This window comes from Canis lupus, chromosome 25, assembly GCF_048164855.1.
Source record: "Canis lupus baileyi chromosome 25, mCanLup2.hap1, whole genome shotgun sequence".
Lineage (NCBI taxonomy): Eukaryota > Metazoa > Chordata > Mammalia > Carnivora > Canidae > Canis > Canis lupus.
This window is the reverse complement of record NC_132862.1, coordinates 35,978,330-36,121,018: the sequence shown is the minus strand read 5'-3', so window position 1 is coordinate 36,121,018 and position 142,689 is coordinate 35,978,330. Positions and strand designations below refer to the sequence as shown.

General features: G+C 35.9%; 3 protein-coding genes and 1 pseudogene across 7 annotated transcripts; 2 read left to right on the top strand and 2 right to left on the bottom strand.

Moving 5' to 3' along the window:
* Positions 1-24,490: 24,490 nt before the first annotated feature.
* Positions 24,491-30,834, bottom strand: LOC140617507 (uncharacterized). Its single transcript, XM_072799060.1, has 5 exons — positions 30,709-30,834; positions 29,729-29,824; positions 28,847-28,930; positions 25,677-25,763; positions 24,491-25,427 (listed from the first exon to the last, which is right to left on the bottom strand). The coding sequence occupies exons 1-4, from the start codon at positions 30,788-30,790 to the stop codon at positions 25,687-25,689; spliced, it is 339 nt and encodes a 112-aa protein (XP_072655161.1). The 5' UTR covers positions 30,791-30,834; the 3' UTR covers positions 24,491-25,427; positions 25,677-25,686.
* Positions 30,835-45,756: 14,922 nt separating this feature from the next.
* On the top strand, positions 45,757-46,193 carry LOC140616710 (large ribosomal subunit protein eL34-like; annotated as a pseudogene).
* Positions 46,194-78,555: 32,362 nt separating this feature from the next.
* Positions 78,556-85,175, top strand: LOC140617506 (natural killer cells antigen CD94). Of its 3 annotated transcripts, none has more exons than XM_072799058.1 (7): positions 78,556-78,863; positions 79,291-79,386; positions 80,742-80,834; positions 80,980-81,042; positions 82,783-82,934; positions 83,769-83,872; positions 84,722-85,175. In XM_072799058.1, the coding sequence occupies exons 2-7, from the start codon at positions 79,380-79,382 to the stop codon at positions 84,840-84,842; spliced, it is 540 nt and encodes a 179-aa protein (XP_072655159.1). In that variant the 5' UTR covers positions 78,556-78,863; positions 79,291-79,379; the 3' UTR covers positions 84,843-85,175. The 3 variants fall into 3 exon arrangements, with proteins under 3 accessions (XP_072655159.1, XP_072655160.1, XP_072655158.1); XM_072799059.1 differs by lacking the exon at positions 78,556-78,863 and adding an exon at positions 78,889-79,030; XM_072799057.1 differs by lacking the exon at positions 78,556-78,863 and having other exon boundaries at positions 79,077-79,386.
* A 30,172-nt stretch (positions 85,176-115,347) lies between these two features.
* Positions 115,348-139,285, bottom strand: LOC140617505 (NKG2-D type II integral membrane protein-like). 3 transcript variants are annotated; one of them, XM_072799054.1, is made up of 9 exons: positions 139,103-139,285; positions 134,825-134,948; positions 133,752-133,813; positions 132,379-132,486; positions 127,228-127,323; positions 126,729-126,809; positions 126,182-126,333; positions 124,855-124,958; positions 115,348-115,713 (listed from the first exon to the last, which is right to left on the bottom strand). In XM_072799054.1, the coding sequence occupies exons 3-9, from the start codon at positions 133,789-133,791 to the stop codon at positions 115,596-115,598; spliced, it is 699 nt and encodes a 232-aa protein (XP_072655155.1). In that variant the 5' UTR covers positions 133,792-133,813; positions 134,825-134,948; positions 139,103-139,285; the 3' UTR covers positions 115,348-115,595. The 3 variants fall into 3 exon arrangements, with proteins under 3 accessions (XP_072655155.1, XP_072655157.1, XP_072655156.1); XM_072799056.1 differs by having other exon boundaries at positions 126,729-126,764; positions 139,103-139,271; XM_072799055.1 differs by lacking the exons at positions 134,825-134,948; positions 139,103-139,285 and adding an exon at positions 134,985-135,059.
* Positions 139,286-142,689: the final 3,404 nt, after the last annotated feature.

The window sequence follows — 142,689 nt, the reverse complement described above, 5'->3', positions numbered from 1 at the left end:
AGAGCTTGATCTCACGATCCTGAGTTCGTGATTTGAGCCCAGACCAGGAGGCTGAGGCTTAACTGACTGAACCACCCAGGTGCCCCAGCACAGATGACCTTCTAACCATGCTTTTTTTTTTTTTTTTTTTTTAAATCTCACTGGGTAGTAACTTCCACAGAGGCAGAAATTTTGTTTGCTGATTTACATAAAGTGGTCCAAACTGTGCCTGACCTATATAGTTCATGATCAAAAATAAAGAATAATAGCTTCTGATAGGACAGGAGGTTTTGGTTCCAGGACTAGGTAATTTTGTTAAGAATCAAATTATAAAAAAAAACAAACAAACCACCTAATTATCCATAAAAGCACAACTTAGAAAAAGGCCACTCAAGGGGCCCTTGGAGTTTACCAGAGGCAGGAAGTAGGGCTCGAATCTCAGTGCTGCCACTCCACTAGCTCTGTGACAGGCCAGTTTGTCTTCTCTGAAAATGAAATTCTGATTTCTCTCAGATACCGTCATAATTACATCTTAGGTTGTGAATATTAAATAGATCCTTTGCAAACCACTAAATAGTAGCGTTGCCTATTCAGAGTACATTTTATTTACAACGACGACAGGCTAGCTGCGGAACAATCTAGGTTGTCATTGTTTTATTGGCATTCACTGACAATTGCAGGATGTGGCATGAGTCAGGGAAAAATGAAGCGGCCTGTATCCGGCTGGATGCCTGCTGAAAAGACAGCTCTGAGACCTGGGAAATGCAGCAGAGAGGGTTTTCTGCCTGCTTCCGTTAAAGCCTCCCGGAGGTCTGACTTTCTCCTCCATTTATCCTCAGAACCGTTGGTAAAACGCAGATAGAGTAGCTAGATCAATTTTTCAAGCTTGGAATCTATACCATGAATCTTTACGCTTTTTTAAAAATTATTATTATTATTATTATTACTACTATTATTATTTTTTTTTTGCAAAATAATCATGAACTATCCAGACAAACATTCAAGATGGCATACACGAATTAACACTAACTCCCATTCATCAGTTTTCCTGCCACCCAACGTGGACCGTAAAACGCGGCCTTCCAAGGAGGATGCCCCTGGCACTGGTGTTCTGCAGCTGGAAGTGCTGTGTCGGGCACCAGAAGCGCTTCCTCCTTCCCGAGTGCAGCCCGAAGCTCTAAAACACAGTTCCAGGATGGCAAGTTAGATGTCTTTTCTCTTTGTCTTCTTTTGTCTCTTTAGTCTTTGGAATCCCCAAATGGCAAATCCCTCTAGAACCCACACTTCTTAAAATGAGTGGGCAAGAAGGAGCGTTAAAGGTCAGAAGGAGGGGAAGATCAAACGTGGCCACCCAAAATAAAGACTAGCTTTTCCAGCCCTACTTGCAATTCTGCATGAATATGCCAGTGACTTTTAACGTCTCTGAATTTCAATTTCCTTATCAGCAAATTAAAAATTATGATGCCTGCCTCTCAGAATGAGTTTTGTACATGGCTCTATACTGTTCCTAAAGTGCTGTCTCTCTTACCTTTAGTTGTTTCTCTCCTGAAGACCTGGGTTATGTTTAGTACGTCTTTGTTATCTCAGTGTTTGGCTCTAACATTTTTGTTGAATTTGGAATAACTGCAGTATAAGACAGCTATAAAGACTAAAGCAGATTGGGCATTTTTCATATATTTTTAAAATATTTTATGTATTCATGAGAAACTGAGAGACACAGAGGGGCAGAGACACAGGCAGAGGGAGAAGCAGGCTCCATGCAGGGAGCCCGATGTGGGACTCCAGGATCAGGCCCTGAGCTGAAGGCAGATATTCAACCAGTGAGCCATCCAGGGGTCCCATTTTTCATGTCTTAAATATTAAATACAAACCTTAGAATTCTCTAGCTAGCAGGTGAGGCATCCTTGGAAGAAAATTAAACCTTCAAAGCCAAATAGAACAAAGTATAACTTGGTAAGTTCGTTTCCTACTGGCTTCTCTCTCCAGCCTCAGCTAGAGTTACTCTGCCCCTTCTGATCTATGCTGTAGCTTCTTCAGTGGCTCACTTAGTTCCTCAAAATCACCATCATCCTCATAACCTCAAGACCTTCTAAGGATTTATCTGGAATATTTATCTCTTTATATTAGATTTCTCTGGAGAAACAGAATAGGACTATATAGAGAAATATAATTATTTCTTTATAAGATCTTTAAGTACTTGATCCTACTTGTCTTCATAATTCATCCCTCAAACAAACATGAATGGTCAAAATATTAGCCATGGTTTTAGCATCTGGTTTTACTTCTATTTGAAGCATAAAATTAGAAATTCACTTATTTGGCAAGAGAAATATATTGGGAAAACCCAATATGAGGCGGGGGGGAGAGTAGCATTTGCAATAGTACAGACAGAAGTTTGTCTTGATCTGCATTTCCTCTAAGAACTCTGGAGAAGGTGCTTGGCTTTTTCTGGTGAGACGCATCTACAAGCATTTTTCCCAGGGATCCAATCCCCTCAACTACAGCCCTGAAGGACACTTGTGTGTCCTGCAGGCAGTGCTGACCTAACACTAATCTGCTTTGGACCACAGCATGACATTCAGCAGAGAGAGCAGCAGGAAGAGATTTTCTTTTTTTTCTTTTTCTTTTTTTTAAGCTCCTGAAAATAGCTGCAAGATTCTCGTCAGCAAGGCTCATCTAGGCCCTTAGCGGCAAAAGACAGAAATGGTGCCCAGGCCTCTGGGCAGGGCCTCTGCCCTCACCTTTTGACCAGCAGAGCTGCACCTGTTCCACTCCAGGTTGCCTGGGATGCCTGCATCACAGGAGAATAATGGGTAATCAAATTAGCAAATCACCTGGATGGAGCCTTTGGCTTCACCTTTTCTCTTATTGGCTGTTGATTTTTCTCAGCTGAAGATTTGAGCATGCTGAGTCCACCCAACCCACTACACCACTAAGATAATAAATACAAACATAATCTTTACCTTTTACAAATCTTTTAAAATTCCAATTCCTTATTAATCCTTAAGACAAACTCATGGAGTCATCATCCACATTTTACAGATAAAGGAACACTGTCAAAGGATTTATGACCAATGAGTCTGGGTTAGGAAAGCATGTTCACCTTCCTGAGTCTTCTATGTCTCTGTTTACTCATCTATTAATTACAAGTAATGCCACTTGCAGCTGTGGGTGGTGATCAAGAGAGGTAAAACTTCAAAGTTCTTGACTCTACTGGATAGATATTCTCTTCCTTTCTAATGTTTAATGAGGAAATTGTTCAGAGAGTAAAATGTTTATGCATGGTTTTATTCCTAGTAATTGACTAGAGTTGGAATTCCCATCCAGGTCTTGTAATTTCAAATACCATGCATTTTCCCACATATTGATATACAGGGATGGGGCATACTTCCTTCCTACAGATGTGTTAGGATGAGAGAAAAATTCTAAGAACAAGAAGAAGATACACCAAAAAGCCATCAAGGACAGTGGGTTGTTTTGACTAGTATTTCTAGATTTTAAGAGTATATCATAATCACATAGAAGGCTGGTTAAAATCCCTTTTTGGGGCCTCACCATGAGTTTCTGATTACATAAATCTAGAGTGGGGCTAGAATTTGCATTTCTATAAGAACTTTCAGGTGATGCTGATGCTACTGGTCCAAGGACCACACTTTGGAAACCATTGTAGTAGAAATCAAATATAAAAACGTCCCTTACCTAAAGCACACTTCCAAGCCCTCGGTGAATTAGCAAATTGCAATATGGCTAAGCAATGCTTCTCTGAGATGCATAAAACTACCTGCATTGGATTTGTCTGGATTGCTTGTTAAATACGGAAGATTTCTACTCATTACTCCAATTTCTGAGGAGTAAATACAGAAAACTGCATTTTTTTAAAAAAGATCTTATTTATTTATTAATGAGAGATACAGAGAGAGAGAGAGGCAGAAACACAGGCAGAGAGAGGCAGAGAGAGAGAAGCAGTCTCCATGCAGGAAACCTGACGTGGGACTGGATCCTGGGTCTCCAGGATCACACCTTGGGCTGAAGGCAGGCACCAAACTGCTGAGCCACCCAGGCATCCCAGAAAACTGCATTTTAAACAATGTTTTATGTATACAGATGGAATCTCAGGAACCATTAGGTAAAGTGTCACACTTGCCAGAGAAAGAGAAATTCACAATTAGTGTAGTAATGTCCAAATACAATGTATCTAGGCCCCAAAAGAAATGAAGACCAAGAGACTCATTTGGGATACTTTATTTATAGAACAGATTTATTGGAGTCTATCCAAGGGAGTTTTAAAAAATTATATTTTGGGTTCCTTTTCATCTTTCAATAATTTTTAAAAACTTAGGTGATATTATGTGTTACAATCTGCAGGAATGTAGGAGGTTTTGTTTGTATATGGTTGAACAAAATTACCTGGGGCTTTATAACCACGTTGAATTGAAATCACCATCCATCCTACTGAATGGGGTTAAGAGACACGGTGGTGTTTCCATTTCTGGCTACAAATTAGCATAAGTGGCAAGCTTTTAAAAACCACTGATAACAGGGCCCCACTTCAGCATCACTGCTGGGAAGGACAGGGTGAGGGTCAAAGCATCTTTTTACAGACCCCTAGGGTTGTGAATTCATTTGGCTGCTCTTGTTGAACAACACATCAGTATCAGTTCTGGAACTAGGAACTTCTCTCCTGAATTTGCTTAGTTTTTCTTCTATGCAACAGATAGAATAATTTTTGTCAGATCCATTTTTCCTTTTTTAACTCTCGCAGTGCTGCAAACCCTAAGACAATTTTAGTTATTGAATTTGTTTTATGCTACAGACGAATTGAGATAACATGAGGATTCATGCACATCTTTAAGAAAATAAGCCACCTGTCTTCAGTCAGCAGTTGTTTTGATGCTATTTTGATCTGACTGAAAGATTTTGAGGAACTAACTTGCAAGGTATCCTGATCCCCCAATTCTTACCACAGCTAGGCAGTCTCGTTTCTGAAACAATCATGTTCATCACACTTATGGCCACAAGGTGGCAGGCCAGACCCACTTAGTAACTCAATTGCCAAAGATTGAGACTATCATTTTCCCATTTGTCACTAATAAAAATAGTGTGACACATTTCTGTAATCAAAAGCCACATTAAAAAAAAAAGCCACATAATCTTAGGACTAGATGAAAATATGAGAAATCATATTGTTCATTTATTTTCAGTTTTTTTTTTCTTAATCTTGTCCCAGAGGAAGGAGTTGCTTTACACATTTTTTGTTATTCTAACTTTGGTGTCTTTTTCAGAATCTAGATAGATACTAACACCTTATCAAACACATAGAAATGTTTTTGCTGAAAAAATTAACAGTAGTATATATCTAAGAACTCAATTGCTGAAGGAACTAGAGGCCTAGTTAAAAGGAAATTATGTAACATAAATCTATTCTCTCATTTATTTGAGCTACATAAGGGGCAGAAATAAGGGGAAGATCAAATACTTATAAGCAGGAAAAAGCAATATAGTGCTTTGCTACTTCTCTGATTTTTACACCTCTGAAAGTATTTGCCTCTGTAAAACATGAAGTTTTATTTGTAGACTATTGTGGTAATTCAAAAAGCAAGTGCTAATGATAAGTTCTTTTAAATGTCTCAAATTGATTTTGCTCTCATTTCCTCCACTTATAGAGGCTTAGAAGTTAATGAGGAACTTCCTCATGCTAAGGTGGCTAGTAGAGGGTGAAGAAGGATAAGTAGGAAAAGGAAAAAGAAATAAAACACCATTAGTCTCTTTTTTCCGAATGTGCTCTACTCGTTTGTTTGGAGATTAAGCTTTCATATAAGGATAAAAAGACCAGAGCCACATTTCGGTATTGCTTTAAAATAGAAAAAAAGGTGAATGACATAAAAATTAAAAAGCAAAAAGACTTCTGTAGCTACAAAATATAAATCTAAGTAATGTTGTTTATAAATCTAAAGAGATTGCAAGTATACAGCCCTCTGCTTATCTGTCCAACAGCAACAGCATGCGTCATATGTCAATTGCCCTCACTAGTTAATCTTAAACCACACTGGTCTCACACCTGTTTCTGGAACTATACTAAGCAATTTCCTGACTCAGGGCTCTGCATATGCTAAGTATGTTTTGCTAAGTTGCTTCTCCCTTAGCTCTCTGTAAGGCCACTCACCTTACACTTTGTCTTAACTTAAATATTATAGTCTCTGATCACCCAATTAATGATTCTTCCCTCCACTATTGCTCTGAATCTCAAACCCCTTTTTGTTAATTTATAACATTTATTGGAACTTGTATTTTTTTCTTTGTCTTTTGCTTAGATTTTGTAATTACTTTAGAAAAAGAGAGTGAGGAGGGGGAGGATCGGTGTGTGTGGGGGGACACAAGCAGTCTCCTGTCTGAGCAGGGAGTCCGACTCAGGGCTTGATCCCAGGACCCTGAGATCATGACCTGAGCTGAAGAATTGGATGCTTAACTGATTGAACCACCCAGGCACTCCTGTAATTTCTTTCATAAGGAATAATATAATCTTACTGAAGACAGAGACCATGTCTGTTTTTCATTTTTACATTTTGTCACTTGAATATTTCATTTGTGCTTACTATGTGTCAGGTACTTTGCCATTAAACAAGCAGTAAATATTAAATAAGTAACTGTCTCTTTAGAAGGAATGCCCCCTTTTAAAATTTTCTGTATTGGGATGGAGAAGCAAATAGTAAGAGTTTACACTCTTGAATTTAACCTAAGCAGATAATTTCACTTGAATCTCAATGAGAAATTTGATAGATATGTCTCTTAAATAAAATGCATATATAAAAAAAGGGAACAATTAATTGACCTAATGACTTATTTATGTGAAACACATACCACAGAGCCAGATACATCTCAACCTAAAACCAAAATAATCTAGCATACAACACTAGTTTAACCAATATAATGATGAGTTGAAATTTGGTGAAAAGAGACAGAGTCAGTCCATTTGGGATCAAAATCAGGGTGATTTTCCAAACTTGATGTATGATTATAGTGATCTGTCCTTTCATTACAGTTGTAAGAATCTCATCTGACAAAGGATAACAATTAGTGGTTTGAAAATCACATTTGTGGTCTCCAGGCCTGAGATCTTTCCAGTTCATCCACCTGCTCAGGCCTTCGAAACTTTGAAAGTGAGTCTCGGGCACTCAAATATTGCTAAGTTGTTCAAGAAGCCCAAGAATTTCAGAATGCCTGAGTAGACAGACTAGCCTTTGCCAGAGTTTTTCCTTTTATCGTATTCCTGTTGTTTTTGCTGTAGTTTGTCATGTTTAGCATAATTTAGCAAAATCCAAAAGTATGTATTTATTAGCATGCACTTAAAGTCAGCTGCTTGTGGGCCAATGGCCAAGGAATACAGAACAGCTAAAATATCAAAGAATGTCTCTTATATAGCAGGCAAGCTTGGTACTAAAAAGAGGCACCTATGTAACTGATCTCTAGGCATATGAATTCAAGAACCCCAGATACTATGAAGATAACTGCAGAATAGTTTTCTCTGTCTAGGCAAAAGAGTCTAAAAGTATGACCTGCTCTCTGGGGGTGATAACAGTTCAGCTCCACCACTTCTTGTCTATTTGGTAGTGGATCATGGGTTCTGTTGTTGATACTCTCTATCCTTCTAGTATTTTACTGTAATACAATATGTGTAATAAAGATTTTATTTTAATTTTGTCAATTCTAAGTGAATTAATTTGCTTCCACTAAAATTGTGAGATCACATAGTCAGGTAAGCAATATACTGTGGGTGTTCTTGTTCATCATTTATCCATCTTGGAAAGTGACCATGGAGGCTCTGTGAGTTAACATCAAGTATGGGCGTGCAATTAGACACCCTGATCCAAGGCTCTAGAGTAGTAATTATACAATCAGAGAGAAGTATTTAGGTGCTGAGGGGTCTGCCAGCTGAGCCCAGCCTCTTCTGCGGTGACCACGACTGGTATACTTGAGCTTTACTTACACAAGTTCCAAAGCCAGACAGCTTGTGTTCAAATCCCAGCTCCTCCAATTACTACTTGTAAAACTTTGGGGAAAATATACACGATCTTTGAATTTAGGTGTTCCAACTGACCAATGAGGATAATTAGAGCTTCTACTTCATAGAGTGATTATGCAGGTTAAATATTTTACTAAATGAAAAGTGTTTGTCACTTGGAAAAAAGCCACAGTAAATATCACTTTTTATATATTCCACTTTTAACTGAGTCTTTTTGCTGTATCTTCTCTTTCTTAAAACATTCTGCCTGCTGCTGAATTTTTTGCTTTGCTTCAACATTGTAATTTGCTTTGGAAGCAAATTACCAAGGATGAAGCTTCAAGGTATTCTGGGATGCTCATTTCTACTTTCTGAGTGTCTTTTTCTCCTTATGATTATTTCTCAGATTCATGTCATAATCCTGTTGTGTACTATGACTTGCTTAGTAAAGCAGTCTTTCAAATGTGTTCTCTGTACCCAGTGACCAATGGAGAAAATTGTATTTTTGTTTCTTTAACTTTCTCTTGTGGAAAAAACATATATATATATATTTTTTTTTTTTTAGAGAGAGAGCATGGGGGCGCTCTAAGGAGTGGGGAGAGGCAGAGGCCTATAGTCTGAAAGGGTGACCATCTTGCAACCTTTAGTCAAATGGAAGCAATGAGAAAATGGAAGAAAAGTGATGATTTTAATTCCTTGTTCAACTCTCCATTTTGATATGTCCTCTAAAGTATTGATGATCATATTTGCAGTTGCATTTGAAGTGTCAATGCTGTGCGATCTTCTTATTCTACTAGTGTAGAATAAGTTTATAATTTTATGTTTTATGGTGATGTTAACAAAATTATCCATAAATATTAATTAAAACACATGACACAAAGTCATTTTCACTACCCCCAAGTGAAAATGGACATAAAGAAGAAAATACTTTCAATCTCTCCTCTCACAAACCAACCATAACTATCCACTCCACTATCTAGTGGATAATGAATCATTTACTCACAATCACATGAAGGATATGGAACATTGTGTGAGATCTGGGTGCTATTATCTTCTTTATCAGTGCTTGACACTATCTAGTAACAATGTTAGGGAATGAGACATCTCCCTAGGAGAAGAGATGTGCCCATATAGATGCTATGATGTGGAACACTGGTCTGATTAGGAATTCCCATTGGAAGAGATTTTATAAACCAGACTTGAGAACATGATTTCAAAATACAATGTTTCTGTGTTTATTTTGATAAACATTTGAGTCACTAATAAATGTCTGTAAGCATGTGGGGCTAAAATAAGTTGTTAATACCTCATGCAAGAGCTTCAAAGAGCTCTCCTACTGCTGTGGCTCCCTGCAGCATGCAGTAGAAAACCACTGCTCTGGGTGAGATGTTGGTGGGCTTCAGTTTTCTCACACTGAAAGAGCCAAAGAATAGTGGCAAATAAGTCACTTCTTGGTGGCCAAAAGCTCAGGCAGTTTACTAAGGATCAGGGAAATGGTTCTGATAAGGGAAAATTTCTGAGTCATAAAATTTTGTAGTCTATGATTTTGCTGTTAAAACTTGAGCATAAAAGAAAAAAAAAAGACATGCAAATGCCTGAAAAAAAGATCAGGGAACAACTTCAGGACTGAAAACTAGAAATTAATTATTCAATTAGTAATTACCCATCAGGCTCAAGAACTAAGAAATCAGCATTTGTAACAAATCCACCCATGTACTATCACTGAGTTTATGAAGTTTCGAGCCCCAGAAACCAGAGACAAAGCCAGAAATAAAGATGATGCAAAAGGACTGATTACCAAGAAACTCAATTGAAGGAACCCATGCTCTTTCAATGAAGTTTTAATCTCATCGATTTAATTGAAATATAACCTCTAGTGATAGTTAATATTGATTTATGTTCACTGTATGCCTGGCTTTGTACTAAGCATTTACAAGCATTAGTTCCTATAATCTTTGTTATGATGCAGTGAGGTAGATCACATTGTTCTCTACATTTTACATATGAAGTTATCCTCAAAAATTAGCATGCTCAGGCTCAGAAGCTAGTAAATTGCAAAAGTTCATTGTCTAACAAAGGTTTGCTGCACTCCAAGTTGAGTAGCATACAAAAAGGCCCTATGCATCATTATATTAAAATCCAATTTCTTTTCACCTCAGTTATCCCTGAAATTTTGTAGCTCTCTGGTTGAATTTAGCTATATAAACAAGCATGTGCATATTACATGTATAGTGATTATTTAATCATTAGTTGCTGTATGTATACTTGTCTATATACTATCTACCTGTTCTTAATGAGCCAGAATACAAATTTTGGCATATAATGAAATTTGGCTATAACCGAAGTAGTTTTAGGAGTGTTGACATGCTTTCATTATGTGCCTTAGTTCCTAGTTTCTTCCCATGTGTTCTGTCCTTTAAGGAGTGTATACTTACTTTAAAAATAATCAACTCTCCCTTTCTCTATATTAGACTTTTGTGATACTTTTTTACATAATACCTTTCACCTTATTATTATATTGCCATCGAGTGGGCCAGATGTGAATTCCTTATTTTTCCTTCGAATTCCCTAGAAGTTCCTTGAACTTTTTTTTTCCTGAATTGTATGTTGCTTTCTTTTTCAGCTCTCTCTCTCTCTCTCTGCGTGTGTGTGTGTGTGTGTGTGTGTGTGTGTGTATGAGCATGTGAGGAAGAAACTCTGACTGGAAAGATGCAAGTGCAAACTTGTCACTATAGTCTGAATGAAGAAATGGTAAGGGATTTTCCATTCAATAGATAGGTGCTTTATATTTATGATGTTCCAGTAAACATAAAAATTACCAAGAAGGTAAAGTTATGGAAACATATGGTATCCGTTTTTTTGGAGTGCAATCTGGTGGTAAAACCAATAAACACACATCATAATGCATTGTAGTAAAATGATGTAGATGAGGTATGCACGATATAAGAGTCATTAGAGTGTTCAAATCATCCCTCTTGCCTCCCCTTGCCTGATTCATCCAGCCTGTATTAAAATTCTTTAGTGTAGTTTTGCAGTTCAGTTATTGTATTCTTTAGCTTGGTGACTTCTGTTTGGTACTTTTTTTTTTAAATTATTTATTTATGATAGTCACACAGAGAGAGAGAGAGAGGCAGAGACATAGGCAGAGGGAGAAGCAGGCTCCATGCACCAGGAGCCCGATGTGGGATTCGATCCTGGGTCTCCAGGATCGCGCCCTGGGCCAAAGGCAGGGGCTAAACCGCTGCGCCACCCAGGGATCCCTGTTTGGTACTTTCTTATATTTATATCTCTTTGTAGAAGTTCTCCTGTGTTCATCCATTCTTTTCCAAGTTTGTTGAGCATCTTTATGACCATAACCTTGAAGTCTATATCACTTTGATTACTTATCTCTGTTCCATGAAGGTAGTTTCTGAAGTTTGCTCTCATTCTTTTAGTTGGGACATATTCCTATTTCCTCATTTGGTGTGATTCTGTGTTTGTTCCCAAATATTAGGTGAAACAACTACCTCTCCCAGTCTTGAAAGAGTAGTCTTGTGTAGGAGATGAATCTTATTGTTCAACCCTGCCCTAGCTCTTGATTGTCTCTCAAACCTTGTGATTGTCTAAGCAACTTGATTTATTCTTGATGGGTCCCTGGTGTTGAGGATGTGCCAAGAGCTGTCAGTGTTCCAAGGGGAGGGATCTTATTTAGCACCTAATTTCAGGTAGATTGGAAGACAGACCATTACCTAATTTTCAGTTCTTTTTCAGAAAAAATTATTCCTTATGTACCTGTAGATTTGGTATGTCCATGGGAGGAGGTGAGTTCGGGATCTTCCTATGCCACCATCTTTTTTTTTTATTCATAAATTTATTTTTTATTGGTGTTCAATTTGCCAACATATAGAATAACACCCAGTGCTCATCCTGTCAAGTGCCCCCCTCAGTGCCTGTCACCCAGTCACCCCCACCCTCTGCCCACCTCCCCTTCCACCACCCCTAGTTCGTTTCCCAGAGTTAGGAATCTCTCATGTTCTGTCTCCCTTTCTGATATTTCCCACTCATTTTTTCTCCTTTCCCCTTTATTCCCTTTCACTATTATTTATATTCCCCAAATGAATGAGACCATATAATGTTTGTCCTCCTCCGATTGACTTACTTCGCTCAGCATAATACCCTCCAGTTCCATCCACTTTGAAGCAAATGGTGGGTATTTGTCGTTTCTAATGGCTGAGGAATATTCCATTATATACATAATCCACATCTTCTCTATCCATTCATCTTTCGATGGACACCGAGGCTCCTTCCACAGCTTGGCTATTGTGGACATTGCTGCTAGAAACATCAGGGTGCAGGTGTCCCGGCATTTCATTGCATCTGTATCTTTGGGTAAATCCCCAGCAGGGCAATTGCTGGGTCGTAGGGCAGATCTATTTTTAACTCTCTGAGGAACCTCCACACAGTTTTCCAGAGTGGCTGTACCAGTTCACATTCCCACCAACAGTGCAAGAGGGTTCCCCTTTCTCCGCATCCTCTCCAACATTTCTGGTTTCCTGCTTTGTTAATTTTCCCCATTCTCACTGGTGTGAGGTGGTATCTCATTGTGGTTTTGATTTGTATTTCCCTGATGGCAAGTGTTGTGGAGCATTTTCTCATGTGCTTGTTGCCTATGCCACCATCTTAAGCTCTTCCTTGACTGCTTCAAAAATAGTGTAGGAAGCAATCTGTGGCCTGGTGAGAAAAACCTTTCATACTATCTCTGAAGTTGAATTTGTCCTATAGGCTTTGGATGTCCAAAAAGTATATTTGGTGGTGTTTAATAAAGATTACAGTTTGTGAGTTTAAAATGAATATATTCTCATTATAGTACAAGTAAAAGTACAGAAAAACAGAAAAGAAAAATTAGAAATGATCTATAATCTGTATACTCTATCCTTGGCCCTTTAAATATAGTTAATTCACTCACTGAAGCAAACTTTGGGTATTATGTAAACAGTCATCCAGGTTGATTACTAGATCAGTTACCCCTGCTATTATTTCTTTAATGTTCAGATTTCATTCAGTGTTCACAATACTAAGTTCTCTCTGTATTTTGAGAATTCATTGGGCCTTCCTTGTGTACTCTTCCTGCAAGTATGGAAGGAGTCCTATTAAAATACTTATCAACTGATCTAGAAATGTGTATTGGCATGCCATACATTCAGTAGACAAATTAAAAATTTATATTTCCTTTTATTCTGCTATTGTATATTATAAATAGAATGCAGAAAGAACATTTCATTTATCAAATCATTCATAGATTTTTCACATTTTATCACCTCCAAAATCAGGATAACTCTTAAAATATATGGAGTCTTATAATCACTGTGGGTCAGAAGACATATACACTCTGTCTTTGTAATTGTGTGCATATACCTGACCTTCATCATTGCTGGTGATAATGTCCCTACTTCAAATAAGTTATGTGCCTTGTTTGTCCTACATATTTTGGTCAACAGACTGCTTAAGAACCACTTAAGAATGGAATATATGACCTCTTTATTTTTTCTATAAAATGTTTACAGATAGCTTTGACAAAATATTCACATATCAAGTAATTATTAACATAAAGCCTGAATAGTGAGCATCAGAAGTCAGGAAGAAAAACTTTTAGACACTTTTAGACAGTAGAGGGCATTCTTTTAAGAAGTACTGCAAGACTCTTGCTCTTAGTAGTGCAGAGGACGATATTGTGTTGAGAACAATTCTGATGACAATAAATACATTTCACTTACTTTACTGACTCAAATCAACTATTTTAAGATTTTATTTTACATATGTTTTATAGTATGAAACAAATTATGATATTTAAATATATTTTCTTATTAGAGACATACATTTCTTTTATTTGAAACATAAGATTTAATAGAACATCATTATTTTTCTATTACAACAGGAGACTTTTTAACACTTTCATACTTGAAAATACTAATTCTGAGATCCATTTGCATACTAATTTTCAGGTATAAATTCATAAATAGTAAGGCATATGTGACTAAAAATGTATACTGTATTATCCTAGCCATAAAGCATATCTTCAAGTTTGGGGCCATCAGCATCAGCAAACCAGTGGGGAAAGTTCTAAATAGGGCTTAAAGGAAGAGAAATGGGAGTTGCTAACATCTCTGACATTGGACAATCGAGGCAGTTCTTTTTCTTTTTTAAAGACTTTATTTATTTATTCACGAGAGACACACAGAGAGAGGCAGAGACATAGGAAGAGGGAGAAGCAGGCTCCTTCCAGGAAGCCTGATGCAAGACCCCATCCCAGGATCCTGGGATCATGACCTGAGCCAAAGGCAGATGCTCAACCACTGAGACACCCACGTGCCCCTTGAGGCAGTTCTTGATGCTGTCAAATCCTGAGGTCTTTACAATATAAAATATTTCCAGAAAGAAAAAAAAAAGGGGGAGTTAAACTATGAGAGAAAAAGGCATTAAATTGTACAAAGGACAATAACAATAGTTCATGCTTTCTCATTTAATGTTTAGAAGAACCCTTTGATAAAGATACTCTTTTTCTCCTCTTTTTACAAATATGGAAATATTGAATTAGTGAGGTCAACTGGACCAAGATTATACAGGTATCAAATGCACAAATGGAATTAATATTTTGCCTTATCTGATACCAAAGCTGTGCTCTTAATCACAATATCAAGACACTACCAAGAAAGTGAAAGAGAGAGCTTGGAACCAGTGTAGAAAATCTCAGAAAAATTAAATTTCTTTCATTTATTGAGAAACAGCCTTGAAAAAACTTGAGAAGAAAATGTATGAAATAGTTTCACACTTGATTTTCCATGGAGAATAAACAGTGAGTCTGCTCCCACATGTATCACACTTATGAGGTGGAAGATGTCTTGAGGGCTGTGGCGGTGCCTCTGACCCAGGAAAGACCATTCACTCTGAACTGTACTGGGCGGAGGGGTGAGGCTATGTCATGGTGACTATAATAAGTTCCTTGATTCAATGACTTTCTTTGTGGTTTCATCTAAGCTCAGAGGAGCTGTCACTACCCTGGTTTCGTGGCTCTCATCTCTTTGGACATGAAGAGAGCGTCAGTTTTTAAGTTTTGTACAAGCCAACTCTTGGGATTTCTTGTTGTATAGACCTTGTCCATTTCACTCAGATTCCCCAGGGCTTAAACTTCTATCCTGAGTTTCAGTCTATTTCTGTGATGGTGAATTAGGCCAACCTAGAAGGAAACAAGTCCATCTCTTCAAGCTGTCTCCAGTCTGTGTCAAATCCTAAGGTTGTGAAAACCTTCTGCTTTCTTTTTTAGATGGTCTTATTCTGGTCCCTCTGAATGGTACTGGAAGCTAAGAAAGGGTGAGAAAAGGCAAAAGCACTGCTGGTTTGTTTTGGCCACAACACTTTAACATATTAAAAATCATCCAAAGCCCTTGTAGTAATCTATGTTTCCTATTGAAGATCCTATCCTCAGTGTGAGTTCTGTTCATAAATGAAAAGAAAATCAGAGGCATTTGCTCCCATTTTGCATTGTCCCAAACCTTCCTACTGAACCTAGATAAAACTTGGCTATTAATTTATCAGTTAACTTTTAAAACGGCACCTTTAGTTCCCATTTGCAACAACCCCTGATTATTCTTCCCTTATATGTTGAAACAGTATGAAGTGGCTTCGAAATCAGATAATACCCTGAGAATGAGTAGTGTTTTAAGGGTAATAATGTAAGGTACCTGGGGTCTGTAAAGGTAGACAAGATCCACACCTGAAGAAAGTCTTAGGCATTTAATAACACGTTAATGATTCTGCACCTAACAATTCCAATGTGTGTGGGGTTTTTTTCTTCCCACACAACCAAACAATTTTCAGACACCAGCTGGTGTTTTCTGTGTTTGGCTCTTTATTCTTCCATCCTCTCTTAGCTGCCATTCTGAATTTAGTGTTGTTTCTTGTGGTCACTCTTAACCAGAGTGATAATACAAACAATGACATTAAAGTGATCATGATCACTCACATCCAGGTTTGTACACCTCAGCTTGTGGTCTCTTCAAGTTTTATCTTCTGTTCCTTGGCCAGGTGCACTACTTTGACTTCTAGTATATTTTTCAGTTGCTTCTTGTTCTTTGAAACAGAAATGTTGTTCCCTTCACCTCATCCTCATAAGACCAATGTATATGTTAAATGTTTCAAGCAGCAATGACTCTGTAGTTGGAAGTATTCTCTACTGTACAGTGTGATTTGTCAGCCACACTTGTTGGACACACCATATTGAACTGAGTATAACGAACTAATGCATAATGCCTGAAGAATGACAAGTTGATTGATCCCAAATGACCATTTAGTAGCATTTCTAAAAATTTCAGCAATGTTTTATATCATAACCCAGACAATTCAGTTAAAGTTTAATCTAAACTAATTATAACTAATCTCCACCCCTGTCTATGACCCCCAACATATATATCTAATATCTAATATATATGATATGTTATATATAACATATATATATTTGTATATGATATTTTTTATCATTTATTAGTTGCTAGGTACTATATTAATACTTTTTATGTTAATAAATTGAATCATCCTTATGACATATTTATAATAACTTATTCAGTTTAATTTTATGTTTCCCAGATGATGGAAATGAATCTTGAGATTAAATATTCCATTCAGGTTTATAGGTCTAATGAATAACAGAATCAGGCATTTGAAACAATTGACTTTTGATACATCACATTCAGCAGGTTGAAAAAGGAAGGGAAAAGAATTATCCACTCAATTAGGACAATGACAAATTAGATTGAGGGGTGCCTGGGTGGCTCAGTTGGTTAAGCATTTGCCCTTAGCTCAGGTCATGATCCCAGGGTCCTTGGATGGAGTCCTAGATTGAGCTTTTTGCTCAGTAGGAACCTGCTTCTCCAGCGCCCCCTGCTTGTGCTCTTTCTGTGTCAAACAAATAAAATCTTTTAAAAAATTAGATTTGTGGGACACCTGAGTGGCTCAGCAGTTGAGCGTCTGCCTTTGGTTCTGGGAGTGATCTTGGGATCCTGGATCGAGTCCCACATCAGGCTCCTTGCAGGGAGCCTGCTGCTCCTTCTGCCTGTGTCTCTGCCTCTCTCTCTTGTTTCTCATGAATAAATAAATAAAATCTTTAAAAAATTATATTTGATTGCTAAATAGTCTGCCTTTGTATTGTCATTCTACTTACTTTTGTGCTGCCAGTTTTCTAGAGACTAATGTGCATTGTTCTCATTAGATTACCCTACTCAATCGATCATCTGGAATGATTAGGAACATCATTGAACAAAGCCACTTAATTCAGTTTTCCTTTCCCATGTAATACTGAGACATTGGTCTTGAACTGACCTTAGCTGATTTTTAAATGTCATTCAAATTCATAATACTACCCCTCCCATGGTTCCATCTATATATTTCACATGCATTCATTTATTGAACATAGAATTCTTATTATTTTTTAAAGTTTGTAATAGTTTAGATGTAGTTCTAGGAGCTTCAGATAGCAAAAGTCAAAAAAGTTAAAATATGTGCTCTGATGTTACTTTTTCTAAAGAGTTGACAGAAATAATGACAAAGTGGACAGTATTTTAGAGTCAGAACTCTAATACTATGCCTGTGAATTTTCCTCTCTTCTCTATGCATTCTCTGCAATACAACTATAGGAACAGAAATTCAGTTCATCACAATATAGGATGTAGTAACTTCTCTTTTTTTGAACTGCTCTGGAAAATTTTATTTTACTTTATATTTTTTATTATGGTAAGAACATATAACATGATATCTATCTTCTTAACAGTTTATTTATGTATTTTGTAAAAAATTTTATTTATTCATGAGAGACATAGAGAGAGAGGAGGGGGGGCAGACATATAGGCAGAGGGAGAAGCAGGCTCCATAAAGGGAAGCCCCACATGAGACTCTATCCTGGGTCTCCAGGATCACACCCTGGGCCGAAGGCAGCGCTAAACCACTGAGCCACTTGGGCTGCCCATCTTCTTAACAGTTTAAACTACAGGCACAATGTTGTAGAGCAGCTCTCTAGAACTTACCCATATTGCATAACTAAAGCTTTCTGCTTGGTGAGTGGTAACTCCCAGTTTCCTTCCGTGAAGTCCCTAGTAACTATCATTCTTATGAATTTGCTCTTTTATGTACTTTGTGTAAGTGGAATCATGCAGTATTTGTCCTTCTGTGTCTGGCTTGTTTCACTTAGCACAGTGTCATCCGAGGTCATCCATATTGTTGCATACAACAATTTCCAAGGCAGAATTTCCTCCTTTTAGAAGGCTGAACAATATTTCAATGTATGAACACACCACAGATATCTCTCTGAGATAGTGATTTCATTTCCTTCGGATATATACTCAGAAGTGGAATTGATGGATCACATGATAATTTTATTTTTGAATTTTTTAATAGACTCCATACTGTTTTCCACAGTGGCTCTGCACCAATTTACATTCTCACCATAAGCACAGGGTTCCTTTGTCTCTGTATCCTTGCCAGTGCTTGATATCACTTGTCTTTTCGATAATAGTCATTCTAACAGATGTGAGGTGATACATTGTTGTACTTTTGATTTGCATTTCTCTGATGAGTAGTGATAGGGCTGAGTATCTTTTAATATATTTGTTGTTCATATGAATATCTTCTTTGGAAAAATGTCTATTTAAGTCCTTTGCCCATTCTTTAATACAATTATTTGGACTTTTGCTTTATGTAATGGAAAAAAAAATTTGCAAACCACATATCTGGCTAATATCCAAAATAAATAAAGAAACACCTGCAACTCAGTAGCAGAAAAATATTACAAATTAAAAATAGGCAAAGGATCTTGAGATTTCATATGAGTTTTAGGATAACTTTTTCTATTTAAAAAACAAAACAAAACAAAAAAACCCCAAGAACAACTCACTCAGAATTTATAGGGATTGCACTGAATCTGTAGCTCATTCTGGATAGTATTGATATTTTTTCAGTGTTTTCTCATCCATAACACGGAATGCCTTTCCAATTATGTCCTTGTTTCAGCAATGTTTTATTATTCTCCATGTATATATCTTTCACCGCCTTCCTATGTTTATTCCTAAGTAACTTATTCTTTTTTATTCTATTTGTAAATATGATTTTTTCTTAATTTCTGTTCAGATTATTCATTGTTAGTATATAGAAACACATCTCAATTTTGTGTCGAGTTTGTATCATGCAATTTACTAAGTTTCTTTATTAGTTCTTACAGCTTGTGCATGTGTTGTGTAGGGAAGGTGGAAGATATTTGTTTTTTTATATATAAGATCCTGTTATCTGTTGCATCTTTTTTTCCAATGCCTTGTTTGGATGCCTTTTCTTTTTTCTCTCTCTTTCTCTCTTCTCTCTCTCTCTCTCTCAATATATATATAGAGAGAGATAGATAGATAGATATAGATATGTGGATATATATGGATATATATATATATATATAAAATTGCTTGGGCTAGAACTTCCCCATACTATGGTAAATAAAAATGGCAGACGTGGGTATCTTTCTCTTGTTTTTAGTCTTAAAGGAAAAACTTTGAGTCTTTCCTCATTGAATATATTAGCTTTTCATATATGAATTTTCAAGTATCTCCTTCTATTTCTAGTTTGTCAACCTCTTCATCATGTAGGGGTATAGAATTTTGTCAGATGATTCTTTGTTTTGCATTAAATGAGATGATCATGTGATTTTTTTTGCCCCTTCAGTCTGTTAATTTGATGTATATATTAATTGATTTTCATATGTTGAACCATTCTTGGTTTCCACGAATAAATCTTACTTGGACAATGGTCTATAATCTTTTTAATATACTGCTGAATTTGGTTTGCTAGTATTTTAATGAGGATTTGTGATGTTTAATTTTATGTGCCAACTCGATTAGGCCATGGTATGCCCAGATTAAATATTATTTCTGGGTATGTCTGGGAAGGTGAATTTCTGGATGAGTTTAGAATTAAATCTGTGAGCTCTATAAAGTAGATTTCCCTCCACAGTGTGGGTCATTATCATCCAGTCTCTTGAGGGTCTAATCAGAACAAAAAGTGGAGGAAGGATTCATTCCTCTCTTGCCTGCCTGTTTGAGGTGGAACATCAGTCTTCTTTTGCCCTCAGTGTGAGATTTACATTACTGGCTCCCCTGGTCTGTATATTTTCATTTTTGGACTTGAACCACATCCACTGGCTTTCCTGGGTTTCCAGCTTGCAGATAGCAGATCATGACAAGATCTTAAATGGATCCCACTTCTCCAGCTTGCAGGTCTCAGGTTCTATAATTGCATGAGCCAATTCCCATCCTAGTAGTTCTATCCTATTGGTTATGTTTTTCTGGAGAACCCTGACTAATACAAATTTTGGTACCAAGAGTGGTTCTAGAGGAACAGGATTTTAAGGATGAGTTTTCTGAATTGGTTTTGGGGTTAGTGGAATTACTTCTGCAACCTGATTAGGTTTAAAGATGCCTAGACTCTATTTTTAGTAATAAGGAGAGCAGTGATAGTCCATGGCATAATCAGGTGATAAAGATATGTAAAATACCTGCATTGGATACTTCTAAGCAACCACTTAGAAGAATCAAGGAGCTGAGTAACTCTGTATATTTTGGGAAACTAATGATTATAATCATGTTGACCAGTCGCTCCTAGTGTCACTGGATAAAGTGATAAAAGAAAAAGATAAGCTCAGGGGGTTCAAATTTTGAGCTCAAGATCTGGGTTGCCACTCCACCAGACCAAGGCTATGCCCTATCAGGAAGACTATGGGACAATGGCAAGCAAAAATGCTACAAAGTATCCTATTGTTTTGAACGTGTTTTTTTCTTGATTGGACATTCTGTAGGTCTTTGAGTGTTTCTCAGAGCACTTATAAAGTAATTTTATTTTATTTTATTTTTTTAAATTTTGTTTTTATTTATTCATGAGAGACAGAGAGAGAGAGAGAGAGAGGCAGAGACACAGGCAGAGGGAGAAGCAGGCTCCATGCAGGGAGCCTGACGTGGGACTTGATCCAGGGTCTCCAGGATCATGCCCTGGGCTGAAGGTGGTGCTAAACCACTGAGCCACCCGGGCTCAGAAAGGGAGACAGAACATGAAGACTCCTAACTCTGGGAAATGAACTAGGGATGGTGGAAGGTGAGGAGGGTGGGGGGTGGGGTGAATGGGTTACAGGCACTGAGGGGGGCACTTGACAGGATGAGCACTGGGTGTTATTCTGTGTGTTGGTAAATTGAACACCAATAAAAAATAAATTTATTATTAAAAAAATAAAGTAATTTTAGCTAGTCGTTAATCATCGTTTTCAATATTTTTATGAGGGAAACAAGGGCCTGGAACTTCCTAGTCTGCCATTTTGTTGACATCACTCCAACTCTCTCCAATTTTTTGTGATGTATATATATATATTTTTATCTGTGACCAAAATACTTTTTAAATCTTCGTTTCCTCTACCTTATGTTATAAGTATTTTTATGGTTGTAGAAGGACAACCTTGTTAACTTGCTAGATGACTTGGCAATCTAGCTCAGGTCAAATGATCCCAGCCATTCCTATTCTCTCTATAAACATATTAATCTCAAGGAAATCAAGAGTCCTTTCCTGTTGTGCAATCTATAGTTGTTCAGTTATGCTTAGCCCAATCTCATCTTTCTTTGTTTTGACCAGTCTGTGGCACCATGTGTTATCCTTAGTTTTCTTTTGCCTTGTTTCATGAGTCATTTGTGGTGTTTGTCTTATTGAATTACTAGCCAATTTTTTCCCATTATGGGACATAAACTAATCTTTCCCAATTGATGGCCTTTTGGAAGTGAAGCAAATTCTGTCCAGCAACTTTGGGGTGAGAGGCATCTTCTTTTGAGGGAACAATGATGGCACATTCAGCCTAAATAGGATAGTCAGTGATAAAATGATAATGGGAATTATGTCTGAGGGCTACAAAATCCTGGTGCAGAAGATCTATTGAAAATAGAAATTAAGATAATAAGTATGCTTCAAAATCTAAGCTCTTGAGGCAGTTGGAAGAATCAAATTACTACCAGTTCCACATAGAGACAAATCAGTCTTTACAGAAACAATTATGTCTCAAGGGGAGGAAATACGGCAAAAGCGACCTTTGAAATTTATTTTAAGCCCTCACTTGAGAATGAAAAAAAAAATGGGGAGCAAGAATAATGTGAAGATGAGGCTTCTTCTGATGCGGCTGCCTCAGTTATAAATGGCTCTTTTTCTGGAAAAAGAGGTTGAGAAAAATATATTGTGGGCTACCAAACTATATCTATCTATATCTATATCATCTATATCTATATCTATATCTATATCTATATCTATATATCTATCTATATCTATCTATATCATCTATATAAAGCCCTGAGATAAATGATTCTGTAAGAATTATGGAAAACTGTGACTCAGAGGTACTTGGAGATGCTTTCACTTTTGCATTTAGAATTACTCATTCTCATTCTCCAATATCCACCCTCAGTATTTTATGGGCCACTGAACATCCTAAAAGGACTGAAAAGATAAGGCTGAAGTTCTTGTTTGAACACCTGCATCTTTGTCTAAAAATGATTCTGATATGAAATCTTTTCCTTCATTGACTTCATTGAATATAATTCTACTAATTAAGAGTTATTCTATAAATTATTGTTCCATTAATTGAGATCTATTTTTCACTACATTCATAGTTACATAAAATTTTATTTTATTTTGTTATCCTGAAAATTCCAGCATGCATCCTTTACTTATTAATAATGTCCAATATAAATAGTTGCTTTACCTCTTCCTAGACATTGTGATAAACGTAGGGCTTCCCAACTCCATTTATCCCCTTTTTGGTTTAATTGCTACACTTACAGTGTTCTTTTTTTAAGCTTTTATTTATTTATTTTAGAGAGAGAGTGAGTAGGGGGAGGGACAGAGGGAGAGAGAGAGACAGAATTTCAAACAAGCTCCATGCTCTGCTCAGCACAGAATCCAACTTGGGGCTCAAACTCATGACCCTGAGATCATGACCTGAACTAAAATTATGAGTTGGATGCTCAACCAACCGAGACACCCAAGTGCCCCCACTTATAGTGTTAAGCCATAGACATTAATATTATGGTTTTGTATAATCACTGTTTCTACTTATACCCACTTTTACCTATTTCATTGACCTTTATCCTGAATATTCAAGAATCCATTTGGAATAATTTTCTTATACCTAAAGAACACAGTATAGTTTATATCCTTAGTGCACACCTAAGGTAATAAATTCTTTTTTCTCAATCTTTAATTACCTTTATTTCATCTATGAAATATGATTTATATACCTATATGATTTTTATATATTTAGGATGTCTCCTCTGGGAATAGGATTTTAGCATGGCAGTTGTCTTTCAGTAAGTATATGGCTTTCATGTCTTCTTTGTCTTTTTATAGTTAGCTGCCAATTGCTCATTTGAATGCAAATTCTATTTTTCTCTGCCTTTCAACTTTTTACCTGTCTTTGGTTTTCAGCAATTTACATGATACACATAACTGTGTTTTCACTTTGCCCACCTTCCTGGGGTTCATAAGGTTTTGTCGATGTGTAATTTGATGTCTTCTTTCAGCTCTGGAACATTTATAGACCTTATCTCTTTCACTCTAAATTATAGGTAAACTGATTTTAAAAAGCAAATTTTGAAGTCATCGACTACTAAGAGACATTACCTTAGCAAATTCATTACTCTCTATACACATTTTTTTTACATGCTTTTCCTGAAAGAGTTCACTGATGGTTTGTATATACAAGTTTAGTTTAAAGCATAGTGTGTGTGAATGAGATGAGAGCAATGCAACTACAGAAACCTTTTAGGTGTGCCTTTTTAAAAAAATATTTTATTTATTTATTCATGAGAGATACAAAGAGAGAGGCAGAGACACAGGCAGAGGAACAAGCAGGCTCCCTGTGGGAAGCCTGCTGTGGGACTCAATCCTAGGACCCCCAGATCACAACTTCCGCCAAAGCCAGATGCTTAACCAGTGAGCCACCAGGGTGTGCTTTGTTAAAAATTACTCAAAGTGGAGTTCAGCCTCTGTAGGGAAAAGTGTTGTAATTTTGAAAGTGCCTTCCCAAGAGCACCATGTAGAAATCATCAGCATATATGCCACAAATTTACCATCATGGATGTAGATTGAAGTTTTTACTAAAGACAGTGACATCACTTGAATACAGTGCAAAAGGAGCAACAATATAAAGGCAATAGCCACATATTGGAGGAAACTAAAAATAAAGGAGACCAATATTCTTTAGGATTGCTAGAATCTACTAGAGGAAAAATCCCTTCTATTAATCTTTTTTTTTCACATTCCAAAGAATAATTAGTATAAAAATATCACTTCTCATGAACAGCTATTATGATATTTGATTCTTGAAAGTTCTTTTTTCTTATATGTTGCTTTCTGAAAGATACAACAAGGGGAGAAAAATGTAAATCTGCATGTATAAGCAGCTCTATTTCCAACAAAAGCAGTATTCTTACAACTTGGTTTAATCTGATTTATTGTTCTGGGTTAGTATAGCACAATGATTATGCTAATAATCTCTAGACTAAGACTATTAAGGCTTAAATCTTGTTTCTAATTCTTACTAGTTACATAATCTTGGAAAGACTTCTCATTCTATCTGGGCCTCAGTTTCTTTTTTTTTAAGATTTTTTATTTATTTGATCATGAGAGACACACACAGAGAGAGAGAGAGAGAGAGAGAGAAAGGCAGAGACACAGGCAGAGGGAGAAGCAGGCGCCACACAGGGAGCCTGACGTGGGACTCCATCCCGGGTCTCCAGTATCACGCCGGCTGAAGGCAGCGCTAAACCGCTGAGCCACCGGGGCTGTCCATGGGCCTTAGTTTCTTTATTAATAAGACAACAGCAATGATAGTACTATCTCATAGATTTATTGGGGGCAGTACATGCTTTAATATATGTGATCACTCAAATATTACTAGGAACATTAGAAGCAACCAATAAACAATAAGTATTTTTTAGATGTCGATAATGACCAGACTCCTTTTAGTTTATGTGTCTTATATGATTTCTGCCCCTCCCCCCATATATTTGCTAAGGTCTGAAAATGTTATATATTAGTGCACATTTCTATATGTAAGTATATTTAAATTAAAAAAATCATAAACATTTCAAGTCCATTTTTTAATATTTTCAGTTTGATTGAAATCTCTACTTATATTGAGAATGCTTGAAAGTACACAAGATATTAAAAAATCTATTTGTAATTATCTTCACTATAGGAAAATATGGTAATGAATATCATGCTATACACTTTCCATTCTTCCTTGCCATTTGTCTTGATAAGACTGGAGCTCAGTGCTTCAGAACAATTTCCTTGCTGCTAAGGTTTTAATTTTCAGCAGAAATAAAAAATCAGTTTTCTTCAGAGAAAGACCAGTTACCTTGAGAAACAAAAAGTACATGCATGAAGATAGCTTCATCACCATGTTTGCTCACTATTTTATAATTTTTGCATTATTTTCAATTATGCTCCCTAATTTCAAGAGTTACATGAGACTTTCTTCTAATAAGTATGCTTTGATCTTTGATCAAATCTAACTTTGATCTTATATTTATTCATTGCATATACACATCTAGATTTAAAGAGTTTATATGTGATGCCCAGATTCCCATTGCAATCCAATACATACCTCTGCTTTGCTAGATCACTTTGCAATATGTAGTGCCATTAAGCTTAATGGTTTCCTTTGTCATCAGAACCCCTTCTAGACAACGAACTGAAATTCATAAAATTTGCAAAGGAAAATATATTTTAAGATTATTATCATTTTCAAACAGTGTTGCAAATAAAATAGAAATCTAACATTTCTTCAATACAACTTATCCATTCATTTTTTATTATTAACTAAGGAATGAATTGTAAATTGTTGCTGGCAAGTAACTGATATTAAAGTATGAACTTTTACTTGTGGCACATATTTATGAGTGAATGACTTTTGCTTTGATAATTGTAAGTTTCTACATCTGATTGATGCATTCTAAGCAGTTAGTAAACCTGACAGGTCATAATAACCTAAGCTGTATTTGAAGCAAACACCTTTGACATAGCACACATCCAGTCAGTCACAAAGTACTATTTATTCTATCACTACACTGCTTCATATATCTGTTCCCTTCTTCACAGTACCAGAATCTTTTCCTATTGAAATTTTCATTATTTTGTATTGAGCTATTCTACACTGTCTCTGTCTCTACCTCTGGTTCTTACTTGTCACTATTTTCTTCAAAATGCCTCTGGAGTTAACACTGCTAGTGCTCAATTTGAGTTATGCCACCTTTTCAACCATCTGGAGAGACTATCAATTGTTTATATGCTAAAATTCAAACTCATTCAAATGAAAAAATCTACAAAATGAATAATTTTCTTCACAGAAGCATTTCAAATTATCTTCAAGTATGAAACCTTTGACCCACATCATCACATTGATGTACTTTGTTTTATTTTGAAGGTTCTGGCACTCCAGATGGCACGACTTGAATTAGAAAAATAATAATGAAAATAAAGGTGAATGGAATGTTCCTAGTGCAAATTTACTTTAGTTTGGATGGTTGTTTTCAAATTGTTTATGTGTCTACATACTCTTTAATATTTCCATTTTCCATATTAACAGGCTATTGCTTGCTTTCATATCAATAATTGTTTACATACTTGCAGATTACTGCATGTCTTTCTGATTTCTTTGTGTGAATTTATATATGTGTATGTGTTTATATGTATGCATATATACTCCATCTTTATTTTTTTAAATAAGCTTGATAATTTCATACATCAAATGTGTCTGAGAGTGTTCACTATGTATTAACCCAAACCCATTGTAAATATCTGTCATTTTGAAAAGCCTACTGTATATATATTGAATATGTATATATATATATACCATAGGTACAAACATGCATATGCTTTTATTATTAGGTTGTTTTTTCTTACATTGATATATTTATTTTATACTAGTACTATAATGTTACTTATAGTTTAATAGCTTTATAGACTCTTTTGATACCTGACAAGGCTAGATCCCTATCTCTCTTGTCAATATATTTTAATCTGCAATGTGTTAATCTTATATATTTTTACTTCTATGTGTAATTTTTATTAGCTTATTTATGATGAAAATATGCTTGCATTGGAATCACACAAATATTAGATGAATTTAGAAGACTGTAATCATCATCACAGTATATTAATCTTACTACCAAGGTACATTTAATATATACTCAATTCATTAATGTCCTTCTTTATGCTTTTTAATGAAATATTATAATCTTTTTCATATAAGCCATATACATTATTAGGTATATGAATTTACTTCATCAAAAATATTCATTAAGTACCTATAAGGTGTTAACATAGTATTCAAAAGCAAGGGATAAAATGTAGACCAAAAATAGACATGAGCTATGTTCTAATGCAGCTAACAATCTAGTGGGAAAGACAGACATTGAATAAATAACCAGGCAGATATACAGGTAAGACTATGAAAGCTACTGTAAATGGTGGTACATAGATACTATAATAGAGAAAGCTGGCTTAATTATAAAATTATAAAAGAAAATTTATTATTCTGGGAAAATTGATTATTCTTGGTTTTAGTTATCCCCCCCTCAAAAAACAAAACAAAACAAAACAGTTTAAGTAAAGATGCATAGGGTAAAAGGAATAGTTTATGTGTATACTCTAGCCAGAGGGATCATGGATAAAGTTACAACTCATACAAATCTGCCCAGAGAAGTCCTGATTCATGTTTGTTGTCCTAGAGTAATTATTAACCCCATTCTTAAAATAATTGTTGTCTTTTGTTTTTAAATTATTCTATCATTATGATGGTAACTTTAATCATAAGTCATTTAATGAACTAAAAGACAGTAACTGTAGCTAGAGCCTAGAGAGTGAGAAAGTATGTGTTACTAGCTGGGGTAGAGATTATAATTGCTTTAGATGTAATTATGCTTTTTAAATAAATTTCTTTGCTATGTGTTTTGAGTTGTTTTTCTCTGATTTATAAGTCTAATTATCTTACTTTCTATATTTGATGAAATGTTTCACATTTCTGGTCTGCTAATAGTATGGTGACATAGATTTATTCCTTTCAAAGCTATATATTTTTTAATGTAATGACACACTGAGTTTGAGCAATTTGTAGGCTCAGTCCACTATCCTGATCATTTTGCTTTATTTTTTGATGAATACCTACCCATCATCTTTTCTTTCCTCTGTGAAATTCTCTTTTTTAAAAAATATTTTATTTATTTATGAGAGACAGACACACAGAAAGAGAGAGGCTAAGACACAGGCAGAGGGAGAAGCATGCTGTATTCAGGGAGCCCAATGCGGGACTAAATCCTGGGTCTCCAGGATCACACCTTGGGCCAAAGGCAGCGCTAAACTGCTGAGCCACCCGGGCTGCCCAAAATTCTCTTTTTCAAATTACTTGACTTGATGCCCTTATAGTTCATTTTTAACTGCCATGACAAATAAATTATATAACTCTTTTCACTTTTTATTACATTTCGTAATTGGTGAATCTAATGTCATTACAATATGAGGAAATATAGAATGCTACTATTATTTTCCATATTTATTAAAATACCCAACTATTCACTGACATCTTTGATAAGATCATTTGGGCCTTTGCTATTGATAATTCTACACATCACTGAATTGATAAAGTACTCATATAATTGAAATATATAATATAAGAAAATACCTTCAGGAAATTCTTGCAACAAATTTAAAGAACTTTAAAAATTACAATCTAGTAATGTAAAACAAATTAATGAAATAGCTCTAAAAAATACTTACCCTTAGCTGTCATAATTGCAGCTATTACCAGAAAAATAAAATAAAAGAAGGCAAATATCACTGCCACAGGGCACCATGGAGACTCTGTGCAAAGAGAGAGAAGTGAGCTACTATGATGATCGATGGAAACAAGATTCTGTATTTGGGATTAGAAATAATTTTGGACAAGAATATTCAACTCACTTGAATTGGGCTGAAATCTAAGCTTATGAGAGCACCTAATTTTGGAAAAATATGCCCCAGCCTGAGAGGGGAACTCCCAAACTTATTTTGCAGATTTAGATAGAGCCAGAGAATATATGAATATTTTTATATAGGAACAGGTTATGGACTAGCAAGTTGCCCTATTAAAGAAATATTTTGAAAACTACAAATGAGTGCTTCAGAAATCTTACTAAGGATTTTATTCATCACCCAGTCCAATTTAAAAAAAAATTACTTATTTTTTCTTTGAGGTAGAGCTAGGTTAAGGATAAAACTTGTGTACTAGCTGTTGGCCCAAACTGATATTCTGTGACAGTTTTGATTAAAGTCTATTTATCATGAGATACCGCAGAAGCTACATTTTGTTTATAGAAATACTATAAAAGGAATATTTTGCAAGAGTAAAATATCAAACCAAGAAGGTATATGTGAAATATTTTTAAAAAGTTATTTATTCTATGGCTGTGGTACATCATTCTAAGCCATGTGGCTGTAAGTGGTTCGTTGTTGTTGGCTCTTAATGTGGCACTTCAGGCCACCATGACGACTTAAAAGGTGTCAATATGAGAAGTGGACTCCAATTCAGAGATTTGTCTAGGAATATTTGTTTTTATGATTAATTCATTAAAACACTCAAGCAAACAAGAGGTATCTAGAATTTTAAAGTCTTTTTTTTACCATTTGTCTTCAAAATCCTAGTTGTTTTCCTCTTCTTGATATTTGAAGAGCTATGAAATTTGACTTCTGAATAAGTTATATTTTCATCACAAAACTCTAGAAAATATATAAGAAAATGCATAACAACTATATATATAATTAACATATGTATGTATATATACATATATGATACATAAACATACAATTGAAAAGCCTGCTAAACATTATAAAAAAATTGTCCCATTTGTGCTTATGAGAAAGTTTTAAAGTTGGCTCAATCATGTAGTGGCTTTGTGAAATATGACAATTTCTTTTTCTTTTTAATTCTTAGTTTCTTTCTTTTTTTTTAAGATTTTATTCATTTATTGTCAGAGAGAGAAAGAGAGCACAAACTGGGGGCTTAGTTTCTTTATAAAATAAAGATAACAATAGTATTCATTCATAGATATATTGTGGAGATTAAATGTATATAAAGTCAATAGCATGGTGTTAGAAACAATCATATAATAGGTCTTATTATTGTAGAAGTAGTAACAGTGATTGTAAGAATATCCTGGGCAGTAGCATCAAGAGGAACACTGGTTGCAGAAACAAGACTAGAAATATAAAACTTAATTTAAATGCCTATCTTGCCCTTTCTTGTGGTTGAACTTAATCTTAATGAAAAGAGCATGAAAAAAATCATCTAATTCTCATTAGTAGATAAATTCTCTTAGTAATATATGACATGTATTCCTTCAGTACAAGTGAAGTAGAACTCAGCCACCAAGTCAGTAACATTTTTCTGAATGATATTAACTCTCACCCTATTATAAATATTTACTTATCAAATGATGATCATCTGAATTTAGATCATCTTCAGTGGGAAAATTTTAAATTGATTCATACAGAGAAAAGATTTTCAACTCCTCTGAAAGTATCTGGCTATGAACTTTGTTGTTTATAATATTATTTTCTCATTAAGTAAAGGGATTAGTAATAATGGCAATATCTGATTTTACCTGTATTTATTTCATTAACTTCCACTGGCGAAGGATGAAGATCAAGACAGGGACTGGACATTGCCGATGTGTCTGGTTCCATAGTTTAGATCAGATTGCATGGGTCAGATGAGCAGAGGGTTAGAATGAGACAGAATCCAGAAAACAGATCTCAATATTGCATCATCAGGCAGGATGTATGCTCTAGCTTTAATACACAAACTACTTTTTCCACTTAAGAAAATAAAAGGCAATGTAATCTAGTCCCTATAAGTTAAATTTGTTATTCTTCTATGCATAATGAAGCACATTTTTATTCTCAAAGATGTTTGTTATATTTACCCATAATAATTTCTTCTCTGCCATATTTTTCAAAAAGAATGAATAAACAATAAAGAATAAAACATTTATTAATATAAGTGTAAATAAGTGATATGTTGTATTTGAGTAAGATTATAGCAGATATTAAGTTTTGGAAATACCTTTTTTATAATTATAAGTATCAATGCTTATTATAAATAATTAAAACAATATTAGAATATATCTTATAGAAAATGAAAATGATATACAACCTGTTTCCTCAATGTAATCACTATTAACATGATTATTCATAACTTTCTAATTTTTCAAGTGACCAATGAATGTTTTATTTAAAAAAATTAAATGGAATAATTTAACTACAAATATATTAAATAATTAAATAAATTATAACATATTCCTACAGAAAAGCTTATCCAGTCATTAAATATAAATTAGAGAATTATTTAAATATTGATATGGATAGTATTCCATAATATATTAAATGGTAAAAAGCCACAAAGTATTTCCTAACATAACTTTATCTTATATTTTGTAGAAAAATAAATGTTGTTAAGCATGTGTTCCTAATACAATACTATGTGTCTAACTTGATAATTTAAGATTGTAATTTAACAATATTTAAGTGACTAACTGTGTAGATTTTTAGTTTACATGTGTGGTTTTTCATTTTTGGAAAGAATAAAGTGTTTTATTTTTATCTAATGTATGCTCTGATATATTCACACCACAGTGACCACAGGGGCCCCTGTCCTCATCTTTCATCAGTAGATTTAAACTTCATAGCAAAAGTATATAATTTGGGAGACCATAGACTGTTCTTGGGTCTTATATTGTTTTGGAAGAGTGTAAAGATAATAATCAATTTCAGATATTCATAATTTGAGTACACATGCATTAAATTCTAGAGTAAATGCTGACAGATGGAAAATACAACTTCAAAAATTAGGGAAGAAAACAAAGATTGAGAAAAATAAATAAATATAGAAGAAGCTAGGAAGGAGGGGGAAAAGCCCAAAAATAAGTAGGTCAAAAAGAAAGTACAAGATTATAATATTGTTAAAAAGGGAGATGCCTAGGGATTAAGCATCTCCCTTTGGCTTAAGTCATGATCCCAGGGTCCTGGTTTCAAGCCCTGCATTTGGCTGCCTGCTCAGCAGGGGAGTCTGCTTCTCCCTCTGCCCCAGCTTGTGTGCTTTCTCTCTCACTAACTGTCTCTCTCAAATAAATAAAAATCTTTAAACAAATAATCAATAAATGTGGACCCTGTAAATGCTCCAGTAAAAAAATTATCATTGCTTTTAAAAAAATGTGATATGCTATTTTCAAAAGACACATTTCATAGATAAGTATGAAATGTTTGGAAATAAGAGATGAAAATATGTATGATGCACACAAATTAAAGATATCATAGCCTCTAATATCTGACAAAATAAATTGTACAAACTGTAGTATTTAAGGTAGGTTTCTTTGTAATGAAAATTTTAATTTGATAGTGATATATCACAATTTTAATATAATCTTTTTTTTAAAGATATATTATTTATTTTAGAGGGAGCACACAAACAGGGAGAGGAAAGGGACAGAGAAAGAAAGAGAGAGAGAGAATTTCAAGCAGACACCCCACTGAGCATAGTAGTCAGACAGTGCTGAATCTCATGACCCTGAGATCACGACCTGAGCTGAGACCAAGAATTGGACACTCAACCAACTGAGCAACCCAGGTGCCCCTAATATAATCTTTTAATATAATTTCAAAATACAGCAAAGATAAATGACATGTATATGCAGAAGGAACAATAAACATCATGCAATTATCTGAGGAAATTTTTATTTTACTTCAAGCAGATTTAAAAAATCAGATTTGGACAATCTAAAGAAGGTTCAAACAATAGGATTTCCTTTATTGAATGAAGATGCCAACTTCAGGTTTTGTTTGAAAAATACATTTCCCCCCCTCATGGTTGGGAAACCTACCTGGGTATTGAGTTCTATCTTGATTCATTTTCTGTTCACAAAGCACATGCAACATTCACTTTCTTTTTATTTCCATTTTTGCTATTGAAAATTCAGCAGGTAGGATACATGTTGTTTATTTGCAATAATTGCCTTTTCTTAGTGCTGCTTTTGGGAATTTATCTGTCCATGGTGTTCTTCAGTTTCTACTATAATATATCTTTTTTTGTGAAATTATTTTCTTCTTTTATCCTGATTAACTGTTAATTAGACTTCATAAATCTGTGGGTTGGTATCTCATTATGTCTATTGAAAAAGTCTTTGCTATTAATTTCACAGAGAACAGATCTTCTTTTGCTTTTCAGTCTGAAATGCTACCTTTAGGCACCTATCAACGTTGCTTCATATTTATTATTTTCTTTTTGTCTCTATATGCTATACTCTGAACAGTAGCTTCAGAAATGTCTTCCAATTCATTAATTTTCTCTTCATCTGTGCCAAAGTAGATGGTAAGCCTATCAAATATCTTATTTTGCTGTTTTTTTTTCTTTTTTTGGAAATACTACTTAGTACCTTTTCAAACCTATTTGATCATTTTTAAAGTTCCTTGTTCGCTAAACACATTTTTAAATTTGCCCTATATTTCTTAAACATAGTAAATACAGTTAAGATAAAAAAAACATAAATTATATTTATTATAGGAGAGGGAGGCAAGATGGCAGAAGAATAGGGGTTGTCATTTCATCTGGTCCCTCAAATTTAACTAGATGATTATCAGACCATCCTGAACACCTATCAATTCAACCCGAGATGTAAGGAAAGAAGGCTAGAACTCTACGAATGGAAAAGTGACCATTTCTTGTAAGGTAGGAGTGTGGAGAAGGAAATGAAGGGAATATATTAGATGATAAATGACGGGAAGGAGGGAACCTTTGTCAGCTGCAGGAAAGTGACAAAACCCTGGGGCTCAAACCCTGTAGAAACCTGCTCCTGTGAGGGACTTCCCTGCCTGAAAGGCATTCAATGGTAAAGGGGGCAGAAATGCAGAAGGAACAGTGAGGTCTCAATATTCCTAGAGGCACAGAAAGAACAGGGGTTCCTGAGTCAGCAGAGTTCCCAAGCATTGCAGTGGGGAAATGAGTTTAGGTCAAGGAGGCCCAGAGGATGTTCAACTTCTTGTGCCATAAACTGCAAACTGAAGTCAGATCACATGACTGCTCTCCATGCTGGGTCTCTACAAAGGATTGGAATGCAGCGATCCTCTGCTTTCATCTGGGAGAGGCAGAGCGGATGTGCATTCGACCAGATGAACACCCTCTGTGCCAGGATCCTGCCACAGACAGAACCTGGGAGACACTGGATACACATGTGGGTGTAAGTCCTCCTTGCTAGCACCCTGCAAATTGCACAGATCAGTGTCCCCTACGTGCCCCAGGGGATTCTTAGTGAGTGGGCACAATAAGAATCTACAGTTTGGAACACTCTAGGATCTCTCTGCTCTAGGGCTGGAGATCTGGGCGGGGCCATCTTCTTTTTCTCCCTTGTATCCTCAGGAGAGGTGCTGAAGGGCTCCAGGGAACAAAGACCTCACACAACAAAATTTACATTGAGCCTGGCCCCCTGGCAAGGGCCAATGCAACTCCACCCAAACACAGACACCCAAGAATCAATGCAGCAGCCCCCACCCCCTTCCTGAGGAAGATCAACTGGAAGAACAGGGGAACAGCAAGTTTAGTGACCAAGCAGCACTGGAAAAGCTCCAGGACTGGGGGAAAATAGTATATAGACTCCAGGTTTCTCTATTATAATCTGCTTATCTTTCAGGTTAAAATTTTCCAATATTCTTTGTTTTTTTCCAGTCTTAACTATAATATTTTATAAATGCTTCATTTTTAAGTTTTTTCTTTTTTAACTTTCATATTTTACAATTACATGTTATAGATATATTCTTCACTTTTGGCTTCCTTTCACTGTATTCAATTTTATTTTTATTACTTTTTTCTTTTTTTCCCCTAATTTTGGATTTTAGAATCTTTTCATATACAGACCAAAATACACTCAGAATCAAGTGAATTATCATTTTGGTCCACTCTGAGAGACTACATCCTCTCTCCACCACCATTTCCAGTCCCTCTTTTTAAGTTCTTTTTCTTTTCTTTCTTTTTTTTTTCCTTTTATTTTCTGGTCCCTCATCTTTTTGGAATTGTCTGGTGTGTATTTTGCTTGGGTCATGGTTTGTATTTTTGATTGCTCACTCATACACCCATTCTGCACTGGACAAAATGACTAGAAGGAGGAATTCAGCACAAAAGAACCAGAGTTAATACTATCTGCCACATATCTAATGGATATGGATTTAAGTAAAATATCAGAGATAGAATTCAGGATTACAATGATAAAGTTACTAGTTGGACTTCAAAATAGCATAAAAGACTCTAGAGATCTCTTAGTGCAGAAATGAGACCTAATCAGACAGAAATTAAAAATACGCTGAGATGCAGCCCTCATTTACTGAAAATATGCAAGAAGGTATAACAATTATGAATATTTATGACCATGTGGGAGCAGCCAGTTATATCAACCAATTAATAACTAAAGTAAAGAAACACATAGATTGTAGGAGATTTCAATTCTCCATTCTGAGCAAAGGACAGATCTTCTAAGCAGATCAACAAAGAAATAAGGGCTTTGAATAACACATTGGACCTAATGGACTTCAAAGATATATATAGAACATTTCTTCCTAATGCAACGGAATACACATTCTTCTCAAGTACACATGGAACTTTCTCCAGAATAGACCACATACTGGGCCACAAATCAGGTCTCAACTCATACCAAAATATTGGAATTATCCCCTGCACATTTTCAGACCACAGTGCTTTGAAACTAGAACTCAATCACCAGGAGAAATAAACCTAGCCAAAGAGGTAAAGGATCTATACTCTAAAAACTACAGAACACTTATGAAAGAAATCGAGGAAGACATAAAGAGATTGGAAAAAAAAATTCCATGCTCATGGATGGGAAGAATAAATATTGTGAAGATGTCTATGCTACACAGCAATTTACACATTCAATACAATCCCTATCAAACACTTGGAGGTTAAAGAGCATCCTACTAAAGAATCAATGGGTCAACTAGGAAAATATTAGAGAAGAATTAAAAAGATTCATGGGAACTAATGAAAATGAAAACACAACTGTTCAAAATCTTTGGGATGCAGCAAAGATAGTCCTAAGAGGGAAGTACATTTCAATATAAGCCTTTCTCAAAAAACTAGAAAAATATCAAATACCTCTGTATTTGTATCAAATACCTCTAAATTTACATTTAAAAGAACTGAGAAAATAGGGATCCCTGGGTGGCACAGAGAAAATAACAGCAAATGAAACCTAAACCAAGCAGAAGGAAAGAAATAATAAAGATTAAAGGAGAACTCAATGAAATAGAGACTAGAAGAACAGTAGCACAGATCAATCAAACTAAGAACTAGTTCTCTGAAGGAATTAATAAAATAGAAAACCTCTAACCAGGCTTATGAAAAAGAAAAGAGAAAACTCAAATGAATAAAAACAGAGGAACACCTGGGTGGCTCAGTGGTTGTGTCTGCCTTTGACTCAGGGCATGATCCTGAAATCCTGCTTTGGGCTCCCTGCATGGAGCCTGCTTCTCCCTCTGTGTATGTCTCTGCCCTAATCTCTCTGTGACTCTCATGATTAAATAAATAAATAAATAAATCTTTTAAAAAATAATAAAATCATGAATGAAAGAGGAGAGATCACAACCAAAACCAAGGAAATACAAATGATTTTAGGAATGCATTATGAGCAACTTTATGCCAACAAATCAGGCAATCCAGAAGAAATGGATGCATTCTTCCTATAAATTACCTATAAATTACCAAAACTGAAACAGGAAGAAATAGAAAACCTAAACAGACCAATAACCAGCAAGGAAATTGGAGCAGTCATCAAAAAATTCCCAAGAAAAAAAAGTCCAGGACCAGATGGCTTCCCAGGGGAATTCTACCAAACATTTAAAGAAGAAATAATACCTTTTCTATGGAAACTGTTTCAAAAGATAGAAATGGAAATAAACCTTCCAAACTCATTATATGAGGCCAGCATTACCTTGATCCCAAAACCAGACAAAGACCTCATCAGAAAGGAGAATTACAGACCCATATTTCTGATGAACATGGATTTCAAAATACTCACCAAGGTACTAGCCAATAGGATCCAATGATATTTTAAAAGGAACATTCACCATGACCAAGTGCAATTTATCCCTAGTATGCAAGAGTTGTTTAACATTCATAAAGCAATCAACATGATAGATCACATTAATAAAAGACAAGAACCATATGATCCTCTTAGTAGATGCAGAAAGAATTTGACAAAATACAGCATCCATTCCTAATTAAAATTCTTCAAAATGTAGGGATAGAAGGAACATATCTCAATATCATAAAAGCCATCTATGAAAAGCCCACAGTGAATATCATTCTCAATGGGGGAAAACAGAGCCTTCCCCCTAACATAAGGAACACAACAGAGATGCCAACTCTCACCGCTGTTGTTCAACCTAGTATTAGAATTCCTACCCTTTGCAATCAGACAATAAGAAGAAATAAAAGGCATTCAAATTGGCAACCCAAACGACTCCACCCCAAAATTGCTAGAACTCATACAGAAATTCAACAATGTGGCAGGATACAAAATCAATACACAGAAATCAGTGCCATTTCTATTCACTAACAATGAGACTGACAAAAGAGAAATTAAGGAATTGATTCAATTTTCAATTGCACCCAAAACCATAAGATGCCTAGAAATAAACCTAGCGAAAGACATAAAGGATCTATACTCTAAAAACTACAGAACACTTATGAAAGAAATCAAGGAGGACATAAAGAGATGGAAAAAAAAAGCATTCCATGCTCATGGATGGGAAGAATAAATATTGTGAAGATGTCTATGCTACACAGATCAATTTACACATTCAATTGCAATCCCTATCAAAATACCATGGATTTTCTTCACAGAGTTGGAATAAATAATCTTAAGATTTGTACGGAACCAGAAAAGACCCCAAACAGACAGAAGAATGTTGAAAAAGAAAACCAAAGCTGGGAGCATCACAATGCCTGACTTCAAGTTGTACTACAAAGCTTTGATGATCAAGACAGTGTGGTACTGGCACAAAAACAGAGACATAGATCAATGGAACAGAATAGAGAACCCAGAAATGGACCCTCAACTCTATGATTAACTCATCTTCGAGAAGGCAGGAAGGAATATCCACTGGAGAAAATACAGTCTTTTCAATAAATGGTGGTGTGAAAAATGAACAGCCACATGCAGAAGAATGACACTGGACCATTCTCTTACACACATACAAAAAGATAAACTCAAAATGGATGAAAGATCTAAATTTGAGATAGGAATCCATCAAAATCCTAGAAGAGAATATAGGCAGTAACCTTTTTGTCCTCAGCCACAACTTCTTGCAAGCATGTCGATAAAGGCAAGGGAAACAAAAGCAATAATGAACTATTGAGCCTTTGTCAAGATGAAAAACTTCTCCATGGTAAAGGAAACATTCAATAAAACTAAAGGACAACTACATAATGGGAGAAGATAATTGCAAATGACATATCAGATAAAGGGCTAGTATCCAAAGCCTATAAAGAAATTATCAATCTCAACACCCAAAACACAAACAATCCAGTCAAGAAATGGGCAGAAGACATGAACAGACATCTCTTCAAAGACCTACACACAGCCAACAAGCACATGAAAAAAATGCTCCACATCGTTTGTCATCAGGGAAATAGAAATAAAAACCACAATGAGATACCACTTTACACCAGGGAGAATGGCTAAAATTAACAAGACAGGAAACAACAAATGTTGGCAAGGATGTGAAGAAAGGAGAACCCTCTTGCACTATTGGTGGTAATGCAAGCTGGTGCAGCCACTCTGGAAAACAGTGTGGAGGTTCCTTAAAAAGGATGTAGTGAAACAATGGGACACCAGTACCCCAATGTTCATAGCAGCAATGCCCACAGTAGCCAAACTTTGGAAGGAGCTACAATGTCCTTTGGCAGATGAGTGGATAAAGAAGTGGCATAAACACACACACACACACACACACACACACACACACACTGGAATATTACTCAGCCATCAAAAGGATGAATACCTACTTTTCACATTAACATGGATGGAACTGCAGGGTATTGTGCTGAGTAAAATAAATCAGAGAAGAAAAATTATATGGTGTCATTCGTGTGGAATATAAGAAATAATGAAAGGGACCATAAGGGAAGGAAGGGAAACTGAGTGGGTAAAAATTAGAGAGGAAGACAAACCATGAGAGACTCCTAACTGGGAAATGAAGAAAGGATTGTAGAAGGGCAGGTGGGCAGGGGGATGGGGTAACTGGTTATTAAGGAGGGTAGGTGATGTGATGGGCATTGGGTATTACACTATATGTTTTGCAAATTTAATTTAAATTTCAAAAAATGGGAAAATTATATATATATAAATTTATATGTGTTTGATAATTTCAGTAATGATTTAGAATCTTCTATTGTCATTTTGTTCATGCTCTTTTCCAGTGACTTGTTTACTTGTGTGCTTAATTTTTCAGTGTTCTGGTGTTTGCTTCTTATGTGCTTCAGTAATTTATTTATGGAAACTTAATAAACCTGGGATGGAATGAGTTGTTCTAGAGAATATTTACATTTTATTCTGATAGGTAACAAAGAAACATTATTAATTTTGGATATTTTTAAATTATTGAGGGGATGATGTCTTCAAGATGACAACAAAAGCCATTCCTAATTTCTATACCCTTCAACCAACTACAACTATTCATGGACAAGGCATAGTAGGAAAAATCCTAAAACACAATAATGAGAGTAAAGTTCTCTTTTGGACTATGAAGACCAAGAAGGCTTACATTAAAAGATAAGAGTAATTGTTACACTATGACTACAATGTGACACATCACATTAATAAAATGAAAGAAAAAATCATATGATCATATCAATAGATGCAGAAAAAACATTTGGTGAAATAAACATACATTCATGATAAAAATCTTTTTAAAAATTAGGTAATGAAGGAATGTACCCCAACATAATAAGGCTATATATTATAAGCTCACAGTTAACATTGTACTTAATGGTGGAAGGTTTAAAGCTTTTCCTTTAAGATCAGAAATAAGACAAGGTGCCTGCTGTCACCACTTTCATTCAATAGAGTACTGAAAGTTCTCATCAGAGCAGTTAAGGAAAAGATATAAAAGATACTAGAATTGGAAAGGAAGAAGTAAAATTATGTCTATTTGCAGATGACAGGATTTTATATATAAAAAAATCCTAAAAACTCCACCAAAAATCTGTTAGATTTTATTTTTTTAATAAATTTATTTTTATTGGTGTTCAATTTGCCAACATATAGAATAACACCCAGTGCTCATCCCATCAAGTGCCCCCCTCAGTGCCCGTCACCCATTCACCCCCACCCCCTGCCCACCTCCCTTTCTGCCACCCCTAGTTCATTTCCCAGAATTAGGAGTCTAGATTTAATCAATAAATTCAGTAAATTTGCATCATACAAATGTGACACCTAAAAATTACAGCATTTCTATACACTAACAACAAATAATCTGAAAAGGAAATAAAAAATTCCATTTAAAGTAGCATCAAAAACAATAAAATACTTAGGAATAAATTTACCCAAGGAGGTGAAAGCTCTCTACTCTGAAAACCATAAAACATTAATAAGAGAAATTGAAAAAGATACAAGTAAATAGAAGGATATCTCATGTTCGTGGATGGAAAGATTAATATTCCTAAAATGTTGATACTACATAAAGCCATAGTTCCTGATTTGTGTTTTTTTTTAATTAAAGATTTTATTTATTTATTTGAGATACAGAGAGAACACAAGGTGGGGAGAGAGGCAGAGGGAAGAGCCAGCTCCCCTCTGAGCAGGGAGCCCTATGTGGGACTCAACCCCAAGGACTCAGGAATCATGACCTGAGCCAAAGACAGATGCTTAGCTGACTGAGCCACACAAGTGCCCCCATTATTCTTGATTTGAAAGTATATTAGAAAACTGAATTGAAATAATATGGTACCGGCATAAATACAGGCACTTAGACCAATGGAACAGAACTGAGGACCCAGAAATACACCCTTGCAATATGGCCAACCAAATTTGACAAGAAAGCCAAGAATACTCAATGGGAAAAATGCCAGTCTCTTCAATAAATAGTATTTGGAAAATTGGATATTCACATGCAAACGAAAGAAATTAGACCTCTCTACTTACAAAAATTAACTTGAAAGGAATTAAAGAATTAAATGTAAGATTTGAAATTATAAAACTCTTAGAAGTAAACATAGTAAAACATCTTTACATGGGTCATGGCAAGGATTATTTGGACATGGCAACAAAGCAGATGCAACAAAAGCGAAAATACACAACTGAGATTACATCAAATCGAAAAAAGCTTCTCCATAGCAAAAGAAATGATCAATAAAATGAAAAAGCAACCTGCTGAATGGAAGAAAATATTTACAAACCACATCTCATAAGGGGTTAATATCCAAAATATATAAGGAACTCATAGAACTCAATGGCAAAAAACCCCAAATAATCCAATGAAATAATGGACAAAGGACTTGAATAAACAGTTTCCCTTCAAAATACTCAAATGGCCCAGAGGCAAATGAAAAAATGCTCAACATTACTAATTATTAGACAAATGCAAATCACTACCACTGTTGTAATAAAAAAGATGAGAGATAGCAAAAGCTGATGAGAATATGGAGAAAAAGGAACCCTTGTGCATTGTTGTAAATTAATGTAATGTAATATAAATTAGTAGAGCCATTATGGAAGACAGTATGAAGTTCTTCAAAAAATTAAATAGAACTACCATATCATCCAGCAATTCTATTTCTGGGTATATATATATAGGGAATGTAATCACTATCCTGAAGAGATAACTGCAGCCTAATGTATATTGCAGCATTATTTACAATAACTAAGATATAAATCAACCTATGTCTACATTGATGGATAAGTGGATAAATAAAATGTGGTATGTATCTACCATGAAATACTGTTTAGCTGCTAAAAAGAAGAAAATCCTGCCAGTTGAGATAACGTGAATGACTCTGAAGGTGTTCCACTAAGTGAAATACGTTAGTTGTGTAAGACAAATCCATATACTCTGACTTGTATGTGAAATCTAAAAAACCAAAACAAGAAAAAAAAAAACAGACTCATAGAAATGGAGATCAAATTTGCAATTACCAGATATGGGGTGCAATGGGTGAGATAATGGGTAAAAGTGGTCAAAAGGTCCAAACTTTTAGTTTTAAGATAAATTTTGAGAATGTAATGTACAATATAATAATTATAGTTAACAATACTGTATATTTGAAAGTTGCCAAGAATAGATCTTAAAAGTTCTCATTTTAAGAAAAAAATGGGTAATTATGTGAAGTGATCAATGTTGACTAAACTTACTACAGTAATCATTTCACAGTGTATACATACATCAAATCATTATTTTATACATCTTGAACTTATGGTATTATACACAAATTATATCTCATAAACTGGAAAAACAAAATAAATAAAAACACTAAACAAAATCTTTGCCTAGTGATCTTTTTAACAAGAGGAATGCTGTTAATGCAGCATGAAAATCCACATGAAGCCTGGCTTCAGGAAGTTATTTCAAGAAGGAGATTGTCCTCTTATTGATCTGGGGGAAGCTGATTTAGTTTTAGCTTGCTTTTAACCTAAGGCTTAGGTATACTTGCAAGATTTAGTAAACAAATGCCTGCTTGAAAAAAATGAAGATGCTTAATTCCTGCTGACTGAATTCCTAGATATGATATCTTACTAAATTCAATAATTTAATCCCCTTCCAAAGACCACAGTATATTAAAACATCACTTTTCCTGACAATTAACTACAGGTTTAGCTAATTAGTTAACCTACATAATAATAGTAGACAATAAATTGATGAGATACATAAAACACAAAGCAGAGCAAGAATTATTCTTTTAATTGAAACTAATATTTTGATATGTTATTTTAATAACTTCAATATAATGTAAATTGTGGGTTTATCAGAAATCTCAAAGATATTATTGATGAGACAATGAATTGTTTTTAAAACATGATTTCATTAAAGGTAGAATACTGATAAGTTGGGGAGAGGAATCTTTTTTTCACAAACTAGACATAATACTTTTTTAAAAAGACTTTATTTATTTATTTGATGGAGAGCACAAGCAGGGGGAGCAGCAGGTGGAAGGAGAGGGAGAAGCAGGTTCCCCACTGAGAGAGAGAGAGAGAGAGGCAGAGACACAGGCAGAGGGAGAAGCAGGCTCCATGCAGGGAGCCTGATGTGGGACTTGATCCCAGGTCTCTAGGATCACTCCCTGGGCCGAAGGCAGGTGCTAAACTGCTGAGCCACCCGGGCTGCCCAGAAGGAAGATACTTAACAGATTGAGCCATTCAGGCACCCCTGAGGTATACTTCTTAATTATAATTTTTGCGATTATTTTGTATTATAAAAATATAATGTAATATACAATAAATTTTGATAACCACTCTGAAATACGTATCATTTATAGCTTATAAATAAAGATTTTTAAAATGATAAATTAGATTTAAAAAGATTGGAAATAGAATTAAGACTCTAGTATAAATAAACAAACCTATTGGAAATATTTATTATCTGTTAATCTCTGACTCATTTTCTTTTATCAGAGCCCAACAGAACTTCTGAGGAAGATGATGGAGTAGGAGGACCCTAAACTCACACCATCCCTTGGATACAACTAGATAACACTCATGTTAATGTAAGTAACACAGAAAATAACCTGAAGATTGGCAAAACAAACTCCACAATTAAATGTAGAGAAGAGTTCACATCAAAGAGGGTAGGAAGGGTGGGGACAAGGTGGGGGGCTAAATGGGCTCACAAGCTCAGAGAAGGGAGAAAAACACTCACTGGGGATCCTGCTCAAAATCACTCATCATCAGGGAAATGCAAATCAAAACTACAATGAGATACAACCTCATACCTGTCAAAAAACAACAGGTATTGGTGAGGATATGGAGAAAGGGGACCCTCTTGTACTGTTGATGGGGATGCAACTGGTGCAGCCACTGTGGAAGACAGTATGGTTTCTTCAAACAATTAAACATAGGGTGTGCTTGGATGACTCAGTCAGTTAAGTGTCCAACACTTGGTTTTGGCTCAGGTCATGATCTCAGGGTCATGATATCTAGGCCTGCAGTGAGCTGCATGTGGAGCATGGAGACTACTTAAGATTCTTTCTCTCCCTCTCCCTCTGCCCCTTGCTCCCCACATGCATGCATGTATGCACTCTTTCTCTGTCCAAAATAATCATAATAAATAATAATAGTAATAATAATAATAATTTAATTAAAAATAGAACTACCCTAGGATCCAGCAATCACACTACTGCATATTTATCCAAAAAACATGAAAACACTAATTCAAAGGGAAATATGCACCTGTATGTTTATAGCAGCATTATTTATAATAGCCAAACTATGGCAGAAGCACCCACCATTAAATGAATGGATAAAGAAGATGTGGTATATGTGTGTGTGTGCATATATATATATATATATATATATATATATATATATATATATATATACTGGAATATTGTTTAGCCATAAGAGTGAAATCTTGCCATTTGCAACAACATGGTTGGGTCTGGGGAGTATAATGCTAAGTGAATTAACCGGTCAGAGAAAGACAAATATCATAGTTCAATCATATGTGGGATTTAAGAAACAAAACATATGAACAAAGGGGGAAAAAAAGAGAGAGACAAACTAAGAAACATATTTTTAACTATAGAGAACAAACAGAAGGTTACCAGAGGGGGAGAGAGTCAGGGGATGAGTAAAATAGGTGAAAAGGATTAATAGTGCACTTACCTTGATGAGTACTGAGAAATATATGAAATTATTGAACTGATATATTGTACACTTGAAACTATTACAACACTATATAGACCTACAGTTCTTTTAAGAACTGGAATTAAAATTTAAAAATAATAGTAAAAATAAACCGAAAAGGTAAGAGAATCACTCTTAACATAATTTCAGTAACTTAATTCACAAAGGACTGCATTACTAAGGCATAGGTGATATGTAAGGGAAATATAATGGGTAGAATAGAAATTTGAAAGTAAAAAATGCTCCTAGGTCTGAAGGAACAAGGGAAAGGAGAAATCACTAGAATTAGAAAAGAAAAAGAACCTCTTAGAGCAAATACATTGATTTATTTGGTGTTATGACAAAAAGTATCCCTTCTATCTCTACCTCCTGGCTTCTGGCTATTATAAGTCATTACCATATAATTTCTACCTCCCATTTCTATGCCTCTTCTTCTTCTTCTTCTTCTTCTTCTTCTTCTTCTTCTTCTTCTTCTTCTTCTTCTTCTTCTTCCTTTCTTTCTTTCTTTCTTTCTTTCTTTCTTTCTTTCTTTTCTTTCTTTTCTTTCTTTTCTTTCTTTTCTTTCTTTTCTTTCTTTCTTTCTTTCTTTCTTTCTTTCTTTCTTTCTTTCTTTGTCATCATCTTCTTTTTGGTAGTTAGTGCCAATTGAAAGCATTTTCTGCCAAATTTATGATACTAATTTAAGCAAATTTCTTTCTATTCAAAACCATATAAAATAGGAATTAAAGGGGATGGCATCTATAGGCATTCAGAATGGTTCAGTGTTTGACATACTATGGTAGGCTGTCCAACATATCACTAACAAAACTAATCTGTCCCAAACCCATGGTAATAGAATCATTTACTTTTATACCAAGAAGGTTGAGCAAGCACCAATATCTGGATGTGGTGTGTGCCCATGCCACACCATAGTTCATACTAGGAGACCTACAGTTCTTATAAGATTGTCTAAAACAAACAAACAAACAAACAAACAAACAAAATGTGTGAGCATGGCTTATGGTGATTCCATGTGTGCTAAATGTGTTCATGACAGGATTGAACATGCTTTTTTTCCTGAGGAGCAGAAAATCATTGTCACAGTGTTGATGGCACAAGCACAGAGTCAGAAAGCTAAATTTAAAAAAAATGAAGTATTGTTGAGTAGCAAAAAAAATCCAAAGGCAAAAAAAAAAGTATTAAATATGTAAGTAGAGGATCCTTGGGTAGTGCAGTTTGTTAAACATACAACTCTTGGTTTTGGCTCAGGTCAAGATCTCAGGGTCATGAGATCCAGCCCAGTGTGGAGTTCTGTGCTTAGTGCATGGAGACTGCCTAAGAGTCTCTTTCCTTCTCCCTTTGCCCCTCCTGCCTGTGTTTTTTTTTTCTCACTCTCTCAGAATAAATAAATAAATCTTCAAAAATATGTAAGTAAAATAATACAAAAACTCACATATCTATGCATAATCACAGCAAACATGTACTTTTTTATTTTTTAGATTTATTTTTTATTGGTGTTCAATTTACTAACATACAGAATAAACCCCCAGTGCCCTTCACCCATTCACTCCCACCCCCCGCCCTCCTCCCCTCCCGCCACCCCTAGTTCGTTTCCCAGAGTTAGCAGTCTTTACGTTCTGTCTCCCTTTCTGATATTTCCCACACATTTCTTCTCCCTTCCCTTATATTCCCTTTCACTATTATTTATATTCCCCAAATGAATGAGAACATATAATGTTTGTCCTTCTCCGACTGACTTACTTCACTCAGCATAATACCCTCCAGTTCCATCCACGTTGAAGTAAACGGTGGGTATTTGTCATTTCTAATAGCTGAGTAATATTCCATTGTACACATAAACCACATCTTCTTTATCCATTCATCTTTCGTTGGACACCGAGGCTCCTTCCACAGTTTGGCTATCGTGGCCATTGCTGCTAGAAACATCGGGGTGCAGGTGTCCCGGCGTTTCATTGCATTTGTATCTTTGGGGTAAATCCCCAACAGTGCAATTGCTGGGTCGTAGGGCAGGTCTATTTTTAACTCTTTGAGGAACCTCCACACAGTTTTCCAGAGTGGCTGCACCAGTTCACATTCCCACCAACAGTGTAAGAGGGTTCCCTTTTCTCCGCATCCTCTCCAACATTTGTTGTTTCCTGCCTTGTTAATTTTCCCCATTCTCACTGGTGTGAGGTGGTATCTCATTGTGGTTTTGATTTGTATTTCCCTGATGGCAAGTGATGCAGAGCATTTTCTCATATGCATGTTGGCCATGTCTATGTCTTCCTCTGTGAGATTTCTGTTCATGTCTTTTGCTCATTTCATGATTGGATTGTTTGTTTCTTTGGTGTTGAGTTTAAGGAGTTCTTTATAGATCTTGGAAACTAGCCCTTTATCTGATATGTCATTTGCAAATATCTTCTCCCATTCTGTAGGTTGTCTTTTAGTTTTGTTGACTGCATCCTTTTCTGTGCAAAAGCTTCTTATCTTGATGAAGTCCCAATAGTTCATTTTTGCTTTTGTTTCTTTTGCCTTCGTGGATGTATCTTGCAAGAAGTTACTGTGGCCGAGTTCAAAAAGGGTGTTGCCGGTGTTCTTCTCTAGGATTTTGATGGAATCTTGTCTCACATTTAGATCTTTCATCCATTTTGAGTTTATCTTTGTGTATGGTGAAAGAGAGTGGTCTAGTTTCATTCTTCTGCATGTGGATGTCCAATTTTCCCAGCACCATTTATTGAAGAGACTGTCTTTCTTCCAATGGATAGTCTTTTCTCCTTTATCGAATATTAGTTGACCATAAAGTTCAGGGTCCAATTCTGGGTTCTCTATTCTGTTCCATTGATCTATGTGTCTGTTTTTGTGCCAGTACCACACTGTCTTGATGACCACAGCTTTGTAGTACAACCTGAAATCTGGCATTGTGATACCCCCAGATACGGTTTTCTTTTTTAAAATTCCCCTGGCTATTCGGGGTCTTTTCTGCTTCCACACAAATCTTAAAATAATTTGTTCTAACTCTCTGAAGAAAGTCCATAGTATTTGATAGGGATTGCATTAAACGTGTAAATTGCCCTGGGTAACATTGACATTTTCACAATATTAATTCTGCCAATCCATGAGCATGGAATATTTTTCCATCTCTTTGTGTCTTCCTCAATTTCTTTCAGAAGTGTTCTATAGTTTTGAGGGTATAGATCCTTTACATCTTTGGTTAGGTTTATTCCTAGGTATCTTATGCTTTTGGGTGCAATTGTAAATGGGATTGACTCCTTAATTTCTCTTTCTTCAGGCTCATTGTTAGTGTATAGAAATGCCACTGATTTCTGGGCATTGATTTTGTATCCTGCCACGCTACCGAATTGCTGTATGAGTTCTAGCAATCTTGGGGTGGAGACTTTTGGGTTTTCTATGTAGTATCATGTCATCGGCGAAGAGGGAGAGTTTGGCTTCTTCTTTGCCAATTTGAATGCCTTTAATGTCTTTTTGTTGCTTGATTGCTGAGGCTAGGACTTCCAGTACTATGTTGAACAGCAGTGGTGAGAGTGGACATCACAACTGTCTTGTTCCTGATCTTAGGGGAAAGGCTCCCAGTGCTTCCCCATTGAGAATGATATTTGCTGTGGGCTTTTCATAGATGGCTTTTAAGATGTCGAGGAATGTTCCCTCTATCCCTACACTCTGAAGAGTTTTGATCAGGAATGGATGCTGTATTTTGTCAAATGCTTTCTCTGCATCTAATGAGAGGATCATATGGTTCTTGTTTTTTCTCTTGCTGATATGATGAATCACATTGATTGTTTTACGGGTGTTGAACCAGCCTTGTGTCCCCGGGATAAATCCTACTTGGTCATGGTGAATAATTTTCTTAATGTATTGTTGATCCTATTGGCCAGTATCTTGTTGAGAATTTTTGCATCCATGTTCATCAGGGATATTGGTCTGTAATTCTCCTTGTTGGTGGGTCTTTGTCTGGTTTTGGAATTAAGGTGATGCTGGCCTCATAGAACGAATTTGGAAGTACTCTATCTCTTTCTATCTTTCCAATCAGCTTTAGGAGAATAGGTGTGGTTTCTTCTTTAAACGTTTGATAAAATTCCCCTGGGAAGCCATCTGGCCCTGGACTCTTGTGTCTTGGGAGGTTTTTGATGACTGCTTCAATTTCCTCCCTGGTTATTGGCCTGTTCAGGTTTTCTATTTCTTCCTGTTCCAGTTTTGGTAGTTTGTGGCTTTCCAGGAATGCGTACATTTCTCCTAGATTGCCTAATTTATTGGCGTATAGCTGTTCATAATATGTTTTTAAAATCGTTTGTATTTCCTTGGTGTTGGTAGTGATCTCTCCTTTCTCATTCATGATTTTATTAATTTGAGTCTTCTCTCTCTTCTTCTTAATAAGGCTGGCTAATGGTTTATCTATCTTATTAATTCTTTCAAAGAACCAACTCCTGGTTCTGTTGATCTGTTCCACAGTTCTTCTGGTCTCGATTTCGTTGAGTTCTGCTCGAATCTTTATTAACTCCCTTCTTCTCTTGGATGTAGGCTCTATTTGCTGTTTTTTCTCTAGCTCCTTTATGTGTAAGGTTAGCTTTTGTATTTGAGTTCTTTCCAGTTTTTGAATGGATGCTTGTATTGCGATGTATTTCCCCCTCAGGACTGCTTTTGCTGCATCCCAAAGATTTTGAACGGTTGTATCTTCATTCTCATTAGTTTCCATGAATCTTTTTAATTCTTCCTTAATTTCCTGGTTGACCCTTTCATCTTTTAGCAGGATGGTCCTTAACCTCCACGTGTTTGAGGTCCTTCCAAACTTCTTGTTGTGATTTAGTTCTAATTTCAAGGCATTATGGTCTGAGAATATGCAGGGGACAATCCCAATCTTTTGGTATCGGTTCAGACCCGATTTGTGACCCAATATGTGGTCTATTCTGGAGAAAGTTCCATGTGCACTTGAGAAGAATTTGTATTCAGTTGAGTTTGGATGTAAAGTTCCGTAGATATCTGTGAAATCCATCTGGTCCAGTGTATCATTTAAAGCTCTCGTTTCCTTGGAGATGTTGTGCTTAGAAGACCTATCGAGTATAGAAAGAGCTACATTGAAGTCACCAAGTATAACTGTATTACTATCTAACTATTTCTTCACTTTGGTTAATAATTGATTTATATATTTGGCAGCTCCCACATTCAGGGCATATATACTGAGGATTGTTAAGTCCTCTTGTTGAATAGATCCTTTAAGTATGATATAGTGTCCCTCTTCATCTCTCACTATAGTCTTCGGGGTAAATTTTAGTTTATCTGATATAAGGATGGCTACCCCTGCTGTCTTTTGAGGACCATTCGAATGGTAAATGGTTCTCCAACCTTTTATTTTCAGGCTGTAGGTGTCCTTCTGTCTAAAATGAGTCTCTTGTAGACAGCAAATAGATGGGTCCTGCTTTTTTATCCAGTCTGAAACCCTGCGCCTTTTGATGGGGTCATTAAGCCCGTTCACATTCAGAGTTACTATTGAGAGATATGAGTTTAGTGTCATCATGGTATCTATTCAGTCCTTGTTTTTGTGGAATATTCCACTGAACTTCTTCTTAAAGGGGAATTTTAAGAGTCCCCCTTAAAATTTCTTGCAGAGCTGGTTTGGAGGTCACATATTCTTTTAGTTGCTGCCTGTCTTGGAAGCTCTTTATCTCTCCTTCTATTTTGAATTAGAGCCTTGCTGGATAAAGTATTCTTGGTTGCATGTTCTTCTCAATTAGGACCCTGAATATATCCTGCCAGCCCTTTCTGGCCTGTCAGGTCTCTGTGGAGAGGTCTGCTGTTACCCTAATACTCCTCCCCATAAAAGTCAGGGATTTCTTGTGTCTTGCTGCTTTAAGGATCTTCTCTTTATCTTTGGAATTTCCAAGCTTCACTATTAAATGTAGAGGTGTTGAACGGTTTTTATTGATTTTAGGGGGGGATCTCTCTATTTCCTGGATCTGAATGCCTGTTTCCCTTCCCAGATTAGGAAAGTTTTCAGCTAGAATTTGTTCAAATACATATTCTGGCCCTCTGTACCTTTCGGCACCCTCGGGAACACCAATTAAACGTAAGTTTTTCTTCCTCAGGCTGTCGTTTATTTCCCTTAATCTATCTTCATGATCTTTTAATTGTTTGTCTCTTTTTTCCTCAGTTTCCCTCTTTGCTATCAACTTGTCTTCTATGTCACTCACTCGTTCTTCCACCTCGTTAACCCTCGTCGTTAGGACTTCTAGTTTGGATTGCATCTCATTCAATTGATTTTTAATTTCTGCCTTGTTGGATCTAAATTCTGCAGTCATGAAGTCTCTTGAGTCCTTAATGCTTTTTTGTAGAGCCACCAGTAGCTGTATAATAGTGCTTCCGAATTGGCTTTCTGACTTTATATTGTTTTTTTTTTTTTTTTCTGACATTGAATTGTAATCCAGATTTTGTAACTCTGTGGGAGAGAGGACTGTTCCTGATTCTTTCTTTTGAGGTGAGGTTTTCCTTCTAGTCATTTTGCTCAGTGCAGAGTGGCCAAAAGCAAGTTGTATTGGGAAAAGGAGGAAAAGAGAGGAGAGAAAGAAGGAAAGAAAAGAGAAAGAGAAAAAAAAAAAGGAAGAAAAAAACGAAAAAAAAAAAGAAGAAAAAGAGAAAGAGAAAGAAAGGAGAAAAAAGGGGGTGGGGGAAGGAAACAAATCAAAAAGCAAAACAAAACAAAAACAAAACAAAACAAAACAAATTAAAAGAACCACGGGCAGTATCTTCTGCTTCTGTGTACTTTAAGTCCCTTGGCTTTTCCTGGAACTTGTCCATCCAGCTGGTCTTCTGGGGGAGGGGCCTGTCGTGCTGATTTTCAGGTGTTAGCAGTTGGGGGAGCTGCTGTGCCCCTGCCTGGTGCAGGGCTCAGTGGGGGGTTGTTTACCCCGTGAGGCCCCAGGAGCAACAGCCCCAGTGGCGGGGCCAGCTCTGGAGCCCTGGATTCAGCTCCCGCAGTAACTCCAGAGCTCTCCGTCTGCAGGGCCTGGAGGCTCCGGGCGGGGCCGCTGATGTGCTCAGCTGGGGCAGGAGCGTCCTTGGGTTCCTGGGCCTTCCCAGCCTCTGCCTGTCCCGGGGGAGGCCGGATCCCGGGCTGTGTCCCGGCGCCCTGTGCCCCGGGGCCTGCGCTGTTGGATTCGCGCTCCCGGCCGGTAGCCCCCTCTGCGGAGCCGCCCCCGAGCCCCCCGAGCTGCTCCCGCCCCCGAGGCCCCCCCGAGCTGCTCCCGCCCCGCAGCCCCCTCTGCAGAGCCGCCCCCGAGCCCCCCGAGCTGCTCCGGATCCCGCCGTGCGCGCTGCAGCCCTTAGGGTGCTCGGCGCACTCTCCTGGGCGCAGGTGTCTGTTAGTGTCCCCGGGAGCCCGAGCGCATCCCTGCCCTCCTGGGTCCTGCTCCAACTCCCTGCGAGCCCCTTTCCCCCGGGAAGGTCGGTGCAGCTCCTGCTCCTCCGGGACGGGGCTCTCCTGTCCTGGGGACACTCGCCCTGGCCTCAGCCCGGCTCCTCGCGGGGCCCCTCCCCCTTTGGAGGTCTTTGTTTCTTTATTTCTTTTTCCCCGTCTTCCTACCTTGATAGAAGCACGAACTCTTCTCACTGTAGCATTCCAGCTGGTCTCTCTTTAATTCTCAGGCAGAATTGATAGATTTTCAGGATAATTTGAAGGTTTTCTAGGTAATTTGGTGGAGACAGGTGATTTGGGGACCCTACTCTTCCACCATCTTGCCCCTCTTCCAGCAAACATGTACTTATTATGGGTTTTTGGATATATAAAAAGTTTGAATATTCCAAATTTCAATCAAACCTCATTTAAAATCAGTGACTTTAGGAGGGCCAGGGTGGTTCTGGTAGTTAAGCCTCTGACTGACTAAGATCATGCTCTCAGGGTTGTGAGATGGAGTCTTGTATTGGGCTCTGTGCTCAGTGGGGATCTGCTTGAGATTCTCTTTCTCTCCTCTTCTGTTCCTCCCCCCATTCATACTCTGTCTCAAATAAATAAATAAATCTTTAAAAAATAAAAATAAAATAAAATCAGTGGCTTTAGTTTAATAGACACATTAGCAAATGCCCTTTCCTCTCCACACACAAGAATTTTCATGGAATTCTTTAACACAGAACCCAAATAGAATATTCTTTTTGCTTATAAATTATTGCTTATTAAATCATATCTAATAAGGTTCTCTTTGCTAGTCACCCATGTTACCATGACATCAAATCTTATGGAGAAAAAGTATAGCTTAGTTTCAGCTGATGGAGTTTGGTGGGATTCATAGTGAAAACGCAGATCTTGTAGGTGGGGACTTCAGGGCCAATTCAATATTCTGCTCTTGTTGCTTCTACATATGAAAGTATAGCAGGAATTGATGTATTTTATGCTTGTACTTCTCCATTCCATCAGTGCCAGATGGATTCTCTTGATCAGAAGAGTCCAGTGTAGAGCTGTTTTAGATGGACAAACTCCCTGGCATTTACCATTAGTATACGTGTGTGTGTGTGTAGGGGGGTATAAATCAGGATTTATAGAAAATGTCTTTACTCATAAACATCCAAAGCATTCACCATAGAAATGATGTTCTTTTGATTGGTGAACATCAGAAGCCTTGACCTCTGTATGGCTGTAGTGTTATCATATCTCTGCCAGCATTGGAGGACTGAAAGAGGTAATGATAAGCCCCCACAAAATTTAAAATTTGCTCTCCAAGTAAAGTTTCTTAGGGCAACATAGGTTGGTTCAGAATATTTAATTTCTCCAGAAGTCAAAGAAACATTGCTTTTTCTTCACTTCTACATCCATGTCCAACAAAGAAATCCAACACCTCCTGGGTTAGAGAAAGCATTAGGCATTCTACTTGATGGATTAACCTGCAAATCAACATACTTTGAGTATTGTTGGAAGTAATCTAGCCAGCTGTAACATGCTAACTTTGTGGCCTCATGATCTCTAATGATCCCTTGGAAGTACAACTTTTTACAACCGATGATTTTGCTGAATTAGACCTTGTATCAAAGGAAGGAAGCCCCCACCTGAAGTTATCCTTTATGAATTTAGATTTGTTGTCTCCCTAACACGACTACCTTTTATATTCCTTTTGAAAAACAGCTATTAATTTGCTTTTTAAATAACTTTTTCTTGTGAAAACTGAACATTTGATCCATGGGGCCTTGTGACTCTTTGGCTTGGCAGTCCAATTTTGGGGTGATTCAATTTGGACTCAACAATAGCAGCGTGAGAAGGACACAACAAGCCTTCTTCTCAAATGAAAATGTTATATTCAAGAACATAGATAGCTTTATTCCAGCATGTCTTCTTTTTAATCAAAAAAGTTACACCTATCCCTTTGGTGGAAACTTTAATCCCAGCTTCATTACCTGAGAAAAAGTGATGAACTCAGTGGGTTTCTTGAGTCACAGAGGTCCCCCCAATACTAGGTCTGGCTCATTGATGCCTTAGTTATTTGAAATCTGATACTGATGTGCCTATTTTGGCACAGTGCTACTATGTAGAACTGAAAGCTGACATGGCCACTACACGCAGTTGGCAGAATTCAAAGCCATTCTCATTGCTGTAGCAATTCTGCTATTCATTTCTTCTTATGGATGAATCTTATGCTTTTATTGACTCATGAATGGATTATTTCCAGTGGCCCCCATGTGTGGCCTAGATTTGAAAACCTACCCCCAGGGGGCCTTAAGATATACTTATCTCTGAGCTGTAACCTGTAGAAAGAATCTACAACTACTGATTTAACTGTGTCTCTCATGTAGATGATCACATTTTCTGAAAGGAATGATCAGAATCAAGCTGTTGATTGAATTTGCTACTATATGATTGCTACTATCACAGCCTGGATCCATCTTCATACTGAACACAACATAGGGCCATCATAGAGTGGCACAAAATATGGGACTCTTTTTCTGATTCAGAGACTAGCGCACTGCATGCTGAACTTGTAACCTCTGGCTAAGGTAATACTATTATTTTCTGTTGAAGGAGACCACAACACACCTTTCTTTCTCATCTCCTCTTGGTCCACATAATATATATTTAAAAACAATCCCTGAAATAGTGATGTTCTAATTCCTCTTTATTTTCTGACACTGTTGCTTCACTTGTGCATCCCATATAGGCTGTGTTTCATGATAACTGTGGATTTACAAGTCCTTAGCACTATTTGCAAAGTCTTTAGTTTTAAATTATATTGAAAACTTCCACCTAAGTATAGAGTTTTTGTTACTGATTGTTAAGAATGAATTGCTTCTTTCCATATATTCAGCAAACCAGGGCTATTTTACCTACTTATTATTTCAGAAATCATTTTTATCATGGCCTAGCTTTCTGTTTCTCTACTATGAATGCCTGAATGTGTTTTCCAAAAACTTTCTCATCCGTCACAATTTATTTTTGTAGAAAGTTTAAGATTATAAAAGATAGTGTTTTATACAAACAGACAGTATGACAGGAGTTCTTTATGCATTTAATTGCTCATTATTTCTGTTTACAAAATATGTTACTTAAATATACCCAATTAAAAAGAAATTTCCAAGGAATATATATTTAGAACATGACTCTAACATTTACATAGTCGCATGTAGGAGATATTTTCATCCTTATGGTATATTTAATTCTCATTCTCATTCCACCAAAGGTTTTCCTAGCCTTTTGTTATTTCACTTTGTTAGGTTTCTCTTAATTCCTCCCTCCTTCCTCTTTCAAAGAAAAATCCTGTCATGATGCTGAAGCTAATGTTGGTTGTGATGATGCATGTCCAACTCATAAAGATGCTAATGTGACAGTTACACTGGTAGTGATCTCCACATCCAAGCTTGTAAATCCCAGTCTTGACTTCCTTCTCTTCTTGGAAGCTAAATCTACTTCTTCTTGGCCAGTTACATAGGTTTTACACAGGTTTTACCTCCAATATCTTCTGCAGCAGAATCTTATTTTTCATTAGAAATTTCATTTTCTTTTCCCCTAACCTTCTTTGGGATCCCCAAAGTCATTACAAAAACATCAACAGTGGTTTAGGTGCTAAACACCCTTTTAAATGCTAGCAACACTGTGGTTGGAAATATTCTGCACAGAGGAGTGGACAGTAAGTACATATGTCAGCAACAGCTTTACTATCTAGAGCATATTGACCAGATGCATGATGCTTAAGCTAAAAATAACCGCTGGGTTAAATGCTAAAGAAAATCTTGTATCTTTCTGAAAAATGCCACATATGCCACATAATACAGATGATTTATTTATTTACAAAATACGTGACAAATATTTTTTAGCAGCCAATATTCTAGAAATCTACCACAGAGCACTTTATAGGACTCAGTTTTATCCCTTAATGAATACAATACATTGATTTTTTTAGCTATGTATAACCTAGGCAATGTTGTGTAAGGTATCAGGATAATGATCACATTGTGCTCAATTGTTGAGTGTCATAGGATGCTGGGAGTTCACAAGGACAGATTTTAGCCATTGCCAGGATCTGATTAGTCAAGTAGGATAATGAGGAATTAAATAATTTGCCTACTTTCTCCTCTCACCTTTTGATCTCCTGTTAATGTCTCCCAGTGGCTGAAACTACCCAGGAACCAGAAGGCAAAAATTCCTAAATGATGCGGTTGTGAAGAGTTCAGCTTCCAAGAGCATAGAAAGAATTATGGAAAATGGATGTGGGTGTGACATTATGGATAAAATATTACCAGCATGCCCACTGAAGTGGCCTCTTGACAGAGTAGTGAAAGTACCCCTGGGAACACAATGGCATGTCTGCATACTGGGATAAACCATCTGAGCATTTCTTGTGGGCTAAAAGGGTCCAGGTGGGGGCAGGATGCAACCTGGAGGCATCTTGGGTTCTATGATAGTCTGAATAATGGCCCCCAGAATATCCACATCACAATCACTGGAAACTGTCAATATTACCTTCTATGGCAAAAGAACTTTGCAGAAGCACTGAAGGTAAGAATCTTGAGATGGAATGAATATGTTGGATTTTCCAGGTGGCCATGAAATGTAATCACAGATATTTGTAGAAGAGGGAGGCAGAGGGAGGTATGAGTAGAGAAAGGAAGGCAATGTCATCATGGAAGCAGAAATTGGAGTGATTCAGCTATAAGCCATAAATGCTGGCAGACATTACAGTTGCATGAAGCAAGGAATACAGTCAGCCCTGCTGCAATTGTGAAATGAGCCCTATAAAACTCTTCTGGATGTTTAGTCTTTCATGGGACACATGTTGCCCTCAGTTCAAGGGAAGAATCAAAATTAGACCACACCATGAGAGACTCCTAACTCTGGGATAAACTAAGGTTTGCAGAAGGGGTAGGGGCATGGGGTAATGGGTGACGGGCTCTAAGGATGGCACTTGATGGGATGAGCACAGGGTGTTATACTATATGTTGGCAAGTTGAATTTAAATAAAATATTTTTAAAAGCCCAAAAATTAGACCACAAGCAGTGGAGGTTAATGGCTCATGCCATAGTAGCTGGGCTACTATACGAGCTTCTCCAGAAACTCCCTGAGACTGTAGTGGGATAAAGAGAGAAGTCAGACACACCTTTTATTCTGTGCTGGTTTTCTGGTATGAGTCCAGCTGAAGCTACAAGGAGGAGAGAAATTTTAAATTTGCATTATATTCCATAGTTTTGTTATTGTACTGAACTGGAAATTTGAATTGCTGAACTGACACATTCTTGTGTTTGACAATAACTGAACAATACAACTATCTGAGCATTGCTTGCAGTATTGAAGACACCAGGGAACAAAACTACACAACAGGTTTAAAGGAAATTGAGAGAGAAACCTTGAAAGTAAACTTACACAAGCAGTATCTGAATTATTTTAATTGTTTTGCTTTTATGAACAGGATTCTGGAACCTGAGTAACATCAATTAACATAGAAATATAGGCCTTTTTATCTGAATTCTGTTAAAAATATCAATAATCTAAGATCTCTTTTGGTTCCAATCTTCTTTTTTTTTTTCATGGTTGCACACTGTGGATTTATTTATTCCCCACCTTGCTCAGGCTCTACCCCCACGAGGCTGCCCTAGTCAGCACCTTTAGACCTGATCAGTTGTAGAATCTTCCTTCTGGGAGATGGGGAAGCAGGAAGAGAAGCTGTGACACTTTCTTGACCATCAGACTTATGTTGGAGGCCAGAGAGTCATCACAACTAATGTGACTCTGGTGGCAATGACCAGTTCTTTACTTTCTTGCAATTGCAGTGGTGGTGGTGGGGGGTGTCTAACCATGAGGGTCTGCCATGGGAATATGTTGGACATGTGAATGTTATTTGTCCCATGGATCCTGGCAGATGAATGTTGTGAATGACTGGCCTAAAGGTATCCAGTGAGGAAGTCTGCTCCAGCTTCTGCATGACAACCTGTCACATATTAGAAGCAGCACTCACACCTTTTGATTCGTCTCTTCTCCTGGACCAAAGCTTTCCAGCTCCCTCAAGCCTTCTTTATGGACATGTCTTTCGGCTCCTGCACCATCTGGCTGCCATTCTCAGGACGTGCTCTAATTTCTCAATGTCCTTCTTACTCTGTCATGCCCAGCTCTGAGCCTTGTGTTCCAGACAGGATTGGCCAGTTCTGAGCAAATTGAGGCCATTTTATGATCTACTTCCCTTAATGTAGCTAAGATTGTGTTCACTTTATGTATCATGTATCAACCACATAACACAGCTGGACCAGGCTGAGCTAGTGGCCAATTTACAAAATAACAAACAAATAGGTCATTTTCACTTGGATTGCTGCCAAACCAGGTCTACCCTATCCGGTACTTGTGCGATTAGTTTTTAACCTAAATACAGTACTTTGCATTTCTCTCTTCTCATTCCATTATGTTGGTTTCAGCCCTGTCTTCCTTCCTGTTGAGGTCATTTTTTATTTTTTATTTATTTATTTATTTATTTATTTATTTATTTATTTATCTATTTATTTATTTATTATTGGAGTTCAATTTGCCAACATATAGCATAACACCCAGTGCTCATCCCATCAAGTGCCCCCCTCAGTGCCTGTCACTCAGTCACCCCCCCCACCCACTTCCCTTTCTACTACCCCTTGTTCGTTTCCCAGAGTTAGGAGTCTCTCATGTTCTGTCCCCCTTCTGATATTTCCCATTCATTTTTTCTCCTTTCCCCTTTATTCCCTTTCACTATTTTTTATATTCCCCAAATGAATGAGACCATATAATGTTTGTCCTTCTCCGATTGACTTATTTCACTCAGCATAATACCCTCCAGTTCCATCCACATCGAAGCAAATGGTGGGTATTTGTCATTTCTAATGGCTGAGTAATATTCCATTGTATACATAGACCACATCTTCTTTATCCATTCAGCTTTCGATGGACACTGAGGCTCCTTCCATAGTTTGGCTATTGTGGACATTGCTGCTAGAAACGTTGGGGTGCAGGTGTTCCAGCATTTCACTGCATCTGTATCTTTGGGGTAAATCCCCAGCAGGTTCCAATCTTCTTAGGTTATCTGGTATCCATGTCTATTTGAAAATGAGTGCCTCTGATGGTTAGATGTCCCTTTTTGTTATTCTATTTATTAAAATCAAACTATTTGATCTAACAGCCATCAGTATTACATAATCATAGAACCGTCTATAAGATAAAGTGTCTATAGAGATACAGACATTCAATAAAAATGCACTTAACATAAAACACATATAAGAGTCCATTTAGAATAGTGAGTCCCTTTTAGATTTTGAGTTTCAGTTGTTGGTCCTATGAAGGAGCTTTGGCCTCTTTATCTGTTGCAGGAGATAATATAGATCATGTGGAATGGAAATAAGCACAAATTTATAAAGTGTGGTCAGAGAGGTAGTTACAACTTAAAGGGGATGACATTTGAGTAGGGGTTGAATGAAGTGCGGGGACAAGGTTTCAAAATAGCTGGGGTGGAACCCTACAAATCATGCAAAAGATCTAAGATGTAAGACTGCATGCTTTGAGGAAGAGCAAGAAGGCACTGCGACTGGAGCAGTCAATGAGGTGGAAAGAGGACCCAGCGGAACAGTCATGGAAGTTAAGGTGTGGCAAATAGTTTGGATCTTATTTGAAACAGGATAGTGGGTCCACTATTTGATGCCAGGTCATCAAATGAAGGGAATTTAACATAGGAAAATATTTATAAAGCAGTTGGAGAGTATGAAAGGTAACAGGACAATGAAGACAGCATAGAGATGATTGAAACAGAAAGTTGGTGCTGTTCCTAGAGATGGAGGGACAGAGGGAGCAGGAGGGTTCCCTAGAAGCACATGGTGGGAACTGAGATGACAGTGGGTGGTTCCTGGTGGGAGCTGAGAAGAAGAGGCAGTTGTTTGGCAGGACCACATGATATGTACAGCCATGGTAAGAGATAAAACCTGAAGCAGAGAGGAAAGAAAACACACCATGCTTCTCCCCTCTTCCCACCTCCTGAATATTAAGCCAGTTGCTCCCATGGACTGAACCTAACTGGAAGCGGGTTGGCTATGGGAACTGTGAGTTGTGTTTTGCAGGAATCAGCATGCTGAGATATGAGCAGAGCAGGGAAAGGCCACAGAGGGCAAAGAGGAGAATGACTGACACAGTGAGAGAAACCAGATTGACCACAGCATAGAATCACAATATTTGGGAACAGATGCTTCTCATATCCAAGTAAAAGTATAATTTGTTAGCATCATATTCTGTAAAGAGAATAAATGTATCTTATCCAATTTATGTCAATCTCCTTACTCTAACACGTGGGTAGGATCTCTCAGATAAATTATCAATATGAATCTGCATATGGAAGGAAAAGGAGTTTTAAAAAAGTAGTTTTTGAAGAGAGAATTGAGTAGCTTTAATGCATATACTGACATGGGAGATCTAAGTTCCCACTCGCTTATCTACAATGCTAAAAAACAAATACCTATAAGACAAAATATTTTTATTAGTTTAGCTCCAAAACCTGAACTCTGTTGATTATGCTTTTGGCATTATATATTTTGCTAAGGAAATAATGCTGTGCTGTGTTATAGGGGAACCACCAAATTCCACTGTTATAGTTAATTTATATATGAATATGCACAATTTTTTTTCACAAATAATTTTTTAAAAGACAAAATTGTGAATCTCAAAATACATTTCCTTCCAGGGATTTTGGAAAGAATAGAATTAGGGACTATATTTGTATTTTACACCTCACTTAATTTTCAGTTCTAATTCTTTTAAAGAGATGGTGAGAAACCACAGTATGAAAAACAACCACCTCTGATCTATTTTGCTTGATTTCTCTCTGTGTCTCTACCTCTTATATTTTGACTATATTGGTGTTGTTGGTACAGTATGATAGTGATGTTGTATGTTCACCTTTATTAGGATAACATTTTCTTATTTTCAAAAAGACTGTACTATTATTTATAAAATAAAATCTTTAGAATTTATTTAGATTGTGTTCTTGCTAAATTGACATTTAAGTATAGGTGTCTTGCTACTGATTGCTAAGGATGGATTACTTTTTTTAAAACACTCAGCAAAATCATGACTGATTCACCTGTTGAGGAAACAGAAGGCTCACTGAGGACAAAGCACAAACTGACACTCCATAAGTAACTCAGGCCCCAGGTGGGATCTGTGTGAGTCCTCAGGCATTCCTGGCTTCCCTATAGCTAAGAGAGAGGAAAAACAAATAGTTAATTTATAGAGATTAAAATCCTATAGACCCGAATCTCCCTCAGTTTACAAATATTTTAGAGATTTATAAGACGAAAAAGCATTCTTATCAATAACCTATCCTCCAGAAGGAAGCTCCCAACTGTCTTAATGTTAATTCCTCTCTAGAGGGAAAAACAACCTTAACAATGGCAAGGCCTCCAATATTTTGTAGGGCCTCTTTAGCATACAAAAATTCTTTTGAAAACCTCTCCCAAGTATATATAATCAGTTGCTCCTCATAACTCCAGGGCAGCAGCTGCCTCTGGGTCCTGTCCCCATGCTTTAATAGAACCACAGTTTTGCATCTCAAGAATTCTTTCTGGGTCGTCCGACCTCACTCCACCAAACCTCACCTATATTCCAAAATTGCATCACACCTATATTCCTGGAATTATTTTCGCCATATGCTGACTTTCTTTTCCTCTTACATAAATTGGCCTCTCTTTTGAAAACTCTCTGTTCCAGTCACTGTTTTGTTATGATCACAGTTCAGGAGGAATTTAGGGAGAAACAATTCTTTCCACAAAGTTTTATGTACACTGGCACCTCAGTAACTTTTGTATTGTATTATTTCACCATTTTATTTCTCCATTGCAGCTTAAATGTTGGCTTTTTTGTGTCCTTACTTATTCACCTTTTCCATCTATAAAATATGCTACCAGTAAGCATATTTTATTAGAAGAAAATTCCAGGAAAAAAAAATATAAATTTTTTTTATAAAAAAAATGTAAATATAACTCTTGTAAAATATAACTCTAGTATTTACAGCCTAATCACTGATTTATGAACATCGTGTTATTTTTCTTTGTGTTTAGCTCTTTCTTCTTCCTTCCTCTTTTCTTAGTGAGTAAATGCTGTCATAGTTCTGATTTTAGGGTCATTTTCTGTGGTCACCATTGGCTCAAATGATAATGACACAGAAAATGACATTACAGTGATAATGATTTCCACATCCAGGCTTGCAAACTTCACTTTTGCTCTCCTTGTCTCCTCTTTAAGCCTTATCTTCTGTTCCTTGACCAGGTAAACGGTTTCGCTTCCCAATATATTTTGTAGTAGTTTTTGTTCTTTTTATCAGACATGCTATTTCCTCTGCCTGATACCCATTCACCATCCCCCAGATTGCACAGTCATGTCAAGGCTAGCAAAGGCATTAAACGTTATTTTAAGCAGCAGCAAATCTGTGGTTGGAAATATTCTGCACTGTAAGCACATCTTTACACATATAGTGTGTACTGAGCTGCTGATAAGTTCTGGCCAAAAGATCCAGAGTCATATCCAAATTCAGACATCTTTCTCGAAAAACTTTAATCTCCAAACTGAATGTATTTAATGGCCCCTGTACACATACACACACATGCACACACATGCGTGCACACACACCTATATATTACATATGTTATATATGCATATATTCTAATATTTTTGAACACTTATTAGGTGATAAAAGTATTTACAAATATCCTTATATTGATACATTAAACTATCCTTACAGTATATTTCTAATAAACTATTTCTTTGCCTTTTACCTTTTCAGATGATGAAAATAATATCAAACTTTACAGATCTAACAAAAACAGAATCGGACACTTGAAACTATTGACTTTTGACACCTCATATTTAGCAGGCTGAAGAACAGAAAAAAAGATAACCTGATTGTCTTCAATTAGATATTGGTTTTGAATTCTAAACATTCTACCTGTATATTGTCAGCTCATTCAGCTATGTGTTATTTTTCTAGATTCTCTATGTGCCTTGTTCACATTAGATTATTCCACTGATGGCATAATTTCCATGCTACTGAGGTGAGTAAGGGACAGACAGGGCTGGGTAGGGAGAGATAGATAGGGGACTATGTGATCAGGCTCACAGAAATGCCCAAAATGCTGAGGTGTAAGGAAACCAGAGATAAGGGAACAAGCCAGACCACCCTGCCCTAGGTGTGGTCGAGTAGGGTGCCTTTTTATGACAGACATCTGTGAACAACAAAGAAAAACCAGACCCCAAAGAAGAAGTAAGCCATTAATGATGTTATCACCGGTCCTAACTCAAACCAAGACAGCACAAGAATCTCAGGGCCACAAACTTCCCAGTCAGTTCTCAATAAAAGACTGACACTACAGGCTCTCAGTGGCAAACCTGTCAGGACCCCTCTCATTCCCGAGAGGTTTCTCTGTATCCTCACTTAATAAACTTCTATTGCTTGACTCACTCTGCTTTGTCCGTGAGATTCATTCTTTGACTCCGTGAGACAAGAACATAGCTCTCCCATTTCAGAGGCAGTTGTGCTGCTTCAGACTTCACTTGGTTTTTAAGTGTCATTCAATTTTTATAAATCTACTTATCACCTGATTCCATTTCTGTAGTCACACATTTATTCATTAAACAGTTATTATTATTTTTAAAATCTGCTGTGGCTTAGGCATGATTCTGGGAGCCAGAGGCATAGAATCAAACCAAACAGATACAATTCCCACTCTCATGCTATATTTTTCTGCCAGGCCTCCCAGCAATAGGTAATGACAAGGCAGGAGCTATTTTAGAGTCAGAGCTCAATACATGCATGTGAACTTTCCTCTCTCACCGCCTTTTCTGCATACTTAGATATGTATTAACAGGATTTAACAATTTGTCACAGAGGAAGTGATAGAAATTTCTTAATTAAAAATAATTTGTCTTTTTGCATGGGTGTGCCATAACCATTTATATACAGTTCTGTTCATATAACAAACCTCATTGGTCTTTTAGATGATTAAAAACTCAGTAGAGACCAAGATGGATATGCAGAAGACACAGCTTTGAAGTTAAATTAAAGAGCCACTAGGGGAATGGAAGGATATGTCTGAGATCATTACAGTTATTAAATGAATTATTTATGAAGTACCTAGAAGGGTGCATAACATATAATAAGTATTTGTTGGTGTTTGCATAAATGCAAATTACTTAGAAAATTCTCTGGCTCAACACTCATACTTTTCATGATGGGTTGCAAAAAATACGCAAATGGTAAAAACATTTTCCCTTTCTGTTACATGGTACAGTAAGCACATAAAATATCCGAATCATTCACTCCAATAGTTTCTGTTTTTTTAAAAAATATATTTTATTTATTTATTCATGAGAGAGAGAGGCAGAGACAGAGACACAGGCAGAGGGAGAAGCAGGCTCCATGCAGGGAGCCAGAAATGGGACTCCATCACAGGTCTCCAGGATCACACACAGCCTAGGTGGAAGGCGGCACTAAACTGCTGAGCCCCCCAGGCTGCCCTCATTCCAATAGTTTCTTTAGCAAATAGAGGTCATATTGACATTTTCTGCACTGATAAGAAATATCTTTTCTACAAATGTATGTAATTTCCAGCATCTCGATGTCAGTTCTGAATATTAGTAGCAGTAGTGATGCTTTAGACAGAAATTGGCAATGAGGCTTTTGATATCAGAAGTGTTTGGAAATAACCTTTTAGCAACCACCACAGGAGATACTTTTTAAGACTGTAATGAGGTCCAGGGTCTTAACATGTTTGAGCATCTCTGATTTAGGAAAAATCTATTCTTTTATTCTTTTAAAATTAAAAAGCACATAACTGTTATATTTCTCCAACATTATTTCTCATATAGTTTCAACTACATATATAATTGTGCTTGTTAGCTAAAGTGATTAACTTCTAGAACAAGGAGAAAAGTTTTGTGTGGATAGTGGGGAACTCTCTATTATGCAAAAGCATTTTTTTCAGACTAGAGGAGCTCGTGAACGCACATAACACAGCTTTCTGCTGTCTTACTAATCCATTTGCATCTTAAAGTGAGAAAAATAAGCACATTTGCTAACATAATATGTTTATTTTTGAAAATAGATACATGCCTTTCACCATCTTCAAATTATTTTCCAACCCTGGAAGTTTTAGAAAACAGATAGAATATTGTTAAACTCCAAATAACGTCAGTAATAAACTGTAACATCACATGAGTCTCCACTGGGGGGATATTATCAGAAAATGATCAGAATAATTTTAGTTCTAGCTTGTTTTAGTTTTTTTAATACTTTAAAGCATTATCTATGCTTTTGTTAAGAACATTACTTTACTGGTGTCCAGCGAAAAGATGGTTTCCAAATCTGAACAGTGATTTCAGTGACAGAAGAGAAGTGTGCTTTCCTCGCCCTTCTACTTCTCCATCCTCATTCTCTAGTTCCTGTTCTCAGAGTAGCACTTGTTGCACTCTGAATGAGCTCAGAATCTTGCTTATTTTTTCTTGTGTATAGTTTAATGTCCCCTATATTGTCAGTATTTCCTGCAACTTCAAAGGGTGTGATAAAAAATGGTATTCACATCAATGAGCATAAGCCCAGCATGACATCTTATTTGAATGACTCCAGGACTGTTTGTGGTTGCAGAAAGGGAAATGCCCAGCATGTGGGGAAGACCTTTACAACTTATCTGTCATGCAGAAAACTCGAGAGAACAGCAATCTACAGAACTCCACATTCCACATGAAAGGGAGGAATTAGTGATCTTATTTTTTTATTCGTTATGATATCTGCATTTATCTTGTCCTTTTTATATAACTATTAATGATTGTAAAACACCATCAGTCTTTTGTAGGTTAGCATAATTATTTTGTATCTGGTAATTTACACTCATCAATTTTTTAGTCATCCCCAAACCAATGTGTTAAATAAACATAAAATGTTAGAAATTGTGGAATTCTGGCTGAGTCATTGTTATTTAATTCACCAAACTAGAAAGTGGTAGAGCTTAACTTTGAACTTAGATCTTTCATATTCCCAGACTAAGCCTGTGAAGCTGTATTATTCATGCTGTTTTATTCACTATGTAGGTTTATGCCAATTCAATGAGTAGTTTGAATATAGAATTTTACCTGCAATTAGTGCATCTCATTTAAGGAAAAAAAATGAGAAAAAAATAGGTTGGAGTCATTAATTATAAACACAGATTAAATGGGAAGAAAAATATTTTATATCAAACTACAATTGGCCCACTCAGAACTAACATGTTCTCATAAAAGTGCTTCTTCTTCTTCTTTTTTTTTTTTCAATGTAGATATTGACCATGCAAGCTGTCTTGATTCTTTGTTGGTCACAAAGGCTGTTATAACAAGACACTCTCCCCACACACACCTTAGGGCAGAGTGGTCTGGCTTGTTCCTATATCTCTGGTTTCCTTATGCCTCAACATTTTTAGGATTTTTGTGAGCCTGCTTCCATGGCCTCTTACCTAGCCTTGCCTAGCCCTGTTTGTCCCTAACTCAACCTGAGCCAAAATCAAGAGAGAATCATTCAAACGACTGAGCCTCCCAGATGTCCCTTGGTTATATTGTAAAGTTTGTTATTTATATTTGTAAAAAAATAAGATAAATGGAGATAGAATGAAATAAAATTGTAAACAAAAAGAAGAAAATATGTATGCAATAGTGATCATAAAAAGATGAAATATCACACAGCATAGGGAAAATGCTAAAGACAGGATCAGAGAGACAGAGATTAACAATCAAGGAAACACTTTAGATATGAAGGTAAATTAAAGAAAATCTGTGATTAATGAATCAGATTTGTTACTGATTCCAAAAATGACTACTCCAAAATTCTTGTTTTATTTTATTTATTTATTTATTTTTTTAAATTCTTGTTTTAAATTTAACATTTTATTAGGTTTAATGTACAAATAAATGTTTCTTTTGAATATATTTTACATGTGTGATTTGACTGAACACTAAGGATGTACTAAAATTAAAATTATAATTAAAATGGAAATAAAACTGAAGTTCCCTGACTAGATAAGATGCGATAGATTTCTTAGAAATGCTTTAGATAACATATGTAAAAATGATACATGTGAAGGAATTAAAGAACATACAACTCTTAGAGAAAATTATGGAACAAGACAATGTAAAGATTTGAAGTAAGTTCTGTTTTCTTTGAGAGAGCCTTTGAACCTACTTGCTTATCTCATACTTGCTGTGTGCCAAACCACACCAAAATTTAATGACTTAGAGCAATAAATATTTTGTTTCTCATATTTCTATGGGTTGGTTGGGCAGGGCCCAGCTGGGATAACCCTTCTTTCTGTTCCATATGATATTGGCCAGGTTCAGTCATAGAACTACTCTTAGGATGGAAGCCTTTATGATTCCATTAATCCTGTCTTGCCTTTCAGCTAGGATATCTGCAAGGCTGAGGCCTGTCTATCCTTGGTCTTTATTCTCAGACTTCTTACCCTTCATAGTTATTCGTCCTTTGTGATCTCTCACCATGTGGCCTTGCCAGCATGATAGCCCAGACTTCTTCTTTTTTTTTCTGTATATTTTTTATTGGAGTTTGATTTGCTAACATATAGTATAACACCCAGTGCTCATCCCATCAAGTGCCCCCCTCAGTGCCCATCACCCAGTCACCCCATCACTCCCCACCTCCCCTTTCGCTAAGCCTTGTTTGTTTCCCAGAGTCAGGAGTCTCTCATGTTTTGTCATCCTCTCTGATTTTTCCCACTCATTTTCTCTCCTTTCCCCTATAATCCCTTTCACTATTTTTTATATTCCCCATATGAGTGAAACCATATAACGATTGTCCTTCTCTAATTGACTTGCTTCACTCAGCATAAAAAGAGAGCTACCTTACGACCCAGCAATTTCACTACTGGGGATTTACTCCAAAGATACAGACGCAGTGAAAAACCCAGACTTCTTTACATGGTAACTTAGTTCTTCACAAGAGAGAACAAGATTCAGGGTCTCTTAAAAGTTTGGTCAGAGAACTTGAGAAACATTATGTTTACCACATTCTATGGTTCAAAGCAATTAATAAGGTCAGTTCAGATTCAAAGCAGAAGGGGAGAGCACAGGGAATGAAAAGAAGAAGATAGTATTTGGGAGTCACATTATAATAATTAATCATATTAATCAATTACCAATTTAGTCTTGAGTCAATGTACGTGAACTAACATTGAGCATCTGCTGTGGCCCACTGATATTAAGTGCCAGAGATGCAAAGATAGTAAAATGGTTCAAGCCCGATGTTTACAATGTTATGAGTTCAGATTCTTTACAGAATTTAATTCAATCAAAAAGGATTTATTTTCACTGGATTGGTCTGGTTCAGAAAAAAAAAAATCAAGCAAAATCTGGAAATAGGAATATAGCTCAAGCAGATGTACTGAATTGTGAGTATTAAAACAAATATATAATTTCAATCATATGTAGAATCTAAGAAACAAAGCAAAAGAACAAACAAAGAAAAAAGGACAAAAAGGACAGATTCTTAAATATAGAGAACTGGTCATTGCCAGAGGGAAGATGGGTGGGGGGATAGGTGAAATAGGTGATGAGGATCAAGAGTACACTTACCATGGAGAGCAGTGAGCAATGCATAGAACTGTTGAATCACTATATTGTACATATGAAACTAATATAATATTGTATATTAACCATACTTCAATTAAAAAATCATAGATTTTGGATGTTATAATGGATGTTGATTATTAAATAAATTGCTTTTAATTTTTAAAAGTGGCAAACGTTAATCCTCCAAGGCAAGTGTGGGGAGAATTAAATGGGAGGGTAGCCCTAGTTTCAATAATAATACTTCTGGGTTTTTTGTTGTTGTTGTTTTGTTTTTTTTTTGCATTTTCTTGGTTTACATCTTTATAGAATTAACATTTTGTATAAATAATTCATTTTTAAACATAAGAGGTTAAATTTGGAGCTGAAAAATATTCAAAATGATATAAGTTGATCTGTGAGAAGAGATCCATAATAAACCTCAATTTGTTACCCAAAATGTTTTATTGTACCCTTTTGTTGTGTTTTACTAATTTTTTACTGCATATCTTCTGTATCTGTGATAAAAGATATTTTTCACTGTTGACTTTTATTCCCTTAGCATTAAGTATTTTTCTGAGTGTTAGCCTACTGTAGGATTTTGTGAATCTAGTTTAGGTTAGATTCTTCCTGACATCTTCAACCTCTTTATAAACATATGGATTTGAAAGAAATCAAGATTGCTTTCCTATATTGCCCTATCTACACTGGCTTTGTTTGTACCCACTCAGGCGTGCCTCTCTATAGTATGAACAGAGTCTGGGGCACCATGTACAGCCTACTTCCTGAGTTTCCCTGAGTTGTATCTTGTGTCTTTGTGGTGTTTGTTCTACATCATTACTGGACACAGAACAGAGACTAATCTGATATACAGCCTTATTTAAAAAAATATATTTATTTATTTGAGACACACAGAGAGAGGCAAAGGCATAGGCAGAAGGAAAAGCAGGCTCCTTGAAAGGAGCCCAATGTGGGACTCAATCCTGGACCCCGGGATCATGCCCTGAGGAAAAGGCAGACACTCAATCACAGAGCCACCTGGGCTGCCCCAATGAACTACCTTTAAATAGTGATTTAATGTTGAAATACTGGTTTTAATACATTCAGATGTCAGCTCACTTTTGCATCAAAGCTGTTCCTAATCTGTATCTGTAAAAATTTATAATTCTCATATCATAGAACATGGGATTTTGTTCCTTACTGTTGAAGAGGAAGAATGAAACTCATTCAGATTAACCAATGGCAATGTCAAATTATTTAGTATTTCACTTTAATGGTACAACCAAGCAAATAGCCAACATATGATATTCTCGGATACCTCAGCCTACTAATCAATATTCTTACAGTGTGCATAGTGAAATAACAACACAGAACACCCACATTTCTTCTCATACCAGTCACTACAAAGACTATGAGCATTAGCTGCATTTAAATAACTTGGGAGAAAGTAAACAATACAAGCTTTTCCTGTTCCCTTTTTAAATTTTCAGCACTCTGGAGGTGCCTATAACCAGGAAAAATTCACATTAAATAAGTCAATTATAAAATGTAGTATATGTAATATAAATATGTAATATAAATATTTTTTTCTTTTTTTATTTTTATTTATTTATGATAGGCACACAGTGAGAGAGAGAGAGGCAGAGACATAGGCAGAGGGAGAAGCAGGCTCCATGCACCGGGAGCCCGACATGGGATTCGATCCCGCATCTCCAGGATCGCGCCCTGGGCCAAAGGCAGGCGCTAAACCGCTGCGCCACCCAGGGATCCCTAAAATAAATATTTTTTATTATTCTAAGGTTACAGGAAAAAAAATCAAATTCTTTATCACTGGCAAAGAAGGTTTACCCCAACCAAGACATAATTTGTATTTTCTGCTTCATGTCATGAAGCTGATTCACCAGATCTAACTCTACTGTCTCACAGCATGTTGGATGCACCCCTTCTCTATTATTAAAAAATTGTGTTATAATTTTCTAACATTTTCACTAGACAGAGATCTTAAAATAAGATGTAACATTTATTTTCATCATTCTACCTGCCTGGAATATTGTAAACATGATATTCACATGTGGTGAATAGTAAATATCTTTTAATCTTTAACTACTACTGATAAGTTATAATGTTTACTTTGCACTTATATCTTTCTGGTTAAAGATTTGTCACCTCTTCCACCACACAAACACACACACGGAAGTAGGGTAAAATCTTTTTTTTTTTTCCTATGAAATCTAACTGCAAACAAATAATTTTTTAAAGAACCATCCACTTTGGTACCAATATCTCTCCAAGTGAATTATTTTATATCTGAGAGTATCATTAAATTCACAAATAGATATTAGCATTTATAGACAGATTGAAAAAATAAGTCATGTTTTTTAGAAGACAGAGGCATGAATATAGGCAACCCAGGAAACAAAGCATATACTGAAAGCAATTAGAGGTTTAAAAGTTTTGGTGACAACTTAGTTTAATTATCTGTTGATATCTAGGTTTAACCTCCATAAAAACAAATAGTACATAGTCAAGTATGTGTGTGTGAATATATTTACATATTAGTGATTATTAAATATTATTACATCTATTATTAAACATTAAATGTTTTAAAATTTTTTCAATGATTTTTATTTATTAGAGAGAGGGGGTGAGCACAAGTGGGGCAGGAGGAGCAGAGGGAGAGGGAGAAGCAAACTACCTGTTAAGCTGGGAGTCCAACTCACTCAGGACTTGATCCCAGGAGCCTGAGATCATGACCTGAGCTGAAGGCAGACACTTAACTGACTGAGCCACCTGGGTGCCCCTAAACATTAAATATTTATGTATTTGTAGACATATGTAAATATAGGTTATTATTATTATATAGAAAATATGCATCCAGACATCGGTGGTTATTAATGTGTCTAAAAATTGAAGATTCAATATTACCAGGACAAATGAGGCAAAATAATATACATCATCTTGTAGTTACACAAAGTGACTCTCTACATTTTGATCTATCCCTTGATAATCCTCTGTGTTTTCAACTATATAACTTAAGAAATAATGCTATCGGTAATATAGGGTTTATGAAAATTAAATAAATTATGCAAACATAACACAAAGCCTGGTATATAGTAAATTGAAAAATTAACTGTTTTACAGATAATTATTAAATATGAAATATGTTATATGTAACATCTATTGTGAAAATCTTGTGAATTTAAAGGAAAATAAAGTGTTAGGTATCATTACTATTGGTGTTATTAGGGAATGAGAAAAATGATACAAATGGAAAAACTAGAATGTTAGAAATGTTGGAAACTGAGCCTAATAGTTCTGTAATCATTTTTGTGCCACCCTCATAATTTCTTTCTCTTCTTTCTTTCTTTCTTTCTTCTTTCTTTCTTTCTTTCTTTCTTTCTTTCTTTCTTTCTTTCTTTCTTTCTTTCTTTCTTTCTTTCTTTCTTTCTTTCTTTCTTCTTTCTTCTTTTTCTTCTTCTTCTTCTTCTTCTTCTTCTTCTTCTTCTTCTTCTTCTTCTTCTTTCTTTCTTTCTTTCTTTCTTTCTCCTTCCTTCCTTCCTCTTCTTCTTCTTTTTTCTTTCTTTTCCTTACCTTTTTTCATTTTCTTTTCTTGCCAAATTTATGTACCACCAAAAATATGTACTTGTTTTTATGTAACTTGATTCACATTAAAAACTTAAATTACAAATAAATAAATAAAAGACTCCTTCTCTACCAAAGAATTAGGTAGGGACACATTATAACATTTTTAAGAATAATCTTTTATATGCCTCTTTTTCCTCAGATTTAGTTCAGGCTGTTGGATTTGGGAAATGTATAAATTTATTGACCCTCACTGGATGAGAGACCAGTATGAAAACTAAAAAGTGAGTTCTCTCCAGACTGACAGACTTTTTACTGATCTGAATAATTTCCTGTTTGGTGCTCATGTGTCTTACTATTCTTAAGGAATTCTTTTAACTTCCCTTGTCTTTTCTTTATGCTCAAGTTTCATCAAGAAATACCCATCATAGGGCTTTACAATGCATATAGTTTTGGTCTAAAGGTCAAGAAAGAGGCTCTGTGCCATTTCACAGATACGTAGTAAAAATACGTCAATCTTAGACTTTAGGAAGTAAACAATTTGTCACTTTGGTGTTATTTCAGAGTGAGAACCTAAAACCCCACCCAACAGCTCACCACAAATAAACTGTTTCCATCTACATGGGAATAGACAAGCCACAGCTAACAAACTCTGAAACTCTTGCAGGAGGGCCATATACTCTACTCAAGTCTCCTGTTTAGGGACTTATTAATGAGAAGAGATATGCTTTATGGGCTGAAATTAAGAAATATAGAAACAAATTGTAGGATTTTTTTTCCATTCTGGTTTTATCAACTCCTCTCTGCCCTTAATAATCAGAGATTGCCAATGTTTTATCCATAATCTATGTTACCAATTAGGACATTATTTTGAATGCTTCTTTTCCTGTGGTAGACATCTTACTTTATAAAATAGCTATTATGCAGTGTTAAGTGCTGAGAAATATCTAAATATATCCAAAACTTTCACATTATTTTGCTTCTTTCATCCAGATCTGAGTAAGCAATTCCTGAACCAGATGCAGAGGTGGCTGTTTCTTTGGTTTTGTTGCTTGTTTATCTATTTCTTTTGATGGAATGCAGTTTTCTGGTACTTTATTTTTTTAAGGTTTTGTTTATTTATTCATGAGAGACACACAGAGAGAGGCAGAGACATAAGCAGAGGGAGAAGCAGGCTCCCTGCAGGGAGCCTGATATGGGACTTCATCCCAGGATCCTGGAATCATGCCCTGAGCAGACGGCAGACACTCAGCCAACTGATCCACCCAGGTGCCTGCCCTGGTACTTTAATTTCATGAGTGAAAAAGGAAAGATTCTTGTGTAACATCTTTGATTAATATCCATGATTGAATTTGTAACTATCAGTTAAATCACAACTGTAAAATGATACCCTACTTGTCAAAGCAACAATGAAGTATCTAAAACCCATAATATAGTTGCACAGATATTGGGTAACAAATTAGTGATCAAATTAAAACAATATGTTGAGGGGTACTTGGGTGGCTGAGTTGGTTAAGCATCTGCCATGAGCTCAGGTTATTATCCTGGGGTCCTGGAATTGAGAGCCCCAGGTTGGGCTCCCTGCTCAGCAGGGAGTCTGTTTCTCTCTCTTCCTTTGCCTGCTGCTCCCCCACTCATGCTCTCTCTTTCTCTCTCTCTCTCTCAAGTAAATAAATAAATAAATAAATAAATAAATAAATAACAATGTGCTGAATAAGAACTGAAAAATCAGCATTTCTACTAATGGCAAATATTTCCTCACTTGATGGAGCTACAAAATGATCATATCAATCCCTTAGAAAAGGCCAGAGCAAGACCCTATACAGAACAATCCTAGTCAATTATTAAGAAAGTTCTACTGGTAGAACTGAATGACCAGTAAGAATCTGGTTACTCAGTTTAATGTCAGAGTCTCGGACAAGAATATTCAAAGGTGGTCTATTGCTAGGTTTACTTGTATAATCTTTACATTAAAGAAAGTATTGGATAAAACAGAATATCTGGTGTGTTAATAAATTTCTACATCAATAAAATAGTAAAATGCCCAAGTACATCACTAGGATTAAATGTACTGGTACTGGTAAATGTATGCTCATACATTTAATGAGACGTTCAATCAAACATTAGAACGGCATGCGATATGTGCTCAATAAATGTTAAAAACTTCCCCTGCGAAGTCAACTTATTAAAGTAAAAATTGGTAAACTAAGGAAAAATTCCAGTCATTTATTTGCCTTTTCTTTAACAACCAAACTCCAGAATAACAAAATTAATGGTGGTAAATACTTTCTAAAATATAAAAACAAAGATTACATGATGGTGGCTGCACAAATGTATACACAAAACAAAATTGCATAATTCTATACACATACACACACTCAAGCAAATAAATGCATATAAAACTGGTGAAATCTGAATACCTTATGGATTGTATGAATGTCAATGTCTTGGCTTTGAAATTGTACTCTGTGTAAGATATTACCATAGGGAAAACTAAGTGAAGGGTACCAGGAAACTACCTGTACTGTATTAATTTTGCAACTTTTTGTCAATCTATATTCATTGTAACATTAGAAAAAGTGAAAAAAAATGAAGTTAACAGAAGATTAGCATTAGCTATTTTCATTTCCCTTTCTTATGGTACACTGTCCTCTTTATAAAGTCAAATTCTGTTATTTTCTTTAATAAAAAATTTATTCCACATCAGAAATAGCAAATTGAGGGGCACCTGGGGGCTCAGTCGGTTAAGCACCTGACTTGATTTCAGCCCAGGTCTTGATCTCAAGGTCATGAGTTCAAGTGACACATTGGGCCCCACACTGGGTGTGGAGCCTACTGAAAGAAAGAGGAAAGAAGAAAGAAAGAAAGAAAGAAAGAAAGAAAGAAAGAAAGAAAGAAAGAAAGAAAGAAAGAAAGAAAGAAAGAAAGAAAGAAAAAGAAAGAAAGAGGAAAGAAAGAAAGGGGAAAGAAAGAAAGAGGAAGAAGAAAGAAAGAAAGAAAAGAAAGAAAGAAAGAGAAAGAAAGAAGAAAGAAAGAAAGAAAAGAAAAGAAGAACTTCAGAGATGGTGGATATGCTCATTTTTTTTTCAAATCAAAGCTCATGGGAGTCATTGCTTATCTGTTGTCACATTCTTTCTTAATAAACCTGGACTTGAGTTGATTATAATTGGTACACAGTAAGTTCACTCTTTTCATGGTGCTTCAAAATAAACTTTTACATGTTGATCAGTGGTAGACTCATTCAAAGACCTGTCTTAAGAAAAAACAAAACAAAACAAAACAAAAACAAAAACAAATAGTTTCAAAAAACTATTGAAAGGGGCAAACAACTTCCTGAAGCTCATCTTTTTAGAAATTTAATGCCTTGCATTTCCTTTAGATGATCATTACTATTCATTTTGTTTTGGGTAAATTTGAGCCCTCTCCAGTGTAATTTGCATCTGGTCTACTCAGTGTCAACCAGAGGCAGAGAGTCCTTGGATGACTCTCTCAAGAACTTGAGGAAAATAAGCTAAACACAAAATAGTTTATATTATATTGTTCTAGTCATGTAAATTTCAAAATGGTAGTTTTTGCATTTTAAGTCAAGATAGTTTTGGAGTCAGGATGATGGTGATACCTGGAATGAGAAAGATAGTAGTAACTACCAGGTTAAGTGAAGAAAGATCTTGGGGTGCTGGAAATGCTCTATTTCTTGATGGGGGTGGTAGATACCAGTGTTGCCTCTGATAATTCATTAGAATTTTTGTTCTTCTTACTTTTCAATATGTCTGTTATATTTTGTTAAAAAAGATGGGAAGAAAATATGTGTGTTGAATTTTTTTCATCTTACTTAGGTTTTGGTTTGAGGCATGTCTGTTATGTATTTATCACGTTACAGTAACCACAGTTCTGTATTTCCAAGTCCAATTTATCCTACAAGCTCATGCTCAAATTTCAATTTTAATATGAGTCCTTTATTTCTTTCTGAAGTTGTCTCTCCCTCCTCTGTTTCTCTGTTCTGTTCCAGTAATGAAGTATAAATGAGAAGGAGCTGGCATTTTAGTGTATTTTGGGTAAAGGGTAGAGAGGAATCAATATTTTCTCAAACTGAGTGTCTCACATTTTCCTTTGGGTGGCATTGAAAAATACTTCAAGATTAAGCTGAATACTTTTGATTTGATTGTTAGATATTGCATGAACTTTTGAACAAATTATCTGGCTGTTCCCTGTACCCTAAAATGGTCATTATAAAACTGACATAAGATTCCTTACCAAATTACTTGAATGGCATAAGATTCAGGTTTCTGGGAAAAGGTTAAGAAACTCTTTGGAAAATTTACAATTAGTAAAAATAGACTTATTAAATATTAGAATGCAAACACTTGTGTTCCCATGAAAATAGTTTAATTATGAGTAAAAATATGTATTCAATATTCTTACCAGTTGATGTTTCATTTAAGTAAAGTGATTAGGGATCCCTGGGTGGCGCAGCGGTTTGGCGCGGGCCTTTGGCCCAGGGCGCGATCCTGGAGACCCAGAATCGAATCCCATGTCGGGCTCCCGGTGCATGGAGCCTGTTTCTTCCTCTGCCTATGTCTCTGCCTCTCTCTCTCTCTCTGTGACTATCATAAATAAATAAAAATTAAAATAAAAAAAGTAAAGTGATTAGGTTCATGTTTTGTACTTTAGGTGAGTGGAGATAAAAATAGGCAATCATAATTCGAACAGGAGGCTTTAAAATAGTGTAGAACTTCATTCATTAAATTAAAAAAAGAACTTCATTTTTTTTTTAAATTTAAATTCAATTTGCCAACATACAGTATAACACCCAGTGCTTATCCCATCATGTACCCTCATTAATGCTCATCACCCAGTTACCACTTCCCCCACCAGGTTGCCTTCAGCAATCTGTTTCCCAGGGTCAAGTCTCTCATGGTTTGTCTTCCTCTCTAATTTTTCCCACTCAGTTTCCCTGCTTTCCCTTATAGTCCCTTTTATTATTTCTTACATTCCACATATGAATGCCACCATATGATAATATGATAATTGTCTTTCTCCAATTGACTTATTTCACTCAGCATAATACCTTCCAGTTCCATCCATGTCAAAGCAAATGATAGACATTCGTCTTTTCTGATGGCTGAGTAATATTCCATTGTATATATAGACCACAACTTCTTTATCCAATTATCTGTTGAAGGACATCTTGGCTCCTTCCACAGTTTGGCTGTTGTGAACATCGCTGCTATGAACATTGGGGTGCAGGTGTCTCATTATTTCACTACATCAATATCTTTGGGGTAAATATCCAGTACTGCAATTGCTGGGTCATAGGGTAGCTCTATTTTTATCTTCTTGAGGAAACTCCACACTGTTTTCCAGAGTGGCTGTAGCAGCTTGGATTCCCACCAACAGTGCAAGAGGGTTCCCCTTTCTCCACATCCTTTCCAACATTTGTTGTTTCCTGTCTTGTAGCCATAGCAGTTCATTCTTATCCATTGTTTTTTTTTTAATGATTAAACATTTTTTTGAATCATAACAATTTTAACTCATTTCTATCATTTGTTTTAAATAATGGGGCTTTTTTGCATCTCTGAAATAACATGTAGAACATGTGGAACCATATTAGAGGTATGAATATAAAAGTCCATCATTTTAAGGAAAAAAGTTCTGCTTGGCTGTATTTGAAACTTGTGCTGACTATAGAAATTATAGGACATATGCAAGTGCTTTAGCCACAAAGTTTCATTGAATTCAAATGTCCCAAGATGGGACATCTAATTACTTAGGGAGGAAGTGTTTAAGACATTTATGTTCTGATGTCTCCTAAGATAAGTATAGTTTGGTGGTGATTTATAAACCATAAGTGGATGGGCAAAAAGAAAGGGAGAGTGAGAGAAATGGGTTATGTGATTACTTGCTTGTTATAAGAGAAAATAATGTTGGATGGAGCATGAGTTAAATAGCTGAGTCTGATGGCATTCATTTACTTTATTCAAAATGCAGCATGCCCAGATTTGCATAGAAAAAGATAAATCTATGATTCCTTGTGCAATTGGGGCTTCAGGGACTGGGATTATTTTACATGTTTGATTTTCTAAACAGGGCTCTTCGATGAACTCACTACCATTTTAGGTCAGATGTTCACTTAATACTTGGTTTTGGGAGGATGGCTCCATTTCCCACCCCCGTAATTTGTTAAGTGTTAAGTGTCTGGTAGTACTGATGCTCTTCTGAAGACTTTTTTGAATTTAACCTCAGGTAAGACCAAGGGAATTTACAATGTGTAGAACTGCACTCAAGGTAAAGCCTCAGAGTGTGAAATTTTAGATGAGAAAACAAAGGAAACAGGATAACAATTCATCTCTACCTGGATTACTCAAAGGGTGAAAACCCCAAATTTCCCATTTTCCAAAAGATTTTTTAAGGTGACTTTTATTCATATATTGAAAAAAAAATCCCTCTCATGTTCTTTAATAATAGTCAAAGGGTTTGCATGACACGTGTACTGTGAGAATTTCCTGCCTGTGCTGTGGTTCCTGGAACATTTTAGAAGCTAGTAACTTTACTGCTTCTTGTTCACCAATAGAAGATTCACCAATAGAAGATTCAAGAACACTGTTCAAATAAATATTTCTTCTCTTTTTTTCTTTGAAATTTCTTCATGCATGACTTTTGGATTATTTAGCCTCCAGCTCAGCTCCGTGGACTAATACAGTATTCTTCGTGATTAAGCACACATTGTGTCCTGCTGGCATCAACACTGGAACATTTCTCATGGCAGGTATGTGAAACCCAAGTCCTAAAATTCTAAAAAATGAAACAAACCAGAAAAGGTATCTCAGGGATGTGGCCAATTTCAGGGCAGTACTTTTTAAAAAAAAAGTGGATATTTTTAGGCTTTCCATGTATCAGCGCTTTCCAGTCCTGATTATCTATAACTTAGAAATGATTTTGTGAAGCTTTTTCAGCAGGTTTAAAGAGTGGCTTCTGAAAGGGATAGCTCTAAATCTGAATGCAAATTGAATTTGCTGTCTGTTAGTGACTCTTTGCAAGTGTGCTAATGTTAATGCCAAATCTAATGTTGAGTTGTTTTATGGTAAATGCAAATAAGCAGTAGTTTTTGGTATGAGAAAACGTAATGCTCTTTCCAAACAAATGTTTCAACCAAAATTGTTGCTTATATATCATAATTTAATGTACCGGGAAATGAATCCAGGACCCTAAGTTGTTACCCATACATCATACCAGGTAGAGTACTCATATCTTCTCTTTCCAATAAAATCTCTACAAAGCTACATGCAGTTGGATCTTTTTTCTTTCTTTCTTTCTTTCTTTCTTTCTTTCTTTCTTTCTTTCTTTCTTTCTTTTTTCTTTCTTTTTCTTTCTTTCGATTTTATTTATTTATTCATGAGAGACACAGAGTGAGGCAGAGACATAGGCAGAGGGAAAAACAGGCTCCCTTAGGGAGCCTGATTCAGGTCTTGATCCCAGGACCCTGCCATCACACCCTGAAGTGAAGGCAGCTGCTCAACTACTGAGCCACCCAGGCACCCCTGGACATTTCTTAAGTAGAGAATAGAAGGCCACATTTTCAAGTACTATTGTGGCAGTGATAGAAGATGCTAAGGAAAAAAAAAGATTTTGGGCCTAGACAAACTTTCATTTGATTTCTGACTCGAATACTCACTTGCTTTGATACCTGGAGAAAGTAACTTATTAATGGACCTTACAGTTTCTTATCTATTTAATAGGAATTATCTTGTGATTCTTGTTGAGATGTCAAAAATATCTATTATGTAAGCCCATAAAACATAACTTGATGTCTGTTGATTTCTTCTTACTCCAGATCCCTAAGCTTCTTTGTTGAATTTAGCAATAAATAGCAAATCCACTTTACTGAGCCAGGACTGGTAAAGGAGAAAAGTTAGAGATAATCTCACTAAATAATAAATTACACCACATAAAAATTTGAATATTGAGAGGAGTCTTGAAGGAGATATTGTCATCTTCTAGTGCAAGATGGTTGGGTTATCAAATCAAATAATGTTTTGGATTCTCTCTCACCGTGTTGCTTTTAAGAACTTCAGTTCTTGCATTTGTTCTTTAAATCATCATTGTATCTCTCTTTCATTACAGTTTCTCAGACCACTCTATGGAATTTGATTTCTGGGATCTTAGGAGTAATATGCCTTTTGTTGATGACTACAATGGGAATTTTGTTGAAAAATTGTAAGTTTTTCTAGACAAATTTGTATAAAGACCATACCTGTAGTGAAACCATTCAATAATAAAGGTTTCATTTTACTAATGTGTAATATTTTATTATTTCATGAGCTTGTATCCAATGGAGTGAATTTTTAATCATTTTTTATAGTATTACTTACAGAAAGTATTCAGCCAACATTGTCACCAGGACCAATCACAGAACTCCAAAAAGGTAGGTTCCATACTTTGGAAAACCTTAGTGTTGGTAGAGGATGAAATAGACAGTTTCTTATTTTTCTCACATAGAGCATGATGGAATAGTACACTTAGTAATACAAATTTACCTACTAATTGTAAGATAGTCACGTTTCATAATTCTCTATTATAAAAGACATTAAATAACATTGAATATAACAGTGCATCATTCACATATTTAAGTAATAAGGAAATATTAGCTTGAAATGACATATTTTCCCCAAAGACGTGCTCATGTTTTAGTGACAAATCAAAAATTAGTTACAGTAAATACTACAGTTAATCCTAATTACCTGTCGCTTTGCTCAGAGACCATACTTTTATATCTCTTTACCTTTCCTTCTGCTTTTTGAATATAGTGCACAGATTTCTGTAATTTTAAACCCTTATTATCCAGTGAAAGCCAGCTCAAAGTCCAGTTTTTAAGGTATTTTTTCCAAATAGTCTCCAAATTATTCACCATCTTCTGTACATATAGCATCTTCTGTTCATATAGCACTTTTTTTAAAATTTTTATTTATTCATGATAGGCACACAGTGAGAGAGAGAGAGGCAGAGACACAGGCAGAGGGAGAAGCAGGCTCCATGCACCGGGAGCCTGACGTGGGATTCGATCCCGGATCTCCAGGATCGCGCCCTGGGCTAAAGGCAGGCGCCAAACCGCTGCGCCACCCAGGAATCCCTCATATAGCACTTTATTCTTTTTTCTCTTAGCATTCTTTTCCATCTGTATTGAGATATTATTGATATATAATGATGTGTAAGTTTAAAATAATCAACAGTTTGATTTGATACACTTGTATGTTGTAATATGGTTACTACCATGACATTAGCTAATACCTCTATCATGTCACATAATTACCATTTCTTTCTTTCTTTTTTTTTTTTTTTTGTGGTGAAAGCATTCAGGATCTACCTTTTTAGCAACTTGCAGGTATACAATACAGTTTTGCTGACTGAAATCATAACTCTGTGCATGAGATCCACAGAACTTATTCACATTTTAACTGGAAGTGTGTCCCCATTGACTGACATCTCTCCATTTACCCTACTCTCCAGCTCCTAGTAACACCATTCTACCTTACACTTCAACACCATTAATTTGACAGAGATTTGAGTGCCTACCATGTGTCTTGACTTTTATGACTGAGGATAGTAAATGTTCAAGATGCTATCACTGGTAAACTGTATGATCTTCAAGCTAATTGTTTTATTTATCTTTATTTTGAAAATAAAATATACACATACTGGAATTCTCCAATTTGTTCCATTTTTTTTTCTGACTCAGAAAATATGCTAAAATAGTCTCCTTTAAATATCTCTTTCATCTAGTTTACTCCTGTTTACACAACAGAGCTCAACTTAGGGTCACTTCCTTAAAAAGGTTCTTTAGCCACCTTTCAAATTACACTCTGCTACCTGATGTTTTAACATACTGACTTTATCTTGTGTATATTTATGAAAATTATCATTAAACATAATTAGTAAATGATTGAAATTATATAGTTCTGACCCTATGTCTAGAATATAATCTCTATTAGGAAAAAGGGTTAAGACCGACTTGTTCATATCAATAGCCCCTGAACTATGGTATATGTAGTATTTACTCAAAGTATATTTGTGGAAAGTAGTGAATAAATAACAACTGATTTTTGAATGAGTAAACAGCATTGAAAAAAATGAATGTCCTAAGTCATCTTTTATTTTTTTCTCTTAGGCTCTGATTGTTGTTCTTGCCCAAAAAGGTGGATTGGGCACCAATGCAACTGCTACTTGTTTTTTGATGAATTAAAATCTTGGACAGAAAGTCGTGATTTCTGTGCTTCACAGAATTCCAGTCTACTTCACATTCAAAACAGAGATGAATTGGCATGTATTTAATTCTGGCTTATTTCCTACATTTTCTTTGATCTAGGAAAATATGCTAAGGAAGCTGAGTACTTTGATTTGTCTTTATAATTAGATAGTAATGCATGATTATTATTTGAACTAATGACTTACTATTTACTATGCCTTGAAACAATCATTATAAAACTTAAACATAAAATTTGTCAAAGATTTATATTATAGGAATAAAAACCAAGTTAGATTGCAGGTAAAGTACAAGGAAAGATTTAGAGAGAATTCAAAGAACAAATAATAGGACATTATTTTTATTCAAAGACTGAAAACAATTTTGTAATTTTTTGTTCATTAGTTGAATTTATAATTTCTTTTGTAATTATGCATCTTCTCTCATCATTCTGAGGTATAATGTGTGATAAGTATGGAGAGTATGATAAAAAATTACCCAATTTAAGAAAAAGTGAAAGCTTTCTCTAGCTGCATGGAGTACCTGTCCTGAGTATAAGTTGAGTAGACTATATCCATGAAATTTGTCCTCTAGATACTGTTGATATGGGATCAAACTTGATTGTAATCTTCTGTGAAGGAGGTGTTCGATGAAAGCTCTTACTTCTTTCTAACGTTTTTTATTCCTCTAAGATGTGATATTTTGTAGTATTTATTTATATATCATAAATGAATAGATAGGAGGATAAGGAAGAAAAATGAGGCATGGGACTATACTTCCTAAACTGGTCATTAAAAATGATCGGAATTTGTGTGATTGAAAGTCTACTGTGCTGCTGACACTCTTAAAAATACATTATTTCCAGAGTAGATTCAAATTACAGTAATATGTTTGTCTCTGTTTCCAATCAGCGTTTTGTGAGCTCCAGTAAGTATTTTTACTGGATTGGAGTCTATTACAGTAAAGAAAATGGTACCTGGTTGTGGGAAAATGGCTTGGCTCTCCCTCAAGATCTGTAAGTTTCTGACAGACAAGTTCTTTTTATTTATTTCTTTTTTTTTAAGGGTTTTTTGTTGTTGTTGTTGTTCCTTAGGAATTTATCTATAGATATCACCAGAGAATGTAACATTTGGGACTCTATAGCTAAGATAACCTATCTAAGGCATGAAAATACAGAAAAAATAGAAGATCTAACAAAATATCAATTTTAGCTCCATCTAGATTATCCACATTTATGCTTAAGTGACATGATGTTGGTGTACTTTTAACCATAAAACAACTTTTGACCTTTTTGAAAATTGTTTGCCTTGTATGAGCACTTGGATGTGTATGTGCATGTACAGATGCTCATCTTCACAGAAGCCAGGGAAAATAGCATATCCATTATTGTCTTTACTCTGGTTGAGCCCATTATTTTTGGCATACTCTTATGTTTCAAATATTTTGGACTTATTTTCTGTATATTTGTAATCTTTGGATCTTATTTTCATTCGTAAAGATGGGATTTGCAGCATCAGACAATCATAATTTTTTTGCTTGGATTTGTTTTCTCAGACTAGATTATCCAGTATATCTTTAAACAAAATGGAAGCAAAGCATATCATATTGAAAAATCATAAATAACAACCGCAAAAACGGAAAATCCTTAGCTTAATGATGTTGATTATTGAGACAATAACTGAGTTTTCATACTACTGTGCTCTGAAATTGTGAAAATGTCACTCTTGAACAACAAAAAATTGACTCAATATGTTAGTTATCTCATTCAAGTGCTTTTAAAAGCTCTATAATTTAATATAAAACACTATCTCTGAATATTCTCATTTACTTTTCTCATATGTTAACATTTTATTTTTCATTACAGGTTGCAAACAATTCAAACTTTTGATACAAAGAAATGTGTAATATATAGCTCAAGCCACAGTGTTTTGGATGTATCCTGTGAAGATAAAAGTCGTTTTATATGTAAGCAAGAGCTTATGTAGGTATTTCTTGGAGCAAAAGAGTGGGCAGTGAAGAAGAATCAGTAGTACTAAGAACATGGCTGTATCTCTTAAATTATTGCTAATTATCCTGTCACCTGTAAAACGTTTCAAATTATGTCTTGTGATACAATTTTCATATATTTGAAGTCATGTGTTTTCAAATTGATGAAATTTTGGCACCTATACTTCAATAACAAAGCATCAAGGTGAAGAATTTCAGGAATATTGTGATTTAATGTATATGTTCAATATTAAATTTAATATACTTTTAGCATATATTCTTATAAATTTTCTTTGCAGAAATTCAAATAAAATAATTTGTATAAAATGACATATATCAATGTCATTTCAGTTCTTTTATAAGACATAGTAAATTGGGAAGTCCCATCTTCATCTCACTTTTCTGGAGCTTAGTTCTTTCTGGATATCTATATTTTTTAATTTAGAGCTTAAGGTGTCATATGATAGCATCCTCATGTGTATCATCAGACTTTAGAGGGGACATATTTGTGTTCTTTCCATGATGGTCCTGATTCTGTAGAATAATTTTGAGTCTTTGTGCAAATAGGTGGTTCCCATGTGATTGCTTTTAGATTTTGCATGGGTAAACAGAATCCAAGCTTGATCACATGAATTTGCAATACTTACTTTTTACTCTACACATTTCTTGCCTTATGCTTATCCAATGGTAAAAAGTCACCAAGATGTAAACTGAAGATCTTCCTCACCCCTTTTTAAATTTAAATTCAATTTGCAAACATATAGTATAATACCTAGTGTTCATTCCATCAAGTGCCCTCCTTAGTGCCCATCACCTAGTCTCCCCATCCCCTCACCCACCTCCCTTCCACAATGCTTTGTTTGTTTCCCAGAGTTAGGAGTCTCTCATGGTTTGTCTTCCTCTCTAATTTTTCCCCACTCAGTTTTCCTCTTTTCCCTTATATGCTCTTTCACTATTTCTTATATCTCACATATGAGTGAAACCATATGATGATTGTCCTTCCCTGATTGGTTTATTTCACTCAGCATAATACCTTCCAGTTCCATCCATGTCAAAGCAAATGGTAGGCATTCATCCTTTTGATGGCTAATATTCCATTGTATATATATATATATATCACTTCTTTATCCATTCATCTGTTGAAGGACCTCTTGGCTTCTTCCACAGTTAGACTACTGTGGACATTGTTGCTAGGAGCATTGGGTGCAAGTGCCTAATTGTTTCACTACATCAATATCTTGGGGTAAATATCCAGTACTGTAATTGCTGGGTCATAGGGTGGCTCTATTTTTAACTTTTGAGGAACCTCCACACTGGTTTCCAGAGTGGCTGTAGTAGCTTGCATACCCACCAACAGTGCAAGAGGGTCCCCTCTTTCTCCACATCCTCTCTAATATTTGTTGTTTCCTGTCTTGTTAATTTTAGCCATTCTTGCTGGTGTGAGGTGGTATCTATCTCATTGTGATTTTGATTTGTTTTCCCTGATGGCAAGTGATGTGGAGCATTTTTTCATGTGCTTGTTGGCCACATATAGGTCTTCTTTGGAGAAATGTCTGTTCATATCTTCTTCCCATATCATGACTGGATTGTTTCTTGAGTGTTGAATTTGATAAGTTCTTTATAGATCTTGGATACTAGCCCTTTATCTGATACATCATTTACAAATATCTTCTCCGATCCTGTAGGTGGTCTTTTAGTTTTATTGATTGTTTCCTTCACTGTACAGAAGCTTATTATCTTGATGAGGTCCCAATAGTCCATTTTGCTTTTGTTTCCCTTGCCTTCATAGATGTTAAACTGAAGATCTTAATCTCTAATCAACCCCAAACTTTTTCCTGAAAGTTATGTGTCAAATTTGAACAATTCTATTTTTCTGTTGGGGAGGGAGCATCCCATTTAATCAAGGGGGTTCTGAGTGTGTCCAAGAAGGAGTGGAAACATAATAAGGTCTGATTCCTGTGACTTGGTTGAAGTTTTTCTAATCTCACAGATATCAAAAACCAATTCTCTTTTTTAAAACTATTGCATATATATCTTTAAAAATTTATATTAAGGGATCCCTGGGTGGCGCAGCGGTTTAGCGCCTGTCTTTGGCCCAGGGCGTGATCCTGGAGACCCAGGATCGAATCCCACATCCGGCTCCCGGTGCATGGAGCCTGCTTCTCCCTCTGCCTGTGTCTTTGCCTCTCTCTCTCTCTGTGACTATCATAAATAAATGAAAATTTAAAAAAAAATTTATATTAATGTGTTTTTGTTTTCTATTTCAATTAAATTACAATAATTAAGAGCTTCAAATTGATTTTTAATAAAGAGCCAGGAAGAGAAAAGAGCCTGTGTGTTTTGATTCTTAAAATCTAAGGATAATAAGATTGCCCTCTTCACATTCTTGGATGAAGATTAGAAAAAAAGAACATAACTTATATTATGAAAAATACAAGATAATAAAAATCAAATGTTTAACTTGGATTAGGAGGAAACGCATTGTACTTTTTGGACATTTAAAATGTTTTAACTTGGGGTGCCTAGGTGACTCCATCTTTGGGTAAGCATCCAACTCTTTATTTTGGCTTAGGTCATGATCTCAGGTGGTGAGATCAAGCGCCAGGTTGGGCTCCACACTCAGCAGAGAGTCTGAAAGAAAGTCATTCTTTCTCTCCCTCTGCCTCTCCTGCGCACTCTCTAAAATAAATAAATAAATCATTAAAATGTTTTGAGTTTTTTGTCTATGTAAATTCAAGATAATAAACTTTTAATTAAATTAAAAAACAGTATAGATAAACTTATGATGAAAACCAATAGTTTTCTGTCGCAACTATCCTATCTCCCTGTTGTCTTTTGATAAAGCACTTCCTTTGGGTTTTTTGTTTGCTTTTCTATTTGCAGTGGTTTTCTATGTAATGAACCAAGGATGGTCTATTTTTTATAGTTTTGTCCAGGATGAATCACAAGTGTTTTCATTTAACCACACCCAAATATAGCTTCAAATTATTTCTTTTCGTATCATCACCCCATGAGGTGTCCAGAGCCCTGTCTGCCTTTCTACTGAGGACTTCTGAACATTCATTAAAGTTGCAAGAGCAATGAGGGAACAGAAGGTGCTAAATATGATGGGTGATACCTAATTTCAGAGAGTAATCTATGTCAAAAGTTACCTCTAGTGAGAGAGGAATTTTCCTCCCTTCCTGTAGCCTCCTAATATAGCTCAGGTGTTTTTTCAATTTCCATATCCTATTGGGGAATTATGATGAGGAGTCCTGGATTGAAAGGAAACTACTGGTTCCCCACAGTAGTGTGTCTTTCTCACAGCATGATCCAATCATGTTAGTGACACTGAGTCATGACCATCAGACCTGTTTTATTTTTATTAGTGTTCTTCCACTCTTGCCTGAATACTGCTTTCCTTCATCCTGAAAATGTTTTTGTCATCTTTGGGATGGGAAAGACTTCTTTTATACAAAAGTCTGCCTATTAAATATCCCTTTTCCCTTCTACTGTAATTTCTAGTATATTTTTGGGGGAGAAATATTATTTTTCTTTTGTTCTCTGGTTTTGTTTTTGTTGTTATTTTGGTTTTGATTTGTTTTTTTGTTTTATTTTTGGTATGAAATGGGCTAATGCACATGGAAGGATCTAGTTGAGTGAATATCTCAATTTTGAACATAAAACTAATAAAAGGTGAAGGAATGTCCACTCCCCCACCAAAATTACAAAATAATATTGCCACAAGTTAGCTTATTCTTCCTTAATTTTATCCTGTTACCTAAATGCATCCCCTGAACGTATGTAATACATGTTATGTATTGGTACATAACAAATTATGATAAATTTAGAAACTTAAAATGACTCATGTTTGTATGTCATAATATCTATGGATCAGGAGCTGAGCATGGATTATTCCTTATAGCTCAAGGCTTCAAAAGGCTGGAATCCAAGTCATGGCCGTGCTGAATTTTCACCTGAAACTGAGTCCACTTCCAAGTTCATTCAGGCTGATGGCAGATTTGGTCCCTTGTAGCTATAGAACTGAGACCCTTACCTCCTAGTGACTTCCCTTCTCCATACACAGTCACAGGATACTTGCTTCTTCAAGCCCAGAAGTAGTGCACTCCTTTCTCTCTCTCACCTCTAGAGTCTTTTTTAAGTATTTAAGTGATCAGATCAGGTGTACCCAGAATATGCTCTTTTGATTAACTTAAAATTGACTGATTTAGAACCTTAGTTACATCTGAGAAATAGCCTAATCTTTCCACATAATATCACTTAATCACAGAGCAACATCCTATTATTTTCATAAATCCCACTGAAATTGAAGGGTACATGATTATACATATGTACACCAGGATATGGGAATTTTGAGGTCTTCTTAGAGTTCTGCCTACCATACCACCATAGCCCTAAAAAATATGCTGTTAAGTGCTACTACACAGTTTATTGAATTTAAACATTGACTTTTTTTTTAATTTTTTTTAAATTTTTATTTATTTATGATAGTCACACAGAAAGAGAGAGAGGCAGAGACATAGGCAGAGGGAGAAGCAGGCTCCATGCACCGGGAGTCCGACGTGGGATTCGATCCCGGGTCTCCAGGATCGCGCCCTGGGCCAAAGGCAGGCGCCAAACCGCTGCGCCACCCAGGGATCCCCAAACATTGACTTTTGATTCCAGGTAAGATAACTAAGAATTGAATTCATCTATGCCAGAACAAATAATACTTTAAAATTTTTTTTCCAATATATTAGTTCTTCGTTCCTCCACTACTGACATCTATGTTTGCCTATTAAAGACAAGTTTTCGTATAGCTGGATTGAGATCTTTGCTTATTTCCAGAGATGCTTGAGAGTTGTTTTTTGACTCTTGGCTATGATTAGGGCAGTGAGATAGATTACTAAGTAACCAAGTTAGTTAACATAAAAACTTATTAGCATGGGGCACCTGGGTGGCTGAGCCTTTGGCTCAAGGCATGATCCCAGGTCTTGAGATCTAGTCCCACATCAGGCTCCCCACAAGGAGCCTTCTTCTGCCTGTGTCTCTGCCTCTCTCTCTCTGTCATGAATAAAGAGAGAGAAAGAGAGAGAGGCAGAGACATAGGCATAGGGAGAAGCAGGCTCCATGCAGGAAGCCAGACGTGGGACTCAATCCCAGGTCTCCAGGATCACCCCTGGGCTGAGCTGAAGGCAGGGCTAAACCGCTGAGCCACCCGGGCTGCCCATTATTTGCCTTTTTAAAAAGCTTTATGTGAGTATGCTTATTGAAGCCTTATGATTTCTTTCAATTATCTAAATTTAGAAATCTTTGGAACACTTAAACCTCCTTTTTCATTTCCATAATTTTGGGTCTTCTATATTTTTTCTTTCTATGTCTTAGTGTAAGGTTAGAAAGCTTTCTCCAGAAAACTGGATAGTAAATATTTTCAACTTTGAGGGTCGTCTCTGTTGAACTATTTAACTCTACCATTGTAGTGCAAATGAAGACATTGATAATACATAAATTAGTGGTTTGGCTGTATTACAAAAGAACTTCATTTATGGGGATCCCTGGGTGGCTCAGCAGTTTAGCGCCTGCCTTTGGTCCAGGGCGTGATCCTGGAGACCCGGGATGGAGTCCCACATTGGGCTCCCTGCATGGGGCCTGCTTCTCCCTCTGCCTGTGTCTCTACCTCTCTCTTCTCTCTGTGTGTGTGTCTCTCATGAATAAATAAATAAAATCTTAAGAAAAAAAAAAAAGAACTTCATTTACAAAAACAGATAGTGGGAGGAATTTAGTCTATAGGTCATTGTTTGCCAACCCTTGCCAAAGTGGCTAAAATGAGACTATATAGACACCAATCCTATTCTCCTCTTTGCCTTATTACATCTTAGCAGTTGTAAATGTACTTATAAATTTTGCTGTACAAAACCAGTTGTGTCTTATATTATCAATTCATTATAGAAGATGAAAATCTATAAAGTAGGTATGTTAGCCAACCCACAAGGTGTTTGCCAATGATCTTCATCTTCTGGTGTATTTATCTTTGTTTAATTTCCTTTCACATTCTATCAGGGTCATCAATAGAACACAGAGGAAATGATAATATGCCACTTTTAAGGCTAGATCATAAAAGATAGTATGACTTCTTCCTCTTTTCTCTTTTCCATATTACTTGATCTAGGGGAAGCCAGCTACTGACTGTATCATGAGAAACCCTGTTGTAAGGACTCTGTGACAAAGAACTAAAGCCTCCTTGGGCAGTCCAACTGCAGGAAATGAGATTTCCTCTTCCTTGACAGCCTTCCAACTCTCTAGCCTTAGATAAGCCTTCAGATGACATAGTCCCAGCCAGCAGTTTGATGGAAACCTCATGAGAAACCTTGAACCAGATTCATTCTGCTAAGTCGTTCCAAGATTTCTAACCCTCAGAAAGTGTGTGATATAATATTGGTTTTTTTTTAAGCTACTAAGTTTGTAATAATGTATGACATAGCAATAGTATTTCACCAGAAGAGATGAACTACCATAAAGAAACAAACACACAGAGTACTTGAACCGTGATAGTGGTTGGAAGCTGGAAGGCCTAGAATCTGGCTTCTAGTGAGGGCTTACAGGGAGGTGAAAAACATGTTAGAAATTCAAGTAAGAGGAATTCTTACTGTTCAGTGGTATCAAGTTTAGCATCATTGTTGGTCCATAATATAATTTAAAACCATGAAGTTTATGCCTCCAGCTTTGTTCTTCTTGTGTTAGACTGCTTTGATTATGAGATCTTTTGCAAGTCCATATGAATCTTAGGATCTTTTTTCTATTTCTGTATGATTTTCATGGGACTTGTACTGAATCTGAAAATCATGTTGAGGGAATATGGACATTTTAAAAATATAAAATCCTCTGATCTCACCAATCAGTCTGGCCAGACATTCTGCAGTATCTACAAACTTGGTGTTAAGTTCCACATACTTTGTTCTGAGCAGCTTCCAGTCATCTAGTGTATGCAAGTGCTTTGACATAATGGATTCAGTAATCCAGTTCCTCAGGAAGCATCTGTGAAAGTTGGTTATCAGATGTTCTTTCCACTCTTACTCCCCAGAGAGAAGCTAGGAGCTAGAGCATCTTGTCCACTCACTCTGTGTTGGATCTGGAGGAGGAACTATGGAACTATGCTATGACAGCTTCCATCACACACTATCATCTCTGTTTTCACTCGTACCAGGCAATCAGACTCTGCTGGGTCACATCAGCACTTCAAGGAAGGGTAGACAGAAGTCAATCCTATGGGAAGCAGTCCAAAAATTTAGAATATTTGATGTGTTGTCCAACTCTTCTCCTGAGAAGCTGAGAGTTGGAGATTTTTATTTTCTCATTCATTGCTGAGCTGGTGGTGAAGGATATGATGATTGCCAGTCAGTTTTCACTGTTGCCACAGGGAGCTAGATTACACTGGGTGTTATCAATACTCTGAAATAAGCTAGATAAAATCCAGTGGTTTGGGTAGCCTCTGGAAAAGTTAGGGCACTTAGACTCAGTCTACCTCTTCCTTTCACAGAGAAAGCTGAGAACTGAGAGTTTTCTCCTTATTGTATAGACCTGAGCCAGGGTGAACATTATGACAAGAGAATGTCTCAATTTTCCCTACTGGCTTCGAAGTGGATAGTTTTGCACTCACCCAGATTACATGACACCTGTCAGTTAGTTTTAGAATTTCTCATAAAGGGATTTTACCTATGAATTACTATTGAATTGATGTGTTTGTGTTTGCAAGGAGAGTGAAAGACTTCCTGTTTTGCCATCTTGCTGATATCACTTAGCTAATCTTTTTCCCTAGAAGGAAGAATAAAAATAAACATATTATATATTTATAATTTATGTGTATTTATATGTACATATTTCCAGCCTCAAGTGACATAAAACAGAGATACTTAATCATTCAATTTCTAATTTATATTTAAATCAGATTTAAATTGGAATCAAATGTAGCTTCACTGCATTTAAATGAACAAAAATAGCAGTGTGTGTAAGTAGAATTGTGGTTGGATTCATCTTATAACTCGGAGAGCAATTGCCACTATAAACAATTCCATAAAACATATTCTAGCACTAACCAGGACTTTTAATATTTTATAATTACCTGCTGAGGTTCTCTGAACATGATCCTTTGAGATGTTCCTAGTTCCTATAAAACCGATGTTGTAAAATCTAATGTGGTACTTTCTCTGTACGCTTTTACTTGACCCAGGGTTAAAATTGTTAGACTTGCATTTTTTCAGCTATTATGGACTACATCTGTTTGTTAAAATACTAATACTAAAATAACACAGAGGTGCTACGAGAGAGCCAACGCATACAGAGAGAACAGTCATCTCAGTTTTACATTTTAGAATGTTTATTCACTGAAAACCTATGAGTCTTCCATACAAGCTTTTGCTGAATATGAAGTATATTTTAGAGTAAGGATCTAAAAGAAAGAGTTCTTTGATAAATATACTAGCTGAGTCTCTACTTTCATATTGCACAGGTATTGTCTGATTTCACATAGTTTGGGATTTGGTATTTCATAAAGGGTTTGAAATGTAGGACATGTGAGAAAGTTGGAAAAGCATTTTTTTTTTCCTGCAGGAGAAGCAGATAATAATGAAGGGGGGTGCCTCTTAGAGATGCAACTGTGAAAATAAAAATAAAAAATAATATTATCTATTATAATAACATTTAATATTAAAAATAAATTATATTGTTTATTATAATAATAGTTTATAATATTTATAATATATTATATATAAATATATGCGATTTATTATATAACTAAATGAAATAAAATATACATAAATATATAAAATTTAAAATAATATAAATATTACAAATAATAATAATTCTTATTATTATTATTGAGAGATAAGGATTCTGAGAAATGGAAAAAGAAAAAAGACGTCTTTGCCTGCACCCGCATGTCAGCACCATCCATAAAGGAAATCTGCATAGAACAGGGCAGAACTAACAGAAGAGGGAGCTCTCTACCTAGGAACCTGCATGGTTACATGACTATAGGGATAGAAAAAAAAAAACCAGACTACCTCTGCAGAAAATCTCTTAACAATTCAAGAACGTGAATAAAAGATCTACCTATGAAAAGTCATCCATCTGAAAAAGAAAACAACCACAAAGCTGATGAAAACCGCAGTGCCACACAGCAAATTAAATACAAGGTTCTCACATGGTCATAAAAAAGAACAGGAGTACCAAAAAAAAAAAAAATAATAAATAAATAAAAAGGTTGAACTGAAGCAGAAGTCAATGAAATTCAGAAAAACAATAGCTTGCCCAAAGTAAGTGATGAACAGAGATTTACAAGGCAAATGGAAACTAGAAGGAAAAGCAGATGTTGCAAGCTCCATGCTAAATGAAGAATTATACCTAAAGAGAATTAAATGAGACCAAAAAAGATACTTTATAATCTTAAAAGATACATGCTACTATGAAGATTAATAGTGATGAATCTATTCAGTGAGTAACAGTGACTATAAAATATAGAAATTACAGTAGATGTAAGAAGAAATAGGCAGTAACACATTAATTAAAGGTGATTTCAACAGGTCACTGTCAATATAGGACAGCAAGTTTGAACAAAAAAAGTTATGTTATTGATGCTTAAATACCTTAGCATGGTAGATATTTTAGATATATATTGACTACTACACGATAGTAGAAAATATACCTTCTTTTCAAAGTCGTTTGAAACATCCACAAAAAAATGTATAGATACTTTCTGATCTGGATGAAGTACATACATATACTTATGGGTGTATGTATATATGTACATGTATGTATATGTTTCTGAGTATTCTAAAGCATTTTTTCTTTGCAGAAAAACTCTTAAGATATTCCACTAGAGTTAGGAAAACAGCATAAATGCCAATTATTTCCACTCTTTATTAACATTGTTCTGATGGTGTTAGCCAATATAAGTAGATTGAAAAATATAAAGATAAAAAGTCATCTGTATTTGCACATGTATGATGATATACCTAAATAATATGAAATAATTGATGATAAAGTTAACTTTAATAATAAGAAATTCAGTAAGTTAACAGGCTGTGGAGTTAATATGCAAAAATAAATAACATCCAGAATGTTTGGGTGGCTCAACTGATTAAACATCTGCCTTTGCTTCAGGTCATGATCCCGGGGTCTTAGGTGTAGGGCTCCCTGCTCAGAGGGGAGTCTGCTTCTCCCTCTACCCCTCCCCCTGCTTGTGCTCTCTCTCTCTCTCTCAAGTAAATAAAATATTTTTTAAAACATGAATAACAACCAGTAAGAAGACATGATGAATGAAAAAAACTCTACAATCATGATAAATAAGATGAAGTATTTGAGAATGAACTTAAAGAGGACTACTCAAAATCTATTAAAAAATTCTTAGAAGACAAAAAAAAGACTTTAAAAAAGTAAGGATATCTATTTTTTGTTTGCATCTTTTCTTAAGTTAATTTATAAGTTTGAAGTGATTCCCCCAATCATCCAATGACTGATGGATCTGGGCAAATTGACACTGAACTTCATAAGGAAAAATAAACACAGAATATTAAGATTGCAAAAGCATAGCTATGAGGATGTGCTAGATCTACTAATTATTGAAACATATCTTAAAAGTTTCCAGTTAAAATAGTGTGGTTGGTAAAGGCACACAAATAGACAGACCAAAGGAATAGAATACAAAGGCCAGAAGTAATCTCTCTCTTTTTTAAAATTTGTTCTTTCCAATTTTATGTGTTTGGGTTTTCTTTTTTTTTAATAATAAATTTATTTTTTATTGGTGTTCCATTTGCCAACATACAGAATAACACCCAGTGCTCATCCCGTCAAGTGCCCCCCTCAGTGCCCGTCACCCATTCACCCCCACCTGCCTCCCTCCTCCCCTTCCACCACCCCTAGTTCATTTCCCAGAGTTAGGAGTCTTTATGTTCTGTCTCCCTTTCTGATATTTCCCACCCATTTCTTCTCCCTTCCCTTCTATTCCCTTTCACTATTATTTATATTCCCCAAATGAATGAGAACATATAATGTTTGTCCTTCTCCGACTGACTTACTTCACTCAGCATAATACCCTCCAGTTCCATCCACGTTGAAGCAAATGGTGGGTATTTGTCATTTCTAATGGCTGAGTGATATTCCATTGTATACATAGACCACATCTTCTTTATCCATTCATCTTTCGATGGACACCGAGGCTCCTTCCACAGTTTGGCTATTGTGGACATTGCTGCTAGAAACATCGGGGTGCAGGTGTCCCGGCGTTTCATTGCATCTGTATCTTTGGGGTAAATCCCCAGCAGTGCAATTGCTGGGTCGTAGGGCAGGTCTATTTTTAACTCTTTCAGGAACCTCCACACAGTTTTCCAGAGTGGCTGCACCAGTTCACATTCCCACCAACAGTGTAAGAGGGTTCCCCTTTCCTCCGCATCCTCTCCAACATTTGTGGTTTCCTGCCTTGTTAATTTTCCCCATTCACACTGGTGTGAGGTGGTATCTCATTGTGGTTTTGATTTGTATTTCCCTGATGGCAAGTGATGCGGAGCATTTTCTCATGTGCGTGTTGGCCATGTCTATGTCTTCCTCTGTGAGATTTCTGTTCATGTCTTTTGCCCATTTCATGATTGGATTGTTTGTTTCTTTGGTGTTGAGTTTAAGAAGTTCTTTATAGATCTTGGAAACTAGCCCTTTATCTGATATGTCATTTGCAAATATCTTCTCCCATTCTGTAGGTTGTCTTTGAGTTTTGTTGACTGTATCCTTTGCTGTGCAAAAGCTTCTTATCTTGATGAAGTCCCAATAGTTCATTTTTGCTTTTGTTTCTTTTGCCTTTGTGGATGTATCTTGCAAGAAGTTCAAAGGCCAGAAGTAATCTCATTTGCATATAGAAATTTAGATTATGATAAAGGTAGTGATCTTAAATCATGAGATGCATGTTGTTGTTTGGACAACTGGATAGCTATTTGTAGAAGGTTAAAATTAGTTATATTCCTCAAGCCATAAATAGGAATAAATGTCAAAGGGGTTATAGATATAACTATAGAAAATGAGACCATATGAATAGAAGAAAACTCTATATATTTTTCTATGATCTGGAGGAAGGCATTCTAATTACCCTAAACATTTCATTACTATAAACATAAAGCTTCAAAAAATATGGCTACCTAAATTTATTTTAATTTGCATAGCAAAAAAATACCAAAAGCAAAGTCAAAATACACATGAAAAACTTGGAAAAATATTTGCAATATACATTACAGATAAAGGATGAAATTCTTAATATACAGGGAATGTTTAAAGATTGAGAAAAAAAGACTAAAAATCTCCTAGAAAAAAACAAGGGCAAAAACCTGTGAACAATTATTTCATATAAATAGATATAAAAATGACCATTACACTAAGAAAATCAACTGCAACTGTCATAAGAGAAATGCAAACTAAAATCATAATGAGATTCTATTTCTCATCTACCAGATAGGCAAAAATTCAAAAGCTTGATGAGATTGAGGGGAAATAGGCACTTTGATATATTGCTACTGGGAATGTTAACTGTTAACATTTAACAGTTAACAGAATGTTAACACTTCCCCATGAAGGAAATGTCTCTTTTCCTCTCTTTTCTCCCTTTCACCCTTTCTCTATAGATGTAGAACTATAATTAGAGACTGTGGTATAGGCATAGCTATAGATAGGGCTACAGCTATGGGTAACAACAGAGACACCTAACACATCTAATTGCATATGCATATACTCCATAAATCACCAATCCCATCTCCAGGAGTTTATTCTGAAGGAGATGTGCAAGTAGAAAGAAATAGAAAGCCATAGGACATACATGAGCAGGGAAAGGAAACTGGATAAGAGATGGTATAATGTATCACTTAGGGGTAGTTGTTGAAACAAAATTTCCTAGGTCTATAATTTATATGACTCTGAACAAATTATTTTTTTCTCAGTTCACACCTCCATTTCCCAATTAGAAAAATGAAGACATTAATAGCATCATCCTTGCAGAATTGTTTTGAAGAATAAATGAGTTAGTTTAAGCAAAGTACGTGTAATTATAGTGCACACTCTCAACAAATATTAACTATTTCTAAGGGAAGAACATTATTTTTATTAAAAAAATTACCTTACGGATGCCTGGGTGGCTCTGTGGTTAAGCATCTGCCTTCAGCTCAGGGAGTAGGCGTGATTCCAAAATCCCGGGATCGAATCCCACATCAGGTTCCCTGCACAGAGCCTGCTTCTCCCTCTGTCTACGTCTCTGCTTCTCTGTGTGTGTGTGTCTATCATGAATAAATAAATAAAATCTTTATTAAAAAATTACCTTTTGTTTGCTTATCTTTTGTTCAAATATTTGAATGATGTTTATTTTCATGGGTTAAAACAAAACAGCAAAATGAAACAATTCCTTCTAACCTTTATAGGTGTTAATATAAAAAAAATCTTGTACAGTGTTGTCCTTTTATTTACTTTTAGAAGTAATTATATTTTCTTTTTCCTGCTCATAGTATTATCCATTGTTCACAGAGACACTTAATAAACATTATTTATATGTATGATTTTTTTTCTCTTTTAAGAGCTTTTTCTACCCACATCTTTTGAATTTCTTGCCTTGTAGCTCAAATTAATGATCGGGCAACACTCTTCTCTCTCCTGCACTCACTCTAGTGTCTCTGAGAGAGACTAGTGACTCTCACTCTTTTTTTAAAGACTTAAAAAAGGCAGATGCTCAACCACTGAGCCACTCAGATGCTCTGCTGAATTTGAATTCTTATTTGAATTTCTATTATATTGGAGGCCCTGAGCAAATAATTTTATTTTCAGAGCCTCAATTTTCTTATCTATATAGTGGGAATGTCTACTTTGTGAATTCCCTGAGAAGTAAAAATAAATATTTGCAGAACAAGCATTTGAAATGGAAGAGAGAATGTAGTAGATATGCATTGAATTGACTTCACTTGCTGACTTCTTACGCTAGACTTCTAGGCCTCTTTGCCATTTTACTGTCTTCAGAAGGCTGAGGAAAGATGCTAAGAAGGATAGGGAAGGAAAGGCACAAATAATCTCACTGAAGAATAAAGTAATTAACTAAAAAAATTAGGGAGTTGGAGGTCTGAACAGAATGTCTTCCTTTTCCAATGTTTCACTGGCCAGATGACTATATATCAAATAAGTGGCTAAAGGCTAAAAGATATTTTCATATATTTATTGTATGGATGCTGGAGCTTTCTGAATTCTCCCCAACTGGCTTTTACTTTTAAACCCTCTTCCCCTAAGTTCTTTTCTTAACTCCTCCCCTTATCTCATTGCTTCCACCAGATTGGTTCAGACCATCCATTAAGATTGATTTCTGAGACTTTTTTTTAAGATTATTCATTTATTCATAAGAGACACAGAAAGAGAAAAAGACATAGGCAGAGGAAGAAGCAGGCTCCCTGTGGGGAGCCTGATGCAAGACTTGATCCCAGGACCTTGGGATTATGCCCTGAGCCAAAGGCAGATGCTCAACCACTGAGCCACCTAGGTGCCCCTGAGACTTTAGGAGCACTGCACTTTGCAATGACAATTATGGCTTGACTCTTGTTTAAAAAAATGGTAAATTTTTCTAGAGGAGACTTTATGAAAATCAAAGCCTTTCTGAAGCCGTTTGATCAAAAAAATTGTATTTCACCAATATATAACATGTCTTTTATTTCATATTTTTCATGAGAACAGAACCTAATCACATGCATATCTAATGATTCCTTCAGCATTTTTGAAACTCAGTTTTCAGGCAATATCCTCTCCAGGACCTACCATAACCACTCAGGAATGTAGGTTCTAGTATGTATTTATGTATATATCTAGTATGTATGAGAAAAACCACTGGAGTTTTTCTCACCATAGGAGAGTCTAATACCAATATTCTCTAACATAAGGATGAAAGCCATGATCAACATCTGTATGCTAAATGAATAATGGAAATATGAGCTCAATTTGACAGATTTTTCCTGTGTGCATATGATTATGGAACAAATTATAAATAAACTATCACCAATATTATACTGTATTTTGATGATCTGTCTGGGATTAATCATAGCTCTTGCTTTCTTAACTCTCTCCCTTTGCTTCTGCTGTTAACTACATGACTCTGGAAAAAGTACAAATATTTTGCATTTCTAAGTCTTATTCTGTGAGATCCAGCTCAAAACCCAATTGTTATGTGAATTCTTTCTTTCCAGAATGTTTCCTGAAATGGTCCTTTGCTATTTCACAGGCAGGAAGCACTTTTTTCATAACCCACTTTAATGGTTTCAGTGTTATTCATTTGGCAAACAACTTGAGTCCTTACCACAGGCTATGTTTTATGGACACTAACAGAAGGGAAGTAAGTAAGATGCCATCACCTTTGGGGAAAAATAAAAACACTCTCTGAACACTTGTGAAAGTTTTACCATTGAACTATCTAGTTATGCTCAAGAAAAATTATTTTCTTTATTTATGACTAAACAAAAAATTACATTACACGAGGATCTTTCCTGACTCAGGAGAGGTGCAAATGTTATTTGCTTTTCCCATTTATTTCTCCCTCTAGTTAACTCCTTTTGACCCTTAAGAGCTCAGGTTACAGGTCATTTCTTATAAAAGGCTTTGTCCTAAGTGTCCCCATCCCATTCTCTGCTACATATTATTTTAGCATACCATAATTCTTTTAATGCCTTCCACAAGAATAACTTAGTATAATTAATAAATTATTGGTAATTTTATCACCTTAACCTTTACCTCATCTTTTATAATATGATGTAAAAGATCATGTCTGAGGGGAGGAGCAAGATGGCGGAAGAGCAGGGTCTCCAAATCACCTGTCTCCACCAAACTACCTAGAAAACCTTCAAATTATCCTGAAAATCTATGAATTCGGCCTGAGATTTAAAAAGAGACCAGCTGGAATGCAACAGTGAGAAGAGTTCGCGCTTCTATCAAGGTAGGAAGACGGGGAAAAAGAAGTAAAGAAACAAAGGCCTCCAAGGGGGAGGGGCCCGCGAGGAGCCGGGCTGAGGCCGGGGCGAGTGTCCCCAGGACAGGAGAGCCCCGTCCCGGAGGAGCAGGAGCTGCACCGACCTTCCCGGGCGGAAAGGGGCTCGCAGGGAGTTGGAGCAGGACCCAGGAGGGCGGGGATGCCCTCGGGCTCCCGGGGACAGTAACAGACACCTGCGCCCCGGAGAGCGCGCCGAGCTCCCTAAGGGCTGCAGCGCGCACGGCAGGACCGGCGGACCCGGAGCAGCTCGGAGGGGCTCGGGCAGAGGAAGAGGCTCCGTGCGGAGGGGGCTGCGCGGTTCCAGGAGCAGCTCGGAGGGGCTCGGGCGGCGGCTCCACGGAGGGGGCTGCGCGGCCCGGGAGCGCGAATCCAACAGCGCAGGCTCCGGAGCACAGGGCGCCGGGACACAGCCCAGGATCCGGCCTCCCCGGGACAGGCAGAGGCCGGGAGGGCCCAGGACAGCGAGGACGCTCCTGCCCCAGCTGAGCAGATCAGCGGCCCCGCCCGGAGCCTCCAGGCCCTGCAGACGGAGTTCCTGCCGGAGCTGAATCCAGGTTTCCAGAGCTGCCCCGCCACTGGGGCTGTTCCTCCTGCGGCCTCACGGGGTAAACAACCCCCACCGAGCCCTGCACCAGGCAGGGGCACAGCAGCTCCCCCAACTGCTAACACCTGAAAATCAGCACAACAGGCCCCTCCCCCAGAACACCAGCTAGACGGACAACTTCCAGGAGAAGCCAAGGTACTTAAAGTACACAGAATCAGAAGATACTCCCCGGTGGTTCTTTTTTTGTTTGTTTGTTTTTGTTTTTGTTTTTGTTTTGTTTTGCTTTTTGATTTGTTTCCTTCCCCCACCCCCTTTTTTTCTCCTTTCTTTTTCTTTCTCTTTTTCTTCTTTTTTTTTTCTTTTTTTTTTTCTTTTTCTTCCCTTTTTTTTTCTCTTTCTCTTTTCTTTCCTTCTTTCTCTCCTCTCTTTTTCTCTTTTTCCCAATACAACTTGCTTTTGGCCACTCTGCACTGAGCAAAATGACTAGAAGGAAAACCTCACCTCAAAAGAAAGAATCAGAAACAGTCCTCTCTCCCACAGAGTTACAAAATCTGGATTACAATTCAATGTCAGAAAGCCAATTCAGAAGCACTATTATACAGCTATTGGTGGCTCTAGAAAAAAGTATAAAGGACTCAAGAGACTTCATGACTGCAGAATTTAGAGCTAATCAGGCAGAAATTAAAAATCAATTGAATGAGATGCAATCCAAACTAGAAGTCCTAACGACGAGGGTTAACGAGGTGGAAGAACGAGTGAGTGACCTAGAAGACAAGTTGATAGCAAAGAGGGAAACTGAGGAAAAAAGAGACAAACAATTAAAAGACCATGAAGATAGATTAAGGGAAATAAACGACAGCCTGAGGAAGAAAAACCTACGTTTAATTGGGGTTCCCGAGGGCGCCGAAAGGGACAGAGGGCCAGAATATGTATTTGAACAAATTCTAGCTGAAAACTTTCCTAATCTGGGAAGGGAAACAGGCATTCAGATCCAGGAAATAGAGAGATCCCCCCCTAAAATCAATAAAAACCGTTCAACACCTCGACATTTAATTGTGAAGCTTGCAAATTCCAAAGATAAGGAGAAGATCCTTAAAGCAGCAAGAGACAAGAAATCCCTTACTTTTATGGGGAGGAGTATTAGGGTAACAGCAGACCTCTCCACAGAGACCTGGCAGGCCAGAAAGGGCTGGCAGGATATATTTAGGGTCCTAAATGAGAAGAACATGCAACCAAGAATACTTTATCCAGCAAGGCTCTCATTCAAAATGGAAGGAGAGATAAAGAGCTTCCAAGACAGGCAGCAACTAAAAGAATATGTGACCTCCAAACCAGCTCTGCAAGACATTTTAAGGGGGACTCTTAAAATTCCCCTTTAAGAAGAAGTTCAGTGGAACAGTCCACAAAAACAAAGACTGAATAGATATCATGATGACACTAAACTCATATCTCTCAATAGTAACTCTGAATGTGAACGGGCTTAATGACCCCATCAAAAGGCGCAGGGTTTCAGACTGGATAAAAAAGCAGGACCCATCTATTTGCTGTCTACAAGAGACTCATTTTAGACAGAAGGACACCTACAGCCTGAAAATAAAAGGTTGGAGAACCATTTACCATTCGAATGGTCCTCAAAAGAAAGCAGGGGTAGCCATCCTTATATCAGATAAACTAAAATTTACCCCAAAGACTGTAGTGAGAGATGAAGAGGGACACTATATCATACTTAAAGGATCTATTCAACAAGAGGACTTAACAATCCTCAATATATATGCTCCGAATGTGGGAGCTGCCAAATATATAAATCAATTATTAACCAAAGTGAAGAAATACTTAGATAATAATACACTTATACTTGGTGACTTCAATCTAGCTCTTTCTATACTCGATAGGTCTTCTAAGCAAAACATCTCCAAAGAAACGAGAGCTTTAAATGATACACTGGACCAGATGGATTTCACAGATATCTACAGAACTTTACATCCAAACTCAACTGAATACACATTCTTCTCAAGCGCACATGGAACTTTCTCCAGAATAGACCACATATTGGGTCACAAATCGGGTCTGAACCGATACCAAAAGATTGGGATTGTCCCCTGCATATTCTCGGACCATAATGCCTTGAAATTAGAACTAAATCACAACAAGAAGTTTGGAAGGACCTCAAACACATGGAGGTTAAGGACCATCCTGCTAAAAGATAAAAGGGTCAACCAGGAAATTAAGGAAGAATTAAAAAGATTCATGGAAACTAATGAGAATGAAGATACAACCGTTCAAAATCTTTGGGATGCAGCAAAAGCAGTCCTAAGGGGGAAATACATCGCAATACAAGCATCCATTCAAAAACTGGAAAGAACTCAAATACAAAAGCTAACCTTACACATAAAGGAGCTAGAGAAAAAACAGCAAATAGATCCTACACCCAAGAGAAGAAGGGAGTTAATAAAGATTCGAGCAGAACTCAACGAAATCGAGACCAGAAGAACTGTGGAACAGATCAACAGAACCAGGAGTTGGTTCTTTGAAAGAATTAATAAGATAGATAAACCATTAGCCAGCCTTATTAAAAAGAAGAGAGAGAAGACTCAAATTAATAAAATCATGAATGAGAAAGGAGAGATCACTACCAACACCAAGGAAATACAAACGATTTTAAAAACATATTATGAACAGCTATACGCCAATAAATTAGGCAATCTAGAAGAAATGGACGCATTCCTGGAAAGCCACAAACTACCAAAACTGGAACAGGAAGAAATAGAAAACCTTAACAGGCCAATAACCAGGGAGGAAATTGAAGCAGTCATCAAAAACCTCCCAAGACACAAGAGTCCAGGGCCAGATGGCTTCCCAGGAGAATTTTATCAAACGTTTAAAGAAGAAATCATACCTATTCTCCTAAAGCTGTTTGGAAAGATAGAAAGAGATGGAGTACTTCCAAATTCGTTCTATGAAGCGAGCATCACCTTAATTCCAAAGCCAGACAAAGACCCCGCCAAAAAGGAGAATTACAGACCAATATCCCTGATGAACATGGATGCAAAAATTCTCAACAAGATACTGGCCAATAGGATCCAACAATACATTAAGAAAATTATTCACCATGACCAAGTAGGATTTATCCCTGGGACACAAGGCTGGTTCAACACCCGTAAAACAATCAATGTGATTCATCATATCAGCAAGAGAAAAACCAAGAACCATATGATCCTCTCATTGGATGCAGAGAAAGCATTTGACAAAATACAGCATCCATTCCTGATTAAAACTCTTCAGAGTGTAGGGATAGAGGGAACATTCCTCGACATCTTAAAAGCCATCTATGAAAAGCCCACAGCAAATATCATTCTCAATGGGGAAGCACTGGGAGCCTTTCCCCTAAGATCAGGAACAAGACGGGGATGTCCACTCTCACCACTGCTATTCAACATAGTACTGGAAGTCCTAGCCTCAGCAATCAGACAACAAAAAGACATTAAAGGCATTCAAATTGGCAAAGAAGAAGTCAAACTCTCTCTCTTCGCCGATGACATGATACTCTACATAGAAAACCCAAAAATCTCCACCCCAAGATTGCTAGAACTCATACAGCAATTCGGTAGCGTGGCAGGATACAAAATCAATGCCCAGAAGTCAGTGGCATTTCTATACACTAACAATGAGACTGAAGAAAGAGAAATTAAGGAGTCAATCTCATTTACAATTGCACCCAAAAGCATAAGATACCTAGGAATAAACCTCACCAAAGATGTAAAGGATCTATACCCTCAAAACTATAGAACACTTCTGAAAGAAATTGAGGAAGACACAAAGAGATGGAAAAATATTCCATGCTCATGGATTGGCAGAATTAATATTGTGAAAATGTCAATGTTACCCAGGGTAATATACACGTTTAATGCAATCCCTATCAAAATACCATGGACTTTCTTCAGAGAGTTAGAACAAATTATTTTAAGATTTGTGTGGAATCAGAAAAGACCCCGAATAGCCAGGGGAATTTTAAAAAAGAAAACCATATCTGGGGGCATCACAATGCCAGATTTCAGGTTGTACTACAAAGCTGTGGTCATCAAGATAGTGTGGTACTGGCACAAAAACAGACACATAGATCAGTGGAACAGAATAGAGAATCCAGAAGTGGACCCTGAACTTTATGGGCAACTAATATTCGATAAAGGAGGAAAGACTATCCATTGGAAGAAAGACAGTCTCTTCAATAAATGGTGCTGGGAAAATTGGACATCCACATGCAGAAGAATGAAACTAGACCACTCTCTTTCAACATACACAAAGATAAACTCAAAATGGATGAAAGATCTAAATGTGAGACAAGATTCCATCAAAATCCTAGAGAAGAACACAGGCAACACCCTTTTTGAACTCGGCCATAGTAACTTCTTGCAAGATACATCCACAAAGGCAAAAGAAACAAAAGCAAAAATGAACTATTGGGACTTCATCAAGATAAGAAGCTTTTGCACAGCAAAGGATACAGTCAACAAAACTCAAAGACAACCTACAGAATGGGAGAAGATATTTGCAAATGACATATCAGATAAAGGGCTAGTTTCCAAGATCTATAAAGAACTTCTTAAACTCAACACCAAAGAAACAAACAATCCAATCATGAAATGGGCAAAAGACATGAAGAGAAATCTCACAGAGGAAGACATAGACATGGCCAACATGCATATGAGAAAATGCTCTGCATCACTTGCCATCAGGGAAATACAAATCAAAACTACAATGAGATACCACCTCACACCAGTGAGAATGGGGAAAATTAACAAGGCAGGAAACAACAAATGTTGGAGAGGATGCGGAGAAAAGGGAACCCTCTTACACTGTCGGTGGGAATGTGAACTGGTGCAGCCACTCTGGAAAACTGTGTGGAGGTTCCTCAAACAGTTAAAAATATACCAGCCCTACGACCCAGCAATTGCACTGTTGGGGATTTACCCCAAAGATACAAATGCAATGAAACGCCGGGACACCTGCACCCCGATGTTTCTAGCAGCAATGTCCACAATAGCCAAACTGTGGAAGGAGCCTCGGTGTCCAACGAAAGATGAATGGATAAAGAAGATGTGGTTTATGTATACAATGGAATATTACTCAGCTATTAGAAATGACAAATACCCACCATTTGCTTCAACGTGGATGGAACTGGAGGGTATTATGCTGAGTGAAGTAAGTCAGTCGGAGAAGGACAAACATTATATGTTCTCATTCATTTGGGGAATATAAATAATAGTGAAAGGGAAAATAAGGGAAGGGAGAAGAAATGTGTGGGAAATATCAGAAAGGGAGACAGAACGTAAAGACTGCTAACTCTGGGAAACGAACTAGGGGTGGTAGAAGGGGAGGAGGGCGGGGGGTGGGAGTGAATGGGTGACGGGCACTGGGTATTATTCTGTATGTTAGTAAATTGAACACCAATAAAAAAAAAAAAAAAAAGATCATGTCTGACTTGTTCCCAGTCCTATCCCCTGAGCACATCACACTATAGTTTATATAGTATTTGTTGATAGAATAAACAAATAATAAGTGGTTTTTTGACTGAGTAGAAACCAGTGAAAATATTTGAAAATTCCAATATTGTTAATCACGTTTTATTTTTCACTCCTAGGCTTTGGCTGCTCTGCTTGTCCAGAAACTTGAGTACAGATGCAACTGTGAGTTCTTTGGTGATTAAAAAAGAATTTACCTGAGAGCTGGCTCTTCAGTACTACTCAGAATTCCATTGTACTTCAGTGGGAAAGCACACCTGATTTAGGAGGTACTGAATCTTGATTTTACACATTTTCCTCTGACTGGCAGATAGGAAAACAAACTAGCCATGCAAGTTGAATATCTTTGAAAAAAATTACCTATTAATTCCTTGAAGTACTCATTTCAAAACTGGGATAAAAAAGCAAGGTGATGGGGATCCCTGGGTGGCTCAGCGGTTTGGCGCCTGCCTTTGGCCGGGGCACAATCTTGGAGTCCCGGAATCGAGTCCCACGTCCGGTGCCCGGCCTGCTTCTCCCTTCTCCTGTGTCTCTGCCTCTCTCTCTCTCTCTGTCTATCATAAATGGATAAATAAATCTTAATAAAAAAAGCAAGGTGATATGTAACATGTATACAACACTTTGGGGAAAATTCAATAAGTAATGATAAATCATATTATTTAGTGTTCTGTATCTAAAAATACAGAACACTAAAGTAACGTGATCTCAGTAACATTACAATATATGTATTTTATGTCAGCTGATATTGTTTATATGCTACTTAAGGAAACTTCATAGCTGCATTTTTTACCCTTCAGATGATTATTGGTAAAACATACCCTATAATCTAAATGCTTAGTTTTAAAGTAATAATGCAGAGGACATGGTTTTAAGAATTACTGCATGCTTGGGAGAAATGAAACCTATATTGAGTGCGGATCAGCATTCACAGTAGTTACCCCACCAGATAGCACTGATTGGGGATGTTGTGAAACCAGGATCTCTGATTTCCTATGAAAGTCATATTCCGTGAGAACTGTAACAACCTTCATAAAATTTTTCTGTCATTTATGTACTACAGATCCTTAGGTAAATGAAAATTTTCAGGTTTCTTTTTGTTTTTTCATGGGTGGATGAGCCTGATAATGAGAACTATGAGCTGTAGGACTGTAACCTCTTACTAGAAATTAAAAATGTTTTGTGACTGATTGGTTCAGTCTGATTCTGGGGTACAGACTTTACAAAAAAAAATTCATGGTTGCAAGAACAGATTTTTTCTGTTTCAGTTTTATTTTATTTGTTTTGTTTTTAATTTCACATATGTAAGTGAGAACATATGGTATTTGTCTTTCTTTGTCTTTTTTATTTCACTTTGCATAATGTCCTTATGGTCCATCCATTTATCACAAACGGGAAGGTGTCCTTTTTATGAATAAATAATATTCCACTGTGTACATGTTTATAGGTATGTGTTTGTATGTGTGTATGGTTAGAAATAGGTGTGACATTTTCTTTTTAAAAAAATTTTTATTGGAATTCAATTTGCCAACATATAGCATAACACCCAGTGCTCATCCCAAGTGCCCCCTCAGTGCCCATCACCCAGTCACTCCAACCCCCCGCACACTTCCCCTACCACTACCCCTTGTTCATTTCCCAGGGTTAGGTGTCTCTCATGTTTTGAAGTGTGACATTTTCTTCATCCATTTATCCATCAGTGAACCATTAGGTTGTTTCCACATCTGGGCTATTGAAGATAATGTTGCAATAAACATGGGAGTCCAGATAACTTTTGAGTGTTTTTGTTTTCTTCAAGTAAATACTTAGAAGTAGAATTACTGAATGACATGGTAGATCTGTTTTTAATTTTTGAGGATGCCTCCATTCTGTTTTTCACAGTGGTCTTGCCAATTTACATTTCCATCAACAGTGCACTAGGGTCCTCTTTCCTACACATCCTCACCTATACTTATTATTTCTTGTCTTTTTGATAACAGTCAATTAAGAAGTTGATATATTGAATGTATGTTGGATTCATTAAAATAAATATTTTCTTTTTTTTTAATTTATTTTTTATTGGTGTTCAATTTACTAACATACAGAATAACACCCAGTGCCCGTCACCCATTCACTCCCACCCCCCGCCCTCCTCCCCTTCTACCACCCCTAGTTCGTTTCCCAGAGTTAGCAGTCTTTACGTTCTGTCTCCCTTTCTGATATTTCCCACACATTTCTTCTCCCTTCCCTTATTTTCCCTTTCACTATTATTTATATTCCCCAAATGAATGAGAACATATAATGTTTGTCCTTCTCCGACTGACTTACTTCACTCAGCATAATACCCTCCAGTTCCATCCATGTTGAAGCAAATGGTGGGTATTTGTCATTTCTAATAGCTGAGTAATATTCCATTGTATACATAAACCACATCTTCTTTATCCATTCATCTTTCGTTGGACACCGAGGCTCCTTCCACAGTTTGGCTATCGTGGCCATTGCTGCTAGAAACATCGGGGTGCAGGTGTCCCGGCGTTTCATTGCATTTGTATCTTTGGGGTAAATCCCCAACAGTGCAATTGCTGGGTCGTAGGGCAGGTATATTTTTAACTGTTTGAGGAACCTCCACACAGTTTTCCAGAGTGGCTGCACCAGTTCACATTCCCACCAACAGTGTAAGAGGGTTCCCTTTTCTCCGCATCCTCTCCAACATTTGTGGTTTCCTGCCTTGTTAATTTTCCCCATTCTCACTGGTGTGAGGTGGTATCTCATTGTAGTTTTGATTTGTATTTCCCTGATGGCAAGTGATGCAGAGCATTTTCTCATATGCATGTTGGCCATGTCTATGTCTTCCTCTGTGAGGTTTCTGTTCATGTCTTTTGCCCATTTCATGATTGGATTGTTTGTTTCTTTGGTGTTGAGTTTAATAAGTTCTTTATAGATCTTGGAAACTAGCCCTTTATCTGATATGTCATTTGCAAATATCTTCTCCCATTCTGTAGGTTGTCTTTGAGTTTTGTTGACTGTATCCTTTGCTGTGCAAAAGCTTCTTATCTTGATGAAGTCCCAATAGTTCATTTTTGCTTTTGTTTCTTTTGCCTTCGTGGATGTATCTTGCAAGAAGTTACTATGGCCGAGTTCAAAAAGGGTGTTGCCTGTGTTCTTCTCTAGGATTTTGATGGAATCTTGTCTCACATTTAGATCTTTCATCCATTTTGAGTTTATCTTTGTGTATGGTGAAAGAGAGTGGTCTAGTTTCATTCTTCTGCATGTGGATGTCCAATTTTCCCAGCACCATTTATTGAAGAGACTGTCTTTCTTCCAATGGATAGTCTTTCCTCCTTTATCGAATATTAGTTGCCCATAAAGTTCAGGGTCCACTTCTGGATTCTCTATTCTGTTCCACTGATCTATGTGTCTGTTTTTGTGCCAGTACCACACTGTCTTGATGACCACAGCTTTGTAGTACAACCTGAAATCTGGCATTGTGATGCCCCCAGATATGGTTTTCTTTTTTAAAATTCCCCTGGCTATTCGGGGTCTTTTCTGATTCCACACAAATCTTAAAATAATTTGTTCTAACTCTCTGAAGAAAGTCCATGGTATTTTGATAGGGATTGCATTGAACGTGTAAATTGCCCTGGGTAACATTGACATTTTCACAATATTAATTCTGCCAATCCATGAGCATGGAATATTTTTCCATCTCTTTGTGTCTTCCTCAATTTCTTTCAGAAGTGTTCTATAGTTTTGAGGGTATAGATCCTTTACATCTTTGGTGAGGTTTATTCCTAGGTATCTTATGCTTTTGGGTGCAATTGTAAATGGGATTGACTCCTTAATTTCTCTTTCTTCAGTCTCATTGTTAGTGTATAGAAATGCCACTGACTTCTGGGCATTGATTTTGTATCCTGCCACGCTACCGAATTGCTGTATGAGTTCTAGCAATCTTGGGGTGGAGACTTTTGGGTTTTCTATGTAGAGTATCATGTCATCGGCGAAGAGGGAGAGTTTGACTTCTTCTTTGCCAATTCGAATGCCTTTAATGTCTTTTTGTTTTCTGATTGCTGAGGCTAGGACTTCCAGTACTATGTTGAATAGCAGTGGTGAGAGTGGACATCCCTGTCTTGTTCCTGATCTTAGGGGAAAGGCTCCCAGTGCTTCCCCATTGAGAATGATATTTGCTGTGGGCTTTTCGTAGATGGCTTTTAAGATGTCGAGGAATGTTCCCTCTATCCCTACACTCTGAAGAGTTTTGATCAGGAATGGATGCTGTATTTTGTCAAATGCTTTCTCTGCATCCAATGAGAGGATCATATGGTTCTTGGTTTTTCTCTTGCTGATATGATGAATCACATTGATTGTTTTACGGGTGTTGAACCAGCCTTGTGTCCCATGGATAAATCCTACTTGATCATGGTGAATAATTTTCTTAATGTACTGTTGGATCCTATTGGCCAGTATCTTGTTGAGAATTTTTGCATCCATGTTCATCAGGGATATTGGTCTGTAATTCTCCTTTTTGGTGGGGTCTTTGTCTGGTTTTGGAATTAAGGTGATGCTGGCCTCATAGAACGAATTTGGAAGTACTCCATCTCTTTCTATCTTTCCGAACAGCTTTAGTAGAATAGGTATGGTTTCTTCTTTAAACGTTTGATAGAATTCCCCTGGGAAGCCATCTGGCCCTGGACTTTTGTGTCTTGGGAGGTTTTTGATGACTGCTTCAATTTCCTCCCTGGTTATTGGCCTGTTCAGGTTTTCTATTTCTTCCTGTTCCAGTTTTCGTAGTTTGTGGCTTTCCAGGAATGCGTCCATTTCTCCTAGATTGCCTAATTTATTGGCGTATAGCTGTTCATAATATGTTTTTAAAATCGTTTGTATTTCCTTGGTGTTGGTAGTGATCTCTCCTTTCTCATTCATGATTTTATTAATTTGAGTCTTCTCTCTCTTCTTTTTAATAAGGCTGGCTAATGGTTTATCTATCTTATTAATTCTTTCAAAGAACCAACTCCTGGTTCTGTTGATCTGTTCCACAGTTCTTCTGGTCTCGATTTCGTTGAGTTCTGCTCGAATCTTTATTAACTCCCTTCTTTTCTTGGGTGTAGGATCTATTTGCTGTTTTTTTCTCTAGCTCCTTTATGTGTAAGGTTAGCTTTTGTATTTGAGTTCTTTCCAGTTTTTGAATGGATGCTTGTATTGCGATGTATTTCCCCCTTAGGACTGCTTTTGCTGCATCCCAAAGATTTTGAACGGTTGTATCTTCATTCTCATTAGTTTCCATGAATCTTTTTAATTCTTCCTTAATTTCCTGGTTGACCCTTTTATCTTTTAGCAGGATGGTCCTTAACCTCCATGTGTTTGAGGTCCTTCCAAACTTCTTGTTGTGATTTAGTTCTAATTTCAAGGCATTATGGTCTGAGAGTATGCAGGGGACAATCCCAATTTTTTGGTATCGGTTCAGACCCGATTTGTGTCCCAGTATGTGGTCTATTCTGGAGAAAGTTCTATGTGCGCTTGAGAAGAATGTGTATTCAGTTGAGTTTGGATGTAAAGTTCTGTAGATATCTGTGAAATCCATCTGGTCCAGTGTATCATTTAAAGCTCTCGTTTCTTTGGAGATGTTGTGCTTAGAAGACCTATCGAGTATAGAAAGAGCTAGATTGAAGTCACCAAGTATAAGTGTATTATTATCTAAGTATTTCTTCACTTTGGTTAATAAATGATTTATATATTGGCAGCTCCCACATTCGGGGCATATATATTGAGGATTGTTAAGTCCTCTTGTTGAATAGATCCTTTAAGTATGATATAGTGTCCCTCTTCATCTCTCACTACAGTCTTTGGGGTAAATTTTAGTTTATCTGATAGAAGGATGGCTACCCCTGCTTTCTTTTGAGGACCATTCGAATGGTAAATGGTTCTCCAACCTTTTATTTTCAGGCTGTAGGTGTCCTTCTGTCTAAAATGAGTCTCTTGTAGACAGCAAATAGATGGGTCCTGCTTTTTTATCCAGTCTGAAACCCTGTGCCTTTTGATGGGGTCATTAAGCCCGTTCACATTCAGAGTTACTATTGAGAGATATGAGTTTAGTGTCATCATGATATCTATTCAGTCCTTGTTTTTGTGGACTGTTCCACTGAACTTCTTCTTAAAGGGGAATTTTAAGAGTCCCCCTTAAAATTTCTTGCAGAGCTGGTTTGGAGGTCACATATTCTTTTAGTTGCTGCCTGTCTTGGAAGCTCTTTATCTCTCATTCCATTTTGAATGAGAGCATTGCTGGATAAAGGATTCTTGGTTGCATGTTCTTCTCATTTAGGACCCTGCATATATCCTGCCAGCCCTTTCTGGCCTGCCAGGTCTCTGTGGAGAGGTCTGCTGTTACCCTAATACTCCTCCCCATAAAAGTCAGGGATTTCTTGTCTCTTGCTGCTTTAAGGATCTTCTCTTTATCTTTGGAATTTGCAAGCTTCACAATTAAATGTCGAGGTGTTGAACAGTTTTTATTGATTTTAGGGGGGGATCTCTCTATTTCCTGGATCTGAATGCCTGTTTCCCTTCCCAGATTAGGAAAGTTTTCAGCTAGAATTTGTTCAAATACATATTCTGGCCCTCTGTCCCTTTCGGCGCCCTCGGGAACCCCAATTAAACGTAGGTTTTTCTTTCTCAGGCTGTCGTTTATTTCCCTTAATCTATCTTCATGGTCTTTTAATTGTTTGTCTCTTTTTTCCTCAGTGTCCCTCTTTGCTATCAACTTGTCTTCTATGTCACTCACTCGTTCTTCCACCTCGTTAACCCTCGTCGTTAGGACTTCTAGTTTGGATTGCATCTCATTCAATTGATTTTTAATTTCTGCCTGATTAGCTCTAAATTCTGCAGTCATGAAGTCTCTTGAGTCCTTTATGCTTTTTTCTAGAGCCACCAGTAGCTGTATAATAGTGCTTCTGAATTGGCTTTCTGACATTGAATTGTAATCCAGATTTTGTAACTCTGTGGGAGAGAGGACTGTTTCTGATTCTTTTGAGGTGAGGTTTTCCTTCTAGTCATTTTGCTCAGTGCAGAGTGGCCAAAAGCAAGTTGTATTGGGAAAAGGAGAAAAAGAGAGGAGAGAAAGAAGGAAAGAAAAGAGAAAGAGAAAAAAAAGGAAGAAAAAAAATGAAAAAAAAAAGAAGAAAAAGAGAAAGAAAAGGAAAGAAGGGAGAAAAAAGGGGGGTGGGGGAAGGAAACAAATCAAAAAGCAAAACAAAACAAAACAAAAAAAGAACCACGGGGGAGTATCTTCTGATTCTGTGTACTTTAAGTCCCTTGACTTCCCCTGGAACTTGTCCGTCTAGCTGGTCTTCTGGGGGAGGGGCCTGCTGTGCTGATTTTCAGGTGTTAGCAGTTGGGGGACCTGCTGTGCCCCTTCCTGGTGCGGCTCAGTGGGGGTTGTTTACCCCGTGAGGCCCCAGGAGCAACAGCCCCAGTGGCGGGGCCAGCTCTGGAAACCTGGATTCAGCCCCTGCAGGAACTCTGGAGCTCTCGGTCTGCAGGGCCTGGAGGCTCCGAGGCGGGGCCGCTGATCTGCTCAGCTCGGGGCAGGAGCGTCCTTGCTGTCCTGGGCCCTCCCGGCCTCTGCCTGTCCCGGGGGGGAGGCTGGATCCTGGGCTGTGTCCCCGCGCTCTGTGCTCCGGGGCCTGCGCTGTTGGATTCGCGCTCCCGGGCCACGCAGCCCCCTTCGCACGGAGCCTCTTCCTCTGCCCGACCCCCCCCGAGCTGCTCCGGGTCCCGCCGTGCGCGCTGCAGCCCTTAGGGAGCTCGGCGCACTCTCCTGGGCTCGCAGTTGCTCTGTTACTGTCCCGGGGAACCCGAGGGCATCCCCGCCCTCCTGGGTCCTGCTCCAACTCCTTGCGAGCCCCTTTCCGCCCGGGAAGGTCGGTGCAGCTCCTGCTCCTCCGGGACGGGGCTCTGCTGTCCTGGGGACACTCGCCCCGGCCTCAGCCCGGCTCCTCGCGGGCCACTCCCCCTTGGAGGCCTTTTGTTTCTTTATTTCTTTTTCCCCGTCTTCCTACCTTGATAGAAGCGCGAACTCTTCTCACTGTAGCATTCCAGGTGTTCTCTCTTTAATTCTCAGGCAGAATTGATAGATTTTCAGGATAATTTGAAGGTTTTCTAGGTAATTTGGTGGAGACAGGTGATTGGGAGACCCTACTCTTCCGCCGTCTTGCCCCTCCCTATCCCTGGATTTCATCAACAGTTTATTAAATATAAAAATGAATCTGTTCATTACAAGAAATTTTATAAAAATTAAACAAAACATTCTTATAGAAGATGAATTATTTAATTATTGACCTTTATTTCCCTGCAAGGTTATTTTTGTGTCACATTATAGATGGAAAAATAATTCAATAACTATTGGCAGACTTTTCTTCTGGAAGTTTTCTTCACAGAGGAGGTTCAGAGAATGGCACTTTTTTTTAAAAGATTTTATTTTATTGTATTTTTTTGAGAGAAATTAGAATGAGGGAGAGAGCATGAGCAGGGGTGGGACAGAGGGAGAAGCAGACTTCTAGCTGAGCAGGAGGCCCCATCGGCTTGATTCCAAGACCTGGGATCACAACCTGAACTGAAGGCAGACGCTTAACCAACTGAGCCACTCAGGCACCCCAAAAATGGCTTCTGTTTTTTGAATCCTTTATATTTTATAAGTCATAAGCTTTTACACAATCCTCTGCATGCAGATGTATGTGTTTGGAGTTAGACAGTTTTCAGTGTAACCTTTAAAACTTGATCCATAAACTGCACAGGTTCCATTCTGCATTTCAACCATTGTTAGTCTAGATTAGAGAGAAACATATGTTATATTTGTGACTTTGTTAATATATAAATATAAAAATGCAATAAAATTTATTTAAATATAGGTATTGAAATAATATCATCTCAGGAGGTCTTAAGACCATGCCTTGTCTTTCTTTGTTAAAAGATATGCAAAATATAGCCAACTCAGTTATAAAAGCTAAAGTTTCATTCTTTTTCTTTTTCTTTTTCTTTTTTATTGGAGTTCAATTTCCCAACATATAGCATAACACCTAGGGCTCATCCCATCAAGTGCCCCCCTCAGTGCAAAAGTTTCATTCTATTATAAATTGTATGTCACTATTTTTTCCTACATTGTAAATTAGTTTCAGAAGTCTGGAATCTTTTGATATATGTACCTGGATGAAAAGAAAGTTTTAAAATGGTTTTTTTAAGTGAATAGATTAGAAATGAATTTAAAATTCAATTTAGAAACCAGAAAATGTCATGTTTTATGCAAAAATAAACAATCTCCTTTGATATATGCAACTTTACTTTGTAAGCAAATAAAAATTGTAAAATTCTCTTATAAATTACGTGTGTGTGTATACACACACACATACATAATGTGTGTGTGTGTGTGTGTGTGTGTAGGCATTCCATGTAGAAATAGTTATATATGTATATATATTTTGCCTTGGAAGCTGGTGATTTGTCTTCTGCCAGGAACAGGTGTGAAAATGAAGGTCAAGGAAACAGTGAGGATGCATCAATGTGAATTTAAACAATAACATAAAGAAAGATCATTGTCAGATAGTATGTATTCAGGAGGGCAAGAGAAGAAACTCAGTCCATATAGAAAACACTAGCTAACATAGGGAAAAATTAAGAAATTTTTATTAACTGCTCTTGGTTGCTTTCAGACTATGCACACTAGAGCCTTATTTTTATATTTATTTATTTTAATTTTTTATTGGATTTCAATTTGCCAACATATAGCATAACACCCAGTGCTCATCCCAAGTGCCCCCCTCAGTGCCCATCACCCAGTCACCCCAACCCCTCGCCCACTTCCCTTTCTACTACCCCTTGTTCATTTCCCAGAGTTAGGTGTCTCTCATGTTTTGTCACCCTCTCTCATGTTCTGTCTCCTTTTCTGATATTTCCCACTCATTTTCTCTCCTTTCTTCTTTATTCCCTTTCACTATTTTTTATATTCCCCAAATGAATGAGACCATATAATGTTTGTCCTTCTCTGATTGACTTATTTCACTCCGCATAATACCCTCCAGTTCCATCCATGACGAAGTAAATGGTGGGTATTTGTCATTTCTAATGGCTGAGTAATATTCCATTGTATACATAAACCACATCTTCTTTATGCATTCTTCTTTTGATGGACTGCTTGGTTTTACCCCAAAGATACAGATGCAGTGAAGTGCTGGAACACCTGCACCCCAATGTTTATAGAGCCTTATTTTTAAATCTCACTTTGTTTTTGTATCTTTCAGTTTCTGCGTGTTTTCCCATGCCATTTGTATCACGTCTGCTAGAGCGCTAATTACCCTGGATTGTACTTATTTGCTTATAATCATATATTTGACCGAAGCGTGAAGTCCTTGAAGGATCTGTATCCTATTCATCTCTATCATTATCTCTGCATAGTTCCTGGAAATTGAGTAACACTTTTACAAACATTTATCACATGCATAAACTGAAACTTATTTTGCTAGCTGTTTTGCTTTTGCTTCTAAAACAAAAATTTATACTTGCAGCGTGGAAAATATTAAGATAAGGTGATACAAATTTTATTAGTGTTTCTACAGAATAAACTGGTTTTTATTAAAAATAAAATTTTAAGCCATACAGAAATAAAGTTATCCCAGGTCAATTCTAAGGTATACTGGGGCCTCCAGATTCCAAATATATAATGAGGTAGGGTAGGTAGTCCCTGTGACAATAAACATAAGGGGAGGTTTGAAAGAAACAGATGATGGTAAAGGGTTATGCATCGATCCCTGCCAATTAATCATTAGAGAAGCAAAGTAAACTTCAGAATTAGTGAGGAGAGATTTTTTTAAGATTATTTATTTTAAAGAGAGAGAGAAAGTGGTGGAGGGGAAGGGAGAAAATCTTCAAGCAGACTCTTTTCTAAGTGCAGAGCACAATGTGGGGCTTAATCTCAGGACCCATGAGATCATGACCTAAGTTGAAACCAAGAATCTCTGCCCAACTGACTGAGTCACTCGGTCCTTTGAGAAGAGATTTTTTATTAGTCATTTAATGATAATTCTGGCTATAGAGTAAGAAAGACATTTATTTGAATTCCTAACACAACTATTACTCATTTTATAACTTAGGTGAATTATTATACACTGTAAGACTCTGTTTCTTACCAGCAAAATTAGGTTAAAAATGACCCCTATTACATGGTTTTTAAGAGTCCTCAATGAGAAGATATACATAGAGTACTTAAAACTGTGTCTGACAGAAAGAAAGCACCTAATTAACCCAACATTAGCACTAATATGTTGTGATGTTTTTATTACATAGCACAGAATTAAAGGTTCAAATAAGTAAAATATACTTGAAATAAGGAATTACAAACTTTTATAGTCTAGACAATTTCTGTTTCCTCTTTGCTATTATGAGACGAAGGGCAGCAAAGGTGACAAGCCACTTGGGTTTTATTCCTGAACTTTGTGCTAAAATGTTGAAATTTTTAAGTGATGTAGTGAAAAGTAAGGTGTTCTAAGTGTTATAAACAACCTTTTAAGAGAGCTTCCTTAGCTATTAGATATCCTACTCCAAAGGAGTAAGGCTATATTCATAAGCTTTATGAGCATTAGGATATTGTCACTTGGTTCTGCTGTACATAGTTGAGCTGTATAATCAAGTGGTTAAAAGAGCAGGCTATAGAAACAGAATACATAGTATATCTGGGAGTCCAGAAAAACCAAGACAGTTGAAGTTCACAGGCCACAGTACTTGATATGAGAGAGTTGAACAAATAAAGAAAACTGAGGATATGCAGAACATTTCACTTGAGTATTCAGCAGAGTATTGATTAATGTACATAAGAAAAGTACCCAAGAACAAAGAAGAAATTACCTAGTGCTTGCACATAGTCTAGAATCATGCCCATTTTCACCAGCCATATGGTAAAAATTCATATTTCAAAAGACTTTGGGTAGATTACTTAGAAGTGTCTTGCTTCAGTAATAGAGGATAATAAATTGTCGACTGAGCATCCTTTTTTTTTAAAAAAGATTTTATTTATTTGAGAGAGAGAAAATATGAGTGGCAGAGAGGGGTAGAGGGAGAGGGAGAAGCAGACTCTCTGTTGAGCAGGGAGCCTGAAGCAGGGCTCAATCCCAGGACCCTGGGATCATGACCTGAGCTGAAGGCAGACACTTAACTGACTGAGCCACTCAGATGCCTCTAGACTGAACATCCTAATAATGCTTAAAAGCAAGGCCAAAACAGATCAAGTTGTTTCTAAGTAACTTATTTGTGTCTCAGAAAAAACAAACAAACTCATGTTTTATAAATAAAAAATACATAGCAACAAAAAGATGAAATTCACAGTCTATGAAACTTAATAGGAAAATACATGTTAAGCAAAAAAACAAAATAGTATGACCATAATAAGAAAAAAATTCATCAAAACTGACCCAGAACTAACACAGATGTTAGAATGAACAGACAAGGACATTATGTCAGCTATCATGGCTGAATTCTGGATATTCAAAAAAGTGAAAGAAATACATAGAAGATTAAAAAATCAGCCAAATCAAACTTCCAAAATGAAAAGGTCAATGTCTGAGATAAACTATAACTTGAGAGGGTAGTGGACATTAGACATTGTAGGAGAAAAGATAAACAAATTTGAATTCAGGATGACAGAGTATATCCAAAATGAAACACAAAGAAAAACATAGAGTTAACTTCATCCCGATTTCAGTTTGCTTAGTGTACCTGTAATTGTAGTGTTTCTGAGGGGGAGGAAAGAGAAATGAAGGAGGAGAGATATTTGAAGAAATAATGGTAGTAAATTTTCTAATTTTTCTTGAAAATTACAAACTCATAGATCCAGGAGTCTCAACAAAATGCAAGCATAAGAAATACGAAAAACAAACAAACAAACAAACAAACAAAAACTGGGACACCTGGGTGGCTCAGTGGTTGAGTGTCTGCCTTCCGCCCAGGGCATGATCCTGGAGTCCCAGGATTTAGTCCCACGTTGGGCTCCTTGCATGGAGCCTGCTTCTCCCTCTGCCTGTGTCTCTGCCTCTTTCTCTCTCTGTGTCTCTCATGAATAAATAAATAAATCTTTAAAAAAATACTAATCCAAGGCATTTTATAAACAAATCAAATCCAGTTATAAAGAAAAGTTATTACAGTAGCCAGAAGTAGAGAAAAATATGTATTACAGAGTAGCTAAATGGATTAAAAATGAGATACATCAATATGCTGCAAGCAAGAGACTTACTTTACTCTAAGGACACATATAAGCCAAAAGTGAATGATTGGAGAGTGATATTCCATGCAAATGATAACCAAAAGATAACAGGGGTGACTACAGATACATCAGACCAAATAAACTTTATGTCAAAATCATTTATATAAGATAAGAAGATCACTATATTGTAGTAAAGGGGTCAGTTAAATCAAGAGGATAAAACAATTTTAAGTATATATTCACCCAATGTTGGAGCACATAAATATATAAAGCACATATTAACAGAATTGAAAGGAGAAATAGATAGCAATATAATAACATAGGAGATTTCAATATCATACTTTCAACATTGAAGAGATCATGGGAAAACTAATAAGGAAACAGTAAATCTGAATAATACAATAGACCAAATGAACCTAACAGACATATTCAGAACATTCAGTCCAACAGAAGCAGATTACCCATTCCAGGATAGATTATATGTTGACCCCAAACAAGCCTTAACAAATTTAAGTTTAAAAATCATATCTAGAATCTTTTCTGACCACAATAGTAAGAAACTAGAAATCAATAACAAGAGAAAAACAGAGGGGCAGCCCAGGTGGCTCAGTGGTTTAGAGCTGCCTTCAGCCCAGAGTGCGATCCTGGAGACTCAGGATCGAGTCCCACATTGGGCTCCTTGCATGGAGCCTGCTTCTTCCTCTGCCTGTGCCTCTGCCTCTCTCTCTCTCTCTTTGTGTCTCTCATGAATAAATAAATAAAATCTTAAAAAAAGAGAGAGAAACAGAAAATTTCACAAATACATGGCAATTAAGCAACATGCTCCTGAACAACCAATGATTCAAGGATAAATAAAAAATCAAAAAGGGCATCAAAAAGTGTCTTGAGATGAAAAAATGAAAACAGAACATGCCAAAACCTATGGGATACAGGAAATCAGTTCTAAGAGCAAATTTTATAGGTATAAATGCCTACATGGAGAGAAAAGATCTTAAATGAGCAACCTGATGTATGTAATATATATTATCTAATAATATATATCTAATAATATATTATCTAGTAATATATCTAGTATACTATCTTGACCATAGTTAGCAATACTATATTATATACTTGAAAGTTGCTAAGAGAGTAAATCTTAGATGTTTTCACACACACACACACACACACACACACACACAAATTGTGGTCACCTGAAGGTGATAAATATATTAACTAACCTTTATGTGATAATCATTGCACAATACATATGTGTATCAAATCATCAAATTGTACATCTTAAACTTACATAATGTTATATGTTAATTATATATCAAGAGAGTTAGAAAAAATAGCACAAAGTTTAGTAAGGGAGAAAGGGAATTATACCATTGGAAGAATTCTATCATATACATAAGTGATATAATACTGGTTAGTAAATAAGTCAGTCAGAGAAAGACAAATACCATATGATTTCACTTGTATGTGGAATTTAAGAAACAAGAGAGTTGAATATAGGGGAAGGGAAGGAAAATAAGATAAAAACAAAGAGGGAGATAAACCATAAGAGACTCTTAATTCTAGGGAACAAATGGGGTGGCTAGAGGATGGGGAGATGGGATAACTGGGGATGGGCATTAAGGAGGGTATGTGATGTAGTGAGCACTGGGTATTATATGCAACTGAACAACCCCTGAAGTTAACAATACACTATAAGTCAACTAAGTTGAATTTATTTATTTATTTATTTATTTATATTTTATTTATATATTTATTTATTCATGAGAGACACAGAGAAAGAGCGAGAGAGGCAGAGACATAGGCAGAGGGAGAAGCAGGCCTCATGCAAGGAGCCGGACATGGGACTCGATCCTTAAACTCCAGGATCACGCCCCCAGCGGAAGGCAGGTGCTAAACCGCTGAGCCACCCAGGGATCCCAACTAAGTTGAATTTAAATTTTTTTTTAAAGATATATTCAATAAGCTACAGAGCAAGCTGAAACAAAAACAAATAGCACTAGCTAAAAGCTAAGAAAAGAGATAACATGTTAGTATAACTTAAAATGTTTTTATTTATTTATTTATTTATTTATTTATTTATTTATTTATTTATTTATGATAGTCACACAGAGAGAGAGAGAGAGGCAGAGACACAGGCAGGGGAGAAGCAGGCTCCATGCACTGAGAGCCCGACGTGGGATTCGATCCCGGGTCTCCAGGATCGCGCCCTGGGCCAAAGGCAGGCGCTAAACCGCTGTGCCACCCAGGGATCCCTAAAATGTTTTTAAAAGATTGAGAAAGAAAGCAGGAATATACAGCAAATTGTATGACTAAAAACAAATAGCAAGATGAAGGCATATTAATCATGTAAATAATTACAGAAAGTAAATGTCTTAAGCTTCCCAATAAAAGGGCAGATTGGATGAAAAAAATGACTCCAATTGTATTCTGTCTATAAGAGGTTTACTTTTTATTTTAAAGATTTTTATTTGTTTGAGAGACAGAGCGCGCGCGAGAGAGAATGCACGCACAGGTGCGGGGAGGGGCAGAGAGTGAAGCAGGCTCCCCGATGAGCAGGGGCCCAAATGGGGCTTGATCCCAGGAGTCTGAGATGACTTAAACTGAAGTGAGACACTTAACAGACTGAGCCACCCAGGCACCCCAAGAGGTTTACTTTTAATATAAATGCACACACAGGTTAAAAATAAAGGAATGGAAAATAAAGACCACATTAACACTAATCAAAGAGAACCTGGAATGGCTATATTTATAATTGATAAAATAGAATTTCATAGCACAAAATGTCATTATGGAAAAAGAGCTCATTACATAATGATAAGAGTCATAACTCATTAAGAGTATGTAACAATCCAGTAACTTATCAATAGAAATTCAGAATATATTAGGAAAAGATTGTTTGAAATGCAAGTAGAATGCATAAATCTATAATTATAGTCCAAAATTTCAATACCTGTCTCAGTAATTGATAGAAAAAGTAGAAAATTAGAAAGGTTATAGAGGGCTTGAGCAACACTCTCAACCAATTTGACTTAACTGAAATTATAGGCCGCTCTACACAAGAAGGGAGTAATATATCTTCTGTTCAAGTGCAGATAGAACATTTCTAAAGATAGGCCATAGTTTTGTCTTTAAAACCAATCTCAATAAGTTTAAGTAGATTCAAGTCATACAAAGAATGTTCTTTGATAAAATGGGACTAAATTAGAACTCAGTAAAAGAAAAATCTCTGGAAAATTCCCAAATGTTGGAAACTAACACACTTCTGAATAATCCATGAATCAAAGAAGAATGCAAAGGGGGAATTTAGAAGCTATTTTGAACTGAGTGAAAATGAAAACACAATATCTCAAACCATGTGAGGCTATTGCTAAATTATTTCACATATTAGTAGCCAGACTGCTTCTATTAGAAAAAAATAAAATCAAAAGATCAGTTTTCACTGAAGAAACTATGGTTTCTTTTTTAGGGGTGAGGCAAATGGGAGTCCTTTAATACAGCTGAAGGTCGAATGAGGAGCCTATGTGAGTGAATGCTGAAAGAAATACAGTGGAAGTGGGGAGCAGAAACTAATGAAATAAAAGATTGAAAAATAAATGGTAAATAAGCACAAAAAGGATGTTCATCATTGTTTTTCATTAGGGAAGTGCAAGTTACATTCACGATGAGATACTACACACCCATTAGAATGGCTAAACTGTAAGGGATTGATTGTAGCAAGTGTAGACCAGGATGTAGAGCAACTAGAACTTTCACACACTGCCAGAGAGTGTGTAAAATGGCATAGTCACTTTGGATAATAGTTTGGCAGTTCTTAGAAAGTCAAACATACCTATTATATTACCCAACCATCCCACTCCTAGGTGTTTATATAAGAGAAAAGAAAGCATATGTTTATGTAAAGAGTTGTATACGAATATCCATAGCAAGTAGCTTTATTGTTAATAGTCAACAACTGGAAAGTACTCACATATTCATCAACAGATGAAAGGATAAACAAGTTGAGCTACACTTATAAATGGAATATTTCTTAGGAATAAAATAAATTATTTTTTATACATGCTATGAGGTGACTGAATCTCAAAATGATTATACTGAGTGAAAAAACCAGACATAAGAACAGAACATACAACAGAACTTCATTTATTTTAAATTCCATAAAATGCAAATTAATCTACAGTGGGAGAAAGTGGTTAGTTGCCCGGGGACAGGAAGAGGTAGGTATAAAGGGGTAGGGAGGAGAAATTATTGCAAGGGTGCAAGGAGAAAGTTTTGCAAGTGATAAATATGTTAATTATTTTGATGTTATTAATGGTTTTGTGGATGTATACATTTCTCAAAAATTTTCAAATTGTACACTTTAAATATGTACAGTTTATTGAATGTAATTATACCTCAACAATTCAGATGATAACTTCAAGAAAGAATATGATACCTAGCCTCTCTGCTTAGTCTCCTTATCTGTAAAATGGGCATAGTCATAGGATTAGACGTACTTTGCACAGTACTTGGCACATAGTAAACAATTAATATCAGTCATTATTATTGGTATTGGCTGCTCTGCTTCACAATCTCCTAAACTTAGGTCTTTAGAGTATTTTGCTGAATCTATTAGAATATGGGAACATCCTGGCATTGCATGAAGTAACATATGATAATTGAATGACCATAGGGATAGCTTAGGGACAAATTCACAAATAGATACCTATTATTACAGACTTACTGATTGGGCAAGAGAATGGTGCCATCTTCCCACTGCCAGGATCCATTTGTTGGAATTTGTATTAGTCCCATCCAATGATATGATTTTACCAATTTAAAGAAATCCTGTTGGAGACCATAAATAAAATCAGTAATCAGAATTTTAATAAATACAAAGCCATAATCATTTAATCATTTTCCCCCCACATTTGGGGAAATGCATTCTGTCCTCTAGCCTATTTCTCACTTAAACACTGTACATAATACCTATAATTTCTGTGCTTTCTTATTTTTATTTATTTTTTACTTATTTTTTATTTTTTTTAAATTTTTAAATTTTTATTTTTTAATTGGAGTTCAGTTTGCCAACATATATCATATCACTCAGTGCTCATCCCATCAAGTGCCCTCCTCAGTGCCCATCACCCAGTCACCCCAACCCCCCACCCACCTCCCCTTCCACTACCCCTTGTTCGTTTCCCAGAGTTAGGAGTCTCTCATGTTCTGTCATCCTCACTGATATCTTCACTCATTTTCTCTCCTTTCTTCTTTATTCCCTTTCACTATTTTTTATATTCCCCAAATGAATGAGACCATATAATGTTTGTCCTTCTCCAACTGACTTATTTCACTCAGCATAATACCCTCCAGTTCCATCCACGTCGAAGCAAATGGTGGGTATTTGTCATTTCTAATGGCTGAGGAATATTCCATTGTGTACATATACCACAGCTTCTTCTTTTTTTTTATAAATTTATTTTTTATTGGTGTTCAATTTGCCAACATATAGAATAACACCCAGTGCTCATCCCATCAAGTGCTCCCCTCAGTACCCGTCACCCAGTCACCCCCACCCCTTGCCCACCTCCCCTTCCACCACCCCTAGTTCATTTCCCAGAGTTAGGAGTCTCTCATGTTCTGTCTCCCTTTCTGATATTTCCCACTCATTTTTTCTCCTTTCTCTTTTATTTTTTAATTTTAATTTTTAAAACAGATTTTACCTATTTGAAAGAGAAAGAGAGCAAGCAAGAGAAAAAGAGAAAGAGTGAATGAGCACACAAATGAGGGGAGGGAGAAGGGCAGAGACAGAGGGAGAAGCATACTCCCCCTGAGCAGGAAGCCTGATGCGGACTCAATCCCAGGACCCTGAGATCATGACCTAAGCTGAAGGCAGACACTTAACCGAGCCATCCAGGTGCCCTTGTGCTTTCTTATTTTTGATGCAGAAAGTTTTAGGGTGGATATATCTGAGTCTTAGTGCCTCTCTTATGTTTCAGACTTATATTGCAGTGAGTTGTCTCATATGTTAGGACTAAATATAGGAATGGAAATTAAAACATATACTCAACCTGGTCCTCTCTGCTGTATATCTTCAGAAGACTGGAATTTTGAGACCTACAAGAAGCTTGGCTCTGATACCAGCTTTTACTCTCATTAAAAAATTGGTAACAGCTGTTTCTATAACATATCCAGTTTTTAGGACACGGACCACAATAACTTTCTAGAAAGAAAGAATATATTATTAATTCTGTATAAATCTGAACATTATAGCAGATTTTGTCTAGATAGGTTAAATACTTTTTTATTCCAACTCTAACATTCCAGATAAATCAATTTGATCATCTCCAATAACATATCTTTACACATTTATGTATACAGAGAGAGATGCCAAAAATAGATATCTTTTGCTCTTTGGAAGCATTCTTGTTGTTAAAAAATAAAAAAGTAAAAAAAAATTGGAATATATGGATTATGGACAAGAAGTAATCATTTTCTCATACATTCTCTTGTTTACACTATTGGATACATGCTAATACCCAATCATATAGAGATACATATAATTTTTACTTAAAAATATTAGAAAATTAAAAAAAATATTAGAAAATTTTCACATACCTTGCAAAGAAATTGGAGCTTCCTGGTTGAATAATGCTAATAAAATAATAATTAAGAGGATTGAGAGGTACAAACTTCCAGCTATAAAACAAATAAATCATGAAAATAGAAAGTACAGCATAGAGAATATAGTCAATAATGTTATAATAACATTGTATAGTGACAGATGGTGAGCATTGAGTAATGTATAGAATTATGAATCACTACATTGCACACCTAAAACTAATATAACATTGTATGTAAAGGGCATTTCAATAATAAAAAAATAAAATTATTAAAAGGGCTTATAAAAATAAAATAAAATAAAATAAAAGGGCTTATGTGGTTAGTAACATAATCCTAACCAAAGTAGTTAACACATTTTTACAAGAATGGCAGAAACTTGAGAATGTGTATAATATTGCTAGTTTATGTTTCTGTGCTTCTGAATACTGATCAAAGTAATGCATTACAATTGTTAAATGGAGAATTCTCTATCCACTCCTCTACTATCACTTACAATATCTGATGATTATGGCACCGCATATCATTACCATTATGATGAAATGGATCCCCATAGCTATAGCAATGGAACAGGTTACGAAAAGTGGAGATGCTGTCCCAAGGGAAAAAAAAAAGAGTGAGAAATAATAGAAAATAAGGATTAATAAGTTCTGATATGTTCATGCTTGATATAGACATTATGAATGTTTTTTAATGGGATGAGTGATAATCAATACTTTTACCTTAATTATTTTTCTCAAAACAAGTAATATAGGTACTTGTAAATGATCTTTAAAAAAGAAAGTCTATATAGAAATGCATATTCTCTCTTAAAGTTCTCCAGTTCCCTCCTTAGAATAATTCATAGTTATAATTTTGAATTTTTTTCATGTAGATACAACAAATACAGACAGCTCCCCTAGATCCCTTTATTAAAACACATTTAAGAACCTGTGCAAAATATTCTGTGATTTTTTTCACTTAAGAAAATATCTTTTGTGATTATTCAATATCATGTCTTATAAAGTCAAAATTTTATAAATAGTTGTTTACATTGTATTTCATTGGTAGATGGACAAAATCTATTGAGAGACGTTTAATTTTTTCCAATGTGTATTTAAACCATTTTTTAGTTTTGCTATTAAGATATAACAATATGAATAACACTTTATATATACCTGTGCATATTTTTGAGCACCTCTCTAGGAAAGATCCCTGACAGAGCAACTGCTGAGTCAAGGGTATTTGCATTTAAAATTTTTGTAATGATTGTCCTTCTCCGACTGACTTACTTCACTCAGCATAATACCCTCCAGTTCCATCCACGTTGAAGCAAATGGTGGGTATTATCAGAAAGGGAGACAGAACGTAAAGACTGCTAACTCTGGGAAAAGAACTAGGGGTGGTAGAAGGGGAGGAGGGCGGGGGGTGGGAGTGAATGGGTGACGGGCACTGGGTGTTATTCTGTATGTTAGTAAATTGAACACCAATAAAAAAAAATAAATAAAAAAAATTAATGAAAAAAAAATTTTTTTGTAATGATTAAGTTAAAGAAGAAATACCAATTTATGTAGTATCAAAAATAAATTTAAAAGCCTGTTTGCTCACATCTGTTCTAAGTATTATTCACATTTTTAAATGTATCAATCTTCTAAGCAATATTTTTTATTTTATTTTTCCTTTTGTGAATAAGATTGAGATCCTTTACTATGGTGAAATAATGTATTTATTTTATTTCTCTGGAGACTTCTCTTGTCTTGAGTTTGTATTGAGTAGCTGGTTTCTTTCTTACATTCTGGGGTAAGAATGTTAGTTCATTCCTTACTATATATTTTGCAAATACACATTTCAGATATTTCTGCTTTAACATTATGAAACCTTAGAGGTGCTGAAATGAGTATTGGTTAACTTGATCAAACTTTCTATTATGGCTGATTTTCTTTTTGAGTATGAATAAATTGTCTTCTTTATTCTAAGTTTATAAAGTAAATTATGCTCATGTGTCATCATGTTATATGGATTCCTTTTTTACTTGGCCTATTTGGTATTTGTGTGTGTGTGTGTGTGTGTGTGTGTGTGTGTGTGTGTGTAATAAATGAGGCAGAAATTCAAAGTTATAATTTATCCCCAAATTGGCACTAAATTTTTCTAATATTATTTACTAAATAAATCAACGTGTTCTCATTGATATGAAATAACATTTTTAGCATGTAATACATTCCTATATGTATTTTCACTTATTCCTATATTCCTTATGTACCCTAAGAACTTTAAAAAAAGAACTTTAAATATGCTTTTCAAGAAATTGCTACTTTTAAAATATGGTAATTAATCTTTCAATAGAGTCACATTAAATGCATAAATATCGGGAGATAATTTACATCTTTAAAATGTCTTTTCCCATTATACATCTTATTTTATGTTCATCAATAGAACTTCAATAGGTTTACTTCTTGAGTTTTTAATCAAAAAGTTTACTTCTGTCTTTTAAAAAAATTTTCGGTCTTATGTATATGGCATTTTTATTTCATCACATTTTTCTTGTTTTTGTAGTTAGTAAGTTTAGTTTTTGTAGTTTGTAATTGATTTTTAAAAGGATTTTATTTATTCATTTGACAGAGAGAGAGAGACAGCACAAAGCAGGGGGAGTGGCAGGCAGAGGGAGAAGCAGGCTCCCCGATTAGCAGGGAGCCCTGTGCAGGGATGGATCCCAGGACCCCAGGATCATGAATTGAGCCAAAAGCAGATGTTTAATTCACTGAGCCACGCAGGCACCCTAAGCAATTGATTTTTATATTTTATTTGCAATCAAGTCCTCATATCAGATTTCCTTATTATTTGTCATATTTTTGAATGAAGCTTTTGAGGGCTTTAAAAAATATCTTAAATCACAATTTTTTTCAAATAATGTTCATTTTGCCTGTTTATTCTAATTTCATATTACTTGCTTTTTTTCCTTTTCTTGATTATTCATGTTGGTAACACCAGCAGAACAATAAATATTACACAACAGCAATGATAGTAAAAATTCTTGCCTTTTCTAACTCTAATGAAAATGCTGCTATCATTTGTCAGTAAGTATAATGATAGTTTCTGAATAAATATACATTTGAAAAACAGTATTTATATTTTAGAGGTCTTAAATATTAAGTTCTTTTTAATTAAGAACTCAATGACTTTTTATCCAAAACTTTTTCAACATTATGTATATGATAATACAATCTTTCCCCTTTGATTACTGCATACAGTACATTTCCATTCCTATAATCAACTCTTATAAAGTGATATTATTTAATAATCATTTATTTTTTAACATTTAATAAAAATTCATAGGTGGGAAGAATCTGTTGTTTTCCTTTCTGTGTGAGCTATTTCAGGCACTATTTTCAATGATATTCTGGCTTTATAAAAGACAGAATGCTTATCTTCATCAGTGCATTCTGAAACATTTCTGTGAATGGCAATCAAGTTGTTGCTTTCACACTGTTTAAGAACAAAATTCTGAAAGATATTTTATATTTCCTTTCTCTTTTGTTTCCATTTCTTTTTTTAATAATAAATTTATTTTTAATTGGTGTTCAATTTGCCAACATACAGAATAACACCCAGTGCTCATCCCGTCAAGTGCCCACCTCAGTGCCCGCCACCCAGTCACCCCCACCCCCCACCCTCCTCCCCTTCTACCACCCCTAGTTCGTTTCCCAGAGTTAGGAGTCTTCCATGTTCTGTCTCCCTTTCTGATATTTCCCACTTACTTTTTGTTTCCATTTCTATTTATTCCTCCTTACAGTTAGTTGTTCAGTGCTCCCTTTGAAGCTACTGTATCACATTCAATGCAATCTCTAGCAAGACATTAACAGTATTTTTCACAGAGCTAGAACAAACAATTCTAAATTTTGTATATGACCATTAAAGATCCGAATATCCAAAGTAATCTTGGGAAAGAAAAGCAAAGCTGGAGGCATCACAATTCCAGACTTCCAATTATATTACAAAGCTGTAGTGATCAAGACAGTATGGTCCTGGCACAAAAACAGACACATAGATCAATACAGTATAACAGAAAACCCAGAAATGAACCCAGAACTCTATGGTCAACTAATCTTTGACAAAGCAGAAAAAGGGTATCCAATGGAAAACGGACAGTTTCTTCAACAAATGGTGTTGGGAAAACTGGACAGCAACATGCAGAAGAATGAAACTGGACCACTTTCTTACTCCATACACAAAAATAAATTCAAAATGAATGAAAGACCTAAATGTGAGACAGGAAACCATGAAAATCCTAGAGGAGAACAGAGTCAATAACCTCTTTGACATTGGCCATAGCCACTTCTTACTAGTACATCTCCTGAGGCAAGGGAAACAAAAGCATAAACAAACTACTGGAACTTATCAAAATAAAAAGCTTCTGCATCGTGAAGGAAACAATCAACAAAAACTGAAAGGCAACCTATGGAATAAGAGAAGATATTTGCAAATGACATGTCTGATAAGGGATTAGTATTCATAGCCTATGAAGAACTTAGAAAACTCCACACCCAAATAATCCACTTTAAAAATGGGCAGAAAACATTAATAGACATTTTTCCAAAGAGATATCCACTTTTCCAAAGAGACATCTGTTGACATGTGTAAATAGATACATGAAAAATGCCCAACATCACTCATCATTGGGGAAATACAAATTGAAACTACAATGAGATATCACCCGACACCAGTCAGAATGGCTAAAATGAACAATAGAGGAAACAACAGATGTTGGCGAGGAATTGGAAAAAGGGGAACCCTCATGCATTGTTGTAGGAATGCAAACTGGTGCAGCCACTATGGAAAACAGTGTGGAGGTTCCTCAAAAAGTTAAAAATAGAACTATCCTATCATGCAGCAATTACACTACTAGGTATTTACCCAAAGGCTAAAAACATACTAATTTGAAGGGATGTGACCACTGATGTTTATAGCAGCATTATCAACAATAGCCAAATTATGAAAAGAACCCGAATGTCCATTCATCAGTCAATGGACATTTATCTTTTCATTTTATATATATTGTATACAATATATAGTGGAATAATATATACATATACATTATGAAAGAGTATTATGCCAAATGAAATCAATCAATCAGAGGAAGACAAATATCCTATTTCACTCATATGTGGAATTTAAGAAACTAAACAAATGACTATTGGGGACAAAAAGAGGCAAACCAAGAAACAGACTCTTATCTATAGAGAACAAACTGATGGTTACCAGAGGGGAGGTAGTTGGGGAGATGGGTTAAATGGGTGATCAAGACTGAGGGCCCTTGTGATGAGCACTGGGTGTTGTATGTAAGTATTGAATCACTAAATTCTAAACTGAAACTAATATTACACTGTATGTTAACTAATTGGAATTTAAATAAAAACGTGAAAACAAATCAAGAAACTGCTGTCTCAATTGTCATTACTATGTTAGTGATAATCTCATTTGTATGACACGAAAAAACCCTAAACTGAACAGTTTCTGCTAATTTTATTATATATTCCATTATTATATTAGAATTAATTTCATTTCTGCTTTCTTCATCAGGATAAAATTGAATGCTTATCACTTATCTAATCATATATTCCAAGATTCATTTCAGTATATTGAGAGAAGACAAATGAAATATTGAACTTACAGTTTTCTCCACATTTGCTGGTGATTAATGTAGGCTTTCTCTTTTGCCTTCGTGGAGAAGTACCATGTGTTACAGGTTCAGAGTTATAATTAAGGATTTCATTCATCTCTGGTGAAAAACAATTCAGGCCAATAAGAATCAGAGCCTTTCAGTCTTTTGGGTCATAAGTTTTTACAATTTAACTTGTCATACTATTCATATCTTTTAAAAGTATAACATCAAGTAACTTTGTTTTATATTACTTCGTTATGATTTTTGCACTTTGTAATATGAATAAAATTATATCTATTCTCTTGAAATATCTTTAGTAAGATCTTATAAAGTAAGTTAATTCTTAATGTATAATGAAATCTATCATTAATATGGAGACAGTGTATAGTAACAAGGACAGGGGCTTAGGGAGTTAGACATGTGTTTAATTCATAGAGCGACACTTGCTAAATTAATAACTTTACAAATTATAAAAAAAAGGAAGGAAGAGAAAAGAAAAGAACAAAGGATATCAACACAGCTTATTATAAGTATTTTTTTTAAAAGTGAAGTAAATAATATGCTCTCTTCCTGAAATAACAATCATTACTAAATATGTAAAAACTTTTTATAATAAAATGTTAGTACTAATTATCTTTTATACCTAAAATTAAACTAAAATATTGTTTATACACACCATATGTAATTTAATTATCAAACATGTGAAGAGGGTAGGTATTGCTTTATGGATGAAGAAATGGAATATTATAGGTGGCCAAAATCATATTGTGTATTTAATATAATGCCAGAGATAGAAATCTACTCATGTAAATATAGCATGTTTCATATCTCCATTTGGTAGAAAAGGGAAACTTAAGCACGTAGAAGCTGTGGATCATCCCAGATCTCAAAGCTAAAGACTGGTAAAATTATGATATTTGATTAAAATTCTTCTAACTGCAAATCCTTATACTGTCACTGTTTCAGGCTATCTTAAATTGTGAAAGATTTTACTTTAGGTGTTTAATGAAACAAAGGAGGGAAAAAGCTTTCAAGTTTTGAAAAATCCATTTAAAAATATAACATGAAATGAACATAAGAATCAGAATAATTTGCTTTCTTATGGCTTGTATGCTTGTATCAAATTCTTAGTATCTTAAAATTATGCACAGACCAAATTGCACATTTATATAGAAAGTACTGGGACACCTGGGTGGCTCAATAGTTGAGCATCTGCCTTTGGCTCAGAGTGAAACCAGGTTCCCAGCATCAAATGTCGCATCAGGCTCCTTGCATGGAGCCTGCCTCTTTTCCCTCTGCCTGTGTTTCTGCCTCTCTCTCTCTGTGTGTCTCATGAAAAAATAAATAAAATATTAAAAAATATATATATAGAAAGTACTTACCCATGCTGTGATGAGCCCACCGATCTCGGACCAACTTCATTGTTTAGTTATGATTGTTTACCCTAAAGATTAATCCAAAATCTTCATTTTGAACATGATCTATATCTTCCTTAGAAAATTGACAATACAAAAATATTTCTCCCATTCATATATACAAAGGGGAAAAAATGAAAATAAGAGTTCATATAAAGCCAGGAAAATTATTTTTTTACATTTCTCTTGGTTACAAAATAATAAATAATTATTTCAAAAATACACTGGGTATTTTTAATTCACCCATATTAAATTACTTAATCAAAAATATTTTCCATCACTGACCTTGAATGACACACACATAGTTCTCCATTTATAGTTATTTTATTTTATTTGGTGACAATTTTTTTTGCAAGGCAAATTTGAGTAAGATATATGGATTTTTTAAAATGTTTTTTTCATTTTACAGTACATTTTACAGTACATATTAATTCAACTTCTGTCTATACTGTCAACATTATCATCATTTATAAGTTATCATCACCATCATTATTAGCAAAAATAATCTCATATTTATTTATATAGTAACATCTTATAATGTCCAGAAGAGCTATCAGAAAAAAAAAATGGCTAGTAAGTATACATAGTGCATAGATAAAAAAAAAAGCTGTTTCATATTTGATCGTGGTAGTAGGAAGCAACAACATGTTTTTCATTTTGCAAATAAAGTTCTGTATCACAGAAGGTAAGTGCCCTGTACAGGAGCAGAAAACTCATTTGTGAGAATTCAAATGGAAATTCAATCCTCTAATCTCAAATGAAGATTCTTTCTTCTAGTTTTGTTTAATGACAAGACTCCATCTTACAGCAGCATCATAACTTCTTATTCTTCAGTAAGTATATCCTGCCTACTCATTATTGAATACAGTGAACAACAGTGTATATCTCAGAAGTAAGAAGCAATTCAAACACTTAAGAAGCAATTAAAATTATCTTATGGTGTAAATATTTTTGGAAACTTTCTTGAGTTTGAAACCTCAAAAATTTCTCATTTTTTTGAATAACAGTTGTTAGAAACACAAACACACACAAAAACACACCTGATCAAAGAAGGAAGGTCTTGATTCCTGTGGATAAAATTCTCCTATACAACTGAAAAATTTAGACATGTCCTAAGTTATCACTTTAGAACCAAAATTAGAGATGTACAGCCAATTCTGATTCCTGAGAAAGATATGACAAATGTTATTGTAATCTCACCTTATGAAGAAGCATAACACAAACCACAGTACTTCCACCTTATCACAGCACAGAAAATTCCACAGAGTGGTGAAAAAACTGCAAGGTATTAATGTGATTTTATGACTTAAATGATCAATTCAGTCATAAGAATTTTCCCAGAGTTTTGAGAAATGAATGGTAAGATTAGATCATCTCTTTCTGAATTAAAAATGAAAAATTGTCCTAAAATATGGTTGTAAGTACTGTGTGGGGAAAAAAAAAAAAGAAAAAAATGTTAACTTCTTAATCATTTTGTGCATGTGCTACTATAAATTTGAATAGAATCAATTACGCTGTATCATATAAGTTAGAGCTATACAAAGATATCTTTCAAATATATACACATACATGTAAGCATATGTATACATATAAATGCATACAAGTAATTCAACATATGTGTATACAGATGACCTTTTAATTATAATTAAATAAATTATAAGCTGTATACAAAATAAAAGTTCTATGATGAATCATCATATGCCTATCTTAAACAATTATCCATTTGTGGTCAAAATACTTCATTTATGATATATGTCTGTCTAATACCCATCTTGCTCCTATTAAATAGGCCCTTTTCTCTACTTTCCTTGTGAATATCACTCATTATATTTCTTTCTAGTTCTCAGAACAAAAGCATCAAATCTTATGGTAGAATAGCAATATAATCAACAAATGTCTTAATGTTCTGGTTTTTTTTTTTATCCAAAAGATACAAACATAGTGATTCCAAAGGGGCACCTAAACCCCAATGTTTATAGTAGTAACATCCACAATAGCCAAAATAAGGAAAGAGCTGTGATGCCCATCAACAGATGAATAAAGATGTGTATATATATGTGTGTGTGTGTTGTGTATATATACACACACATATGTATACATATGTATGTGTGTATATATACATATATGTATATGTATATATACACACATATATACATACACCATGGAATATTACTCAGCCATCAAAAATGAAATCTTATCATTTGCAACAATGTGGCTAGATCTAGAGAGTATTATGCTAAGCAAAATAAGTCAGAGAAAGACAATTTTCATATGATTTCACTCATATGTGTAATTTAAGAAACAAAGCAGAGTATCATAGGGGAAGGGAGGAAAAATAAAATAAGATGAAATCAGAGAGGGAGACAAACCATAATAGACTCTTAACTCTAGTAAACAAACTAAGCATTTCTGGAGGGGAACTGGGTGGGAGGATGGGGCAATTGGGTGATGGGCATGAAGGAGGGCATATGATGCAATGAGCACTGGGTGTTATATGTAACTGATGAATCACTAAACTCTGCCTCTGAAACTAATAATACACTATATATTAATTAATTGATTTTAAATAGAATTTCAAAAAAGGACATAATGACTAAATGTAATATGGTATCCTGGTTGGGATAATGAAACAGAAAAAAATATATTAGGTAAAAACTAAGGAAATCTGAATACAGTATGTTCTTCATTTAACAAAAATCAGTATCAGTTCATTCATTGTGACAAATGTGTCATACTAATACAAGTAGTTAATACAGGAAACGAGATGGGGTATATGGGAATTCTCTGTACTATCTTTGCAATTTTTCTGAAAGTTTAATGCTATTATAAAAGTAAAAAAATATTTAAAAATAAGTATTGGGGCTTCTTTAGAATGTAATAATAATAAATAATAATTTTATTAGTGTAATACACATGTGAGACTTTAAAGAAAACAAAAAACACTCTGGAGGGAAACATCTAAAAAATCAGTCACTCATATTAATTCACTGAACCTGAGCTTGTGAAAAACAACTTTAATCAGTGAATCTACAATCAGTCTATTCAATCAGTAAGAGATAATGATTAGGTGATAATCTTTAGCTAATAGAACAATTAAACACTTTATATATAATATGTATGAGATAAAATTAACATTGGCAAAATTGATTCTGCAGTTTGATAAAGCTATAAAAAGTTTTTAATGAAATCAGTTGGCTATTTAAAATCTTCCCATGTGGGTAACACAAAAGGCAGATAGTTTTACAGGAGAGAAGTAATAAGCTTTTGAGAGAGAGATCATTATACTTTATGCAAACTCTGCTAAATGGTATAGAAAAAAGGAACTGTTATTTCTTTCAGTAAAAGTAGAATTAATTACCTTGACCTAAATTAGATGAGAATATGTTAAGAAAGGAAAAAGTCAATCTCATTTATGAAAATTGTTGCAAAATCCTAAAACAGCACTAAACCAAATCAGTGTATAAAACTCATAGAGATAATCAAATTGAGTTTGTTTCACAATAAAATAGTAGTTTTCCTTTGAAAGAAAAATAATTAAATGTAATTTGCTATAAACAATAGATTAAAGAAATAGAACATAATTACAACCAAAGTGGAAAGCACATTTGCTATAATTCAATACTTTTTCATGATAAAAACAATCTTTGGCATATATATGAGAGGACTTACATAAACATCATTCTTAACTTGGAGATATTAATAGTCTTTTAGAAAACCACAAAAGCAAAGCAGTTACTCATCACTTCTTTTAAGTGTCATTGTGGAGATATTTCAGCACATTAAAGATGACCACAGGGAAGAGATAGAGACTGAAAAAAGTTTTTTTTTCTGATTCTATGTTCAACTATATTATTGGAAAGGAAGACATTTCTCTGCCTTAGGGTCTTTTTAGTTGAACTTAGAATCAAATTGACACGAAACAGACTAACAGGAGGAAATCAAATTTAACAGGCATATGAGTGGGGAATCCACAGATGGGAAATCCCAAAGACTATGAGGCAGCATGAAACTTACATGAGGTAAGGAGAGGAGGAGGGCCTGTGATACAAAAGGGAGAAAGCTCATCAGCAAGAAAGTGAAAGATATTTGTTATGCAGCTAAGTTCCTTAGGGAAAGAGGAGCCTCTGTTAATAGCTCTATTCTTTTCCATTATAAATTTATGCAGTTGAGGGGGAGACATAGAGATTTCCTGCATCTGCTGGGTTTCCATTACTGTCTTAAAAATTATTTTCAATTAGTTTTAAAGTAAGCTCTACGCCCAATGTGGGTCTTGAACTTAGGACCCTGAGATCAAGATTCATATGCTCCACCCACTGAGCCAGCCAATTGCCCTCCTTTTATAAATATATTTTTAATTTAAGTAAGCCCTAAGCCCCATATGAGGTTTAAACTCGTTACCCTGAGATCAAGAGTTGCAGGGGTTTTGATCACTTTAGCTCAAAATAAATCTTTATGCCAATGTGGTCCATTGTAGGGCAGCCTTACCTGCCCCTACAACATAGAAAATAAAAAATAATTAAGGGACATTTAGGTGGCTCAGGGGTTGAGAGTCTGCCTTTGGCTCAGATTGTGATCCTGGGGTCCTGAGATCCAATTCCACATCAGGGTCTCCTCAGGGAGCCTGCTTCTCCCTCTGCCTATGTCTCTGCCTCTGTGACTCTCATGAATAAATAAATAAAATGTTTTAAAAAATAACTTAATAACCAGTTAGTAGAAATAGTATTAGTATAACTGATGTAGCATTAATTTGCAAAAACACTTACATTAAACATCATTAATAAATGGAAAAAAATCTTTAAAAATATATCATTAACAATGACAATAGAAACTCAATAAGGCACTTGTGAGTAAAACCAACAGAAATAGACAAGATCTACCTGGAACTTACATAACTTATTCAGTATTTTTTGAAAACTCCAAATTTTGTTGGAACTATTGGTTCTTATAAAGATGTCAGTTAATCCTGAAATGTTTCAGTGAGCCAATTTAATTCCAATTCATATCCCAGGTTTTATTGTATAACCTACAAAATAGGATCCTAAATTGCAAAAGCCAATAGTCTTATTGCTATTGCAGAAGAAAACGTGGGAGATTATTAAGACCTTATTTAATGCTATGTTAATTAAAACAAAATGATAGATGAACATGGACAAAGCAAACTGAAAAAGAAAAAGATACAGACAAGGAAAAGTTACGTGCACAGTTGAAAAAAGTACATGAGGTAGCATTGAAGATAAAGTAGGAAATGAGATACCATTAAATAATTAGTGCTGAAAAATTGTTTATAACAATATAAAAATATGAAATTTGATATTTACCATATATGTGTATATCACATGCAGAAGAATTACGAACTTAAACACACATCCCTGGTGTGTGTATAAGAAGTAAATATATGAGAGGTGTCTGGGTGGCTCAGTAGGTTGAGTTGACTGGTTGACTCATGATTTCTTCATAGGTCATGATCTCAGAGTGGTAAGATCAAGCCCTGCATTGGGCTCTAAGCTGGCATGGAATCTCCTTAAGATTCTCTCTGTCTTTCTCCTTCTGTTTCTGCCCCTCTCTCTCCTGCTCGCGCTCTCTCTTTTTTTGAGATAGAGAGAGAGAAAGAGGGAAGTAAATATATGAGAACTGGTATCATTTCATAAGATTGGCTCACAATACATTTTATTTATATTCATTTATTCAGAATATCAGGAAAAATATAAAGATAACTTAATAAAAAATACATAAAATTTAAAGAAAAATAAAGTTTCCAAACTTAAACTCCTAAAGCTGTAGTCAGGAAGCAAGGAGATCAAACTGTGTAGGGGTCATATGTTTCAAGGTTGGACAATAAACAAGTTGCTCAACACATTTTTTTGTTTGTTTGTTTAGTGACTACTATTTGCTAGATGCTTTTCTAGGCCTTGGGAATGCTTGAAGTAAACAATCCTGACAAAATTTCTTGTCCTTGTGAAGTTTACATTTTAGAGCAGGTGATGGAAAATGCACAAATAAATATGAAACGAGTTCAAGAAAAACAAGATGAGTGAATATAAATCAAGTTGGAGGAAAGAAGAATAATGTTATATTCTGACATTCTCATATCAATATTCTTTTCAGATAATCAACCTTTTCATTGACTTTTACACATAAAACTAGACCTATAATTAGGAAATGTAAGCTAATATTTTCTTACAATCACAATTTTACAACTGGCTTATGAAAGTAAATGAATGGATGCTCAAATGTGGGCTTTGTAAGAGGGAAACCTAAATCACAATTGCCTGAAGTGTCACTTTTATGTTAGTAGCATAAGATTTAAGTAAATTTGTGTCTCTTAAATATAAGATTGAGAAAAAGAGATGGAATAGGTACACTGCATTTAGTTTAGTCTACTCATTTCATTTTGTTCAAATAGGAAGTTTTAGCTCTGTGAGGAAGTTACAAAAACATACCTACAAGTTCAGTTTTTTGAAATAAATACCATGATAAGCTAGGCATGGGAGCTCTGGTGTTTTATATATAGGCTCCTTAACAAACTTACAGAGTGAAGAAAGGCTTCTTAAAGAGGCATATTCTAAAATGAGTCCAGGATGATGTTAAAAAAAAAAAAAAAGCGAGGGGAAGAGTTAAAAAAAAAACTTAGTATAAAGAAATAATATGTACACAGACATTCCAATTTCTTAATGCTGAGCACATACTGGATCTGTCATGCTGGAACACTTATTGAGGGTTTGCTCAACACTAGTGATGCTTTGGTGATATGTAAAATTGCAAAAGGGCATGACATAATTTTCAGAAAACTTAATTTCTAATAAATGAAATACAACCAGCAAAAATTTATGCAGAAATGATAGTTCAACCACAAAAATATGTGAATGGACTTCATATGGGCATATTTATCCGACCTCTTAAAACTATTGGAGAAAGAAAGTGACAATGGTTTGCAAACAGTATGGGTTCAAGTCATTTAAAAGCACTTACCACCACTTAGCAAACTATTCAGTAATTACTTTTGTTAAATGAAAATAACCACTCACCAAGACCTAATTAACTGGTCTTCTAGGCCAGTAGGATACATGTTCTGCTTGCTGACATGGCTCAGGCTCAGTGTGTATTAAGTTCTTCCTGTGTACACTAAGGGGAGGAGGTGCTGAGGCCATGGTGCAACTTTGTGGTGAGAAAAAGTCCTCTGGGGCAGGATGCTTACTTCAAGCTGTGACACTAAACCTGGATGTGGTCAGAGGTGTATACTGGGCAGTTGCCCAGAAATGAAAGTATAAGGTATGTGGTTAGGACCAAATGGAACTTTTGTAGTCACCTTTTCTGTAAATACGTTTGAATTGATAAGGAACATGTCCAAAAGACAAACCTAAGATTCACAAGAGCAAGGAAGTAATTTAAAAAGACAGAAATAGATCTGAGTCTGGATGTGGATGGACATATTGGAGCAAAGACTCTGAAATTTAGAGAAGAAACTGATGGTTATCAGAAGGGAGGTGGGTGGAGGGATGTTTAAAATACATGAAGAGGATTAAAAGTAAACTCCTCATGATGAGCACTGAGTAATACATAGAATTGTCAATCACTCTATTGTACACTTGAAACTAATATAACACTGCATGTTAACAGTACTGGAAAGTTTTTTAAAAAGTAAAAAAATCCTGCAAACATACTTATTCAGAAACTAAAATATTTATGCAGAACATCCAGCTAGGTATTATGTACTGGGCAAAGTACATATAATATCATAATATTGTCAATCAGTACACTAATAGGATGAATAAAAGGCAGAGATACATAAATCTTGAAAGTATTCTTTGGTGAGAGGGGAGGGGGAACAGGTCCCCATCTTGGCAATGAACTAGTGTTTGGCACAGTTTCTTGAACTCTTAATAGAAAATAATTTCTTGGCCCCCATCTCAGATAACTTTCTGTAATTCTAAAAATAAGCAAATCTGAGATGTCATTTTTTTCCACAAAGAAATATTTTTTATACTAACTTCTTATTCCATGCTAGGAGACTTATTTTTTTTATTTGTTTAATATCAATTTACATGCCATAATAAGACAGAAGAGATTTTTCCCTGTGTTATTACTTAGAATTTGTGAATAAACAGCTATGTAAATAGTAGTAACCCTTCCCAAAATTGTTCTTGAGTAAATCACAAGCACGACTTACAAATCAGATGACTTCAAATTTCTATTAGCATCTTACTTATTTTTCTTTGATTGCTTGTTTATTTATCTGCCATTTAACCTCACCTTTCCTGCCAAAGTGGTAATTTGCACATTCATGAAAAAAAATATAGGATGGCATTTACAACTTCCGCATCTTGCATCGAAGTGGATTTTTTATTTCAGTGTTCTAAATAACAAAGGATCCTAGAATTTTATAGGTGTAAAATTTGGATATTACTTAACCCAAGTGTCCAAGGAAATAGACCTACGAATGACATAGTTGCAGATCTGGGTAGAGCCAGTCTCTCAAGTCACAACTTTTTTTTTTTTTTAATGCACCTAATACCAGTTGCTTGAATTCTGATTGACTTATTACTGCTTTCTTTATCTCCAACAGATTCATTTGTGTACATATGAATAAAAATACATGTAGCTTAAACTCTACAATTCTTATATTACCCTCTCGGAGAATATGAAAAATACTACTGAAAGCTTTTGATATTCCTTCTGTAGCTTTAGCTAACCTCCTGGAGACTTTCTATACTGCATTAATTATCTCCCCCTATTTTACACAGAAATAACAATACCAAAGTGCAACAAAATGCATAAATACAGGTATACACAGAACATCTTTGATATTTTCATGAAGAGTTTTCTATTTGATTCCTGAGCTAGTATCTATTGAGGACCTCTCTGGGTGGCAAGCATATTGTTTGGCAATGAATATACACAGTTAAAT

Bases quoted from the DNA above. Each gene is read 5' to 3' on its own strand.
- LOC140617506 (XM_072799058.1), top strand. The intron at 80,835-80,979 runs GTAAGTTTTTCT...CATTTTTTATAG, and splicing joins GGGAATTTTGTTGAAAAATT to TATTACTTACAGAAAGTATT. The intron at 81,043-82,782 runs GTAGGTTCCATA...TTTTTCTCTTAG, and splicing joins AATCACAGAACTCCAAAAAG to GCTCTGATTGTTGTTCTTGC.
- LOC140617507 (XM_072799060.1), bottom strand. From the start codon at position 30,790: ATGGAACCAGACACATCGGCAATGTCCAGTCCCTGTCTTGATCTTCAT. The intron at 29,825-30,708 runs GTAAAATCAGAT...TATATTTTCTAG, and splicing joins AGTTAATGAAATAAATACAG to AGTTTTGTGATGAAAATATA. The intron at 28,931-29,728 runs GTAAAAAAAAGA...CTCTTTGCACAG, and splicing joins TAGGATTTTGAAGACAAATG to AGTCTCCATGGTGCCCTGTG.
- LOC140617505 (XM_072799054.1), bottom strand. From the start codon at position 133,791: ATGAAGTTGGTCCGAGATCGGTGGGCTCATCACAGCATGG. The intron at 126,810-127,227 runs GTAAGTGATAGT...TTTGTTTTATAG, and splicing joins TGCCATAATCATCAGATATT to CTGGAAGTTTGTACCTCTCA. The intron at 115,714-124,854 runs GTAAGTCTGTAA...TCTCTAATCTAG, and splicing joins ACCATTCTCTTGCCCAATCA to ACTAACAATGGTTGAAATGC.